This window comes from Panthera onca, chromosome A3, assembly GCF_046562875.1.
Source record: "Panthera onca isolate mPanOnc1 chromosome A3, mPanOnc1 haplotype 2, whole genome shotgun sequence".
NCBI lineage: Eukaryota > Metazoa > Chordata > Mammalia > Carnivora > Felidae > Panthera > Panthera onca.
In genome coordinates, this window is record NC_138341.1 from 49300412 (window position 1) to 49444590 (window position 144179).

General features: G+C 44.7%; 1 protein-coding gene across 3 annotated transcripts; it reads right to left on the reverse strand.

Annotated features, from left to right (window-relative positions):
- Positions 1-1200: 1200 nt before the first annotated feature.
- Positions 1201-63324, reverse strand: HK2 (hexokinase 2). Of its 3 annotated transcripts, XM_078444630.2 has the most exons (19): positions 62797-63324; positions 43817-43979; positions 40825-40923; positions 28105-28253; positions 23153-23272; positions 22448-22543; positions 21534-21633; positions 21063-21246; positions 18097-18252; positions 16594-16827; positions 15303-15607; positions 13816-13964; positions 13465-13584; positions 9603-9698; positions 9050-9149; positions 8769-8952; positions 7360-7515; positions 5887-6120; positions 1201-3509 (listed from the first exon to the last, which is right to left on the reverse strand). In XM_078444630.2, exons 1-19 carry the CDS (start codon positions 62857-62859, stop codon positions 3365-3367), a joined length of 2853 nt encoding a protein of 950 aa, XP_078300756.2. In that variant the 5' UTR covers positions 62860-63324; the 3' UTR covers positions 1201-3364. The 3 variants fall into 3 exon arrangements, with proteins under 3 accessions (XP_078300756.2, XP_060512662.1, XP_060512672.1); XM_060656679.3 differs by lacking the exon at positions 40825-40923; XM_060656689.3 differs by lacking the exons at positions 40825-40923; positions 62797-63324 and adding an exon at positions 62270-62411.
- Positions 63325-144179: the final 80855 nt, after the last annotated feature.

A 144179-nucleotide genomic window follows, 5' to 3' on the forward strand; every position in this document is an offset into this window, starting at 1 on the left:
GTGTAACACACTTGCATCATGAAACGGCATGTTGTCAACATTTTCTATGATATTAAATACCCTTCTACAACACTGTCATGGTTTTATGGGGTCCATGCAAGTTACTTATTGCTCAGGTCCAGGCCCCACCCTCCACGGGTCACAGTCTCCCTTTCCAGCTGGCTCCTTGCCGGGTTCAGCCAATGGAGACACTGCAAAAAAGTAGAAGATGGGAGGGAGAAGCCAGGGTATTTCTAACTGACTTCCTCCCTAGTCTGTGGTTCCAGCTCCTGTACCGCCGCCCCCCCCCCCACACCCCTCCCCCCAGCTTTTGGACTTGGTCCAGCCAGTGGGATGGAAATGGATCTTTTGGACATTGCTAATCTCTGGGTTGCTTCTCCATACTCTGGCTCCTCAGCTCTTTCATCACCTGTATAACCAACTGGAATAGATTGTCTTCCTGACCAGACCCTCACACAGGGTGGGCAGACCCACTGTATGGAGTGAACGTTTTTTTATTATAAATCACACAGTAGCCAATACCCTCGAAGTGAAATCTTGGTCTCTAACTATCCATTTCCTCTGCACAAATTTCTAGAAAATTACACAAAACATGCTTTTGTTGTATGTTGCCTGTTTCCCCCTAAATGGTTGTGCCAGTTAGCGCTTGCAACAAGAGTGTATGGGATGCTTCCATAATTTCACTGTCAATCAGGGAGGGCCATGTCAGTGGATGTCAGCAGGGTCTTGTGAGGAATGGATTGCCCAGGTCTGTATTTTGTTTATTGGAGAGAGAGGAAAGGTAAGGAGAGAATAGACGCGCATGTTTTTTAGATGTTCACGTAAGTAAGGGCTTTATATCCTGAATGTGAATCACATGCCTACAGAGACCAGCCACAGGCCCCTGAAGGCTCTGCTAATATCTCGGCCAAACTCCCTAAACAGTATTCTGCTGCACCAGTCATGGTTCTTCACCGATGCTTGAAAGTTACAGGCTCAAAAACGGCCTAGGAAAGGTCATCTATCTTCCAGTTCCATTGGAACAGAGTTTCTGAGAAGAGAAATATCTGGGGTCAAGACCAAGTCTTGGCCACATGCCTGTCAAGCAAGCACATACAGTCAAAATCAAGATACTCATTAATTACTCACACCAGTTAGAACATCCTCATATGCTCAAAAGATGAGTACATTCTTCAAAATTCTCAGGAATCACACACTGAATATTTTGAAAAATGTTAAAATTTATTAATAGTTAACATCACATAGTTAATTCAACTAGTTCCTTATTATACATGACAACATCTTTACTAGACTGAGTGCTCAATAATTTGAGATTCAACACATCCCGGTCAAAGATTGAGATTCACCATATTTACATCAGGCAAAGCAGCATCAGCAAGGAACTGTCACCTAACTGTGGGAACACAAACATTCAAAATGCATATTCCAGCATTCCTTTTTGGAAACCAACAACACATGTGTAATAGCCACACACACAGCACTACCTTTAAAAAAGGTGCAATTTCATACACAGTGCCTAATTTTCAAGTTTAAAAGTTAAAAATCATCTCTACTTCTTGGGCATTCTTTAGTGATACACAAACTTAAACATTGTTCTCAGTACAAGTGTGAGAGATGTGCAAAAACTGGGTGCTACTGAGTCGTGTCTTTCCTTCCTTGTTTTCATCCTTGATTCCTACTCAATAGTGTTATGGGGCCATTCCCTCTTTACCATGTAGTTGCAGTGTGTGTGGGTGCATATTTTAGGGAAGAAATGGGCTTTTGGACTCAGAATTAACTGCACTCCTGAAAAGTAAGAGTATACAAGATTTTATGCCACCCCACTCCCCCCAACCGCACCAACAGTTTGAAATAAATACTGTGTATAAAAACAGCTCAGCCTAGAGAAGCCCTTGGACAATGCTTCTCATAAAACATTTATGAAACAAACCGATTTTGCTAGGAGGGCACAAATCCACCAAAAGTGTTGTCCCTGAGGTTTTCTTTGTTTGATTGTTTCATTGTTCAGTTTTGGTTTGCTATTAACAGATTTTTTTTTTTTTTAATGTTTTTGGTGGCTTCCTTTATCTTCTTGGAGAGCTTAAAAAATACTACTGACTGCCCTAAGAATGATAATTCCTAAGCAGTGAGTCTGTCTGAAATGATTCCTGTTTCCTTTGGTTAAGAGCCTGGGTAATATTGCCCCAGGAAGGTCTAGACAGAGCAGCCAGTCGCTATGGTTTTTTTTAGTCCATAGACCCAGCTTCCCTCACTGTTCCCTGCCTTCCACGTTTCTGAGTCTGCAAGTTAAAAAGGAGCCGGGAAGGAGCTACTTGGCCATTCACTCACCTTGAAGAGGCTTCCCTTCTCTTCCCGCAGGCGAATGAGGTATTTCTAGTAACCTGTCAGTATCTTCACCTTCCATCCTGAAATTACGCTCATCTACTACAGAGGCCAAGTCTGAAGACACCCTGTGTATTTATACACATAACAAATTGACATATAAATACATTACATACAGCCCATCGTTACATACAGTGTCAAGATAAAGGAGTAGATGTACTTCATGAAGTAAATAAATTTCAAACATAAATTAAAATGAAAGTAGGGTTGTTTCCACTTCTGCAGGAAAAATTTTAAAAACAGACCAAAAAAGTCTCCCCATCCCCCCGAAGGTCCATTGCTCATGGATGACTCAGGAACCCACAAGGAGATATGACAAGCCCACTTGCAGGATGTGTCAACTCATGGCTTTGATTTTGCTTGCTCAGATTCGGGATGCTTTAATTCCAGGAAGAGCATCGCTGGAACCCATCATGCTTGAAAAGTGAGGTTAAAGAGGGGCCGTCATATGGCTATCCATGGATTTCCCTCCATCGCTGCCTCTTCTCCCACCCCGCCACTTCTGCCTGTGGAGGATCAGGCTCAAGTTATTGGAGATCCCCACAGATCTCAGAGCAGAAACGACATCCACCTCCATACTGGGGAATGCTCTTTACCTAGAAATGTCACGTTCAGGGTCCATGGTGAAGTAACCGTATCTTTTCATTAGTGTCCCCATTCTGTGAGATTATACGGGGACATGGAATTTGGCCAGGGGGATTACTAAAGGTTAAAATTTGCCTTCTTAAGTTTTCAGAGAACCAATAGGAAGAGTTGTGACAAGTATGAACAAGTCCTTACTTCAAAACCTATTTATCTCAGGAGGGCTAAGTCTTGGGCTCTGAACTCTGCAGTGAGTACACATAGAGACAACACCCAGTCCGACGGGTCTTCCTCTGCCAAAGAAAACCCAAGGGGTCTGTCTCTGACACAGGGGATGACATCTTATAATTTAAAGGAGGAAGAGAGGGAACTCCAGGAAGTCCCTTCCAATTTCAGGACTCTATCGCTGTCCAGCCTCACGGATGCGGCAGGCCACAGCAGTGATGAGAGCTGCCCCCTTCCCGCTGCCATCCTCTGACTCCAGGAAGGACACATCACATTTCGGAGCCAGGTCTTTCACCGTCTCATGCATGACTTTGGCAAAGCTGTAAACGTGGGGAGGAAGACACAGGAAAAAAAAACTTCCTTAGTCATGATTGATTTGTGTCCTCAGAGATGAGACCCTAAGAAGTTATGCTGGAAACCCAAAAATTATTAAGATGACCAAGAGGACGACAGCTACCATGTATTAAACACTCTGTATCGTGTATCTGAAAACCAAGGCTTGTGAAGGCTGGCAACATGCCCAAATTCTATGTCATAGCAGGCAAGTGGGGAGCAGAGATCCTTGTAAGACAATCATCGGAGATTCTGGAAGCTGTGTTCTTGAAAGTAATCAGGGGCGCCTGGGTGGCTCAGTCGGTTAAGCATCCGACTTCAGCTCAGGTCATGATTTCGCGGTTCGTGAGCTCAAGCCCCGCATCGGGCTCCGTGCTGACAGCTCAGAGCCTGGAGCCTGCTTTGAATTCTGTGTGTGTGTCTCTCTCTCTGCCCCTCCCCTGCTCACATACTGTCTCTCTCCCTCCTTCAAAAAATAAACATTAAAAAGATTTTATATGCCAATTTGGATGTAAATTTTTAAAAATAAAAAATAAAATTAAAAAAATTAAAAAACAATAAATAAAAATAAACTTAAATTAAAAAAAAAAGTAATCAGTGGAAGAGAAGTTCAACAGTCATAGGCATCACAAGTATACCCTGCAGAAGGGCATATCTTGTCCCTAAATTCTGGAAGATAAAGCCCCATGCACTTGAAACTTCATTTTCCAGGGGTATGGACTCACATCAGATCCACATCTAATCCAAAATGCCACTAAAGATAAAAGGAGCAGGTTCATGGGTGGCTGTAGGCCCATTACGGTGATCACAGAGCCTTTCAATATGGGACTAGAGAAAGAGATGGTCACCATGTACCCCAACATAGCAGGGTCAGGAAGTCCTCCTCATCTATGAAGCAAGCCTCAGTGCCAGTGGCTTGGCTTCTGTCCCCCTCCCAACTCTCCTCTGGGACCAAGATTCCTACTCTTCAGTGACATTGACCATCAAGACAAGGGACTTGCGACTTCTCAAGTTTCCCTCTTTTAACTATCTGTGTAAACTCTGGGCAAGTCTCTCAACTCCTCGAGAAACAGTCATGCTGCGAGCAGACAACATTTCAATAGAGGAGTCTCTCTTTCCTCACTCTGCCTCACCTACTGCCCAGACCAGGGTAACAGCGCTGTTCTTTTAACTTTGAGCTGAAAAGCTTGTAGGGGGGAGGGGCGGGGGGAAGGGATTGGGGTACTTCCTAAATTAAAAATGATTCATTCAAAACAAATGCAAATGAGTGAAGAAGGGAGAGGAACAATGGCTGATGAGAGAAGAAGAGAGATGGAGAAACAGGAAAAAGTGTAGAAAGAAAAGAAAATTCAGTGCTTCCACATTGGGGAAGTTTGAAGGACACGCTTTATAAAAAGGGCCAGACAGGGGAGGCTGGGTAGCTCAGTCAGTTGAACATCCAGACTCTTGATTTCAGCTCAGGTCGTGATCCCAGGGTCCTGAGATCGAGCCCTGCCAAGAGCTCTGCACTGAGTGCGGAGCCTGTTTTGAGATTCTCTCTCTCTCCTTCTGCCCCTCCCCAATGCTATGCTTGTGCACTCTCTCTCTCTCTCTCTAAAAAAAAAAAAAAAAAAAAAAAAAAAATTTAAGGGCAAGACAGTAGATCCACTTTCAGCTTTGTGGCAACTACTCTGCCATTGTAGAGTGAAAGCAGCCAGAGACAACATATACATGAGTGGGCATGGCTCATGTTTACAAAAACAGTCATGGCTATAATCTACCAGCCCCCATACCAAACTGCAGAAAATATCTCGCTCCAGAGTTCCCCTACATTTCCTCGAATGTTCACAGGAGCAGTGTTTGTAACAGACAAAATCTAGAAATAACCCAATATCCATTAGCAGAACAGTAAACTATAGTATACTCATTCAAAGGTATGCTATGCAGCCCTGAAAATTAATGAACTGCAATTGCATTCTTCCATGTGGATGCGTCTCAAAGCTATAAATGCTGTGTGCAGAAAGCCAGTCACAAAAGAGGAGATGCCATAGGACTCCCCTTATGGCAGGCTCAAAATTAAGTAAAACGGAACCATAGCGATGCATACACAGATAAGCAGGGAAAGGAAGCAAGGGACTAAGTCACCAGAGTACCTTCCCTGGCAGGGGACAGGGGCGTAGCGCCTGAGTCTTCCAAGCTGGGTGGTAAAACACAGACCTACTTCTGGTTCTTAACCTTTAAAGTAAAGCATATATATGATAGACACTCATTTGGAATGTCAGGTGCTTTGCTATAAACTAAGAAGAGAAAGGAAGGAAGGAAAAGCAAGGAAAGAACAGATGGAGAAAGAAAGCTGGACAAGGAGAGTGGAGGTCAGGCACTCACTGAGGATGTAGCTTGTAGAGGGTCCCATCCACGCCTACTGTCACTTTGAGGGTGTCCAGCCCACGGTTTTCTCGTATTTTGTCCACCACGGCGGCCATGCCCGCACCACAGAGCTGGGCCGCCCGCCGTGCCACCACCGTGCACACCTCTTTGACGATGATGCTGTCGTCACAGGTGCTCTCGAGCCCCAGGTGGTGCAGGATGGCGCGGACCTGCAGCAGGGCTAGGCAGTCACTGGGGGGGTGGGGGGAAGGGGACAGACAGGGAGTGGTCAGTCACATACACCAGGGGCTGGTGGCCCACCCACCACTCCAGGGGACTGGTCACGTAGGAGCTTCCTGAGAGGTGGATCCTGTTCTTGAACTCAGTTCAGGAACCCATGCTCATCCCACTGGACCACACGGAGCCCACCTGAGTGTGACGGGAATGTAAAGAAACGGGCTCCTATTCCAGTTTGCCCAGGCGAGGCAGGGCACTGCTACCATACAACTGGCACTCAAGAAAAAAGGAAATTCACCATCTATGTATTCCACTCATTTGGAAAGAATAAAGACAGTGACAATGCTTGTAGTTGGCATTTTCAGCTTTCTTATCCATTTTCTTATTGCTGTTCACAGGTCAGCAGGACAAGCATCACCTGCCAGCAGAGACCCTGTTCTGTCTCTGCTCCCCCACCCGGGGTGGTCTGATAACTACTCGCGGCTCAGGAAACAAATGTAAATACAATGGTAAAAAAATAAATATTATATAAAGGGAGCTGTTTTAGAACCCTGGAATCAGCTTCCTGCACACAGACAGACATGCACACTAGAACATATTCTTTCTATTCACTGGTGCAGATGTCCTGGAGCCCCACTCATGCCAGTCATCCAGTTCCTGTTTTCCCATACACCTGACAGTAATGCATAGCATTAATTATTAAAGGGCTCCGAAATTCACTATGGTAATTTGGAACGGTCTTTGCTCCCATTAGACTGGAGGAGGGGGGTTTTGCTTTAATGAGCCACCACATGGCCTGATTTCTTCTGCATTGCCATTGCCTGGCATGCCAATCTTCACTCGATCCTGGCTGCCTTATTACCACAGCAGCAGTTAAGAAGCACCCTCCCGCCAGGTGCAAGCACTTTAATAGGCTAGTTTCCTTTGTGCATTCCAGTTTATATCCTATGAGCAGGTATCTTTCTACCTTTGATAGTTGATCTAAAACCCACCCACATTACTTTGCATGGGGGGTGAGGGGGTGCCTTGTGCCAGCTCAGCAGGATTTTTCATGAGAATGTTATATATTTGCTCTTAAAATGCCAACTATCCATAACTTTAAATAAACACTATAGACAACAAATGTGTTTGCTACTAAACTGACCTTTATGTAAGCCGTGCCCCGACCTTACTTGAGCTACGGAAATCCTTCAGCTTGTCTGTCCATGAGAAGGAGGATACGGTCCCACCCTTCCTCGGGCCCTAAATTCTCACCTCTCAATCTGAGACAGGAACTTAGTTTCAAAGATTCCTCTTGTCTTGAGTCGTTCTGAGATGCGGCCACGGAAGAGCAGCCCACGCTTGGTGAAATCGATGAGGATGTTACGGACAATCTCGCCCAAATACATGCCACTGATCATTTTCTCAAACCTGCAATGCAGATAATGTGCATGGAGGTTAAGCAGGAAGGTGAGATGCCCAGCACATTAGAAAGTAGAGGGCATGCAGGTTCCCCCTGGTGGGAAAGGAAGTGCTATTTGATTCACTTGGGCAGGATTCCTGGTATCTGCATACATTGACCCACAGCCTTCGGCAAAACTGACTACAGTGCCTGAGGCCCATGGGGTTCCCTGGGATCATCTCCATCTTCTGGGCTCATCTCCCTTCTGGTGCTTACTCCCAATTCCAAGAAGGAAAACACACTCAAACCCCATCTCCAAGAAAACGGCAGGATGCTGAGTCTTAATCCTTAACTTCATCAGACATTCAGCATGTTTTCTCTCCAAACTAATCATTATCACTTTACTTGAGTGCCAACTGGAGAAGCCCGGTCTTGGCCACCAGAACTGATGTGACAGCTCGGTGGCTTGAGGGCCTTTTGGCCCTCAATAGTGCCTTTAAAAAAGCTGAGGCCCCCAGTTGCAACCAAGACCCCCATCCCCACTCCATCTTGTCCCACCCTTTCTTTCATTAATGACACTTATCTGGCCCCTAGAGGCATTTTCGTCTGTGACTTGTACTCTTGACCAAAGTATATTCTGCAGAACTATGGTCCCTGATTAATCCAATTAGGAAACACTACACACAACATCTCCCCAATGGGAAGTGTGCTTGCAGCTCAGAGCACCTCCCCATCATGCTTTGTGAGGCTAGGGCTGGCCCTTGTCCAGTCCTGACTATAGAGGATGCTACATAATGAATGGATGAGGAGGAGGAAGAGACTCCTGTTTGCTTCCTGTTCCTCTCTGTTACACCAGCTTCTTTACCCTACTATCAGCAGATGACTCAACTGTCTTTCCTCACAGTCCCAGACCTAGGTTTTAACACCATCCCTTCCTGTTCTCACAGGCAGTGGTAGGAAGGCTGCCTCTGACATTTCCTAGCTCTGTGTTCCTCAGTGTCCCCTTTACATCTTTTCATCCTTCTAAAACCTGTGTCACCAGTTCCCTTTAAGAAATGCTCCTCAAAACACAACTCTTGTTTTCCCAACTGGATTTTGAAGGTGTCATAGTCCAAGCGGTAGTACTTCCCAGATGTTATTTGAAAACCCTTGCCAAGGAAATTTCTTCTATTGACGTCTCAGAAACAGGTGTCCTGGGACTTGCTGTTGCAGAGGATCTGACCACTTGCTACAGTGCAGTTGGGGTACATGTACCAGGACTCACAGGCACTGGGGTAACTACCTCTGTTTGCCAGGGTTGAGAGAAAGCTCATCCACAGCCACATCAAATTCCGTGCGGAAGTCGTCCAGGCACCCGTTGTCCCCGAAGGCCCCCCACTCCATGTTGACACACATCCGGCCCTCCTCCCCTTCCACCAGCTCCACGTTCCGCATCTCCTCCATGTAGCAGGCGTTGCTGCCCGTGCCTGCCAATCACAAACGCGTCAGGGCCTCACTCTGCACCGTCCCCACACCCATCTGAGGCCATGGGTCACAGCGCAGGAAGGACTGCTGGGGCTTTACCAACAATGAGGCCGATTTCACAGTGAGGGTCTTCATAGCCACAGGTCATCATTGTCCCAACTGTGTCATTCACCACGGCGACCACATCCAGGTCAAACTCCTAGAGGGCAAAAGCAGATCCCCAGTCTACCAAAGAACCGCAACATGTTCTTTCAGACCCTTGCAAGGGAGACTGATATGTATAGAAAGTGTATTTGACACAGCCTGGCTCATTCTCACTTTTTGTTCAAATGTCACCTCCTCAGAGACCTTTCCCGGTTGTGCTATTTAGGAATGCCCTTCTCCAGCCCACTCACTCTGTCCTCACCTGACTTCATGTCTCTTCACAGCTCTAAGGCACCTGACATTAGCTCACGGGTTTGTTTATAGTACCAGAGTTTGTTGTGGTCATTCCTGAATCCCCAGTGCCAAGAGCAGGGCTCGACACGCAGCGGACACTCGGTCACCACCGAAGGACCACGCTAATTCTCCCCCTAACCCACGCAACCACACCCAACACTTCCCCGCTTTCCGAACACGGGTCATTCTGGGCCTCGTGGCATGCCTCTCCCACCTCTCGCCGGTGAATGGCTTCCTTCAGCAGGGTGACCACATCCTCTCCCTCGCAGCCCGATGCCTTGAAGCCTTTAGTCCACTTGAGGAGGATGCTCTAAAAGTCACATAAGAGCACAGATGAGGACAGCAGAGGAGGGTTCCTGTGTCATTCCCGGGGCCCGGCTATGCCTCTCGTTCTCAACCTCACCAGGTAGTACAGATTCCCTTTAATGACCAATCATCCCTCCCACAAATGATTGCATACCCCCTATGCGTGTGTTCCATTGTTTAATCCTCACAGCAAACTGGTGACATAGTTATCATTATTGTGCCCATTTTCTAGGTAACTGTGGCTCTGGAGTAACTTGCCCAAGGCCTGAAGCTTAGGGGAGAGGAGCGGGACTCACCCCCAGGCCAGCTGACTCCATGGGCCCCTAAGTACCACATCACTGTCCCTGCAGGGAGCTAAGTTCTATACAAGTGTTTCTTTTGCTGGGAAAAGCAGTTTGCTCTGCCCTGTCCTATATTCACATCAGAAGGGTCAGAGTCTGTCTCTTCATTGTCAAATTCCAGGATGGTGTGAACAAGTGCCTTGCTTGGGTGACAGTTGGGTGACAGCTAGGCTTCACATCATCCCAGTGAGGGAAGCACTCTAGGCTCTTCAGAGTCACCCATAAGCCACTCGTCTTTAATGTGGCCGTCTGCTGTGTCACAGGGCCCCCTGGGGAATACACACATGGAGATTTTACATGTGGGAGAAGTGTTTCGGTTATTGTCCCCTGGTTTCCTCTTTGCTGCTGGAACCCATCGGAAAACAGCATCAAGAACTATTGGGCCACCTCCCTGCAAGGCCAGAATCCATAAATGGACTGTGTGCTCACTACCCACCCTCTTTCATGGTTTCTCCAGGCCTTGCTCAGCCTCACCCCTGCTTGGCATTTCATGGCCCAGGAGTTTAGAGTCACAAGTCAACCTGGATGTGTCACGCTGTGTTCAGATCCCAGGAGATTTGGAAAAATAAGACATGATCCCAGCAGTGTCTTGGCTTACATACCTACATCCAAACAACTGTGTGCTCATCTCTAGCTGTCTTGCCTACAAATTAGTTTCACATCTCTAATGAAATTTTATATTTAGCACTTTCAAGTTTACAGAATGATCAAATAACATTATTTCAGGTGGTCCTTAATAATAAGACACGCAGAGAGGCCCGTGAAGCTGGGGAGACTTGCCCAGGGCCACGAGGTGGTCAAGGCAGCTTGGGGCTTCTGGGCCTCAGCACCTGCTGATTTTCCACTCAATAAGACAATCTTACCAGAGCAGATCCCGGCTCACAGACCGATTGAACAACAGAGAGAACGCAGCCTCTGTTTGATCTGCTCTTAATTTTCACAGTGCTAGACGGAACACGTACTCCCTACAGAAACTTAGAACATAAAGAATGAAATCTAACACAATGACCTGGAATCTTACCATGCAGGTAGAAACAGTGAATATGTTGTTGGGTTACCTGATAAACTCTTAAAGATAGATACATGCTGGCATGAAAAGTAAGGCATGTCTATTTAAAAATATTTCAGCAGGAAAATCCTAGAAGCAAACACACTGGAGTCCTATGTTCTCATCTTCTGATGGTGAAGGTATTTTTTGTGGGTTTCTATACTATAGAGATTATCTTTTTCTTAAAAACATTTTTGTTAGTCTTACCACCAGTTTTTTCCCACATCATTGAAATTTCTTCCCAAAACATTCGTTGCTGATACCCGGCAGTGAATGGCTCAGAACTTATTAACTATTTCCCAACTTTTGAACAATTGGGTTAGTTTCTAATGTTTTCATTATAATAAGCAATGTTTCATTAAGAAACATGTAAATATTTTTCGGGGCGCCTGGGTGGCGCAGTCGGTTAAGCGTCCGACTTCAGCCAGGTCACGATCTCGCGGTCCGTGAGTTCGAGCCCCGCGTCAGGCTCTGGGCTGATGGCTCGGAGCCTGGAGCCTGTTTCCGATTCTGTGTCTCCCTCTCTCTCTGCCCCTCCCCCGTTCATGCTCTGTCTCTCTCTGTCCCAAAAATAAATAAAAAAGGTTGAAAAAAAAAAAAAATTTTAAGAAACATGTAAATATTTTTCTGCACGTTTGGTAATTCCCTTTGGTAAATTGATGTAAATGGAGAAGCTTTTGAAAACCCGGTGCATTGACACTGAGAAACATAATGTGAAAAGACAAAGGAATCAGAAAAACCGGGGAGAGGGAATTGGTATAAGCTTCCAGTGACAGGGTAAGTGAGTACTCAGGATGGAATGAACATCATGATGGCAACAGCAAGCACTGCCATAGGGTATATTAGAAAGTTAAGAGTAGATCCTAAGAGTTCTCATCACAAGGAAAACGAACCACTTTTATTCTTTTTCTTTTTTTGTATCTGTAGGAGATGACAGATGTAAACTTATTTGTGGTGATCATTTCACAACATATGTAAGTCAAATCACTGTGCTGTACACCTTAAACTTATACAGTGTGCATGTTAATATCTCAATAAAACTGGAAAGGAACAGAAAAGTGAAAAGCAACACTGTACCCTTAACACTGGACAAATGGTGACACATGTTGGGAAATACTGGATTAGGTAAGGGTTTTTATTGCACGACATCCTAAAACTTTCACTGTACTGGTGCACATGAATTTAACTCAGAGGGGAGGAGGAGGAAGCATTTACAAAACTCAGCTGAGCAACAGGAGGGTTGCTATTCCGGGGATCCTGTGGGAAATGCTGGCCTTTCTTCCCTACTGGACCAACCTCCCTACACCTGTGACATTTCCCACCTACATGCCCTCCTCCACACTGCCAGGCCTGCCTGCCTTTCTTCCCCATCAACTCATGCTTTGGACTTGGAAGATGATCCAAGTATTTTTCATGCCTTCCAGGTATGTGCTCGGGTAATATCACACTGCGCATCCTTAGGGCCTCAGAACCCCATCAGTACCACGTTCCAAACAGCAGCTCATGCCTTCCTGAGCTTGCTTACATCACAGTTTGTTTGTAAGCACCTCAAGTAGGAATCATGCCTTTTGTACCCTGGCCACTCTGTCTACCACATACTGACCAGTTGTAAACACGCATGTGAGCTTCTAGAAGACCAGTGGAGACAGAGGAACAACTGCTTAGACAACAGTATTCTAACATCTAATATGCTGATAATCAATGCAGAATAAGCCCAAGCATGACCTACTCAGCTCTCCTACATTCTCAACACACCATGTCTGGGATATGTGAGAGCACCAGCTCTTTGCCCACCTGCTTCATTCCTGCGTGGCAAGTTGAAAGGGAATGAAAAGCAAAGCTAAGACTAGAGAAGCACCAGAGCATCTAAACAGAAGATTAATGAAAATGCCCCAAGCCCAAAACAGGCCTCAGGGACAGGTGAGCATCACTGAAAACATGGCTTTGGGTATCGGGAAACCAGAATTCAAATCTTGTCTTGGCTATTCCCAAGCCTTCTGATCTGAAGCAAAATACTTGGCATCTCTATAGATTTTGTTTTCCTTTCTGCAAAATGAGCATATGAACACCTATCTTACACAGTTGCTGTGAGTGTTAAGTAAGATAATGCACATAGGCAGCCTAGCACAGTGCCTGGCAGATAGTACTTTAAAAATGTTCGTTGCTAATATTTGGTTAGCATCATCATCATCCCTAAGATTCTTACCTACTTTACCTCTACCAGTTCCAACTGAATCATTCCCATCAACAGGCCCCTCATCATAACTGCTTACTCATGCCCTTCTTTTCCTCCTCTCAGCTCAACTTTCTGCCCCGCTCCAAACTCTGGCTGGTGGAGAGTCCATAAAGCCCACAGGCAAGCCCTCTGGGAAGGCGGTTACCTCATCCAGGCTGTTCTGCTGGCAGGGGAAGGAGAAGGTGAAACCCAGAGGCAGGGACACGCCCTTCATGCCCATGTACTCAAGGAAGTCGGCGATGCACTGGACGATGTGGTCAAAGAGCTGCAGGGAGAAGACAGGCTCTGAGGGAGGGGCCCTGGCCAGGGCAGGCTGCCCCCAGCAGCTCCTCTCAGGAGAAATGCAAGCTCAGGCACTAACATGAGTGAAGACAAGGCCAGGGCCCTGGCCCACCTAGCCTTCCCTGGGACCATGGCTGAGCAGAGAAAGCACTGTCCTCCAGGGTGAGAAGTGGATGTCTGCTGGGGTCCCCTCCCAGAAGCCACCTTGACTCACCTCATCCCCTGTGCCATGCATGACCTCCTGTGGGATAGAGTAGATCTTGTTGTGCATCTCCACTCCGCGCCTCTTCCCATTCCTCACACGCACCAGCAGGACCCGGAAATTGGTACCCCCAAGGTCCAAGGCCAGGAAGTCACCTTTCTCTGCAAAATAAACCCGGGAAGATGATGCACTGGGGCACAGCAGAGGGTGACAGTCTAAAGCACTTTCCCCTAATGGGGAGCTCTCCTGGCAGCCCCTCAACACCCTCAGGGATGATGGACTGTGTGCTCCACCTAACAGGAAAGAAAAGTAAGACCCCTGAGGGCCAGAGCCGTGCTGTCTCCTTAGCAGTCCTCAGATGAGTTCAGGTGGGTCCCAGAGGTCACAATGAGCTCTGCAGGAAACCAGAAATTGTGATACAGTATACTCAAAAATATCTAAACTTGTCATTTGTGCTAAATCAAAGGCCACCTTATGTTAGCTTCTAGAATAGAGTAAAAAATAGCAGAGTTCAACTCTTTAAAGGAAATTGAAGGGAAATCTTTTCACATGAGAAAACCCTCCTTTGTTGGGCAATCATAAGGTGCTACGTGCCTCAAACATACTCCTCACGCAGCCCTCAGGCAGCCATGAGAAAGAGGCACTGCATTTCCCTCTGATGGAGGAGGGAGACCTGGCTGACCTAGGCTGAGTCACTCGCTCAGGCCCACAGAGCCAGAAGAGGGTAGAGCAGGGACCAAGGTCCAGTCTTGGCCCAACTGCTATGCTGGCTTACTCAACGTCAGTTCTCTCCGAATTGGGAAAAGATCTCCATTTCTTAATTTGTAAGACCTAAACCACAGGTCAGCAATCTTTTTCTACAAAGGGTTGGGCAGTAAACATTTCAGGTCTTGTGAGCCACAGTCCCTGCTGCAACCACACAACTTTGTCATGGTGGTGCAGAACAGCCATAAATAATATGTGGACAAATGGGCATGGCTGTGTATTAGGAAAACTTTATTTAAAAAAATAGGCAGTGGGCCAGATGTAGCTCATGGGCGTTAGTTTGCCAACCCCTGACCTAGGATTTATAAGAACTGGCCCTGGAACCAAAAACTCCTGGGTTTGAATCCCAGCTCTGCCATTTTCTAGCTGTGTGAACTTGGGCAGGTTTCTTAATTTTTCAGTGTCTCAGTTTTGTGCCAAGCATATTAGTTTGTTAACAAAATTAATTACTAATTGCTGTTAACCGTTAAAAATTAAGTTTATATGTGTAAAGCGCTTACAGAAGTGTCTGACACATAGTAAGCATTCAGTAAGTGTTTATCATTATTACTATTCAGTTTGTAGCAGGGGAATGTCTTGCCTGAGCTTACTGAACACTAGAATTGCCTAGTGCTAGAGCTGAAGAAACATGTTCTGGTCCAAATATCCAACGCCATGGCTAAGGGAGTCCTCCTGGGCATCAACACCATGAAACAGGCCCAGCACCGCGAGCTGGGAGGCAGCCTGCCGCATACCTGTGCCATCAGGGGTGGCACACACGTAGGTGGGCAGCATCTTGACGGGGGCAATGGCGTGGGTCTCCTTGCTCAGACCTCGCTCCATTTCTACCTTCATCCTCTTCTTAACCTCCAGCAGCTGCTCACGGTTCAGCTTCAGAGACTCCAGGGTATTCTGGCGGGCTCTGTGTTGGTCAGCCAGCCGGTAGGCCACTGCCGTCACCATGGCTGCCCCCTTGCCACTGCCATCCTCGGAACGCAGGAAACGGACATCGCAGTCGGGCACCAGGCGCCGAACCGTCTTGTGAAGACGCTTGGCGAAACTGCAGTCACCAAGACGGGGTAAGACATGGGTGTCCGCGGTTAGGGTCAATGGTGCAAAGGGCTCACCGCCTCAGCTCAAAGGCCGGGAGGCATCTGCAGGAGCAGATGCCACCCTGATCATCCTCTCCCCACTCTCCCAAGTCAGGGTCATCACCGGTTAATTAAAGCTCAGCTATGCAACTGTGACCGCCCTGGCTGGGTGAAGGGAAGGACTGTTGTAGGAAGTCACTACCCACCGCACACAATCACAGTAAGTAATGTAGTAAGACCCTGTATCTCAGGCAGAACCCTTCTGAATCAGAATCTGCCTCTTAACAAGATCCTCAGGTGATTCATGTGCACTAGACTAGAAAACCAGGGAATGCTAGGCCTGAGACTTTCTGCATCAACCATTCAGTTAATGAAGGCCCGTTGACCTGGCACTCCTATTAGATAAAAATGATTAGATAATGAATAAGTACAATAGAGAGATGGCCAGGTCCCAACTGAAATTTGAATATCTTGGACCCAAGGGATCCAAACATGGAGGGAAAGGCAGGATGAATTCAATACCCAGATCAGCCAGAGAGGCTGAACTAGGGTGTCCCCTGGCAGAAGACACAGTACCCGCAGAGCCCACCCAGAATCATGAGAGAGTCAAAGAAACAAGTACAGAGAAACCCTAACTCCTAAACAGGAGGGTGGCAGAAAGAGCACTCCCCCTCCCCCGCCCCCCACCGCCAGCCAGGGGGGCCCTGGATAGAGCTGCAGTCATCAAGAGCCTTCAGAGATGGCTTGAACCCCTGCCAGGGACACACCTTCCTGATCCTCACATGCCCAGCTGGGAGCTAATTCTACAGAGCTCCTCAACTCCGCATCCCTCCCCACTGTGCCAGAATGCAAACCAGAGTTGGCTGGGCAGTCACTAGGGTCTCTCTCAGGCCTGTCAGTGGTCTCCAAGTGCTCTGGGGGCCCTGTCACTATGGGTCCCAGCACGCTGACTCACTGAGGGTGCTTCTTGTAGACAGACCCATCAACCCCAATGGTGGAGCGCAGCCTCTCCTCGCCCTTGTTCTCCTTGATGCGCCGCAGCACGGCTGCCAGGGTGGCTGCACACAGGCTGGCTGAGCGTGTGGACACGATCTGGCACACCCGGTGAGTGGCCACGCAGTCCTCCTGCGTCGGGTCTATGCCCAGCCGCACTAGCACCTCACGGGCCTTCCGGATGCCGTCCTTCTCCCTAGGAAACAGAAGGACAGTGTGTGGGCATGTGTCCAACCCACTGTGGCCAGGGGGAGGGGGTATGTCAGCTGACAAGGAAACCGTTCAGCTCCAGCCAATACCCAGTGAGGGTAGAGAAAGGGGAAAACACAACAGAGCCAACATGAGGCTCATCTCACACACACACACACACACACACACACACACACACACCACACACACTGCTCAAGTGCCCCTTTTTCCCACTGAGAAAAACTAATATTTTTTATGGGTATATGATGTAAGGACAAGGCCTTGCTCTCATGGCTTCACACATCAAGGGGTGGGTGGGTGTGTGTGTGTGTGTGTGTGTGTGTGTGTGTGTGTGTGTGAGTGCATGCTGTGTTTGCTTATCTAGGGGTAGACGGAACAGTGTCCCGCAGTGGAGCCCACCCCATTTTCTCTCTGTGAAGCACTCAGCTCATTGCCTTTCACGAGGGAGCAGGCACTGCTCTAATCTATGCGAGAGACTGTGCTAGAGTCTGCTGCAGTGAGCAGCACTCTCCTCAGGGAAACTAAGTGCCTCACCAGTATACATCCTTCCATCCCCTCAGGGCTTAACAAGCAGGCACAATCCGCTCAAGAGTTTCCATCTGAAGGTATAGGAAACTGTTTCACTGCTCCCTTTAGGACCCAAATCCCCACCTCTCCATCATTTGGTCCCTGAAACGACAGGGCCAGCTCAAGCAACAAGTGGAAGTCTCTAGAACAGGAAAGTAGACCCAACTCTTTGGATACTGTTAACTGAAAAAACAAAAATCAGGCCACCCTCACTCCCACCCATGTTGCTCTGGGAAATGCGGGCCTCAGATCTACCTATTGGAACTAAATGGGTAAATTTTAGAGCCATGCAGGGCTCTAAACAGGGACCTCTCCTTCTGTTATGAAGAAGGTGTCAAGAGAGAGCCTTTTTGGAGAATCACCAACAGAGAAATAAATGTCAGAGCTCCTGAAGGGAAAGAAAGTAGATGCATATGAGTCATCAGGGGGCTCCCTGGGAGCCTCCAGCATTCAGCCCGGCCCGACCCCCACCCATGCAACACCATGAGCCACTTAGGTAGTGCACAAGAGTGGAGACTATCTGGAAAGTGAAGTCAAGCTATAGGCCCACCATGGCCCATGTTGAGCAAGGCCCTCCTGCTGTCCAAATCTGAAGGGTCAAGGGTCAGTGCCCCTTCCTCATTCCCCAACAGCCTATCCACTCTTCTGGGGATCCAGTGAACAGAGAGAGAAGGACCAGGAAGCTTACCCTTCAATATCTGAAACGTCTTTGGTCTCAAAGTGGCCAGTGGCGAGGAGCCCTGGGCTGAGCTTCCCCCCAAAAAGCAGCTCCTCCTTGGCCATCTTCACCAGGATAAGTCTCACCAGTTCACCCATATACATCCCACTGATCATCTTCTCAAATCTGCAGGGAGATACAGACCAAACAATAAGTACATGTAAGCAGAGGCACAATGACATGTTAACTTGATGGCGCTGCTAGAAGTAAGATGTGCAGACAGGTGACAGCTCAGGGGAGGCTGCAGGATCTGGGACATATGGGCCATCTCTATGGGCCAGGGGGGTCTTGAACTATGGAGGAAAAAGGCCTTTAGCAGCCAAACTAAACATCCAGGGGATGTGCGACATATTCTGGGACAGACTGAATTTTAGATAAAGTAAGTTACATGCAGTAAAAGTGACTTTACATTTTTTTTTTCTCTAGCCAGGAAATACTTTTCTAAGATGAAACTTTATATAGAACCTCAATATTTATATACAAGAGGAAAAAAAGGTCAATAGATTAAATCAGGGGTGCAGGCCCAGCAACTCAACATCTCATACTGTCCTCCTTTTGCAAGATCATTTGTGGATTTCTGGAAAACAACCCACAACCCCAGGGGTGGGGTGATGGGCAGGTTGAGCCAGATTAGGAGCTTTAAATGTCAGATGGTCTGGGAATCTGGGAGTGGGACATTTTGGAAGTTTCTGAGCAGGGAGGGGACCAGATAAACACATGTTTTAGAAAGGCAGAGGCCCACCCCCAAGCAATCGGCTAACATTTTTTCAACACTAGGTGATGCTGTTTTCTTTAGAAGCCAGTCTTTCCAGCTCAAATTGTGTCAGAGAAACTGAAGCTTCACCATTCTTTGTGGCAAAGAAGGCCCTTCCTTGGCATCTAATGATCCGGAGCCCAGAGAGGTGGCCCCCAGGGCCAGCGGACACTAACTAAGCTGGGCTCTAGTGAGGAAACCCAGAGCAAGAGTGTGGAAGGGACTCTGAAGTCACCTGGTACAACCCACAAGAGAGGGAGCCCGGCCCTCAGGAAGTGACTGGCTGAAGACCCAGGACAAGGTACTACAGCAGAACTGGATCTAAGTGCAGAGCTCACAACATTGTTTGAGCAGAGGGTTCAAGCACCAGCACAGGCACACTGCCTGGGGAGGCAGGCTGGCTCTAACACTAAGGACCTCGTGTGTCTGTCTGCCTCGACACCTTTTCCAAAATAGCTAGGAGATAGAGATATGGGAGGGGTCCAGTGGGGCTCCGAAGTGTGAGTGATTTATAAAAGCTTTCACTCCAGCTTTTTAAAAAACACTTTGTTTCAGTCAACATTTAGAAAAATATTTGTTTAGGGGTGCCAGGGTGGCTCAGTCGGTTAAACACCCGACTTCAGCTCCGGTCATGATCTCACGATTTGTGGGTTTGAACCCCAGGTCGGCTCTGTGCTGACAGCTCGGACCCTGGAGCCTGCTTCGGATTCTGTGTCTCCCTCTCTCTCTGCCCCTCCCTCACTTGTGCGTGCACACGCACTCTCTCTCTCAAAAATAAATAAGCTTTAAAAAAAAAGAAAAAGATTTGTTTAGAAACACATAAAGAGTGAGAAAAGTTCCTACTGGAGCCCAATAATGACCTCAGGGTTACCCTTAGCTGACATTCTGGTATCTTAGCCCAACCTTTGATTTGTCTAAGTCTGAGCCAGTGGTGTGCTCCCAAGGCCGGGCTGGCAATTCTGTCTTCTGACACTTTAAAGGGCATATGGCTCCTCAGAATGGCTTGGGTGTGCCTTGTTCTTAGAGGCAGACATTGAATAAATGACTTTTGGGACCATAAATTTTCACCGGCCATGGCAGTCACAGCCAGTGTGTGCCTACGAAAATTGCAAGTAAGTGGACTCATGCTTAGATACATGGGAGAAGCTTATGAGTTAAATAAACCACGCTTTGAAGAAGGACGGACTCTCCCTGTAAAGAAAAAGGGTCCCCGTTGCCGAGCTGGCTTATAGAATTGGGCTTTCCTCCCCAAGCAGAGAACTATGCCAGCGGCTTTCCTGCAATAGTCATAGCAACATAGCATAGACCAGAGGGGGCCTGAATTGCTCAAAACATTTTGTAATTGCCTTCGGAGTTTACAGCAATCCCTGTTTCAAGATTGCTAATAGGGGACATTGGGCCAATGTTGGTGTAATAATGAGAGTGAAATATTTCGTAACAGTCAAAAGAAACTAAAAATCAAGTCTAGCCAGGCTGGAGAGTATAACACTCAGGGTGCAAAATGTTGGAGGCCCTCCTGGTCCTGTCCACCCAAGAATGCCTGCTGGGCCACAGGTCTAGGAAGCGGCCAAGGAGGCTCCTTAGCTGGCTTTTCCACAGGCCTTGGGTTTGCCTAGAGCTGGGACCGGAGACCCTAGGTCTCCGTGGGCCCCAGCTCAGCCTGCAGGCAACTCTATCATATGTCTGAGTTCAGAGCCTCAGCCAGTATTGAGGAGACGACCGTCTGGCCTCTTACTCTGGGCAATGGCAGAGGTGGAAGCTACGACAACAGCATTCAGAGACCCTCCCCCTGGCCACCTCAACATGACTTTTCTTCTGTGACTCACAGACTGTTTCTATGGACAACTTACAAATTTAAGGTGGCAGAAAGAAGAGCAGGGCCAACACTTAGAAAAGGACCTTCTAAAATGAAAGCTCTAAAGGATGTAGACAAATTATTACCTACACTCTGGTTTGTCTGCTTGTTTTATCTGTTTTAGAGCCCTCTCAGCAATTTATAGTCACAATGCTTGTGATGAGCACACCATTCCCATAACCAGTGGCTGCCCCGGCAACCGTTTGGGGATATAAGACTAAAGCAAAAGTGAGAACCACGCCCACCCCAGCCCTGGCCGGCTCCCACCTCAGCTCCTGGGCCCACACACCCCCCACAAGCCCACCACACACAAGGGGTGCTGCTCACAGTTGCTTCCCAGGGTTCAGGGAGCCCATGTCGATCTCCTGATCAAACTCAGTGCGGAAGTCATCAAGTGTGCCGTCGTCCCCAAAGGCCCCCCACTCCATGTTGATACACATCCGCCCCTCGTCGCCCTCCACCATGTCAATGTGGCGCATCTCTTCCATGTAGCAGGCGTTGCTGCCCGTGCCTGGCCAAAACAAGGGACTGCTCAGCACCCACCTACACCAGCCTCTCTCCAGCCCCCAGCTCCCTCTTACTCCCCCATCTTGAGACCACCTAGGGTGGTTGGGATTCCCCAGTGCAGGCTCCTGGAGTATCCCAACATGGTCCAGTCCACAACCACCTCCAACCCACAAATCCTGGCTCAGCCCTCCAAAGTGACTGTACCATTCTCTTCTAATATGAATTACAAAGAGTCATGCAGGCCATGGAGCCCTCCTCCCTTTCCAGCCCCCACACCCATTGTTCACTCACCCACAATGAGACCAATCTCACAATTCTGGTCATCATAACCACAGGTCATCATGGTCCCAACTGTGTCATTCACCACGGCCACAATATCAATATCAAAGTCCTACAGGGATAAAAGCGGAGCTCTGACCTTCACCATCACAGAAAGGTTACAATTGTGAAGATGGAGATAAAGAGCAGCAAGGCACAGAGCTCAAGTGCATTAGGGCTGCCTCCTCACTGACCCTACTTGAAGCCAAAGAAGGTTGGAGCTGGGAATTGGGCTCAGATGCAGTCTGACAGCAGCAACTTACTCCCCACCCTGCATGTCCTTACCATGGAAGCCACCGCCCTGCAGTCTAGTTTACAGACACCACTGCACTCACAAGAGCCCACTTTGTCATTGTTGTCCCCTTCCCCTTCTCTTTCTTCTTTTCTCTCTCTCCCTCCCTCCCTCCCTCCTAACTTCTGTGACCAGGCCTTTATCTTGTTCTCTCTCTGCCCCATTCCATCCTAATGCCAACATCATCCCAACCTTCTTACTTGAAAATGATATTCAAGTCTTCTTCAGGTTAAAGACTGAAGGGTTTTTCCTGTACTGAGGCTAAGATTATTTATCCATCATGATAATCTGAAGACCCAGAAGCATCTGATTATATGTAAGATTATCAGTGTGGCAATCATTTTGCAGTATATGGATGCCAAATCATTATGAGGCATGTCTTAAATTTAGCTGTATGTAAACTATATCTCAATAAAACTGGAAAAAAATTAAATCTTATTAGGTAAACCTAGCAGAGAAGGAAGAGGAAACCTCTCCTTAAGAACCACAAAAAGGTTCTCATGCTGATTTGGGAACAGACTAGGAAAGATTTCAGAGTGGACCCATAAGAATGTAAAGAGCCTCCAGACACCAAGCTCCTGCCTCCCCAACTCACCCCTCTCCTCTGGATGGCCTTCCGGATCAGAGTAACCACGTCTTTGCCTTCCACGCCACTGGACTTGAACCCCTTGGTCCAGGAGACCAGGAAACTCTGGAAAAGGACCAAGCAATGAACACTGACCACTCTACTCAAACAGCCATTAGTGAGTGGAGACCTCTGCCATGGAGCTAAGCTAAACTACAACCGTGCTTAAATATTTGTACTGCTTCCTGACTAGCCTAGGAAAAAGAAACTGGGGCCTCATCAAAGACCCAGAAAGAAGATTAAATGAATGATTCCTTCATGACCTACTGCCCCCAAGAACTGAAAAGAACAGGCTATAGAAATGCCAAAATAAGATACTCTCATCATTAATTCCCCAGGCATCTTTCTTCCAAGGATCTTTATTATGATACTCTCGATCAAAGGAGTTCCTAATTTCTCATTCTGTTTCCCTACAAGGGATAAAGATAATGTATTTCATATTGTTCTTTGAGGGAAGAGCGATAAAGACCCTCCCCCTCCCGCACTTCTGATACTTCACCATCCCCCCCAGACCTACATACACTCACCCAGAAGGACAGAACTCTTAATACTCAAACCTCATCCAAACAACCATCAGAGCCGCCTCTAAAACCACAGCAGCAACTGGCTCAAAGTTCATCCCAGACCTCCCAGCCCAATGAATGAAGCAACAAGGGTCTAAAGAACTCATCTTACCTCATCTAGCTTCGTTTGGACACAGGGGAATGAGAAAGTAAAACCCAAGGGGAGCTTCTTGTCTTTGATTTGTAGCTTATCCATGAAGTTAGCCAGGCATTCAGCAATGTGGTCAAACAGCTAAGGGCACACAACACAAGAAGATGAGAAGGGAGGGAGAATAACATGGAGATTAAAAGCATACATACACATTGGGCTCGGCAAGGAACTAGCTGAATGTGTTCAAGATACGTATCCCTTCTGAAGTCTTAATTTGCTCACCTATAGAATGAGGGTGACAACTGTACCTGCCCTCAGAGTTACCACAGGGATTAAATGAGTCACACATATAAGGACTTCACAGCAGTTAGTGCTGATTAAATACTGTCTTCCACTCAATTTATCCAAACCACTGTCAAAATAACCCTGTGAGGCAGGGGAAATCATAGCTAAAGCTAGTCAGAAAGTCATCACATACCCTGGGAACAGAACATCCTTTGGTGGCTCTGCCAGAACACTCCTTGTCATGGGTGCACAGCTGACTGTCTCAGAAAGGACAGCCCATCCCACTGCCAAGAAGTATTCTAGCATCCCTGTCTCTTGTGACTGGGGAGGGAATGGGACATTCTCTGGTTGGCATTCATAGAATGAACTTAACAAAATAATAATAATAATAATAATAATAATAATAATAACAACAATAACCCATATTTTTCTTCCATTCTAGAAAAGTAATTTCCTAGGAACATTTCAAAGAAGCATCTTTGTTTTTTAACTTCAAAATGAAAAACCCAGTAAGTCCACGAAGAGCACTGAAGAATGTATAGGGTTTTATGGATGGACAGCCTCACAACTGTGACCATGCCAAGCAGGACCCACAGCTTCTAAGAAAAAGCTGTATTTACAATTATCCAGGCTTTCGCTCAGTCCCAAGGCCCATAGCCCCATAGCTTCCTTCTTGCCCACTCAGCATCCTCAAAGAGAGGCAGTGACTCCCTCCAGATGCTTAGAGGCTGAGGCCAGGGGCACTCTGGTACAAAAAGTAAGCAGAGGCCAAAGAGACTAAATAGGTGCCACGGGCCAGGTTGACCAGATGGCAAAATCTAAAAGCCAAGGGGGATGGATGAAAATATACCTTTTCCTTTCTAGACAGAAGCAAGGAAGATCCCACTAAACCAGAGGTTCCCAAAATGTGGTCCTAGACCAGCAACAACACCACCATCATACTATAAATGTAAATTCTGAAGCCCAAACCTAAACCTACTGAATCAAAAACTGCAGGGGTGAGGCCCTCCAGGTAATCCTGAAGCAGTCGTTTGAGAACCACTGCCCTAAACCCCAAAAAGTATTTGCATTTACAAAGGAATTAAGAGGTTGCAGGTGGCAGGGTAGGCTGAGAGGCCCACTGGCTCCCCAGATGTCTGGGGTATGCTCAGTGGGAGTGATCCAGGAAGACAAGGCCAACCCCATCTAGAAGGTGGCCAGCTCTAACAATGTCCTGCATTGATCCTGCCCCTCTGTCTAATCACATGCAAAATTAACCTCAGCTGATGCTGAAACTCTCAATCTCCAAACCGAAACATTCTCAAGAGCAAAAAGATTGGGCAATGACAAAGCTCTCTCATGAAGAGGATCACCAATGCACAAGTGCTAATTACCTTGAGCAGAAGCCAAGTATTTTAATATGACATAGGGTTTTTAGATAGATACTCAACAAGTTCTGATTTTCTGTTGGGAAGTTGATCAGAGACAAAATTTACAAATCACCAACTCCCAGCACCTTCTTCCTGGTACTCTAGTCATCAGAAATGAAGGGAGGGGGAGCTTTAGAAGGGGGGAAAAGCAAAATGGTTTCCCTCATCCAGCCCCGATCCACTGCTCCCTTTCCAACTGTGTTGCCAACAAGGAAAGGCAGTGAAGAGGCACTAAATTATATGCTGCCTGATACAGTAGCCACTAGCCACCTGTTATCTTAATCACTTAAAATGTTAAAAAATTTAATAGTTACTTCTTGAGTCACAACACTAGCCATATTTCAAGTGCTCAATGCCACTGGTAACTAGCTAGTGGCTGCGATATTGCACAGGGCAGATACAGAACAGTTGTGCCATTGCAAAAAGTTCTACTAGACAGTACTTGGTTAAGCAAGAAAGAGCAGACCATCGGCTTCCTTAATTGGAAGACTATCTCCTTTTCTATTAGCTGATGATCTAAGGATAAGATACTGGGAGAAAGAGCTAATACCTTCCTGCCATAAAAAGTCTCAAAGGGCATCATTTCATAAGGTTAGAATGGTTTCCTTTTCCTTATTGGTCTGAGAATCTGTTCACTCCCCTTCCCATAAGATACACTTTAAAAATCTAAAGTGACCACTATTACAATTTGCAATTCACTGCTCTCAAGTGCAAGTTCATGTGCCTGAAGACAGATTTTATCCAGGAACCCGCCCTGTCCAGGTTCACAGATCCTCAGAAACCTTTGCAAGTTTAGGGTTTGGTGATTTGGTCTTGATTTTAATGAAACTTTATGTTTAAAATCCATTTGCTCTCCTCCCAATTAAAAGACTGATACCTACCATCCAAAAAAAAAAAGGAAAAGGAAAATATAGGGAGGAAAAAAAGCACCAGCAATTCCACCACTAAAATATCCACTATAAATTTCATTCCAATCTTCTTACCAACTGGTTTCTGCTTTAGGCATATAGTATTCTTTCCCTTCCTTAGGGTGAAATAAACACCTATATTTTCTTCTAATTTTCTTAGGTTTCATTTTTATTTAGCACTTTTCCATTTATTCAAAACTTTTAAAATATCACAATAGCTTTATGTTTCTGCCCGGTGGATCTCAGATTTTTTATTTTTTTTCAAAAAATTTTTTTTTCAAAAAAAATTTTTTTTTTCAAATTTTTTTTTTTCAAAATTTTTCAAATGTTTAATAGACATTGTATGTCCTGGAGCTATGTGAGAGCTCAAATCTCAGTCTCAAGGACTTTGCCTCCCTAGTCCAACCCCAGCATTAAAACAAGGAAAGCAGATTTACCCTCAGAGCTGTACCCAGGGACAAATAAAGAGTCTAAAAGTATCTCCCCCACATGATCTACTTGTGGTCTGAAATTTCCTTCTGAGGAGGTGGCCCAGTGTGGTGAGAACCATACACTAGGCCCCACCTCTTCTAAACTCTAAGGCCTAAGAAAAGGTGACCACACTGGAAGGGCATCTTATTGGATTTCATTTCCTCCATTCACTCTTTTATTGCGTACACGCTGGGTAGAAAATACAACAGGAATAACCACCGCTCAAGCTGAGAGTGATCCCTATAGCAGTGCTATCATCCAAGAATGTCTTCAGTGATTGGACTGAGAGAAGCTGAAGAAGGAGCAGGAAGAACACCCCAAGGAAGGTTCTTGCAGAGCAGCTGAAAGGGGAGATCAGGTTCCCTGGACACCCAAGAGCAGAGAATAATGCTGGACCCGTGGCTGATACCCACCACCTGGCCAGATACTTCTGGTGTGGTGGCAGTGAGAGTCCCCTCCGTAGAAGGGATCCCCTGGGGGAACTCTTGGGAGGGACAGCCCCCAAAGGGCCTGCCCCACAAGATTTCTTGTCTGTAGGATCACCAGCCCCTCCAGGGGGCACCCCCTACTCTGGAAGCAGGGCAGGTAGTCGGGATCTAGGACCACCATGTTGCCTAATTCCAGGAAGCACCACTCACATGGACCACATCGTGTGGCCTACCAAGTGGACGGAGCCCCCTAGAGTTGTGCAGATGCAGGTTCTAATGTCATCAATCGGGCTTTGTGTTGTGCCTCTGGCCCCAACCACCCCTATGATCTAAAGCCAAGTCATTCACTCAATCTTTTAAAACGCAATTCCACATCTATAAAGCAGATAACATGAACACTCGGCCTCACAGGGCCAGCATGAGGACAAAAGGAGAAAATGCATACAAAAAGCTTTTGCTCAGCCTGACACACAATGGGTCATCATGTGTCAGCTCCTCCTCCTCCTGACAGTCACTCATCCACTTCAACCCACTTATGACCTTCTGTGAGGGGTGGGTGTGTGACCTGGTGGTCCAGCTGTGCTGTAAGCCCCGGAGGGGAGAGGCCAGGACTTTAATTCCCAGCAAGGATCACTGCCCAATGCATAGTAGAAGCTCAATATATGTTTGGAGACTATCACAGTGGCAATTCCATCCTTGCTCCTTTTTTTCTGGCTGTTACTGAGAGGATTCTTTCTTGGATTTCACATTTCTTCTGCATTCACTCCTTTGATTGTTTAGATGCTCTAGAAGCCACAAAGATATGGGGATGACCAAGCAGGATTTGGGGCAATATGGAAGCACACGGTGTCCACTGCAGTGCTAGGTGGGACAGACACCCTAAAGCTAGATTTTGATGCTTTCTCAATAGGCTTCCATCCCTGTGTGCAAAACCTCTTCTGTTTTAGACAGTCAAGAAGAGAAAGAGCAAATAACCACAAAGATAAAGGGCCAACTTCCATTTTCATGTGATGCTATGGTAGCAAGTATACACCAAAGAGGGCTGCAGAATGACCACAGTGGCAGGTGGCGGTGTCAAACCACAACTGTGTCTTCTGACTTGCTATTCAGCAGCACCACTGCCAATCACAGGCGTCCGGCAGCGTGGGCCCAGCGTCCTGACAGCAGACTTTCATCGGTAACCAGCCCACGCAAGCAGACCTCAAAAGACATGGCAAATCAAAACACCACCTGCTATAGTACATCTGGACCCCGGGGCCTCATTCACATGTTCCCTGCTCTCTGGCCCACATGCACCTCTCCTGATGGAGGCGCCCCACTCAACCTCCAGGCATAGAAAGGGATCACCAGGCAGACATACGCCAGGAAACCTGAACCTTAGTCAGGGTCTCCTTCCCCCAGACAGAGGAAGAATAGGGTCTGCTCCCGTGGGGCCCAGAGTCCCAGTGGCTGCTCTGAGAGAAGGGTCATACCTGGGTGCCGCTGCCTCGCATGAGGTCCTCAGGGATGGCATAGATCTGGTTCTCCATCTCGACCTTCTGGAGCCCATTATCTGTTACTCTTACACGAAGCACACGGAAGTTGGTCCCCCCAAGGTCCAGAGCCAGAAACTCTCCATGTTCTATAGAGAGAGGAACAGCCACTATTAGTTTAGGAAAGACAAGATCTTCACAGAGACCAAGACTCAAAACCCATGAGTCCCTCCATAAACACTGGTCATCTCCCAGTGATGGAGTGGCCAAGGGGTCTTACTTTTTTCCATAAACAATTATGATGATCTGATTCTTTTTTCTTAATGCACCTTTATATTATTTTTAGAATTCACACAATGAGGGGTGCCTGGGTAGATCAGTCGGTTAGGTGTCTGACTTCGGCTCAAGTTGGGATCTCGAGGTTCGAGAGTTAGAGTTCAAGCCCCGCATCAGGCTCCATGTTGACAGCTCAGAGCCTGGACCCTGCTTGGATTCTGTGTCTCCCTTTCTCTCTGAGCCTCCTCCACTTGCGCTCTGTCTCTCTCTCTCTCTCTCTCAAAAATAAAATAAACATTAAAAAATAAAAAATAAAAATTCACACAATGACACAGCCTCACATCCGATGATAGGGTACCCACTCCCTCACAAGAGCTAACTATTTCCCAGGGACTTTCAGCCAAGTCCCCATCAAGCTCAAGGGGCCCATCAAGCTCTGTACCAGGAGTCCACGCCTCAGTTTTGCTCTTCGTGCCCCAGGACACCCAGCACGCTGCTATAGGCCTATGGGCCCCTGGGTCTTCAGCCAAATTGTGGTCCCCATACAAAATTTACTTTTTAATGTTTGAATACAATGATAGCAATATCCTATGGCAGGATAAGAGGGTCATGTGATGACGCGAATGAGATCCAATGGCTATAAATTAAGAGGCCTAGCAAACCAGCCAATCAGGTGCCCCCCAAAAAGATCCCAGGCTTATTAGAATGTGAAAGAATGCTGACCCAAGGATATGTAAGACAAGAGTCAGGCCACTCAGCTGATCCACGCAGGCAGGCTACAGAGTGGGGATAAAGGGGGGACAGGGAGACTCCACAAACACAAGTGGGTCAAGATCTTCAGGTGTCACCAGGAAGGCACAGTCCCTCCTCCCCAGGAAACGAGCAGTGTCGACAGGAAACATCCAGATTCCAGACAATAATACAGCTGGTTGCAGGGACACGCTCCATTGTATGGCACAGAACAAAAGTGCTGAAGAGGCGTGGAGGCCAGAGCCAGGGCTGGGGGCTGGCGGGGCAGGCAAGGGCTGGGGGAGGTGGGCTCACTCCCTCAGCAGCCTCCCCCACAAGCAGTGGCTCCACCAGTCTTCCACTGCCCTGCCCCACACCTTCTCGAAGGAAACAGAATTATTTCCTGGGGAATTCACTTATTGGCATGTTTGTCAACACTCAGCCCATTTCCAGGTGGGTGACAGCCACTTAAGTACAGCAGAATGGATTGGGAGGGGCAGGGAAAAGCTCTGACTGAATGAGCCAACATGGATCCATTCTGTGCCCAGGCCCTCTCAGCAGCAATAACTGTTTGGCCCTGAGAAAAGCTACTTCTGCCCGGCTCCCTGAGGGCACAACCCACAGCCTAAGAGCACACAACTGTGGTCTGGGAGTAGCAACATACAGAGCCTGGCTCTGGAGCCCACGTTACCTGTGTTAGAACTCTGGCCATGTTGGCCATGGCAAGTCCCTGAGCTTCAACTGCCTCATCTCTGAAATGGGAACATCATAGTTCAGGTGGTTGTTATGAGGGGAAAAACTAGACACTGTGCCTTAAACACCCAGCACAGTGCCGAGAACTTAGGACATACTCCATAAGTACTAGAAACTTTCCATCCAGGCCTCCACACACTGCCCAACCCCCACACTGGCGTCCCCCAGGCCCACTGTTAGGGCTGCCTCTCAGACTGAAAAGCAGAATCACCCTCACCAGCGGGGACAAGAAGGAACCTGTCCAAGAAAAGCCATTGGAACCTGCCCCAGTGACTTCAGCATTCCTCCTCTGGGGCGCTACTTTTCAGTCCCCTCTCTGGCATCTGGAGAGCCTCCCAACCCCACCAGCTACAGCTGTTAAATAGCTGGGGCAACATCAACCCCACCTGGGGTGACTCTGCCCCTCTCGTGGCCATGGGCGACTTTTCCAGGCACTCCAGTTCTGAGCCTCCCCTGGTAGTGGGAACCCAGCCAGACTGCAGGAAAAGCTATGTGGTGGTTGTCATGGGGGATGAAAAGGAAAATCAAAGATGAACTGCCTGCATCAGCACTCTGTACCCTAGGATGCATGCAATGCGCTGAATCGGCGACCACGGGGGTCATGATTCAAGGCCAGCCCAGCCTCCGTTCCCAGGAAGGAATGTCATCCCTTGCTTTCTTTTCAGACTCTGCCGGAACAGACATTCCTCTGCATCCCTCCTCCCCGGCACCCCTTCTGCAAACACATGGGATCACAACTACCACAGCCAAGGACTGTACTCCTTCCAGGGTCTAATGTCTCTGAGGCAGACCCAGCACCAGGACTCCTGGAGCTAAATCCTAAGGTGACCTCGTGGGACAGTGGATAGACCCTTCCTAGTGCTCACCCCACACCATGCATGAGAGGCCCCCACAGAGCAGTGGTGAAGGGCTGGGCCTTCAGAGATGGGCAGACAGGCTTTGTTTTGAATTCCAGCTCAGCTTCCTCACTACCTATGTGGCCTCTGAGCATGTCACCTCACCTACAGAACATGGCCCCTAATGCTGACTTCTCCCAGGGGTCGTGAGGCAGACATGAAATAGTAAAACCTACTATTTATTTTCATCAATAAAACTACTGTTCTATTCTTTCGTTGATTATGTAGTTCTTCTAAGGCCCTCCAATCCCTACCTACACCTACTCAAGTGGCTCAAGTCCCACCTCCACCGTGAACCTTCTAGGACATTCCAGAAGCCGAGAGCAGACAGAGGAGTGTATGATGGAGCATGAAGGAGCATCACATCTATGGGCCTGGGACCGTCAGACTAGACAGGGTAGGGGTGGGAGCAAGGCTCTAGGGCCAGAAAACATGCCCACAGTAGGTTTCTTAAAGTGCACAGCCATGTGACAGAGGACCCAATAAGGTCCAGAGAAATCATTCTGCTGAATTATAGCTGGTAACATATTTGAGGCAACATATTAAGAAAACATCTCCTATTGCATTTACTCATTGATGGTTCATTTGTTAAACAAAATGTCTGAATACCAACCGGTTTATACATGAGACCATCAGGTCAGAGGTAAGGTTTCTATCATTGTTGAGCATGCTGTTATGTCTAGAAAGCAATTTAACTTTCCAAAAATAATAAAATATGAACATCTGATTTTTTTCTAAAAAAGCTCAAACAGTACAAAAGTGGGAAAAACAAAAAGCAAATCTCTTTTCTTCTCCAAATAATCACTATTAATGTTTCTTGGGTGTCCTTAGGTACATTTATTTTATAAAGACAGTGGAGGCTGTTAACAGACACATTCAAAGAAAGGGGTTGGAATTGCTGGTTCTAAGGATGTTGTGTTTTTAATTTGGAAGACATTGCCTACAAGTTCATGCCTAAAAGTTCTCAACAATTTCCACACAAACCAACAGCTAAGTTTTGTTCTCACCAGGGTCTCATGTTATGTGGCAATTAATCTTTGCCAACTTCTTTGGTCTAAGTGGTATCTCCTTTTTTAAACTTGGTTTCCTTCTTTTGTGTAAGGTTACACTTTTTGAATTGTTAACTGGCCTTTGGAATTCCTTGTTCTGTGAACTTTCTAGTCACATCTTTTGCCTTTTTTTAAAATACATTCATTATTTTCTTAATAGCCTAAAAGAGCTCTTTGTATATTAAAGAAAATAGTTTTTTGGTTGTATATTTATAATTATTTTTTCCAGTTGGATATCTGTCTTTTCATTTTATTTGTGGCATTTTTGGCATGCAGAAACTTTTTAATTTTTATGTTGTCAAAGTATTTGTGGTTTCTGGGTTTTAGGTTTTGTCCATAGAAATTCTGAAGATTACAGTAGTGGCCCATCCTTTCTAACACCCCCCAACTCCTCCTAAATGTGGCCACCACCGCTGCTAAAATAAAGGAAGTGAAGTTCCACTTGAGGTTTATTTGAAAGATCAAATTAATCTTCTGTATTTCTTTGTTGTTGTTGTTGTTGTTGTTGTTGTTGTTGTTGAAGCTCTCCCACCCCATCCGTCACTCACAGTAGGCACATTGCTAGGGGCACCCAGCTGCTAGCCACATGGCCACCATTTTCCCTTGGCCACCATTTTCGTGTAAATTGGACCAGGTGGGAGACCCCCCTTCATAAAATTCAGCTGTGGAGAATGTGGGCATTGATCCTGCTACTTCTCACATGCTAAGCAAGCACTCTACCATTTGAGCTAATTTCTCAGCTCCCGCTCTATTTTTTTTAAGGTGATTTTATAGCAAAATGAAGACAGAACCCCGTCTTCATCTCTCTCGTCCCTGGGACAGAGTTCAGACTTCATCATTGGCATCTGGATGACTGTGGTAATGAAACAATGGAAAGGCAGAGGCAGGTATAAGGGAGATTGAGTTGACTGAGAGCCCAACACGTAGGTGTTTTTAATGGAAGATAAACTAACATTTGTTAAGTGATGGTCACTTTGTTTATAAGCATTAGCTCATTAATTACCTCAGCAACCCTATGGGGCATTAAAATCCCAGTTTTCCTGATGAAAAAACCAAGACTCAGGTCAAGTAACTGAAACCAAGATTCATATAATTCAGGTCTGGTTCTCTAGCAAAGTTTCTATTGCGATAAACAAGGAGGTTCCTTCATGGGAAAGTTGTCAATCCTCAAATAAGGAATTCTTCTTTAATAATGCCAAAAGTATATAATGCCAGAGGTCACCAGCAACCTCCAAGCTGGCCTGGGTGTCAGAGGAAGTGATACTGTAGTTCATAAATTGAGTCATTTGATTAAGGTCACGCAGGGATAAATGACTGCTGGGTCCATCTGACCTCAGAGCCCGTGCCTATCCCACTGCACCATACCCATGTCTCTCATTCCTGGAAGCCGAGGAGGACCTGGCACAGAATCCAGGATGAGGCAAATAAGCCTCAGAAAGCCTGAAAAAGAAAGCAAAGACACCCTAATCTTTTATCAGTGACTGCAGTCCATCTCCACCCCCCACCCCCAGGCCTACTGGATGGCCAAGTGCTCTCAGACTTGAATGGGAGCTGGCAGACACATCCTCTGGCCAGAGGTGAAGCGTCCTTCTCCCCCAGGAGCCCAGAACCTTCCAAAGCTTGTTGATGCAGGCTTTTTTGTAGCCACAAATTGCTGCCATCTCAGACAATCACATAGAAACTCTGTTCCCACCAGGCCCTCTCTGCTGAAGGTCCTTCTAATTAAAAGCATTCCCCTCCAAAACCAGACAAAAGAAGAGATACCAACCCTCTTCTGAAAGAAAACAAGGACTCAAAGAAGCGCTGCTGGCACACAGTGAAGAGGAACTGGCAACAGGGGCATTAAGTCACACCACCCTCCAATCCCCGTCAAATTGCCCAACAGTTAAGATCCGAGGTGTTCTGTCTGGCAGAGTGTGTTTGCTGACTCATTTCCCATCCTGGACTACCATTCTACCCACTTGCAGTGAGGCTCTTATCAAATACATAAGGTCAGCAAGATAAAAGGGTTTCAATTTCTCCTGGGAACTCACCTGTCTCAGGGAAAGGCTAAGGAAAACTAAAATGGCATTAGACTGGCCACCTGAACGTGACAGTCCCCATCAGGTTGGTGGATCAGACACCAGAATGCGTCGAAGCAGGCCATAACTCCCTCATTGTTAACAACACACAAATACGTGGCCTGTACCTGGCAATGTCCACACAATTTTTGAGGAACGAAAGGCAAGGGCCAACTGAATTTTCCAACAGGGTCTATTTTCAATCATTAAGTACTTGCCACTAATTAAAATAGCTCCACCACCTGTTCCTCCCAGCAGCACTTGCAGCACTGCGCCCACCAGTGCTCTAACAGTGACTTGCAAACAGCTTTGGTTTGGTTTTGTCTTTTGAAGCAACAGTGACCTTCGTCAAAGGCAACCACATTCGTTTAGAAGGGGCAGTGCCCTGCAGGGTTACGGTTGGAGCCAGAGCCCAGTCCCCTCACCCCAGAGCTTTTTCAGAACCACAAGCTCCAGAAGCCTCTTTCTGAACAAGCGGCTTTTACACAGCGTTCCCAGAGTTCTGGGATCCTTGAAGGTGGTGAAGTCTGGCCTCGGTGGGTCAAGGAAGGCCAATCAAGGTACAACCTCACCCCCCACCTCCTCACTTCCAATTATATCTCTTTCCTCTACTTTCACTGTCTTAGATATGGGGTTCTACAAAAGATTTCATTTTGTTTAAGGTTGGGAACGGGGTCCACTACTAAAACCAACATTTTAAAAATCACTATGTTGAGAGTCAAACACTGAAAATCTATTCTAGGCCCTGCCAACAAAGTGCCTCCCAGTCTGCAATTAGCTATTTCAACACTGGGCACTGAACACAACACTCACCGCTTCTCGGCTACCTGGTGCTGTGTGCAACCCAGCACCTGACCGGACGGGGAGAAAGGAAGTAGTTAGATGCACTGTGGCTAGTACATGGTAGGAGCACCAATAAGAAGGAATGATTGGTTGCTTGGACAAGGATGGCTTCTTGGGAAGCAACACAAGACAGCCAGGTCTGAGAGGATGGGATGAAGTTGCCAGACATGGAAAGGGGGACATACATAAGGGTGCAGAAGTTGATGGTGTGTTCAGGGAATGGCACATCAGGAGTGGTTGCAACGTAGGGATCCTACAGCGTGGCTACATACATGTAGCAAATGCCAATGCCAAGAACGCCGGATTTTAAGCACAGGGTTAGCTTTGTTTTCAAAAGGTCTTCAGTAGCACTGTGGACGACGGGTCTAGAACCAGAGCTGGTGAGGAGGATGCCACAAGACTCTTGGGCCAAGCAATGATGAAGCCCTGGTTTCCAGGACTATGTACAGTAGTCAACCACCTCTGTTTGCTCAAGATTGACATGGGACTTTCAGTGCTAAAACTGGGAGCGTGCCAAGCACACCAGGATGGCTGGTCACCCCAGGGCCATGTTATATCCAACCATAAGGTCATCCCCTCTTGTCATCTAATGCCAGACACATGCAGCCTTGAACCATGAGGTAGATCAAAGACACATATCCACACTTTCACATCCAGTCCCTGAAATGGCCCTTTCATAATTCAATGCCCCAAAAGGGAGTAGCTCCTGCCTGCCCTGCCATAGCAAGAACACCTCCAGGGGCCCCAGATGACTGCACTGAACATTCAATCTTCTTCCATGGAGTAGCCCTGGGTTGGAGATCCTGTTTATTCTTTAGTTTTCAAGGGCCTGCTAGCATACTGCAATAGACTGCTCTAAGAATGTATGGCATGGTCTCCAACCCAGGTCCTGGATAGGTAATCCAGCAAAACTATCTTTGGCAGACACAGGTTTTGAGGCATGTTATTTCCCATGTACCTGGAACCACCACAGCCACTACCACATCTGGCAGCCTTTTTTTAAGCCCCAAGATCCCTGCTACCCCATTACCATACAATGCTGGACCCCACTCAATAGCTCAGAAATAAAGTAACTCCATGTTATTAAAGGTATCAAATGACACAGTCAATGCTGGGTCTACAGCAATCAAGGAATGGGGTAATCTGATCTTCTACGCCATTGGTCTTCTGATCATTTAAGCAATAAGATGCCAAATGCCAAAATGTAAAACTGGAGAAAAACAGAGCTGCACCAATTGAAGGAAAGGGGCTGGAGGACATAAACACATTAGGTGCCCCCCAAACCTCCCAGAACACCACCGGAAAGCACCATCCTGGTGTTTTGATACTCAGGAAACGTTTCTTAAGCTCGAAATATGTTCCAGTCACAGAAGTGTTACATTCACTCCATAGATGTGAAACCACCCTTCAAAGGATTAAAATATGTTTCAATACTTTGTAGGCTCTGAGTGTGTTAAGATTTTCAGGCAGGCAGACCAGGGGTTCAAATCCGGTTTTAACGTATATTAGTCATACAATTCCAAGTAAATTATTAGAAACCTGACACTCGAGTTTCATCATCTGTTAAAATGGAATAGCAATAACCTTCTCTCTAGCCAGCACCACCTCTCCACTCCCCAAGGCACAGGGGTGTGCACATGCACACACACACACACACACACACACACACACACACACACACACAGTTCTGGGCCAAGATTCAATGCAATGAACGTGTGAGGTGTTTGGCACAATGCCGGCCACATGTAAATGTTCAATAAACTCTAGCTACTATATTATATGAAGGCCTCTTATCAGTACAATCTTTGGCTTATTACCATAAAAATCCACTAACTTGTGTTGTGTGCTGGTTGATCTGACTCCACTGCACGCCTGTTGATATAATGCTGAGCAACCAAGATAAGGGCTCCTTTCGGGTTTTAACAGCCTCTGTGCAACCTATCAGCAGCCTAGTTTTTATCATATCATGTGCTTGCATTACATGACTGAGTATCATTCTATAATCATTTCATCTGTGTAAGCCTTACCTCTCCAAGGACGATTTTCACTCTTCAGAGGCAGGGCACAAGGCAGCTTAGCACAGTGCTGCCTCACAGAGGACCAGACTCGGTGGGGACTCTTTGGAGCCAAACTGAAGAGATAGACCTGAGTTACTAGGAGAATGAATGCACTGTGCTAGCAGGGGGTGGAGGGTGAAGGTGGCAGATAAGCATAAAATGCACCGCTTGGGATGTGCCTAAGTACCCAAGCATTGGCACACAGCTGGCTGGCTTAAAATCAAACGCTTCAATTTGCTCCCTATGTGACTTTGGGCAAGTTGGCTAATCAAACAAATCTGGTTTCTTTTTCCATATAATGGGGTTCATAGTGCCTCCCACTGGGTCACTGTCAGAATCAATGGGATTGCTCAAATACAGTGCTTAGCACAGTAGTTGGCATTTAATAAGCCTACAGTTATAATATCACCATCATCATCATCATCATCATCATCATCATCATCATCATCATCCCCTACTCTCCAAGGAGTTCAATCTGGCTAGATAGTAAAGATGTAGTCACCTGTGAAAATAATTAACAATTTAGGGAAGTGGGGAAGTATCAGATGATCAATACAGCAAAGCCTTCAACTCACTCTGCCTTACAAGGCATTTTTATATCTAAACAATCTTGCCTAACAAGAGGGTGATAAAAACACTACAAAGATATTTTATTTCTAAATTGGGACTTGCATCTGAAAAATTCGTAGATTCTCGTGTGGGTTGTACTTGAGCTTCTTATTTTGACGGTACAAAGCCAACCCGTATTTATGATGTATTTACAAAGATGCTAGTCCAATTTGCTCTAGAAACTTTTGTTCAGCAACATGAGCTGATGTAAATTATGAACCTAATGGGCACGGAGTGAGGACTACATCTGCTTAAATCTTTAAACCCAAACTCTTCACCTCTGCCATTCACTGGCCATGTGTGACCTTGGCAATCACCAACCTTCTTTTAGCCTCAGTTGCCTTATTTTTAAATTGGAATGTCTCTCTGACAGAGTTTGTATGGAGAATAAAACTGATTATTTATGTGAATAGCGTATCACAGACATTGTGGATACTCATTAAATGGTATCAATTATCCTTACGTTAACTCTTAAGATGGAACTATCCTCTGAAAGCCACATCCCTGTGATGTATGCAGTAGGCCCCCCCGACAGGACTGCGGGTGGGGCTGCACCACAACACAAGCACAGCCGTAGTTTAGGTTAGAGCTGCCTCCAGAGAGGTCAGAGATGATGAGGTCCCTGGCAGATACAAATGAATGCTTTCTTTATTCAATGCTGTACTGCAAAAAACAAAAGGGAGGGGAAGGGTATAAAAAACAAATATTGGTAAGGATAAGGGAAAAGCAGAACTCTCACATTGTTGGTAGGAGTGTAAAATATAAAATGGAATGGGGTTCAACCACTTTGGGGAAGGTCTTGCAGTTTCTTAAATATACACCAAACTTTACGACCCAGAAATCCCACTGCTAGTTTTTGACCTAAGAAAATGAAAACGTGAGTCCACAAAGAGGCTCGTGCAAAAATGTCCACAGCTGCTTTAGTTCTAATAGGCGAAACCTGGAAACAGCCCAGGTGTCCATCAGTATGCATGTCATATAGGATTCCAATCATACCATGAAATCAGCAACCAAAAGGAATGAAATACTGATTTACACAACATGGATAAAGCCGACATTATAATGGATAAATGAAGCCTTGCACAAAGAGTAAATACCGAATGGCTATATTTATGGAGAGTTGTACAACAGGCAAAACTAATACACATGGAAAATTTTAACGTTATTGCTTCTGGGGTCAAGGACAGGGATTGCCTGGGAAGGAACACGAGGGAACTTTCTGGGCTGATGCTAATGTCCACTATCTCAGTGGAGGTTGTATTAGATATATACACTGTATTACAAGTATTATGTATTTGTCAACTCATCAGATGATACTTACAATTTGTCATTTCATTGTATGTAAATTTTACATTAAAAACAACAAATATTGAAATCTAGTTAGTAATGTGCATATTGAAGTTTTAGGGTTGAAATAAACTGATTTCTGTCATTTACTTTGCAAATGCATCAAATAAAACAAGAGGGACTGATGGGTTAGGACTGAGGAGTGTGGTAAGGCAAATCTAGTAAAATACCAACATAGAAGAATCTAGATAGTCCGTATATAGATGTCTGTTATAGAAATCTTTCAACTATTTATGGGAGGTGGGGGTGGGGAGGGGGAAGGAGAGGCAGAGGAAGAGGGAGAATTTTTTTTATATACTCTGACTGACAGTCATGTGAATAAGATATTCTTGGCCCATTACATATATTTCATCTTTATCTGTGCCAACTATGTTTCTTTGCATTGCATGGTCCACACAATCTATGAAGTGTAGATGTTTTAGTATCGGTCCCCACGGGCTCATTGGCCACTAGCATTCCCTTCCTTCTCACACAGAATTCAAACCATGACTTGGAGGTTCATTTTTCTTCAGTGTTAATGGAGGCCTCCATCATAAATGGATGGCCTGAAACTTCCTGAAGTCTCTCCCACATTTTCTACCATGAGTTTCACTACCATTAGACAGCTGGGGCCCGTACAAACAAGAGTTGGAACCTGGTCCTCGCTCCAAAATGCAGGGCCCTCTCTCAGTGAACTTGGTGCTGGCCATGCCTCACAGAGGTGGGTTGTGGCCACACAGAATCGTGTTTACAGAACATGAGACGGTCACATATCCAATCCCCCTTAATTCATGGATCACCAACCCCCTGATGGTTCTTTTTACAAGTGAGAAAATGGAGGACCAGGGCACACACTGCTCTAACCTGTTCTAAGCTGCTCTAAAGCACACAGCTTGAATTCAACCCCATTTAAACTAGAATTCTATCCTCACCCCTCATGACACACTCCCCTGAAACCACCTCCCTCCCCACCAAGTAGTCAATTTTACAAATGCCAGTCTAGGACAAGTCTGGGTGAGGAGCCTTTAAGGCAGTAGCTTTCAAACTGCAAGCTGGAAAAAACTCAGCAGCTCCTGACTAGCAGCTTTTTTTAAAGAATGGACTGCAATGTATTTGACTACATCACACTTAACAGTAGACATTGGCCCCTGAAACTTGTTCCAGCTGTACATAAATAATTATACATATGTGTTTCTTGGTATGAGCCTGTAGTCCAGAAAAGTTAGACAGCCACTGACTTAAAGATTAGGTCCTTCTAGATCAGAGATTTAGATCCCAGGTTTAATCACCCAGATTCAAAAAATAATACTGGCAAGGAACAGGCTGTGGAAGGACATTGTGGAAAAGTCATCACCTGAGTAAAGCCCCTAGCCTTCTGTGGGAGAGACATATAACCACCAGTAGCAGCAACAGAACCCAGGCTGTGTCCTGGGCCAGGAAGCAAACACAGCAGCAAGGCCCCATGGGCTGTGTGACCAATCTAGGGGAGAGGCAGAGATCCCTATAAACAACTGACCCCAAGGTCTCCCCTCTCAGCCCTTCACTGGGGTGCCAGTAACAAAGCAGAAATTTCATTGTTTAAATATTTTTTTAATGTTTATTTATTTCTAAGAGAGAGAAAGAGAAAGCATGAGTGGGGGAGAGGCAGAGAGAGAGGAAGACACAGAATCTGAAGCAGGCTCCAGGCTCTGAGCTGTCAGCACAGAGCCCGACATGGGGCTCAAACTCACGAACCATGAGATCATGTGAGCTGAAGTCGACGCTTAACCAACTGAGCCACCCAGGCGCCCCCAGAAATTTCATTTTTCATAGGCTTTACATACTGAAGAAGTCAGTCCTTAATGCCACATTCCATAACTCTGAGCCAGCACTAACAAAGCATAAAACCTTGATGTTGACCATTTTAAATTGCATTCCCTCATGTTCTCCTCCCCAATTTCATTTTCCTTTCTTGATTTCCAAAAGCAACCCCTATCATTCATCTTGTGTATATATTCCATATTACAGCCTAATAATTTCATGATGTGTGTCTGTCCATAAGCAATGCACGACATTGAGGGATTTTTTTTAAGTTACATCCAACTAGGAGGAGATATGTGTCCTTCCCCAATGTTTCACTCACTGTTTTTTAGAAGTGTCTGTATTAATATATGTTCATTTATGTAACATGCCACATAGTTATTCCATCCACAGGGATATTCCATAAACTGTTTCCAGTATGCTGTCATTATAAGCAACAGTGTTATGAACATTCTTGAACATGCCTCCTTGGGTTCATATGGAAGTCTGTTCAAGTGACAATATAGTTGGACATAGTATTACTGAGTTATCAAATACACATACCTTCAACTTGACTAGTTATTGCCAACCTCGTGTACCAGGAAAACTACTATTAATAGTTCAGTGTGCGTCCTTGGGACTTTATGTACCTGTACACACACACATAAATATATGTGAGTTTACAGAGTATGAATATAGGTAAGTCTATCTCATGCTTTTTAATGGGTGCAAAGGACTATTTTCTGCATGAATTGACCAGAGCCCAACTGATGGACACTAAGGGGTTTTCCCCAATCACAGTATTTCAGAGAACTTTTTTTGCACATCGATAACTAGCACACTGGTTCTAGTACAAATGTAGAACAGATTGGGATTGCCAGATCCACCACTTAATTTTACAAAGGAGAAAAAGCCGAGTCCTGGAGAGCTAAGGTGAGGAGCTGGCCCAAGGACCCCAGCAAGTGAGAAACGAAGGGGCTGAGGGCTGGGGTTCCTACAGTCTGGTCTCCAGCACTCTCAGGCAGAACTTGCTTCTGCTTAAGTGAATAAAACATTCCAATACACGTCATCCCCATTTACCCTGTAGAGTTTGACATTATCAAGAGGCACTCTGTGTATCACAAAAGTCATGTAAAATCTCTGTTTCCGTGTGGAAAGGAGGTCAGGCAAAACGGATCTTGCCCTAGATCCTTCTGCTCCAGAAGGCTGCGAGAGTCAGCCTCTGACTCTTATCCTCAGTCCAGGCACCTCACGTTCACGGAGGCTAAGTACATGCTTGCTGCTTCAGCCTGGCACGCAGACGGGACTCCCAGGACTCCAGCCTGAGGTCAGGGAAGAAGAGTCACTGACCACATAGCACAGTAATCAATGCAAACTCTGAGGCAGAGGGAGGTGTCCAGGCCTCCAAGCTCAGGAAAGCAGTGAGAATTTTAAACGCCGGTCCCAAACCTAGTTCTCCTCAGCAAATTTATTCACCTACTTATACTTAAGCCAGACATCCAGCCCCAACCACATTTCAAACAATTTCAGCTGCGCTTGTGTTCTCTGGTGCTGAGTGCACAGGCTCACGCGTGCACGCACACACACAATGGGCTGGGTGCAGTCTTGATGCCTGACCTTTGGCATATATGAGTTTGAATCCTGACTCAGCCTCTCATTAGCTGTGTGACCTTAGGCAAGTTATTTGACCATCCAAGCATCAAATTCCTCCTCTTAAAAAAAAAAAAAAAAAAAAAAAGTAGACAAAATTTGGACTTACCTTATAGGGTTTTATCAAAAGTAAATGAGTTACTGCATGTAGGTGCTCAGAAAAGCTCTTAGCCCACAAAAATTTAGTAAATATTCAGGGTACTTGCCTTGTGGTTGTATCTGAAATAAAACAGTGTCCCTGGCCTGAAGGAGCTAGTAAATTTATCAGAATGTCAAATAAAACAATAGAAGCGGGTGTGGCTGCGGGTCAGAGGGAGTGGCAGGTACAGTAAACAGTGCCAATCTGGAGGGTATACGAGGGATACCCAAGAACTGGAGGAGGCCACTCACCTCAAGGAACTCATGGAAGGGCTGAGACATATACTCAGAACAACCCTGAACAAGGTCACACCCTCAGTGCCGGGTCCAGGCTGAGTCCCAGGGTAAACATACTTGTTTTACAAATCGTAGGAAGGTACAAAGTCTTGTCAGACAAACCAGGCCCCCAGAGGCTCTCAGGCAGGTTAGCCTCAACGGCCCACATGGGATAGAAAATCTGAAGGCATATGGTGCATGGATAAGCCTCTCCTCCCTCAGGCTCTCGGGAATCTGTGCTTGCTGGCTCCTCCACTGCCCTGGCAGCTGCCCCTGGGGCTCTTTCTCCCAACCCTCCGCATGTGGGTAGTTATCCCACACTGCTCACCCCTTGCGGCCCCCACAGGTACCTCATCCCTAAAACGAACGGATACTGTGAGCAGTAAGTGAAACAAGCAGTGTGAATGTGCTGACACAACTGAGTTGCGTCCCCTCTCTGAGGATGTTGCCGCCCCTAGACAGCAGGGTTCGACATCCCAGCATCACCTCTGAGTCCTCTGTGTCTGCCCAGCACATCCCACCAGGGCCACGCTCTGTTTCTACCAGCTGCCCGTCATCTACTGCTGCTGCTGCCGTTCTGCCCACACCCCTCGAGAACTTGGTTACTCCCTGAAGAAAAACATGGTTTCAGGTGTGCACGCAAGGCTTTCTGTGATCTAGCCCAACCTACCTTCCAACTTCTACCTTCACCATGACCTTTTACTCTGGTTTCCTGGATGCTGCATCATGAAAGCTAGGGTCTATATCCAAATAAGGGGATTAAACAAAGCCTGGCGGGGTCATGCGCACACCTTCAGAGCCCTTAATACCTTAAGCTGCACCGTGGCTCTTCACGTTGTCCCAAGTGTATGTGGACCTCAAGTATTCTTTTCTCACAGAGTTCAAGAAACAATCTAGGACAATCTGTACTGTACTGTTTCTCCAGCAAGGCTGTGGAATGTGCCACGTAGAGTGACTGCCCTGGCCCATGGCTGTGACCCCCTTAAATGTGTTTGTCCTCCATCACCCTGAGGACAGAGTGTGCCAATCAGCCTGTCTCAGCACATGGACAGGAAACAAATGGTTGCCTGCTTGCCCCATTTTCCTGTCTACCCCACCCTAGACTTCACTAAATTTCCTGTATGCTTAACCTAGCCAGGGCTGGTTTCTGATGCGTGAAACCAAAGAACCTTCACTGACACATCGCTCTTTGGGACCCTAAGCCAGGCCACCCAAACCTTCCCCAAGCAATGGAGCACCCAGAGCCAACACCCCCTGCCCCAGGGCAGTACCTGTCCCATCTGGAGTAGACCTCACAAAGGTGGGCAGCATTTTCACTGAAGCAGTGGGGTGGGTGGTGGCTCCAAGCCCTTTCTCCATCTCCTTGCGGAACCGCTGAGAGATCTCCAGAAGGTTCTCATCAGAAAGACGCATGTGGTAGAGATACTGGTCCACCTGCAAAGGGGGAAACAAGAGTACAGACCTGTAGTTTAAATCAGTTGGTACTGCCATCTATGTGGTAGAACATCACTCAGCCCTTCAAAAGAATAAAGTCTATTATGTACAGAAAATTATTATTAAAGACCATTTACTTGGAATCTATTTGACAAGACTGTTAAAAAAAATACTAAACTCAAATTTCTCAAATGAAAAAATTAGGTTTAACTTTATTTCTGGAGAGTGGTGAAGTTGAGGGGAAAGGCACAGTGGAGAAGAGGAAGAGTTCTTTCCAGAAAGGCTGAGTTTAAGGGTCTGTGACAATATCCTGGGAGCTGGGGTTCTTTACTAACCCTCCTTGCTCCCCACACACCTCGAGGCCAGTCATGGCAATCCTATTATCCCCCACCCTAGGCCGAGCAGCCGGCTCCTCTTGCCTCACTTACACAATCCCCAATTCTGCCTTTACCTCTTTCGTCTATTTTCTACCCCTAGCCAGACTCTAACCATTCCCCTGCTTAAACCTTCCAGTGGCTTCCGATGAGAACCAAACCTGAAATCCTTCCAAGGCCCCACATGATCTGGCCTCTCGCCACCTCCTAAGCTCACTGCATGTCTCTGCACTCCTTGTGCAAACCCTACCCTTGGTTCAGTCCTTCCCTGCCTCGGAACCCATGCACAGGGGCCCTCAGAGCTCTTTGTTCCATCCCATTTCTTCAGCCCCCTCCAGACCTCTCTCCATGGAGGCCTCCCATCCTTCTAATGAAACAGTCAGGCCTCCCATTATTCCAAAAACTCAGACTTTTCCCTTCACAACACCATCCATAATATGAATTTCTTGGTGTCCAAACCATAAGCACCAAGGCCAAGAAGAACCACATCTGTGTGTTCACCCCTGCATCCCTGGCATGTGGCTGACACAGAATAGAGCCTCTACATAAATAGCAACACAAGCTCTCCTGTCCTCAGAGGCAGAGACAGCTCTCCCTATTTATGTCATTGATCTTATTCCCAACATAAAGTTACATGTACTTGATTTACTACTCAAAGAGGCATTAGGAGTCCCTCTCACAGTTTCCTCCTTGGAAGTTCTAGTCTGCCTTGGCCATGGTTGGTCCCAGTTTTCTCCTATCAGGAAAAGGTCTGATAGACTTCCATCCAAGGAGGCACACAAGTTTCCGCAATACCCTTATCCTCAGCAGCAGTGTCCAGGACAGGTGACACTGCTGTCCATGGAAGGGTAGACCACACACAATCAGGGACCTCAGGTCAAGCCCCAGCTGCCCCCTCAAGGGGTGAAGGTTACAGTCCTCTCAGCATCATCAGCAAACTGAGAGACTTCAAGCAACCCTGCTATTCCCTGCTCTGAAATGTCAGGGTCCCCAAGGGCAAAGCTTGGCTGATGACCACTGCCCCTGTTATTCCTGTGGGAGACAAGTAAGCACCTGCCTGCCCCTGCCCTTGCTCAACTTTGACAAAGAAGCACACATTTTTATAATTAGAGTTTCTAGACAAATGTGCTTGTTAGCGTTATAGCCTGTTACAGTTTCCAGCCTTTTTTGTTGGGCCGTCTAGAATTTCTTTTTTAACCAAACTTGCAGCCTAAGATTTCCAGAGGAACAGCAAAAGGTGCTTAATCCTTTGAGAAAAGAACTCAGTCTGTTCAGCAGAGACAGTCCCCCTACTCACGTCTTCTCTATTCCAGGCTGTATCCTAACTCCCTATGGGGTCTGGGGCACATCCTCCCCTTTGGGCCTCTTTCTGCCCCTGTAGAACAAAAAGATTGGCCCTCCTTGGATCATTTCAAATATCCTGCTCAAGACTCATCTTTGATCACTCTTCAAAAATCCCAAAAGGTGAAAAATTAAAAATAAATAAAATCCCCAAACGTGAAAGATCAGAGTGTGGAGTAAAACACTAAAAACAGCCACAAGCCAGGCCAAGAGTCTCTGGTGAGTCAGCCCACCTTGCTCCACAACCACCATGTGGTTAAAACACAACACTGAGACGCGACCCTTGCCTACACAGGGTGGGCAAGAGCAAGGTAGGAGTAGAGAAAAGCAGTCAGCCACTTCTCTCCCTCCCCGGGCAACAGAGAGGAACTGAGCTTGTCAGGCTGGGTTTCAAATTTGCAGAAATGAGGATTTCCCAGAACATGCTTGTGGCCAGCATTTATTGAAAAGCCACCACAGACTATCCAAGTGTATCGGTCTATATCAGGAAGAACCCAATCGCCCATTCTGTTTGCTGACCTCAGGCCCCTGGCACGTCATTTGCCATGAGCCCACCATCAGCCTCAGCCTCTCAGGGCTGTGTGGACACCAGCCCCACCACTGATCCGGGTATCCTATAACACTGGACAGCCAGAGTGCTCCTGAGATACCTGGCCTCCCTCACAATGTTTGAGGCTCCCCAGGAGGTAAAAGGGCGCAACCTCAGCCCTACACCATTCAAGTCCCCTCCCTGTTGGTGGGAGGCAAATCCCCGGTGACCCTGGGCCCAGGACAACTTTAATCACCCCAGAGGCCTCCTGCTCCAGATACGGGGATACCTGGGCTGGCCCAGAACACTGCCTCCTGGCTGATAAAGCTAATGTACATAACCCAGGGCCACCAGACCAGGGACCAACACCGGGCCATGTCCAAGAGCAGCCTGAGTAATAACAGTAAACCCATATGTGGCACAGACACTGTTCTCAAGGTTTTACATCCATGAATTCATGTAACCCTCACAGCAACCCTGTGAGGTAGGCAATGTTATCACCTCCACTCTACCAGAAAGGGATAGCAACGTGCCCAGTCACAGAGATGCAAAGGGCCAGGCTGGGACTAGACTATACAGGCCGAATGGCACTACAGTGCCATGCCCACTAAAAAGGCCATCTTCTATTCAGTCATCCCCTGATGCAGATACAAAGGTCAAACAGCAAAGAGCATGGCCCAGGGGAATGGTCTGGCAGATCAGAGGGCAGTAGAGGCAGCAGACATGTCTCTGGACATTGTCATGAGTTTGCCACATGATAAAACTGGAGCTCCCATATTACTACTTTTGCAAAGAGAGAAGTAGAGTGCCAGAAGCTTCACTGCGACCCACTCCCCTACTCCCCATCCCGCCCCAGCTGGCCCCACCGCCAGCACGGATGGCTCTGGGTGTTACAAAGGAAGCCAGCCAGGAAAGCAAAGCCTGTACTGCTTTATTAAGAGGCTGCATGGCCACGACCTCGGAGGGCGAGGTCATGTACACGAAAGAGCAAAGGTGGACTGGCCACAGTTCTACAGCAGCCGTTGTTCATTTAACTTTGATGCTTCAGCTGTGACAGGCTGCTTGGAAATCCAGTCTATACTTCTCATCCTTAACCCTCAAAGACTAACAAGTAAACAGCCTTAATTCAAGTCACACTGCCTTTTACCTAAGAGTATAGTCATCTTTTAGTGTCCGGTGACAGATGAAAACAATGACGATGATTGTTACAGTAGCTAAACACGTACCGAATATTTCTTACCTACCAGACACCATCCTACGACTTTACTGACTTGACTGCCATTGCCCTTTTGTAAAACTTCTACACCCCTGTTTTACAAGCCACTTGATGGTGAGGGGCAGAGCTAGGATTCAAACTGAGGTGCATCTGGCTCTAAAGCCAGGCACTTGGGACCACCACCTTTACTTCACCTGTCCTGTGGTTTCTTGGATGACCCTGGGGTCTTGATTTCCTCTCTAACACATGAGACCAAAGAAAGGAAATGGGACAGCTCTGAAAAATGCAACAAGAGCACCTCGGCCCGAACTTCCTCTTCTTCACAGCACGATGATATGGCCACCCTGAGTTTAGTAGGAAGGAATGCTTAATCGCCTAAAGTTACAGTTTCCTAAACACTCTGCCGGGCCCACCCAGCCTTGGCTGGCACTGCTGGGTTGGGTGAAGGGTGGCCAAGGGAAGCTAAGAGCCAGAAACAAGAAACAGCTTCCATACAAAGACGATTTTCCTAGATTGGGAAGAAAGTGAATGCAACTTTGCAAGATCCTGCCAACCTCTCCCACTGTGCAGCCAAAGGGAGGGAGCACCAGGCCCAGAATCACGGACAAAATCATTTAAGAGGTATCAGATGGACGCAGGGCAGTAGGACTGCAACTAAAAAGTACCCTTAAAAATGCCCTTGGGGCATCACGCGGTTTTTGTTGTTGTTGTTGTTGTTGTTTTGTCTAGTTTGTCAGGTTTGTCTCTCTTACCCCAACAACCATCAGGCCTAGGTTTGAATGCTTCAAAGCATGACAGGCTCAGTACTCTAAGGTGGTTAGCTGCTACTATTGGTCAGCTCTAGGTGTTAAAAAATGTTTCCTCAATTTGAGAGAAATCTACTTTCTGAGAACTTCTGTCTAGTCTCCATTCTACCACGTGGGATAAGAGTTCCCAAACTTGGTGACACATCAGCATGACTGACATGAGGAGCTTTTTAAAAACATTAAGAATTCCAGAGATTCATTCCAGACTGACCAAACTGACTGATACCTTTAGAAGTTCAAGCATCTTCCCCTCTCCTTAGGCTGGTACCACCATGCCAATAATGTGAGAATGGTGGACTATATTCTGGTCAATACTGCCTAAGGTCATTTCTACCATTTTTCTACCTGTAGTCTTTGGAAGTCAGTAGTTAATAAGAACATTAGGCCAAGTGTGAAATAATCCTGTGTTGATCCTGGGTGCTGGGAATTGGAAAGATTAAACCCTGTATACTTGTTGGAAACATTCAGGTGGTTGGAAACTATCAAAGCAGAATCACTCAGGCCAACCCTCATTTCATGGTTAGAAATGGTCTAGCCAAGCTGTGGCATCAGAAAAATCATTCAAATCCTGGCTGTAGCATATGTACAGGTATGTAACACTGGATGAGTCACTCTCTGAGACCCAGTTTCCTCCCTGTAAAACGGGATGAATGTGCCACACAGCAGTCACTGGCATAAATGGCTTTATGATGGACCTAAAGCTCTATCTAACCGTTCTCTTTTTCTCCTAGACTCCCCACTGGCCAGTGGCACTGTCAGCGAATCAGTGACACTTCTTAACCCTACCTTAGTCACATTCAGGATTAACAAAAGGAGAGGCTGTTTCCCCAAACTGTTCTTTCTCTTTCTGTGGTGGATGTGTGACCTATCACACTGGGCTGCTTCTCTTTAAAACTCTAGCAGGGAGAAAGAGGGAAAGGAGAAACTGGGGAAACAGAGGCAGGCTGAAAGCAAAGCCTGGCTGAGGTATTAGAAGGCCACCTCCCTGCCTGGAGGCAAGCACGTGTGTTAAAGAAAAAGTGGTAACAGTTTAAAAATTTTTTTAATGTCTATTTATTTTTGAGAGAGAGAGAGAGAGACAGAGACAGAGACAGAGACAGAGCACGGGCAGGGGAGGGGCAGAGAGAGAGGGAGACACAGAATCCTTAGCAGGCTCCAGGCTCTGAGCTGGCAGCACAGAGCCCAATGTGGGACTTGAACCCACAAACCGCAAGATCGTGACCCGAGCCGAAGTCAGATGCTTAACCAACTGAGCCACCCAGGCGCCCTGATAGCAGTTTTAAATGACATCTCTTTAGCAATCTTGAGACTAGAACTTCCTCATTGGGCAATTTTGGTCAGTTTCTTCCACTAACACACCAGTCCAACATCCCTGTTTCCTCTAGAGGATTGTGAGTAGAGGCAGGAGAAGTTCTAAAGAGAAATTAATACCATACTCTTTATGAAATGAGTAACACTCTAAATGAGAAGCCTGTCTCCTTCAGTGTCCACATTTTCCTCCAGACTAGCCCTAAAAGGAGGGGAAATTATGGCACAGCAATGATGCAGAGAATGGAGAGAGCAGGTCACCCTCACAAAAGATCCACCAAAAAGTGTGCGGTGTCCTGGGTGGAGGAGACACAGCCCCGGTCAGGCATGGGGAAGTCCTGAAAGGAAAGGCCTACAGGTGGAAGCCAGAAAGGGACCTTGGAAAGACTGAGGCCAAGGGGGCAGACTTGACCAAGGTCACACAGCCGAGACTACAATCTGAATCACCCAGATACTTTCTTCTATTGTCAAAAACAATAAATGACAATCCTGTTGCTGGTCCACAAGGGCCCATGTCATCTTGCAGGCCAATTCCAACTGAATGGCTGGTGGCCACTGCCTACATCCTAAAGCCGCCCTGTCTGATCCCAGTGGGAAAAACACTCCTGACCAAACTGGTCAGATCCAGAAGACAACAATATTCTAATTTTGACAGTTGATTATACAAAGTATTACAAATCCTAAGTTGAATACCTTAAGAGGTTTCAAAGGGAAGTGTGGAAGAAACCTTAAATTTCAACATCTGTCTCTGTAAGATTTGTACCATTCAACCCCAGAACTCTGGCCATTGCTTCAACCCCAGTTTCTCCCATTGTATAGCCTGTGATGAAACCCAGTTACATGCAAAGCACTACAGTGTACAGGAACATGATTTTAAAAGAAATCAGGGGCGCCTGGGTGGCTTGGTCGGTTAAGCGTCCAACTTCAGCTCAGGTCATGATCTCACAGTTCGCTGAGTTCGAGCCCCACGTCAGGGTCTGTGCTGCCAGCTCAGAGACTGGAGCTTGCTTTGGATTCTGTGTCTCCCTCTCTCTCTGCCCCTCCCCAACTAATGTTCTGTCTCTCTCTTTCTCAAAAATGAATAAAAAATTTTTAAAAATAAATAAGTTAATAGAAGAAATCAATTCTGGAAATGAATAGTAATGATGGTTGCTTGACAACGTGAATGTACTGAATGCCACTGAATGGTACATTACATATATACACACACAAACAAAATTTTTTTAAAAGAACTCAAGATTCCTATTCTCTAAGACTTTACAAGATAGCACAGAACTCAAATCGTATTTTAGACCCAACAAATGAATGTCTCTGAAATGAATGGAGGATGGATCCCAGTAGATAACAAAGGGAGCACAATGCAAGGCAGCCCCAGAAGTGTCACAGGTGTAAGTGGCCGGTGAGACTGGCATGCAGGGGAGACTGTTCTGGGCTAAGAACACATATCCAACATACATTTCAGTGGACAGATGTTGACCTGGAGAGTAGGGATATTATGTGAAAAGGCTCAGAAGGTGTGGGCCAAGATCTTGGAAAGACATTATGAATTCTAGGACCAGAAAACTACTCACCTCACTGTATTACATTAACTCCCTACTACAATGTCTTCATATTAGTATGATTTAAACCTACCACTTTTAGTCATGGGATCACGAGAAGGAAGGATCATAAAGGTCACCCCACTGTGTAAAGTTGCTGTGTTATTTACTGACCATTTACATTTCTGTAGGGTTTGGTGCCAGGAGAAAGTCTGGCTGCCCAGAGTCACTGCTTCCTGCCACAGGCCATGAAATGAAAACAACTGCCTCAAGGACAGCTGTCCTTTTTGCCCAGACTGCCAGGAAACTCAGAGCTCTGCTCTCCACTCCAGTGAACCGTCCCTAGTTCCATGCGTGTTGGTAGTCACCCTTGTCTATTCCTTGTACTGAAAGCTGTACTAGATCACCTAATCCTTTTAGTAAGCAGAAATAATAAGTAATACATGATCAAGCAAATGCTCATCAGCCATCCCTACAGGACACATCCTCTTCAACAGAAGTGTGAATTCAAATGAACAAAATGGATAAGAAAGCAACTCCACAGGCATGTAACGTCAGGGCCACCCAGAAGCACTGCTGGACATTCTGTCCCCAGGCTCCAGGAGGTGCTGGAGGGACAGCAGCTGACTGCTACTCTTTAGCCTCTTCCAGACCCCAAGCAGACCAACTGATTGAATTTTAACTTTCCTAGCACTCACGTTCTTGTCCCAAAGATATAATCAGGCCATCTACACAGATGACCTGTATATTTGTATATATACAAGTTTCTGAAAAGAAATTTCAGAAAGTCTGCACCCTCTTGAAGGGCTCTGACTGGTCTCATCTGCTTTAAATCAGACAGTTGAAACAGGGTTGGGGGTAGAGGAGAAGGGATACTATACAGCAATTGTTAAGAACCACCACCTACCCACTGGGTGTTATACGTAAGTGATGAATCACTAAATTCTATTCCTGACATCATTATCACACTATATATTAACTAACTTGGATTTAAATTAAAAAATCAAAAACAAAAAACACCACCTACCACACATATAGCAACATACATAGATGAATCTCACAATATAAGGTTGGGTGAAAGAGGGGTGCCTGGGTGGTTCAGTCGGTTAAGCATCCAACATCAGCTTATGTCATCATCTCTCGGTTCTCGGGTTTGGGCCTGCGTCAGGCTCTGTGCTGACTGCTCAGAGCCTGGAGCCTCCTTCAGATTCTGTGTCTCCCTCTCTCTCTCTGCCCCTCCCCAACTCGAGCTCTCTCTCTCTCTCTCTCTTTCTCAAAAATAAACATTTAAAAAATTTTTTGTAATAAGAAATAAAAAAATAATAAAGTTGGGCAAAAGAAGCTAGACACTGAAAGGGACATACCTTATGAGTCCATTTATATGAAGTACAGAAACAGATCTATGCTGACAGAAGGTAGGACAGTGATTATACTTAGTGCTGGTAATGATCGGTTACTGTATCTGGGTGGTGGTTACCTGCTGTTTTCAGTTTCTTGTGTATATTATACTACAATTTTAAAATACAGGACGAATAAAGGTCAAGGCCCTGGTCTACCCCCTACTCATGGTCAAGAGGGCCCAAGAAGATCAAAGAAGTCTGTAAGAGGTCAGACCAGAGAGGGGAGCCATAATCTAAATGCAGCCACACACAGCCTTCCAGTGACTCTACATGCTGACACAGGCTTGCAACTTAGTTTCAAAAGAATTTATTTTTGCATTATTCCTTTGCCAGTGTTACCTCAAGTCTTTGACAAGGAAACCAAGGCTTGGAGAAGCTTCCCCAAACCACAGGCCAAGTCCCTGGCAGGCCCCACAACATCCAGTGGTCAGCTGAGTGCCCTAACCTAGGGCACAGGTGTGCCCATCCTGGGAAACCCAGGTAACTACTGTCAGTGACCTCATTAATAATAATGCCTTCACAGACTTCTCCTGGGAGGACCAAGGCTGTGCAAAGAGCAGCAAGTTTATCCTGTAATGTTGCCAAGCCAAGGCCAGATGTTTCTGATAAGAAAAGAAAAGAAAAGAAAAGAAAAGAAAAGAAAAGAAAAGAAAAGAAAAGAAAAGAAAAGGAAAGGAAAAGAAAAGAAAAGAAAAGAAAAGAAAAGAAAAGAAAAGAAAAGAAAAGAAAAGGAAAAGAAAAGAAAAGAAAAGAAAAGAAAAGAAAAGAAAAGAAAAAAAGATAAACTGAGGAGGCAAAGACACAGCAGATCCTGGATTCTTTAAGGCTCCTTCCTCTGAAAGGCAGCCAACCAAAAGTAACAGATCTGCCAAAACACTTTCTTCAGGATGGGACAAGGCAGAACCTCACTGGGGCCACCATGCCACCTCAGGGAGATTCCAGCTGACGCACCACGCACTCACAAGCCTGGGGCACCAGGCTAAGTGTGGAGCTGACCTAGAGGCTTATAGGCCACTCCTCCGGGATCCTGCTGCACCTCCGTGTGAGTCACAGGGTTTCCTGTTCTTCCAGTTCTTGCCTCAGCTGCCTGGAGTTACAGCCAGACAGACCTCAGGCAACAGCACCCATCAGGGGTCCAGGAGATGGGATTTGGGACATGGATGGGTCTCGGGACCTTCCTGTCCTCAGACATTCTGTTCCAGCTGTTGGGCAGCATGGTGATGATATGTCCCAGGTGTACATGACCCTGGCACAGTTATTTACACACATTAATTGAGCGCTAAATGGGTGTGCTAGGGGCAGAGGACGCCAGGGGAAAGGAGACCCCAGTATTTGCCTGCAAGGGGTTCAGTCGATTGGTGGGAGGCAAATATGTCAGCAAGTAATTACAAACTGAAAGTAAGGGCAGAGAGTAGGCAGTTCCTTTCACCGTAATAAAATACAGATTTACAATCCCTTAAATCATGCACACATCAATAGAATTCTAAGGAGTGCCTCAAAAAGGTTACAAAGGTATACATGTTGACCCCACACCTAGAATGTTCTCCTCCTCTGGTCTAACAAACTCCCACTTGCCCTTCAGGGCCCAGAACAAATGGCGTCTCCCCAAATTCCCAGCTGCCAACACATTTTTGATACCTTGTGTCTTTCCACCCTCGCTGGTCCCAGAGGACTAAGGGCACTCACACACGTTCCCAACTTCACACTTGTGATGCCAACAGTTATCTCAGTACTGAGATACACTAGGTGTTCAAATCATATGTCACAGTCACATACAAGGGGCTACAGCGTGCCGAAGCAGTGGGAGAGTAACCTGGGTAAAGGGGAGAGCTAGCCATTCTAGAATGCCTAGGGGCTCAGAGCCTAACCCTGTTTTTCACCTGAGCCCTGACGGCACATGACCCTGGCAGCAGCATGGTTTCCTCTACAGCTACCTGGCTGCCCTGGTCAGTCCCCCAGGTCCCCGAAGTGTCAGATTCTGCCTTCCCTGGATAGCCCCATGCCAGGGACCTGAGTCTACCCCTGAGCTTCGTGTCTGAACGACCTACTCCTGCCTGCTGCCAGGTGTCCACCTGCTGCACTGAGCCCCTGTGGATCTGTCCCTGCGCACCATGTCCTGCCCCAGACCTTCCCAGTCTGCCCGCCCACCCCACAATCACAGCCACCACGGACAGGGCAACCATATGTCCAGTTAGCCTAGAACGAGCTCAGTTTACACTGAGGTAGCAGCGTAAGTATTAACAGTGTCCCCTTTTACCCAAAGTGGCCCAGTTTGGACAATAAATTATAGGGTTACTCTAGGTACAGGCCGCAAGGCAAATCCTGCCTCTGTTCTTGAGGAGCCCATGCCTGACTGATGGGAAGAGCTCATGCTGCACAACTGGTGCCAAAAGGGAAACAGGGACCAAGAAAGTGGGTTCTTGCTCTGGGGCTTGTCCTATATAAACTTGGGCTGGTCACTCGGTACACAGCACCTGGTTTCCTCATCTATAAAATGAAGAACTGGAACTAGATGATCCAAAGGTCCCAAATGACACCTGACTCACAGCCCCATGAAACTGAAACACAAGTGGCCATCTCCAGTTGTTCCAGGCAGCCCCAGGCTGGGCTTAAGGGTCTGGGTTCTGGGGTCAGGCTGCCTGGGTTTGAATTCTGGCTGGCCCTTGAACAAGGAAGGTGCTGTCCCTTTCTGTACCCTGCTGTCTTTATCTGAACAATAGGTAATAATAATGTCTACCTGAGAGGGCTGCTTCAGGATGGCCTGAGTGTGAGTGCATAGACAAAGCCCAGCACTTAGAAATGTTTGCTATTTTAGGAGCTTTAGGTATTGATGGAGGAACTGATGAGACGTGGCTAGAAAGCTTCCCTGGAAGGGGTTGAGACAGGAAAATTTGGGAGGAAGCAGGAGGAGGAAGTCTCTCAAATGGGAAAAAGGAAAAGTGTAGCTTCACATGCCCTCATTTAACCCTGATGGCTTATCTGGCTTAACTCCTCTATCAGACAATATGAGATGCCAGAAGGAAGAGTCTGGGAATAAGGCCTTTGAAGCACATGAACCACCTCCAGGGTGGAGTCACTGAGCTAAGGTGAGAAGAGGCAGGAAGGCTGGATGGGTGGGCACCAAGGGCCAAGGTCTCAGCCCTGACTCACTCTCTTGGTTAACTCCAAGGTAAGTTTTAACCAAGGTCACTCCTAGGAAGGAACATCAAGGAAATGCTTAGAGACCCATAGACAAAAGTGCAAAAAGCATGACCACCCTTAAAAGAGAGCAGCATTTCAGGGCAACAAGGCCAAGACTCCCAACTGGGTTTGGACAAGACAAAGCCTATACAGGGATCGGGGAAGGCAATCCACAAAGAAGGTTGCCTTGGGCTTTGTCAAGAAAGGGCCCTGGGTACCCAAGTGTCAGGAAGGGCCACACTAGACAGCCCAGAGTCTGTATATGAGGGGCAAAGAGCTCTCTGCTGAGACCCAAGATGGCCACAGATCCTCTACCCGATGTGCCAAAATAACATGAGATTGATGGTTCCTTTCAGTGAAACTCCAGGGATCAGTGGGACCAAAACCTACCATGACTCAACAGCCCAGGGCATCCCCCACCCCAAGCGGCTTCCCAGTGGGAAGTCAGAGTCTGGGGCAGATGTAAGGAAGGGTAAACAAGCATCTCATTGGCCAACTGCAGCATAAGTGGTCTCAGCAACTGCTGTGGGAGCCTCTGCCCTTTGGGGGAGGGACTAAAGAGGAGGGGACTAGGTTTCTACAGTGAAAAGGGTGGAACTGATGCTGTGATCAGTCATGCCTTCCACGGAGGATGCTTCAAGCTGTGGTACACCAGTGGCCATGGCATCCCCGAGACCCTCCAGTGGAGATGCTACTTCCCAGAGGAAACCAAGTTAGACAAAGAACTTAAGGATGGTTCTCCTATGCCCAGGAAAGACACAGTTTTAGATGGCAGAGAGGGCAGGTGAGGATGCTTCCTTAGTCCTCATATTTAGGAACTTCGTATCCTTCTGCCCTCCCTATCTTCTACTCCAACCCGACATCTGACAGAAAGCACCAATGTTCCAGAATCCATATGCCCTAAAAGCCCTCGGGGAAAAAAGAAAAAGGGCCTCTTTTGCTCCTGCCCAGATGACAGCACAGTAGGATATCTAAGAGTGTAGTACTATATGCTTGTAGTTCTCTATGTACTAATATTTAAAACATGAAGAACTGACTATGTGTCAGGCACAGCTCCAAGAGCTTCCTATATATGAACTCTCTTTAATCCCTACAATAACCCTATTAAGGCATTAATCCCAAAACTCTCCATTTTACAAGAGGAAGAAACAGTGCCCTACAAAGGTTAAATTAACTGGCCCAAGTTCACAAAGCTGGTTACATAAGCCAGGACTCAACCCTAGGAGACTGGCTCTATCACTCACCACACAGCTTCTCCCAATATGACTGCTGGACTGGCCCTTGGTGGGTATCACTGGCCTCTCTCTTCTGCCCCCAGCTATAGTAGCTCCTTTACTCATGTTCTGTCAGCTCATCCGCCTGCTTTGTTCAGAAGCCTGATGGATGCCTGGCCTCCATGAAAATCCCAGCAACAACCAGGGTGAGATTCTCTTGTGGATAACTGAGCAGACTTCTCTCCCATGGGCTTCCTGGAGTGCTTACATTGCCCACATTCTTCTGGTTAAATACAGAAAAACAGTAACCCAGGTAACCTACCCATTATCCAGGGGTCATGGACATCTGCTGACTGCCATGGTCTGCAGACTTCACCTCAAATTCAACTTTTGTAAAAGACCACTTCCTACCATGACTGTCCCATGTCCTGGCACCCTGAGAGCTGACAGCCAAGGTCCTAGTTACAGATGCTATTAAGTAGCTCTATGACCATGAACAATGCGCTATAAAACTGAAGGAGGGGATGAACTATGCTCTTCTAACACAGCTTCTCAACCTACAGATATCTGGGGCCAAAAAAGTCTTTGTTGCAAGGGGGCTGTCCTGTGTGTTGTAGGATTGAGCACCTCCCTTGCTTCTACCTACTAGATGCAATAACGTATCCTCACCTACCTAACCTGTGACAGACAAAAATGTCTCCAAACATTACCAAAGTCCACTGGAGGGCAAAATCACCAATAGTTGAAAACTATGGTTCAAAAGAAGCAGTAACAAAAACAAAACCAAACAAAGAAACTAATAAAACACAGGCTTTGCCCCTGTCAACTTGGGTACAGTGGGAATCCTTGCTCTTTACTATAGATTGGGATCACCCCTCACAAAAGACTGCATGGCCCAAAATGCCAACAGCCCTGCAGTTGAAAGACCTGCTTGAGAAGCAAGCAGAAACAACCACTCCAGTACAAGAAAGCATAGCCTGTGATCTGTGGTGTGCGATATTAAGACTCAGCCAATGAACTCTGGGATCTGATCTGCTCAACCCCCAGCCCCCCACTGCTTTGGAAAGGAAAAGACAGACAACACACAGTGTTGGAAAACAAACCAAACTTGCTGACTGCAAAACTCAACAATGATAATGAGGAACCCATTATCTAGAGTCGTCTTTTAAAGAAGTATCTGAACAAAGGAAGCCAGTTTTCTGGGGTTCCTGAGGTCTTTTAGTACATCAGATCTCCTTACTCTGGCTGCCAGATTTTGAGAAAACTGTTGCAGTTTGTGTTGTTTTGATTCCCCTTGGAAAAGGGCCCCTAACTGCCCTCACCCTCCTCACAGTGCTGGAAAAGTTCAACTTTGAAAAGTGATGTTAAAAAAAAAAAAAAAAAGTTGGCTTTATCTGAGGAGCCTCAAAGGGAATTTTAATTAGTTCAATGGTAAAGAAAAGTGCTTCCCGGAGCTCTCTGAAATAGAAATTTGGTGATACAAAAAAAATGGATGATTAGCAAAAGTTACAAAATATTCCTACCACCATCAACTGCTCCTGAGCAGGGAAGAGACAGTATTAGGATGCTAAGTGGTACATACAAGCTGAACAAACGCAAAACTGTACCTGTCAATGTTAGTTAACTCAGCCAAAACTAATCTCAGTAAGGTTGTGATCAGTACTGACTCCTGTGTGATTAGTGGCACATAGCAGGTGCTCAAGGCATACCCATCAAGGTTCTCTGGAGGTCTCTAACTCCTCACCCCATGGTAAGGCACCCTCTCTTCACTACTAACTTATCTCACCAGACAAGTGAAAGGGGTCTTAGTTTCAGTTTCCCACGTAGTAGCCAGAGGGCTTGGTACCCACAATAAGTTCTCAGAAAACATTAAAACTCTTGTCTATCTTGACTCTTAGGGGCTCTGCTGAATTTTCTGCTTCCAAGATATTCCTCCCACTCTTAAGTCCAGAGTTGACAGCCACCCTTCACTCACACAGAAAGAAGCCCGAATGAGCTATCTATATTCCATAACTGGAGTGAAAATATGTCACCAGTCTGTGCATGTTAAATAATTTGGCCAATGGCTAAAGGCAGGCATGCACACTTCATTTCACTTCCATGGTTAAAACTGATTCTCATTCCCAAGAGGCAAAAACCCTGTATCTTGAATATTAATTATACCTCAATTAATAAAAAGAATCCTCTATCTCTCCACAGACAGAGCATAAAGCCTTGATTGCTGGAAGACAGGAAACACCCTTACCCTCTGCCTTTTTCCCGGTGCCCCCCAGACCCCCCACCTTTTCTCAGCATCAACTTGGGCCTTGACGAAGGAAGAGCCCACTGCCTTTCTCTCTTAATGTCTCCCCATCCACCCATCCCTTCAGCTCAGAACTAGCCATCCCCCAATCTGCCTCTCACCCTCCTCCCCTTCCCACAGCCCTTGCTGAGCTGCTGTCTCCAGGAAGGTCCCCTCCCTCATCCTCACACTCATTGAGTACATCGGTAGCCAGAAACTGTGGCTACAAAGATGAACAGCCAGGATTCTCCCTGTCCTGAGGAAGGAACTGGAACTGAAAACTACCAACTCTGATGCATAGTGGGATGATAAAAATGCCATGATAAGGCAAAAGCACCTAGTGTGAAGAGTGTGGCATTCAAAGGAATGGCCAGGCAAGTCCTCAGGGAGTGAAGATACAGAATATGAAGGAGTCAGGGGGCATTCAGCATGCGGTGTTAAAAGGCTTCGAAATGTTCCAGTCTGGCTCCAGAAAGAGAGTGGAAACAGAGAAACCCTAGGAGGCCTCTGAAGTAAGCCAGACACCGGTTGACAAATGTGTAGCAATCAGAAATGAAAGTCAATGAAATGAGTCCAAAGCTCCCAGCCAGAATGGCCAGAGGGTACTGGTGCCATTAATGCAACCAAGAGAAGAGCTAGTTGCATTTCTGGGCATGCTAAGTGAGGGTGCTGCCAGCATCCAAGAGTGAATGCAGACACAGGCTAGGATGGAGTCCAATACTGTTCCCAGAAGCAGGTGAATGTGGTCAAGAGCATGGGACTCTGGAGCCCAACTGCATGGCTTTAATTCCCAGGTTTTACAAAAAAGCTAGTGACCCTGGACAAGTTACTGTGCCTTCGTTCCTCACCAGTAAAACAGGAATGCTGTCAATAATTGCATCTACTTTGTGAGGTTGTTATGAATGTTAATAAGCTAACAAATGTAAAGAGCTTAAACCAGTGCCTGGTACACAGTAGATGCTGTAAGTATTTGCTCTTGAGTTTCAAAGCATTAATCGGCAAAAGTGAGCAAACGACGCTTACTCTCCTCCTAATGGTACAAAACATTGGGCTTGTCCATCAGGATACAAATTGGAGGCAGGGGGTGGGGGAAGGGAGGCGGGTGACAGTTCTGGGCAGGTGAATCTGTTTTCCATGCCTCAGACCACAACCCAGAATATGTAAGATAATGGGGATTTCAGAAGAGTCCAAATCAAGACCTTTTCAAAAGACTCTAAAATTAAACTCAAGCTTCATCCTTCTTTCCTAAGTCATCCTTGTAGCAGCAACTTGAAAAGATGCTTCCAAAATATTCTGATTCTCTTCCTACTTCCTATCTAATTGCAGCTGGAATCAAACAGCTTTGCTCACCTAAGCCAGGAGGCCAAGCCCCAGGTTCTGACACCTGGTAAGTTAAGGGCCTGACTCTATTCTGCCCCCATTGGTAATTTAGAGGAAATACACCTGTCTCCCCCCTGATACTTCACAGGGTAAAAGGAAGTTGTGAGTGTAGATAAGAGTAATCTACAAGAAAGACATTTCTACATTACTGTGCTTAATCATCACAACTCTATAAAGTGGACAGGACCACTGCTGTCATTCCCCTTTTACCAAGAGAAACCAGGGGCACCTGGATGGCTCAGTCAGTTAAAGCTTCCAACTCTATCTTGGCTCAGGTCATGATGTCAGGCTCCGCACTGAGCGTGGAGCCTGCTGAAGACACAAAAAGAAATCAGCAGGCCAAAGAGGCAAAGTGACTTGCTCAGGTCCTGAGGTTAATAAACCATAAAACAGAGATTAGAACTCATTTCCAGATACCCTGGCTAATAACCTCTCCACTCTGGGACCAAAGAGATGGCCCCCAAACCATTCCATGACACGGTTCAGGTCTTAGCCTCCCTCCCCTGGAGTAGGAGACAATTTGTAAAAGAATTAAAATGTCCTGGTCTGATATTCACGCAACCGAGAAGACCTCCCCTGGATTAATAATCCTCCAGCTTCCTGCTTTAGAATTTGCCAAGGGATGAGTCTTCCCCAAGGGTTAACTCACTTCTTGGGCAGAGAAGCCGAAAGAAGTTGCCAAGATCCTGCCGGCTCACAGACACATTCTTAAATAAACTGCATTAAAGTGCAGAGCAGAGCTACATCCCAGGAATGAGAGAGCAACAGCCGTTTTATAAGCAGAGTAAAACTCAACTAAACCAGCCTCCCGCTGCTTGCTACTCCAGTCTGAGGCTGAGTATGGCCATGTTTTACATGGGGGTTCATGTGTCTCTGCTCTGAAAGCACCATAATGGCAGCCCACCTTTGCTCTCACAATCCCCAGAATGGGTGTAAGAGCAGGTCCCCGCACCGAATTTATGTCAAGACATTCTCCCAAAATTGTGTTCCCTGTAAGACACAGAAGCTTCAAGTATGCAATTGAGCAACGCTGTCATTGCCTCACAGGTCTGGACACCTCTACCTCCGCCTCAGCCCATCCCCTCTTCTCAAGTCCGAGCTGAGGTGCATGGTCAGGTGCCACTCCAGAAATCCCCAGGATTTCAGAAACTCAATACTCCCTAGAGTGATTGCACCTTGGGCCGGGCCCCACCCCCACCCCATATCCCGCAGCACCTAGAGCTTGGTCCCGGCGGGGCCAGAAGCTCTTTCTTATGGAAATGACCTGGCGAGAGACGGGGGGGGGCGGGGGAGAGGGAGAGAGGGAGGGAGGGAGAGGGAGAGAGAGAGAAAAGAGAGAGAATATGAACCTGCCGAGAACTAGGTAGGCAGACCTGTCGGAGCCTAAGGCAGGAATAAGCTCGTTTACATAACAAAAACTTTTCTTAAAAAGACGGTAAAGTGTGTGTGTGTGGGGGGGGGGGGGGGGGGGGGGGAGAGAGATCCTCCTCGAGCAAGTTTTAGGAGCACCAGAAGTATCAACCAAAGTTGGCCCCCTTCTTGGAGGCGGGCCCCGGCCACTCCAGGCCTGGCGGTCCACAGGCCGATCGGTGGGGGATGTACGCCCCTCGCGGGGCCTCAGTTCCGGGCGCCTCAGTTCCGGGGAGGGGGTGCGGCGGGCGGAGTTACTTGGCCCCCGTCCCAACTCCCTCTGGCGGGGGAGGGGGCCTCTCCCCAAGCCCACCTGCGCGAGGCCATGAGGAACGCCGAGGGGAACTGCACGTCCCCCAGACGCGCTCGTTCGGCGCGGGAGCCCCTTGGCAGTCCCACGTGGCAGAGGAGCCTCCCCCACCGCAGCCAAGATTCTCCACACGTGCTCTCGCCGGAACTCCGGCGGCCAAAGGGGGGCTCCACCCACGTGGACTCCGCAGTCTCAGACTACGTGCTGGCTGACCCGCCCCTCCAGCGGAAAAAAAAAAAAAAGAAAAGAAAAGAAAAAAGCGCGAGCGCGCGCAGGGTGTCAGGAAGGCGGAGAGCCGCGCGGAGCGCGAGCCCAGGCGCCTCGCACGCGCGCACACGCCTGCCGGTGCCTAGCGGACGTGGCTCCTCGAGCCCTGGAGTTTCCCGGCAGCCCTGACTTTTTCCGCACCCACGGCCCCGAATGGGGAGGAAGCGGTCCCCCGCAGGGTCAAGACGGAGAGCCCGCGGCCGGCCGGGGACCGCACAACTTTGTCAGAAGCGAGCCAGCCGCCCCTACACGCGCTTGCCTACCTTCTGCACTTGGTCATGGTTGAGCTCCGTGAAGAAGTAGGCGAGCAGATGTGAGGCGATCATCCTGCCGCGGCCCGTCGGCGCCGAGTTGGGAAACCGAGGCTGGAGCGCGTGCGGGGGCGGAGGGCAGCGCGGTCCGACCGCTTTGTATCCGGGCTTGGCGGCCCGGCCGGGAGCAGTGAATCCGGGCGGCACAAAAAGAAGGCGATGGCACGCCTGACAGGAGAGTCTAGGGTCTCCAGAAACAGGTTTTGGGAGTCCGAATTCCCAGAAGGCGCCCAAAAATCACTCCTGGCGACGTGTCGGGGTGGCCCCGCCGCCAAGGCGCTAACTTCACCACAGAATCACCAAAGGCTCAACTTGGGAAGAATCTCAGTCCGGCCTCACTTGGGCGAGCGGGCCTCTCCGGCTCAACACGCGTGCTGCTCTTGCCCACGGATCTTCGCTTGATGACACGGCGGCGCTAGCGGCGGCCCGGGACTCCTGCTCCGGAGTTTCGTGCAACAATGTGGCTTATTGAGGGGCTGCCGGCTCGCGGGCCTCCCGGTCAGTGACGCGCGCACGCCCATTGGCTGCACGGGGAGGGTGTGTGCGCCCACGGGCCGCCCGCCGCCGCGGCGCAGCCAATCCGCGCCCGCGGCCCGCGGGCGCGGCCCCTCCGACACCCGAGCCGGCAAACTGGAGGGGCGCGCCCGGGGCAGGGGGCGGGGCCGGGCGGCAGGGATGGGACGTGTGGTCCGTGGCTAGAGGCTGGGGCGGAAAGGCGCATGAGCCACCGCCGCGTCAGGCTCAGCTATGGGTGGGGGGCGCGTGATCACAGATCCAGAGTGTGGGCCTACTGGAAAGACAGGTCACCCGGCCCGCACGTGCCTTGTTCGGGGAGAGAGACACCTCTGGTATCTCGGGCTCGTGTGAGGGGCCCCCATTGCCGGGTCACATTTCTGAAGCATCTCAGTCCTCACCTGTTGTGGCTCAACAGGGAGCAACGGTGAAGCAAAATGAGGCACCGTAGCTGCTGCTCAGACATCGCAAAACGGATAGGGTGTGTTTTTTACTAACCTCGTTTTACAGATGAGAAGACTGAGGCACGAGCCGTTAAGAGACTTGCCCAAAGTCAGACAGCTAGTAAGTGGCAGATGCAGGAAGGAACCCACACCCGCCTGACTTTGAGGCCCAATTCTCTTCCCTAGTTTCCTATCCTACCTCTCTAAGGGGCCTGGGGAAGGAGAAAGCAGGAAAGGAGCTTTATCTGCATCTGTGGGACGGACGTGTGGGTGAAACTGGGTGGGTGATTCGTGTGTAACCGAATGCGTGTGTGGGGCGGGATGGGGTGGCTTACAGATGCTGAGAGGAGTGGGAGGTCATATACGCGGTGGCAGCTAGTGAGAATGAAATATAGACTGCTGCAGACAGCAGATTGGTGCTTGTGGAGAATAGCGAGCCTGGGGTTGGAGAGGTAGCAAGGGAGGGGAGATGAAGGGCTTCCGTGTTGTACTGAGGAGTTTCTCCTTCTCCCAAAGAGTGGGGTGCTATCTGCAAAGTATGTATTATTGTAGTATTATGTAGGTAATAAATGTTCATGGTTGGAATACAGAGACAGAAATAACAAAAACATCCATGATCCATCCTCTCAGCAAAACTTCTTAAAAGCTATGTACCCTTGCCAACTTCAGGCCTGGGTCCCAAACTGCTTTTGTCATTCTCATCATAAGGACCTACATGTTGCCAAATCCTGTGTTCTTATCTCACTTCTACCCTTGTCTTACTGCACTTCTTGTGATACCTGTGCATAGTTGACCACATCCGCCAGATATCTGGACACACCTTCCTCTGTGGGAGTTCAGGAAGCTCCGCCCTCCTGGTGTTCCTCCAGCTCCTCAGACCCTGTTTTCTCTACTGGTGAATGCTGGAATATTCCAGGGCTGTCCTCCACCCTCTGATCTGGTTTTGCTCTCTCCCGGGGTGATCCCTCCCAGCCTCATGACTGTTACATTATCTACATGCTGGTAACTCACAGATATAAATCTATAGCTCTCCAGGAGCTCCAGACATTTCTCCAACAACCATTTGTCACCTCCACTGAATGACTTACATCTCACACTTAACATGTCCAAAGCCAAACGCAACTATTTTCCCCTAATCTATGCCTTTCCCAGTTGTCTCAGCAAATGACATCACCATCCACCCTAAGTCATCCTTAATTCCTTCCTGCCACTCACCCTCATATCCAGTCAGTCCATCAGCAAGCAGTCAGTCTGACCCATAAAATAAACCCTGTAATTGATCGCTTCTCTCCATGTCCTTGGATACCTCCTAGCCAAGCCATCAACAACCCAGCCAGTGCCAACACTACATCAGCCAATTTTGTCGCAGCTTCCATTTATGCCTGCCTCCATCATGACCCCTACACAGTCTTCTTACTCAGGGACCAGAGTGACCTGTTTAAAAGATAAACCATTCTGTGTCTCTCCCTCCCTGGCTCAAAGCCATCTAATAGATTCTAACCCTAGAATAAAATTCAAAATCCTGACAATGGTATGATATAGCCCCAGGCTCCCTTTTCACCCCATCCCATGATACTTTCCCCAGCACACTGCCTGGCATTCACACGGGCATGTTGTCCTCAAAAATGCCAAACTCTTTTCCCATCCAAGGGCCTTTACTCTTTGTTTTTCTTCTATCTGGAATATCCTTCTCCAGATCTGTGTTTAGCTGACTCTTGCTCCTCATTGAAGTTCAGCTTAAATATCACCTCTTCAGAGGACTTTCTCCTGACCAGTTTATCTCAAGTGGTTCCCCCAGTCACACTCACATGGTCCTGATGGATTTCCTATTGATTTTCTGTGTGTTCTTTCTTTCCTAACTAGACAGTGAGCTGTTAGAAGGCAAGACCTGTATCTATGTTGTTCCCTCATATCTGCAGTGCCTAGAATGGTTCCCAGCACATGGTGGGCACACAATAAATATTTGTTGAATATCTAAATGAATAGAAGAAATTTTAGAAATAACCATTGTTCATGTTTTATATAACAGTACACACATGCATACACAGAAAGAGTTTATAGTTTTAAATATTTATTTGTCTAATCTTTTCTACCTCTAGATCTTTCCTAGTTCACACACCCAACATCTCTCACCTGACTGAAACAGCTTCATAACTGGGCTTCCCTCTTTAGATATAGAAATACCAAAAAAAAAAACAAAAAAAAACAAAAAAAAAACAAAAAAAAAAAAAACCAACAACATAGGTTTAGACATCCAACAAAGCTTCATAGAGAAGTGATGTGATCAGATTTGCTTTTTTAGGCCAATAACTGTCCTCCATGTGGGGGCCATGGGGGAGGAGGTTAGAGACCAGAGGCAGAAAGAGCCCTAAGCTGTAAGGTAGGACCAGGGCCTGAACCAAGGTGGGAGTGATACAAGGTAACAGGCTACAGGTTTAGATGTTTTAAAGTCTGAGGTAGAATTGATGCCTTTGGCTAGAAGTGGAGGATAAAGAGGAGGATGCCTGCTACCTGGAAATACGTGGAAACCCAATAGTCCAGTGTTATAAAACCTGTTAGCCCCAGACAAGTGGGACTAAACCCAGTGGGTCAAGTCAGCTCTGATCCCTTCTCTATACACTAACTTCAGAGCCTCTTCTCAACTCCCCTCTCTGGTCCCACTTCATGTGGACCAGGTAATAATCACAGGGTGTCTCAAATACAAACTATCTCTTCTGAAGCCCACAATCCCAGGAGGTAGTTAGAGTAGGTATTGTTATAAGCCACAATTTATACATGACAAACTAATGGTGGTTTTCTCACAAGGCTAAGACTTGTGTCTTTGACTTTCCTAGCTCCAAAATCCATGCCTTGAGTTTATGATTTATTGACTCTCAGACCCCTCTCTCTCTTTCTCTCTCTCCCCTTCTCATGCACACAGACACACACATACACTCACAGACATTTTAGAATAATGAGATATCCATTAATTTACACTCCACAGCTCCAAGAGAGAAATCAATCAGCAAATATTTATTAAGCAAACCCTTACAATGTTCAGGACAGTCTGTTTGATGCTGTAATAAATATAAAAGAAACACAAGACATGGTCCTTGCCCCTGAGGGATTAATTGTTTAATCAGAGATATAAAACCAACACATAAAACAATTAGTGCAGAATGGAAAGGTTGATTGCTGAGAGCTAAACATGTATGTGTTTCTATATGAGTTTCAGAAGAGGAAGAGACAGAGCTGCAATACAGAGACAGAGTCAGCCAAGGGTGGTATGATGGACACAAATGTCAGCTTTTATATCAGGCCTCACATAGGACTGACCCGAGCCTGGCCATCAGCCTTTAGGGAGCCGTCCTGGGAAGGGACCTCTTCGCCAAAAGATCTCTATCTCCCAAATATTTCTTTTTCTTATTAGGATTTATCAAGTTTGCAGCAAGTTATAAGTGATGAGGTTATGCAGAGGATTTTAAGACTGAGGGTGGTCCTTCCCTGAATGTAAATACTTGGAACCTTGCATTGTGTTGTCTTTAACTTTGGGCCCTAATTATTTCCATAATCGCTTGTGTTTCATAGTTCATAGTTTCGTAGTTATAATGTATGAATTTGGGAGATTAGGGAAAAAAGGCATTGAAAGCAGTTAAAACAGAAAAATGTAAGCCACAAGATACACAACTACCTCATTTTATCAGTCAGATTTACAAAAAGAACCTAGTCAAGCTAGTTTAAGCAGAAAAATAGTTAACTGATGTATATTTAGCCCCTTTCAGGATCTTCTGGAGGGCCAGAGAATCAAGCTCTTAACATTCAAGAGTGATGCCCAAATTATATCATCAGACTCTGCTAGTGGAAATGTTCTTGCTCTGGCCACTGGGCTCAGGCATCTCTGCCCACACTCCTGATGCTGGGCACAGGATTAGCCAGGACAGGCCACAGCCATCTTTGACAATTGAATGTCTGTCCCTCAGCATCCTTGCTAGAAGGAATTCTGCACAGCACCTCCTTTCTGGTGCAATTTGCATCCAAATTGACATCTTGCAGCTGGTTGTCAGAGCTTGCTGCAAGGGAAGCTGGGAAAGCAGCCCTGAGGGTCAGGAATCTTAACTTTGAGAAAAGGGCTGGATGGGCCCAAAACTTTATAAACATCCACCACACCCAGCAGTCACTGAATATGCTACATGATAGAGTTTAGAGGACCCTTCGAGAAATTGGCTTCCTAAAAGTCCAAAATATATCAAAACAATTAAAAAATGGAACATCTGTACTGGACGGGAGTTAAACTAGACAGAAAATAGGTAGTAGGCCAAATGGCACCAGGAAAACAATTATAAATAAATTGACATGTGCTGGATAATTCACCCTCTCCACACACATTCTGCAACTCAGTCCCTGCCCACAGATGTATTCAGTGTCCCAGCAAATAAGGAAAATAGGAAATATTGCCAGGAGGCCTCCCTCCAGTGCCATCCCAAACATGAGAGCTATGGAGTCTGATGCTCTCATCTTGAAAGCCATAGAGCTATATATCCCCCAAACAGTTTGAGAAGAGCATGGGGACATGCTGAGGCTCGCATGACAACACTATGTGGCCTTGGACCTTTCTGAGTCCCAGTTTCCTCATATGCAAAGTGGAAATCAAGAGATAGAATATGCAAAGACTCTAGTTCAGAAACTGATACACAGCAGATCCTGAATACCAGTTTCTTAAACACATCACTCATAATAATCAAGTCTTCTACGCAAGAAGAGTTCAATGATTAAAAAAATCCCAGGGGCGGGGCACCAGGGTGGCTCAGTCAGTTGAGTGTCTGACTTTGGCTCAGGTCATGATCTCACAGTTTGTGAGTTCAAGCCCCGCATTGGCCTCTGTGCTGACAGCTCAGAGTCTGGAGCCTGCTTCGAATTCTGTGTCTCCCTCTCTCTGCTCCTTCCCCGCTCATGCTCTGTCTCTCTCTCTCTCTCGCTCTCTCTCTCTGTCTCTCAAAAATGAATAAACGTTAAAATAAATAAATAAATAAATAAATAAAAAAATAAATATTCCAGAGGCACCTGGGTGGCTCAGTTGGTTAAGCATCCAACTTCGGCTCAGGTCATGATCTCATGTTTTATGAGTTCGAGCCCCACATCAGGCTCTGCCTGGACAGTGGGATTCTCGCTCTCCCTCTCTCTCTCTGCCCCTCTACCCCTCCTCTCTCTCTCTTTCTATCTCTCTCAAAATAAATAAGTAAATAAGTATTTTAAAGTAAATAAGTAAATATTTTTAAAAATAAACAAACAAACATTAAAAAAACAAATCCAGACGTCAAGAATAGTGAATGCAGAGTCTCTGGGACATGGGAGAGATTGGTTTGTTCCAAATGGTATGTAGCACTCTAGTCTAAAGAGCTGATCTCAGTGGGGAATGACAGGAGGAAAGTTGGGCAGGTAGGCAAGGAGGGTTCAACAAAAAGGAAAATATTAGAATCCTGTTGGCACTCAGTCAGAGCACCTGGCCTAGAAGCAACATGGAGGACAGACAGATGGTGAGGAGTGAGACCAGAGTCCTGAGGAAAGATGCTGAAAGCCTCTACGCTGTTTATGGCAAAAGGTTGGGGAAGTGAAAGAAGTGAGAAAAGTAAGAGGTAGCTCAAATAGAACATGAGAGATAACTGAATGCAAGGGGTGGGGACAAGAAAGACTCTAAAATGGCGATTCTCACTCTTGGCTGTTCTCTGGAAGAATGGTATGCTGAGGGGTGGGGGCCGTTGGCCCTGGGGACAGACAACAAGGGGTACCTTGCTGTAGAGAGTGTATAAATAATAATAAACCTTTAGCCTGTCTGGGTTTTTATTATCTCCATGGGCTGGCAATTCTAAACAATGGCAGTGACAAAGTATGCCTTCCTGATTACAGCTAACCTCCCTCCCTGCAACCCCTCTTCCTGCCCTTATATATCCACTCTATTGGAGTCATCTGGAAAGCTTTTACAAATCCTGATGCCATATAAACAATCAACAGATGTTAATGGCAACTTTTCCTCTGTCGTAATAGTAAACAAAAAGGCAAAAAGTCTAGGAGTTAAAATTACAAGGAATTCAGGATGCCTAGAACAGGTAGGGAGGCTTAATGTTGCTTCCCTGGATTTCAATTCCTCTGGTAAACTTGTAGCCTTTAAATGTGATCCAACTGAAAGTAATGGATTTTAAAAAAATAAACAGGCTGATTCTAGCATCATATGGAAACATAAACAAAACTATCCTCCAAATTCTGGAAACCACAGGAAGAAGCTTGTTCATTTGCTTTTTTAATGTCAGAGTAGTGAAGTCCTTCCTGAGAAAGGCTGAAAATCTAAATGTCATGAGCGAAAAGACCCATAAAAGGGTATCTATTGAGTAAAGTCAAAAGACAACCAAGACAAAAATACATATCAGATACAAAAGGCTTATTTTTCTACTGTATAAAGAGCTTCTTCAAATTAATAAGAAAAAGAAATAAAAATTTTAAAAAAAAAAAACCTTTGGGTAAAGAATACAGACAGAGTTCACAGTAAAGGAATACATGGCTATTTGACATATGAAAAAAGTATAAACTTCACTCCAAATGGTGAAAATACACAGTTAAAACATACTGCTAGACCATTTTTCACCCATCAGCCTGGCAAAAATCAAATAATGATAATACACCTTACCATGAGGAAAGAGATGCTGTTTCACCCAGCACATTATTAATGGAAAAACACAGCCTCCATAAGGTCTGCTTGACACTCTCCAACTGCAAGTACACCTGCCCATTGACCCTGAGAGCCCATTTTTCTTACAACTATACCTACACATGCTGTGTAAGGTTATTCACTGGGGCATCATTTGTCAAAACAAGACTGGGACCAACTTAAATCCTATCATTTGAAGACTGGTTAAGTAGAGTAAAGCACATCCAGATAATAGAATAACTTGGCTGCACATTAAGAAAAGAAAAAGATACTCCCTAAGTATTAAAACGGAATAATCTGTAAGATACAGTTAAGTCAAAATGGAAGATGTAGAAAAGTGTGCATACAAAGTCCTTTCAGATAAAAAGGAATAGGAAATAAAATAAACATATTATCTGTGTTAGTTCTAAACTATCCTCTAGGTAGAGGAACTGAATGACTGGAAGACAAGCATGGGAGAAGACTGTATTGTGTAGTAGTCATCTGTACCGGGTACAAGTATTCACAAAAAAATGGGATGAAGTTAAGAAAAGAATCTACTGGGAAACTAAAGGGACCCCATGAGGGGCACCTGGGTGGCTCAGTTGGTTGCATGTCCTATTCTTGATCTCGGTGCAGGTCATGATCTCTTGGGTTCGTGGGATGGAGCCCCATATCAGCCTCTATGCTGACAGTGTAGAGCCTGCTTGGGATTCTCTGTCTCTGCCTCTCTCTCTCTCTCAAAATAAATACATAAACCTTAAAAAAAAATAAAATAAAGGGACATCATGAAAAACTGCTTTTTTTTCTCCTTTTCCTGATTCTGTTCTTCCTAGGACCTGCACCCCTGCCTTACACACACCTTATGAAACAGGTAATGTATGTCCTCCTTGTAAACATCAAAGGGTTAATGATTTCTTTGGAGGCTTCCAGCACAATAGATAACATCTAAGGAGTGACCAGGCAGGGTTGTCAGGAACATTTTCCTAGACCACTGACTCACCAAGACCCCTGGCTCCAGAGCATAAGTGACTTATGGAGGACACCTAAATACTCATCTGTGTCCCTGGATGCCTGAGAAGACACACGAACTGGACCACAGTCCTCAATAAAAACCCCAGACCCAAAGCAGAGATGAGCCTCACTCTCCTTTCTGAGTCTCCCAGATGTCCTGTCTGCATCAGCTCTCTCTATGTATTCAATAAACTCTGCTCTCACTTCCTCTTGGCTTGAGTTTGATTTCTATCCTGCATGAAGCCGAGGACCCTCTTGGCTGGTTCTGTGAGACTGCACTCTAGGTCCTCAGACCCAACCAGCCTGCATCAAAGTCAGAACAACAGAGTAAAAATGACATGGGGTGAGACACCTGAACCCACCAAAAAATTAAAAATTTTAACTTAAAAAAATAATGCCCAGGCCACACCCTAGTCCAATTATATCAGGATGTCCAGGGGTGGCACCCAGGCATCAGTATTTTTTAAAGCTCCCTAGGTGATTCCAATGTGCAGCCAATCGCAAAAACCATGACTGCATCGTGGCTCTGGGTATTTTAGTCTCAGTGCTTGGAACATCTCCTGAACCTATATCAGTTTTGCATCTAAATCTGACTCCTCCACCTACTAAGCACTATCTCTTTGCACTTACTTCTCTGATCTTTTTATCTGTTCCTTCCTGGCCCCATGGTATCTGGTCCTTATCTTTATAGATGCCTCATTTCTTCCCCTCTAGACAGTAGGAGCTCAGTTTTCTTCTTATCAACTTGCCAAAACCCAATTAAATTCCTAACCTCCTGTCACTTCAGTGATGGGAAATGTATTACTTTTAAGAGAGCCCTTGTCCCAGCAGGAATGAGTGAGGGCCCTACCTCTCTCTCTGCCAGTTGGATGGTTTCAGGTGCAAGGAACAGAACACTCTGACTCCAACAAAAACATATTTGTTGGTCAAATGAAAAGCCACCCCAATGGTGGACTGGACTCCTGGCTGGGTGCATCAAGGCTCTGGCCATACTTCTCTGAGAATCTCTTGGCTCTGCCTCCTTCCTGAGTTGGCTTCATCTTCATGCTGGTAGTAAGACGGCTACAAACATGTCCGGGTTTCAGCCACAAACTACAAGATCCAGAGAAAGGGAAAGGGACTATCTCCTCTTGGGTCTTTTTTGTAAGGAAGAAAACATTTCCTCAACCCACCACCCTCAGCAGCTTTCCTTCCCCCAATCTCATTAGCCAAATGGTCACATACCCATTTTTTTTTAAGTTTATTTATTTGGGGAGAGAGAGCATAAGCAGAGGAGGGACAGAAAGAAGGAGAGAGAGAATCTCAAGCAGGCTCTGTGCTAACAGTGGGGCTTGATCCCACAAACTAAGATCGTGACTGGAGCCGAAACCAAGAGTCAGATGCTTAACCAAATGAGCCATCCAGGCGCCTGGTCACACACCCACTCTTACACTAGTTATCTAGAAAGAAGAATAGGATTATCATGGTTGGCTCACACCAGTGGTTCTCAGTTAGGGGTGGTTTTTCCTCCCAGGAGATATTTGACAAGGTCTGGAGACACTTTTGCTTGTATCAACTGTAGTCAAGGTGCTACTGGCAGAAATGCTGCTCGACATCCTATAACACGCACGACAGCCCTCACAACAAAGAATTACCAGGCTCAAATGTCAGTATTGCCAGGACTGAAACAGCCTGGCTGAGACTAATCAGGGCCCAGCCCTAGAGCTGAGGATGGGGTCCCCTTCCCTTAGTTATTTGATGGCTCACAAACAATATCAGGGGTTTTTTTAGGGAGAAGAAAGGATGTGCTAGGCAGCTAACAATCTTCCTTACATTGCTGCTTCATAGGTATTGGGGTCGAGCATAGATTTCCTGCATTATATTAGCTTCAGGTGCACAACATAATGATTCAATATTTGTGTATATTGCAAAAAAAAATGATCATCACAATAAGTTTAGCTAACACCCACCACCACACACAATTTCTTCCCTTGTGATGAGATCCACTCTCTTAGCAACTTTCAAAATATAATACAATATTATTAACTATTTCACCATGCTGTTTATTACATCCTCATGATATTTATTTTATAACTGGAAGTCTGTACCTTTTGACTTTCTTCACCCTTTTCACCCACTGCCATATACCCCTAACATTCTTAATTTAATATGCATGTTTCTGCAGAACTAGAAGGCTAGGCACTCAAAATGGCCACAGGATACTTGCTCACTGGCCAATGGAAGAACATTCTAAATGAACTTTTCTAAATCTTTTCAGATGGATTTTAGCAATCAGGAAAAATGTGAGGCTGGCTGCTCCCTTTCACAACATTGGTTGGTATCTGAAGGAGACATGGGAGTTCAGGGAGTCAAGATTAAAGTATCAGCTAAAATATCCAGAAGAACAATATATCCCTGTTCTTTGTTTTTTGATGAAACAATTATTTATCCAATATCTCTTTGGCCTGAAAACAAAACCATTAATTACAAAGACCAACTTTTTAGAGCAAAGAACAGGGTTGACATGCCATTCCAAGAACCGTATATATGTGTGTAGATTTCTGATTACTAAGCCTCTGGAAATATATTGAGAACTAACTCATGCCCATGGAATGGGCACAGACTTCTGGTGTCATCAGGACTCAGCCACCCTCCAGTGGACAGCAGCAGGTCTGCACGCGAACATAACTATCCCAGAGTTCTCTTCTGAAATTTAAAGTCAGGTTAATTCACCCTATGGCTCATATCCCTATAAGTTAGTCACTACCTGTGGTAATCATTAAGTCTAGCCACCCAATATTTCTAGTTCTCCCTCTAAGTCCATGGTAGGATGGACTTGCACAATCCTGTCCCTTTAAATTTAGATGTGGTCACGTGACTTGCTTTGGTCAATGAAAACTCCAGCAAGCGCACACACAAAAGAATTGAGCTTTGGCTATCATGGAAGCACAGACACACAGCCTCCGTCATCCTGGATCCCTAAATGAGGATGACATGGAGCAGATTCCACATCAACCTATAATGGACAAGTAGTATAAGCAAGAAATAACCTTTGTAGCTTTCAGCCGCTTAGATTTGGGGTCATTTGTTGAAGCAGGATAGCCTATTGTATACTGACTGATACAATTCCCCACATGTTGACCCCTGTCCAGTCATTTGTGTCCTCCATCTCCTCCCTGTATTTCTCGAACCAAACTTTCTATTTCTCTTTTCACATCCCAACACATCGTGCCTTCTGGAGCCCCAGATTTGCACCAAACAAATTACCCTGCATCCTTAGCTTCTCCACAGAGTGTGCCCTTCACCTCTGGGCCTTACCTGAACCCTGGCTCTCCTCTAGAGGCCTCTCTTCTCCCACACCTCAGACCTGAGGGTTGGGAGGTGATATTGGTATTCCCAGTGTCAATTCTGCTTTTATCCTTAAGCAAAAGGTCCATTCCTGTAAGACTCATGGCCACCAGCTGGATCACCCCAGGCCTTTTCACATTTCATTGTGAAATTCACATCCTGGTCACTCCTCCTCTTTCACTGCCCTTTTGGGTGCCTGGATCATAGTTTTCCTCTCTTCTCCAAGTCCTACAGAATCCTGGGAGACTTCAGTGACCCTAGGGACAATTACAAAATGCCCTAGCCTCACCAGCTTCCTGACTTTTCCAAGTCCAGTGGTCTCCACCCTCTTTGTGCTCTGAGGTTACATCCTAAACCTTGTCACCACTGAGAACTGCTTCCGTTCTGCAGTCAAAGCTGTGATGGCCACAGTGGAGGGACAGTGAGGTGGCTCAGGAGGTTGAACTGCACTGGATCCGAAGCAACCTTCCACTTCCCAAACAATGTCCTAGAGCAGAGGTTCTCAAAATTTAATGATTTAGTCTAATCACCTGGGGATCCTGTGAAAAGTCAGACTCTGATTAAGCGGATCTGGTGTCAGACCTGAGTTTCTGCATTTCTGACTAGCTGCCAGGCAATGGCCATGCCCCTGGACCTCACTGTGAGTCACATGAGTGAAGTGTCCATGAGATGTGGCTGCCCTGTGCTTCCTAATCTTCCTCTGAGAAGAGCCCACCACTGCCTCTCCGAGCTCTCTTCAGTCCCCTCGGAACCCACCCAACAACCCGAGCCCTGTCTCAGGGAGTCCACGCAACTATGAGTTCTGCCTGGAGTCTTACATTTTGACTTTTAAGTTTTTAAAGGATCTCAGATGCAAATGGTTCACTGATCTTCACTGCATAGCACACTCTCATCAGCCCATTAAACGCCCCTCTACTCGTGGTTTATTTCTTTTTGTTTTCATTTTTTGTAACCCTTCAACCTTGATACTGATTTCTTTTTCCTCCCCAACCCTTGTCATAAGTCAGCACTCTAATATGTTTGACATAGGTCCTTAAATATGCATGCATTCAACCTTGTAAAATGAGTCTTGTATGCCTATGTTTTTAAATCACAAAAATGATAAGCAACTTATCAAAAAAAGAGAGAAAGAAACAGGAAAAAAATAAAATAAAAGAGCTTCCTATACGGTCTTATGGTGTGGCTTCTCCTGAGGAGGTGGCTGACATTTATGTCCCTCTTATTTATATAGGAAAATAAAGCATCCCTTATTATTTGAACCAGCCCCAGTTCTTGCAACCAAAATAACCTAAGGAACACCTTACTTCATGGGGTGGTTGTGAGGCTTAACTGAGAACAAAATGTGGCATCTAGACTTCCCAGGCCCATTGCCCCTTAATGTCAGAACCTCTTTTGTTATAGTTGGCAATGGACTAAATAAAGAATGATTTAGGCCAGGATTAAGGATTCAGTCTCCATATGGCCCAGTTAGTTTTGCCAGATATGAATAACACCCCTAACACTAGCCTAAAATATTGTTGCAACCCCTTTGACATAAAGATAGAAGTAAAAAGGCTTAAAACACGCAGCCAGACTTGATTAGACAGACAGACCCCAGTGGGCAAAGTAAAAAGCCCAGAAACAGACCCAGAGACATCGAAGGGTTTAGAATATGCTAAGGGTGGTTTTTCAAATTAGCAAGGAAAAGATGGATTAACTAGTAAATGTTCAACATCAGGGTGACCATCTGGGCAGACAAATTAATTTGGATTCTTATCTTACTGCTTATAACAAAATAAATTCCAGATGAAGCAAAGATTTATATGTTAAAAAATTAAATTATTAGAAAAAAATCTTGGGAAAATTTTTGTGATAATCACCAATTAAAGCTTAAAAGCATCACACAAAAACCCAGATACCTCAAAAGAAAGATGAATTTAGGTACATTAAAAAAATTTTAATTCCTCAAGACAAACCCACCATAAATAAACTACCTTAGAACATAAATAATAAATCACAAATCAATAAGAAAAAGACCATCCTCCTATTTGAAAAAAAAAAGGAGGGGGCAAGAATCTGAAGAGTTCATAGAAAAAAATACATAAGTGCTCTAAATATATGAAAAAATACTTGAGATCACTTACAAAAAGAAAAATGATAATCACAATGGCAATGCATTCTTCAACTCACAGACTGACAACATTGCAAGATTTAGAAACTAAGCTGACAAAGATGTATGGAAAGAGGTGTCTTCACCAATTTCTCCAGAGGATCATTTGAAAACCTTTATCAAATTAAAAATGTCCTTTGACTTTTAGGAATGTGTTCACAAATATACTTGAATATATGTGACATCATATGTGTATTTTATTAATGTAAATTATGATTTGTCCAAGTAATGGAATACTACACAGCTATAAAAAGTGGTGGAGATTTTGGATTATTGATGCAGAATACGGCACTTAGAGAAGAGAGCAAGATAGAGAACAATGTAGAGTGGGGGTAGGAGGAGAGTGGAAACACATGCCTGCTTGCAAGTGCATGTAAGATCTCCAGGAGGCTAAGAAAGAAACTTAGAGGGAAGTGGGGTAGTGCAGACATGGGAGGGAAACTTAACATTTGTGTTTACCTTTCATACCAATTCAATTTTATAGCATGGGCATCATTATAAAATGTAATAAAATTTTAAATAACAATAACAAATAAATATATCAAATGCTACGTTTTTTCAGCAGAAATGTTTTGGTTCTAACATCTGTTGACTATATATACAAACAAATAAAAAAGGAAGTTTAAAAGGAAGTAGAAAAAAATTGTAGAGAAAGGGTCTGTTTTAAACCAGAAATTTGGTTTTTCTAGGTATTTACTAATGAAGTAATGTTCTGAAACCACAGGAGCATGAGGAGTGGCTCTCCCTCCCTCCTGAGAGATCACTATGTGTAGCCTCTGAGAGAAGGTGTCAGATTGCCAACATGACGCAGGGATCAGTGAGAGTCCGTGCTGATTAGTGGGGGCAGGCAGACAGCAGGGGCTCTCTAGCCAAGATAATTGGCTAGACCAAAGGGAAAGATGGGAGCATAGAGGCTGTCGACTCAACAACAAGTCAAGGTCCAGAATGTCTGAGACCCCTATGGAATATAGTTTACTGAAAAGAAAGGGTAGCCTTCTGGGCATTGAGAAGGGAGCACCAAAAAAAAAAAAAAAAAAAAGATAGATAAAAAGCAGAGGCAGAACACAGTGGCTTGAGAAGGCAAAGAATATCAGGGTTTGGAGTGGGGGCGTAAGGAGTGGGTGAAAAGGCAAGGGTTCAATGTGACTGAGGCAAGAGACTACCGATCTCTCTTCATTTTGTGTGTTTGATGATCATGTCATGAGATAAAGCCTTCAACTCGCACTGCATAGCTTGAGTTCACATTCAGGGTAATGATAGCATGTTAATATTTATCCCCACTTAGAAAACGATCAGCACACAGTTCTAAGAGCTTTCAGGGATAGGACTCTCAGAGCAGCACTCAGCATACCGTGCCCTCTAGCTTCAAGCTTCCCTCAGTATTGGTGCCGTGCTGCTGCTTGATTTGTCTTTACCCAGCCCCCTATCACCCTGTGCCACTTGCCCTATAGACTTGCATTCATTCATTCATTCATTTATTCATTCAACACCAAGCCCTATATCAAGCCCAGAGAGATAGTGGTTAACATGACAAACATGATCCCTACCTTCATGGAGCTTACAGTTTGGGGAGGAAATGGACAGTTAAAAAGCAAAATCCAAATAAGTATGTGATACAAATTATAACATATGCTATGAGGGTAAAAAAATGTGCTCTGAGAGTGAGAAGCTGGCAGCCCAATATAATTGTGTGGTCAGGAAAGAGGGCTGCCTTGATGTACAGCTCTAGGGGACATTGCACATGGAAAACACTGGCATCCCCAGATATCAACCAGGCAGACTGGGACCAAAAAGCCTTGCAGGAGAGGGGAAAGCATACTCACTGGCATGAGAATAGGAAACATTTTGGCAAGCACAAGCCACTGCAAGAAGTACTGATGAGGGCAGCATAGAAGAAGGGAGGCATGAGATGAGCCTCAGATTCATGGAGAATACGGGAGACCATGAGAGGAAAGTGGAATTTTTATTCTAAATTGAGTGGGAAGACTCTAAAGAATACTAAGCAGATGAGTGACATGGTTCAATGTATAAGGTTTGTAAGCCACTCTGGCTACCATCTGGAGCATGGGTTGGAAAAGAGTAGAAGTGGGTACCCAGTTAGGGGACCATTGAGTCAACCAGGCCAACAATGAAAGTGGCTTGGTCAAAGATGACAGCTGCAGAAAGAGAGACAAATAGATGGAGTAGAGAGAGTTTTGGAGATAGAAGTGAGAACACTTGCTAGTAGGCTGGATGTGAGAGGCGAAGAATGACTCCAGGTTTCTCACTTAAGCAAATGGGCAGTACCACTTATTGAGACAGGGGAACATGGGGAAGAGTGGATTAGTGGGTAGATCCCGAGTTCCATTTTGGACACGCTAAGCTGAAATAATTATGGTAATCTAAGTAGAGATGGCAAGTAGCCAGTTTTATGAGTTTGTGTTCATATCAGAAATGTGGTTGGAGATACATTTGGGATTTGTTAGCATAAGGTTGCATTTATTTTATTTTTTAAATAAGTTTATTAATTTTTGAGAGAGAGAGAGAGTGTGCTAGTAGGGGAGGAGCAGAGAGAGGGAGACAGAGGATCTGAAGCAGGCTCTGCACTCACAGACCATGAGATCATGACCTGAACCAAAGTCAGACACTTAACCAACTGAGCCACTCAGGTACCCCAATATAAGGTTGCATTTAAAGCCTTGGGAAAGGGTGAGATCCCCTAGTGAGGGAGTATGCACAAAGGAGTTTTATTTTCTAATGTGCTTGAAAATTTTTCAAGGTCTCCCATACATTGAGGACCACACCACGTAGTTTTTCAGGAGCAGCTAGCAACACGTCTTCACCTTTGTCTCTAACAGTGCAGACAGTAAAGCTAACTTCTCTCCTTACCAGCAGATGCTTGATCAACTCAGTATTTGTGGTGTCCTGGCTAGAGCATAATGCCTCATTCCCAGCATCTCTGCTCATTCACATGTAGGAATCCTTCATTTATTCCCTACCTCTGATTCTGGGTCTAGTCACATACTGATTAAAAGGCCTCTTAATTATCTTAGGACACGATATTACAGTACAAAATTTTAAGGATAGATCAGAAACAGAGATGACGTTACAAGGGAATGTGAGGGCATGCAAGATCTGTTTATCCTTAACTCTTTAGTTTTCCTGGGTTCCAGTGAATCCTGGACTTGGATGACCCATAGCTTTGCTTACCAAGGGTATGCCAGCATCTGTCTGTGGATATGACATTCATACTCTTCAATAGAGAGGATTTGTTTGGGCTGGTTTGTCACACCCAATATGGGTCCTGAGCTAAGTTTTTCTCTAGTCAACCTGCCATAAGTTGAGCTCCATGACATCCAATCTATACCTAGTTGCCTATAGTAATGGATAATGATCCCCATTGCAGCCAGTCACTGTGATGGAAATGAGGTTAGTTAGTTTCCCTCAGTGTACAGGCCTGAACCACTACAACAAATGCAGCCTCTGTTTGAGTCTTCCAGCCTCTGAAGGAGCTGAGGATATACCCTTTAGAGAACTGGCTTGAAGTAACTACAGTTCCAGGTCCCATCTTGCAGGCTATTGCCACAATTCATCCTCATCTGAAAGTGCCAAAGTATGAATCTTCAGTCTGGCTAGGTTATAAAGGAACAAGACTGGTGGTTAGAAGGACCTTTTAGGGGCACCTGGGTTGCTCAGTCGGTTGAGCTTCCGACTTCAGCTCAGGTCATGATCTCACGGTCTGTGAGTTTGAGCCCTGCGTCGGTGCTGACAGCTCAGAGCCTGGAGCCTGCTTCGGATTCTGTGTCTCCCTCTCTCTCTGACCCTTCCCCCTTCACGCTCTGTCTCTCTCAGTCTCAAAAATAAATAAACATTAAAAAAATTAAAAAAAAAAAAGAAGGACCTTTTAAACCTAAACCTTCCTAAAGGAAGGTTATTCTCTTCAACTGCCTAATAGTGTCCAGGAGGAAAGGGTTAGGGAGTGAAGGGATGTTGTCATCCCTCCAGGTCACCATTATCAGAGCCTTGTCATTTTAGGAAATAACTCTCCACAGTTTTCTGGCATTTCTGCATATCTTGGGGTCAGAGGACTACCTGACTTTATTTGAGACTATCTTTTCAAGGATGTTGGTATAGCAAACCACCTTGGAAGACAGAGATAATGTCTCCCTCTAGAGCACTGGCAAGTTTGTTTACTGTTTGGTGTAATAAAGATAGCATCTCCCTTCAGGGCAAAGTTCAGGTAGGCTTAGGGTCCGTTATAAAATATTCAAGTTCCCCAAACTTGGGATTCCTCTCTTATAATGTAGTCCCCTACCTGCGCAAGCATTACCTGGTCCTTTCATGTATTACCCTATGGAAACTGAGGTTTGAGGAACAAATGCAAAAGTGATGTTACTTGAGTTACTGCTCTTGCTATAAGTAATAAGCTGTGCTTTATCTCTGACACAGGAATCTTGTGTCTTCTGCCAGCATCCATGAGGCAGGCTTATTAGCTTGCAGGTAAAGTAAAATCTCAAACCCTTCACAATTCTTGACAGTCAGGCACCCATGGTGTATGTAATAGGACTCAAGGCCAGTTGGATCTTCCAACTCCCCAACAGCCCAAGTGGAGGGATCCTTTTACTTCTGCAGATTGTCAGACTGCATGAACATAGTATTACAATTCTCATAAGACTCTAAATTTGAAAGTTTATTCCACAAATTCGTCAAAAAAGTCCCAGCACTGAACAAAGTTAGGGGTACAGGCAGGAATGACTATCTGTGACAGTGGTCACACAGCTGGACCAGATATTTTCTAAGTCTTGCTCCCTGGTGGCAGCCAAGAGCCTCATCCCACCACACCAAAACCCCTCTTTCCTCCATCCTGCTGAGGTTGGGTTCTCCCCTCCCCTGCCTATTGCCTCTCCCTGCTAAGTTCTTCAAGTCCACCTTGTTCCCTTCATCTCTGCTGCCTCCTCCATAAGCCAGTATCTCTCTCTCTTTCTTTCTCTTTCTTTCTTTCTTTCTTTCTTTTAGAGAGAGAGCATGCACATGTGAGTGCATGCAAGCAGGGGAGAGGGGCAGAGAGGGAGAGAATCTCAAGCAAGCTCCATGCTCAGTTCAGAGCCTGACTCAGGACTTGATCCCACAACCCTGGGATCATGACCTGAGCCGAAATTGAGAGTTGGATGCTCAACCAACTGAGCCACCCAGGCACCCCTCATCATCTCTTTTTAACCCTGACCCCAGCTCTTCCGCCTTCTCCCCCTCCAGTCTGGATCCCCGTCACCTCCACCAGTGGCTTCCAAGACAGGCAAACCTGGTGGCTGCTTGTGGCTGCTTGATATGTTGGACTTCTGCTAAGATTATTTTAGTAAAAAGGGTTCTACTGCTTTACAACCTTTTGAAAAAAATGCTAGCTGAAAAGATAACACTTAAAACCTTTAGCTTATCACTCAAAGCCCTTCATGATAGTGCCCTACTCCAATCCTCCCCCACCCTCAGATGTCCTAATGTGAGCCACTGTTCCCACACCCATATCACCTGAAGTTGTTTGTTTGTTTGTTTGCTTGCTTGCTTGCTTTAACCATACCATTGTTCTGATCAAGACTCACTACCCACAAAATCTGGTCCAAACTACTTAAGTTTGTATTCATTGCTCTCCCTGTTCTGCCATGCGTCCTTCCTGACACAAACCCTCCCACAAACACATTCTTACCAGAATAAAAGTAACTTACCCATTTTTATTTTACTTCTTAATGTACATATCAATCTACCAACATTCTCTACCTTAGTCTTCCCAAGGAGTAAGGAAGGACTGGAAAGAAAAGGAACTGTGGGTCTCCTGATCTTTCCCTTTCCTTCTGCGTCATCATTTGCAGAATAAGTGGCTGGCTGATACAATAAGAAAGGATATGATTAGGGGTCCTTGACTGTTTTTGCTCCCTAAAGTACCTTCTTTCTGCATTTGAAGCAAGTTCTAGTGTAACAGGAAGTGTGGCCTGTGAGGCTATAAAAATCCCACTTATTCAGACACAGAAATAAGACTTACCTAGTATTCATTTTAAGTCTCACAGAACTCCCACACATCATGTGTCCCCCAAATTCCTTTTTTATGCGGCACCATGAGTGCAATACACATGGGGCAGTGAGGAATGGCAGACCCACACGTTGCATGTTCACATATTGGACTTCACTTGCTAAACACAAGTTCAAAGACAAAATTATTAAGAATTTCAAGATGGGGTGCCTGGCTAGCTCATTCAGTAGAGCATGTGACTCTTGATCTCGGGGTTGGGAGTTCAAGACCCACATTGGATGTAAAGCCTGCTTAAAACAAAAACAAAAACAAAAACAAAAACAAAAACAAAAACAAAAACCAAAGCTTCAAGATAGCAACAGTAGAGCATTAAACCAATTGTGGGACTCTTCTGAGTGTGGAGCCCTGGGTGACTACCCAGGTCACACCAATGTCAGTGATGAGACAAAGTGGCAGAATCAGATGGCATGATCCTCAAAAGAGTTGGTTTCTGGAGCCCCTGGCTGGCTCAGTCAGAAAAGCACACAACTCTTGATCTTGGGAATGTGAGTTTGAGCCCCACATTAGAAACACAGATTACTTTTAAAAAATTTTTAGTGACATCTGGGTGGCTCAGTTGGTTAAGTGTCCGACTTTGGTTCAGGTCATGATGTTGAACTTCATGAGTTCAAGCCCCACCTCAGGCTCCCTGCTGTCAGTGCAGAGCCTGCTTCAGATCCTTTGTCTCCCTCTCTCTCTGCCCCTCCCCTGCTTGTGCTGTCTCTGTCTCTGTCTCTCTCAAAAATAAATAAACATAAAAAGTTTACAAAACATAAGAGACTCTTAAGTATAGAGAACAAACTGAGGGTTGCTGGAGGGGTTGTTGATGGGTGACTTGGCTAAATGGGTAAGGGGCATTAAGGAAGACACTCGTTGGGATGAGGACTGGGTATTATACATAGGGGATGAATCACTGGAATCTACTCCTGAAATCGTTATTGCACTATATGGTAACTAACTTGGATGTAAATTAAAATTTTTTTTTTTAATTTTAATAAAAATAAATAAATAAAGAGTTGGTTTCTGAAAAACAAAGGAGACAATGGAGGAGTGCTATGTTAGGAAAGAGTTTGAAGAACAGTGATAACTTCTGCTTCCTGGTAAATACCCCCAGGAATGCCAGATAATACAGTACATTCTCTGTAAGATACAAAATTTAAAACAGATCTATTAAATCAATAATGAGATCAGGAAACTTTGAGTCCAGATATAGGGTAGATCAACTGCATAGTTAAAGTTTTCCAGGATGACACAGAACTTGAACTGGGCAAAAACACTGACCTGAGTTTCTAGGACCTCGAGGACTAGGCAGAAGATCCACAGAGCACGCAGGAAAAACAGGTTGGTACTTCGCCAAATGACAGAGAGTTCCAGACAAGGTAGAGGAAAATTTGGGGGCAAAAGCAGCAAAACACTAGAAGAATTCTGACAACCTGCCTCCACCGCCTAAATGGGAATTGGTCAATGAACAGCCCAGTGCTCTCCAGAAAGAACCAGATATCAGGGAAGCATGGGAAGGTTTTTGTTTGTTTTTAAAGAGATTTGGGCCATAAGGAGGTTTGTTTACCATAACTAAGGGTTCCAGAGATATGTTGGAATGGGACTTGAATTCTGAGTCTAACAGACATCTGAGGCTTGATTGGACTAGTTAGGCTCGAGTCCAAAGAGAAATCGTGCTGTTGGACATAGTCTTGACCCACACAAGCAAAGACTTGGTGAGGCTCTGTGAACTCTCATAGGTATCTCCTAACCAGTCTTCCTGCCACCAGTCCCACTGCATGCTCATCCACCAACTAGTTTCCTACCAGTTATTGTTTTCCTGGAATACAATCCCCAGTACCTTTGCATGACTCACAAGGCCCATCTCAATGCAGCCACCCATCCTTCCATCAGCCTCAGTGCCTGCCACTGACTAGTCAGCCCTGTAGGACAGTAGAGGATTGGCTTTCCCAAACAAGCCAGTGCCTCCATACCTACCTGCTTTGTCTCTCATAATTCCTGCCTAGAATGTTCTTCTCTTTACTCTGACAGGTGAGAATCTACTGATGTACTGGTAAATTGGCTCTCTTAAAAATAAATAAGGCCTGACTTGTACCTTTTCCTGATTTCTGTAGTATAAATACTCCCACCATGGCTGATTGCAAGCTACCCACATGAGTTCACTGAAAAGGAAATTGAGACGAGATGGGCATATTCTTTTCTTGGGAGCCAGGATGAATTGCTCCAACACACCACTGTACCTGAGCAGATCACCTTCCTTGCTTAAAAATTCCTCTCAGCAAAGTCTGCACACCGGATCATCATTAAACAAAACAAATATACAAACTAAATCTATACACAGAATGCACTGGAAGGATATACTCTAAAGTAGTCACCAATGTTAGCTTTAGGTAGCAGAAGCATGGGAGATTTTATTCTTTGGCGAGTTGAATAATGCCTGCCTCCCCAATTTGTGTCTATCCAAAACCTCAGAATGAGACCTTATTTGGAAAAAAGGTCTTGGCAGATGTAAATAGTTAAGGATCTTGAGATGAAATCATCCTGGGTTTAGGGTAGGCCAAAGAGATAGAGACAGAGACACAAAGTCAAAGGTCATGCAAATAGAGGCAGAGAGATTGGAGTGACACATCTACAAGCCAACAAAAGCCAAGCCTTGCAGGCAACAAGGAGACTTGGGAAGGCTTGGCGAAAGGCATCGGACAGTTTCTTCCTCAGCGACTCCAGAAGGAGCCAAACCTTCCCACACCTTGAATTCAGACTTCTGGCTTTCCTGAACTATGAGAATAAATTTCTATTGCTTTAGGCTCCCCAGTTTGTGGTAATTTGTAATGACTGCCCTAGGAAACTAATCCAGTCCCATGTTTCAAATTTTTCTGTATCAATTATATATAACTCTTTTAACTTGAAAATAAAGGTTTTATAGTTCTCCTTTTGCCTACCTGTTAAATTTTGTGTTCTTATCTGCCTACCCCTCCTCACCTCAGAATTAACTCTTACTGTTTTCTTGCAAAGTGTCATTTTGCAGTTCTTCTAACATGCCATGTCTTTACATGTTCTGGCCCCCAGGGCTGTCTTCATGAGCACATGGACCAGTGTCGTCACACAAGTTTCCACACTCAGAGGGTCCTGTGCTTGGAGTGTAATGCTCTATAAGTGCTGCCTTAAATTTTTTAATTGTCTCTGAATTTATAAGGGAAGCCAAACGAGGCAATGAAAAGTACGCCAGGGGCTTAGAGCCTCAGTTCATGTGTGATCCCACCTCTCTGACCACCTGCTCTCTGCCCCTGGAGTCTGATATCCCCCTTCCCACTCCATGGCAGCTGCTGCCCTCTGCCTGGGTGACAACTGAGTCATTCCTCCATTGCCCTCCATCCTCGGCCAGAGCCCAGGTGCATAATCCCTTCAGGACATGGAAGCAGCCATCCCTGCCCTGGGCTGGGTTTTGGCAGGTAACTCAGTGGGGGTCTCTCATCTATCCTTGATCCAGGATTCAAACGTGGCCCTGTGCAGAGATCACAGTCTCTTGGGAGTGGGGGGAGGGGGTCACCATCAACATGGGGTGGGCCAGTGAGCCCATGGGAAGGAAAGACTGATTTCCCAGCTCCCTAGCCAGACCTCACATTCTCACTTTGCACCAAGATCTGAAAACTATATAGCCTACAACCCTGTTCCCTCTGTCTGGGATGCTTTTCCCCTTTTCTCCTCCTATTTAATACAAAATAATAGCAAAAATAATAATAGTATTATTTAATGAGCTTTTTATTATTTGCTAAGCACTCCAGACTATAAGGAAGACAAGACATACAGAGATGGTTATAATACCAGGTAGTTTGGGAGTAAAGTAGGTATAGGTGAAGCAGAGATGCCTTCCAGGTGAGGGATCTGAGAGTCCAAAGTTTGGGACTGTCCCTGAGTGAGTCAGCACTTCAAAACACTGCTGGCCTCCTTGTTCTGTGGGAGGCCAGGTGGGAGGCTACGTCCTTGGATAATGGGAACAAGCAGAGAACAGCCACAGAGTCTGGAGAACCATCAGGAAACACAATGTAACACCTCAGAACCAGATGACCCAGTGCCTTCGGAGGACTTCTTTTGGGTAACTTCTAGATCTTTTTAACTCAAAGAGAGAAGCAACTCATTTAAGCAAGCACTGTGAACCTGTTCCTCCCAGATGCTTCTCTGACGGTAAATAAGACCTTAACTAATCACTCAGAGCCAAGTCCTCACCTCACTGCTGCCATGCCAAGGAAAAGCACCTCTCTAGGGCTTAGACAACCAACCCAGGGGACCCGCACAAGAGGCTAATCGATAATCAAAGAAATTGGGTCTTTTTTGCTAGATCACTGGGGGCAGAGAGCTTTGTCCCAACTTGGGACCACTTTAAACCAGTGGTTTTCAGGCTTCAACATGCACCAAAATCACCTGGCATGTTAATAAAACAGAGCTGGGCTCTATCCCCAGGGTTTCTGATGTAATATATCTGGGGGATGGGACTAAGAATTTGCATTTCTAACAAGTTCCCAAGTGAGGTCAATGCTGCTGGTCTGGGGAGCACACTTTGAGACTGACAGCTTTAAACTGGGAGCAAAACAGTATAGGGCCTTTGGCAAAATGATTCTACAAACACAGTCTCTTATCATCAGGCTCCTGCCCCATCTATGACTTCCCCACACACCCTGCCTTCCAGCCACACCTGACATCTTTTGGTTACCCAAACCCTCTTCACTATGTCAGATGTCTATGCCTGTGTTTTATAAAATGCAGAACCATACAGGGGCGCCTGGGTAACTCAGTCAGTTAAGTGTCCAACTCTTGATTTCAGTTCAGGTCATGATCCCACAGTTTGTGGGATCAAGTCCTGCAATGGACTCTAGGCTGAGAGTGTGGAGCCTGCTTGGGATTCTCTCTCTCTTCCTCTCTCTTCCCCTCCCCTGCTCACTCACTCTCTCTCACAATAAATAAATAAACATTAAAAGATGCAGAACCATATAAAAATACAGTAAGAATCAACTTAATTCTGTACCCAGAGATAACTGCCACAGACCTTTGGGTATGTCTGGTAAGAAAACAAAATTGAGTTGCCAGCAAGTTACTTTGGAGCAAATCTTACAAATAAATCTCTCAAGTGCCTGCTTGTAAATGCTCAAGCATAAGCAGTAGCACCATTGCCTCAGGAAAGGTGGTATAAGACATTCTCTCACTTCACAAGGATTGCCCTCCTAAATGAAGGTCTGCCAATTTTTGCAATAATGTCTTGTTCTTGTGTGGCATTTTACAAAACACTTCAGCATATGTTGTCTTATTTGGGTTAAAGATTTGCTGAGACAGTTCGTGACTTGCTCAAGGTTTAACAAACAGAAGTCAAGACTGAAATTCTAGGGTGCCTGGGTGGCTCCATCAGTTAAGCATCTGCCTTGGCACAGGTCATGATCTCATGATCATGGGATCAAGACCCGCATCCAGCTCTGCACTGAGCATGGAGTCTTGGGATTCTCTCTCCTTCTCTCTCTGCTTCCTCTCAAAATAAATAAACTTAAAAAAAAAAAAAAAGACAAATTCTGGTCTTCTGGCTCTAGAATCTGCTCTTCCACGGTGACATTTCCTACCAAGGTCTCACAGTTGTGACCACAGCATGGTCGACCATTTCCTGGGGTGGTCTCTTGGCAACAACAGACACACTCTCTGCCACTTCTAGAAGTTTCTTCTCTGGTAGAAGTGCACCCTCCCCCACTCTGTCCCCACTGTCCCCACTGCAGAGACTGCAGGGAGGTCAAAATCCTCACCTTCAAGACACTATCTCCTTGTCACCTCTGTGCCCTGTTGCCAGTCCCTCTCTCCTTCCCACCATTTTCCTCCTCACCTTGATAGGTGGTCATGATTAAACTACCAGGTAGCAAGGGGTGGTGGGAAATTATGGGGACCATCTGGCCCCAGGGACCCTGGAGCTGGAGGCCTGGAAGCCATCCCCCCACTCAGTGAGTAATCTGAGGCAAGAAACCTGTTTCTTTATCTGTACACTGTGGATAATCCTAAGGGTGTGACATTGAGGAAGCATGCAATAGATTTAAGCAACTCTCATTAGTATTTTTACAGACCAAGGAGAAAGGATAAGCTTGTGACAGGGGAGAGGCTTTGGAGTCACAGGGGAAAAATGGTCATGAAGGTAGTCAGAGCTAAAGATAACCGATTATCAGCAGGCCCTTAACACTCCCGAGGCGATTTGGGTCCAGGTGTCACAATGTCATACATTCTTCTCCCTGTTCTACTTATAAAATGTCCCTGCTCCCTTCCCCCAGCCTCCTCCCAGCAGACAGACACACAGATAGCGCCTCGGCATGCACACATAGTACCTGCTGTTTCCTTGCTGCCAGAAACGATCCTCCTCTAGGTATACGCATGGCTCCTCACTTGCTTCCTGGAAGATTTTATTCAAGTGCTCCTTTGCACTTAGGCCTTCTTTGGCCAGTTTGTCTAAAATAGCAAAGGCTCTCACTGCCCCCACCATATACTGCCCATTTCTCTTCCCTGCTCTCTATTTCTCTTTAGCATATTTCATCTTTTAAATACTACATATTTTATTTCTCATCTTAATGATTAAGTCCCCCTACAAGAATGTAAGCTCTATTAAGGCAAAAACTTTTGTCTATTTTGTTCACAGTTATTGGCACAGTGCTAAAAGAATGCCTGACCCGATAACCATTTGCTAAATAAATGAATAAATCATACAGTAATTTTTGTTCAACAGCTCATTCATTCCCCAACTGTTCTTTCTGTATTTTGCTATCAGACGCTGGTTAAGAATCATGAAGTCGAGAGATGGCCCTACATTTCTATACACCTCACTTGCTGTTTGAGAAGCTCTCAGACAGGAGCAGCATCAGAGTCACCGGAGGGTGTGTTAAAACAGGTTCCTGAGCCCCACCCCAGAGTTTGTGATTCCGCAGGTCTGAGCAAGGCCTGAGGTTCTGCACTGCTGACAGCTTCCCAGGTGCCAATTCCAAGACCACACTGCAGTACAAGTGTCCAGGTCAGGAGTGAGACACGGTTCTTGGTCCCACTGAGCAGCAGTGACTATGTGTTTGGTCTCCTTCTAGCTTAGGACATCTTTCATCATTCTCCCTGCAGAATGGGTTTCCTCCCCACCCACCTTAGACCCCCATTTGAGCTTCCTTTGACATGCCCTAGAAGGTCCCAGAGGACATCGGGTGGCAATGACCTGCTTTAGTCTCTGGCTGAGCTGGCTCCCAGGCCCTCTGAGCGCTGCATCTCTGCCACTGTCACCAGCCTTTTCCACAGCCTCAGCTACACTTCTAATTCATCCCTTCTTCCCTTCCTTCTTTTCTTCTTCTTTCCCCTGCCTATGGCTTTTTAGTCACTAAAGTCCTGCTTTCATTACTAACATGCATTCGCCCACTGGGCTCTCCAGGTCCGTGGCTAGTTCAAGCCCAAAAGCAAGTGCAAGATGCACTGGTCTCAAGTAGCAGCAGCGGGTTCCACCCCAGCCCCACTAAAGCAGCAGGAGACTGGAGGGAGGCTGATGGGGCAGCGCCTTCCCAGGGCCCAGTACGAGCAAAGGTTGGAGGTTCTGAAGTAGAAGAAACAGGGGATGGATGGAAGCAACCCCAAAGGGAACTGAAAGAGAGTTTGTGATGGGGACCAGTGATGCCAGAAGGTTATAGAAGGAATGAGGGAGTCAAATGGGTCAAAGGATTTTAATCCAAAAGACACACATAAAGAGTTGACTATGTGTAAGGTACAGCTTTAGAGCCTCACATATATTAACTCTCTCTTTAATCCCTACAACAGCCTTATCAAGGTGTTTTCACAGCAGGAAAGTTTTACTTTAAGTGCTAACCACCCCCCACCCATGAGACTCCACTACCTACTCCGAGTGTCTGGCTCTGAGCCAGTGCCTTGAGCTCACCCCATCACTCACAATTAGGAGAGGGATGTCCTGAGGGGAAACTGCATTTTTCACTTTGCCCAGTAGAGACTCTGCCTTTCCGGGGCATGTCCCGTCTGCCTCCCTCACTCAACAACTCCAACCTTAGCCCATGTTGCTACTTAACGCCAGCCTCCCCATCCGTGGACAGAAAGTCCTGGCTTCAAAGGGCACCTGCTTTTTACCTTACTTAGCAGTTACCTGGCTTTGGAGCCAGGTGAGGTGTGAGCCGAGCACAACTCGTGTTTACAACTTGCAGATCTGTCAGTCCCATCAGAACCAATGGGGGGACCCTAAAAAAGTATCTGTTCCTGGACCCACCTCAAACCTCCTGAAGCCAAATCAGCAAAACTGGAGGGAGCTTGACAAAGCCCAGGGGGTGGAGTTCGGTGAGCCAGGGAAAGAGCAGGGCGAGACGAGGGAGATAGTCTACACATCCATCATGCAAGCTTTTGGCAAAGCCACTCTGTGACTGGCCATTGTTATCACAATAATGATAATAATAATAATGACAATGATAACTAACCATTTTTATTTTGTTTCAGCTATGAGGCTAAGTGCATTCTCCATCATTCTATAGCACATGCACTCAGAAATGGATTCAGCTTTCAGCCTTTATTAATCATATCTTGGCCTTTGAGATTGCAGCCAGAAAATCATAAAGGTCAGGGGCTCTGAACAGTATTCATATATTTGGAACCTGTGACTTAAAGCCACCTCCAGGGTCAGAGTTGGTAGGAACAAATTCATAGAGTATAAGATAGTTTCAAGCAAGTTAATTCTGGCATATTTTAGCCCCAATTCCATACCCTTTATTTTATTTACTTTAAATTATTGACACAAAACCACTTTGGGATGTGTAGCTGAATGCCCTCCTGCTACTGAGAATTGAAGGCAACAAATTCTTGTCTATGCTGCTGATCTTTTACCAAGAGAGGTCTTACCAAATCAGCCCAATTCCTAATTATTGTCAGAAAGCATGACCCAAACAGCATCAACATTGTCATTTATGTGCACTCCTACACTTAGTTGGCTCATTTTCAATAATTGTATTCAGTAAGTTCTATCATTCAGTTACTCAGTGATTCTCAATCCAGGGCAATTTTGCCCCCCCGCCCCCGAGACATTTGACAGTGTCCAGACATTTTTAGCTGTCACAACTGGGGAGAGGGGCAGAGGATGCTACCGGCATCTAGTATGTAGAGACCAGGGAAGCTACTAACATCCACAGTGAGCAGGACAGCCCCCACAACAAAGAATTATCTGGCCCAAAACGTAAAGAGTGCCAACGTGGAAAATCCTTGATTTACCTGGAAACACATTTTAAGATGACTGTATTTTGGGAGATTCAACAGGAGGTTTCATTACTTATTATAAGTTCCCTGAGTTCTTTGTTGATGTTTTTTTAATGCTATATTAGGCAATTGGTCACATCTCTTTGAAGCTTTTCCAGACAAAATATGTTACAGGCATGCATTTGTGTGAAGAACATTGAAGCTTACTCCACCTACATGTGGAGCCTGTCCTGGGCGGGTACTTCTCCGAGGGGAATCTTGGCTCCCCCTGTATGGCAGGCATATGGCCTGATTAGTAGCTTTAAATTTCATAGAAGAATGTCCTCTCTGTCCTCAGCTTGGCTCACAGAATCACCCTTAATCAGCTTCCCTATCTACACTCAAGATATTGCCCAAGAACATCCATGTGGCAGGGTCTGCTAATAATCCAACACAGACTCTCACTCTCTTTCACAACAGAGCGTCATTGCCAGACAAATGACAAAGCCACTGTCTTTGTCAGCATTCTCCTATACAACCCTTTGTGTCTAAATGTGGCCCAGTTGTGTGTGCCCCTTCTGGGCTGTTGTGGTTGAGAAGGAAGTGCACCATCTTCTTGTCTTCCCCCATCTGCTGCCTGGGAGTGGAGCCACCAAGTGGACAGAGCTCAAGTCCCTGAGTCACCCTTTGGAGGAGAGCCGCCCACTCATTAGGAACACCTGCTTGGACGGTACAGTAGCAGAAAGACACTTCTGGTAAGCCGGAGACTTTGAAGGCTTTCTGTTATGGGAATCATAGTTAGCAGTATAGCAGTTATAGCTAGTGTTCTCCAAACTAACCTCAAACCCTTCACCTTTCACTTTCTTAATCAGTTAAAAATTACTCTTTATGGAGGATCATCTGAAGCAGAAGTCGGCAAACCATGGCACATGAGTCAAACCCCAACTGCTTCCTGTTTTTGTACAGCTATAGGCAAGCTAAGAATTTTTACACATTTGAATGATTGAAAGAAAAAGGAACTCTAAAGAATAATAACATTTGGTGACACATGTACTTGATTGTTCTGTCATCAATCTGGGTGTGCTGGGAACTCTGTATCACAAAATTTCCTGACGATCTGGTCATGGGTCTCAGGGGCAGAAGCAGCAGCCATTGCCTCATCTCTTAGAAGAGGTGAGAGATACCCACAAAGGTACAGGCGGCTTTCCCACTCCGCGACCAGCTTCTCTTGTAGCTCTCTGTCCCTATTGCCAGTCCTGTGGACCAGTAGTGATGCCACCTCCCACCACCAGGCACCTTGCTTCAAACCCGCACAGCAATAACCACGCTGAACCCTCTACCTTCCACACACTCCTACACCAGCCCCCACCATGGGGTAACTCCAGCTTCGGGGTGTGCCCTGCCTCCAGATTTCCCTGCAAGTTTCAGCTCATCTACCAGCACTAGGGCTGGTTAGGAACTATTCTGTGATACCTCAAATCCCCTTTCCAGGCTCGTGCTCTCCCAGTATCTCCCACAATTGGAAAAGACCTACTTTCTCCAAGGTCCTTACTCCACAATCTTCACCCTGTTCAACTTCCCTGATTGAGCCCGGACCAGTACAAATGATGGAACATGTTTCATTACACGTAGAACTGTTAGTAAAGAACACTTCTCTATCCAAACTCCTAATTTCTGATCTTGGCTGCATGCGACACCGTTATTAATTGAAAACGTCTTCGTTTCTAGACCCAGTCTGCAAAAGAATTTCTAATTATGCAAATTTCCAGTGCTGAGAAAAGTTTTCAAGCTTTGGGAAAACAGGAGGCGTGGACTGTGTTAGACATGGGTCTGCTGTGTGTCACTTTGAGCCACTTCCTTCTCCCCGCCCCCCACAAGACAGGTAGTGTGCCCAGCCCCCAAGTTTTTCCTTTCAAGGAAACAGAAGTTAGTGATTTCACTTGCTGTTTCAGACTAAAAACCACCCTGCTGATGCAATATTCCCAAATCTCCTCTCAGTCCCAGCAAACAGCAGCTGAATGGGGTCTTCGGTAACAATGCCTTTATTGTATATTTTGAAAGATATTGGAATTCAGTCATTAGTGATTAATTCTTTGGGACTATTCATAGTAATAAATACATCTGCTTTCAGAGTGTTTTAAAAAGACAAATGCTTCTCGGAGGGAGCCAAGATGGCGGAACAGCATGGAAGTTTTTTATGTGTCTCCCATCCATGAAATATGGCCAGACCAACACTAAACCATCCTGCACACCTAAAAAACTGATCTGAGGATTAACACAGCAATCTGCACAACCTGAACCACAGAATTCAGCAGAAAGAGAAAAAATTCATTTTTATTTTCAATTTTTATTAAAAATATTTTTCTTTAATATTTTTTACCAAATTTTTTACTTTTGTGTAAATTTTTTCAAATTCTATTTTAATTCCATCATTTTATTTTGGTCCACTACAGTGTATTCATTTTTTCAAATTTTCAAATGATTTCCTTTTTTTTCTTTTACTCATTTTCGTTTCTTTTCTTTTTCTTGAATACAGAAGGAGAAAAGCTCATTTTTATTTTTAATTTATATTAAAAATATTTTCCTTAAGTTTTTTCTACTATATTCTTTACTAGTGTGTATATTTTTTCAAATTCTATTTTACTTCCATCATTTCATTTTAGTCTACTACAGTGTATGCATTTTTTCAAATTTTCAAATGATATCCTTTTTTGTCTTTTTTTCCCCACTTTTTTCTCTAATCTACCAAGCAACTTTCAACACCCAGACCAAAACACACCCAGGATCGACCACCATTTATTAGATTTTTTTTTCTGTGTGTGTTTTTAATTTTTTAATTTTAATATTTTTTAATTTTAATTTTTTTAATTTTAATTTTCTCTACCTCATTAATTCCTTTTCCCCCCTCAAAATGATGACTTGAAGGAACTCACCCCAAAAGAAAGAGCACGAAGAAATGACAGCCAGGGATTTAACCAACACAGATACAAGCAAGATGTCTGAACCAGAATTTAGAATCACGATAATAAGAATACTAGCTGGAGCCTAAAATAGATTAGAATCCCTTTCTGTGGAGGTAAGAGAAGTAAAAACTAGTCAGGATGAAATAAAAAATGCTATAACTGAGCTTCAATCACAGATGGATGCCGTGGCGGCAAGGATGGATAAGGCAGAACAGAGAATCAGTGATATTGAGGACAAACCATCAACAAGGCATATCATAGTCAAATTCATGAAATACTCAGGCAAGGAGAGAATCATGAAAGCAGCAAGGAAAAAAAAGTCCTTAACCTACAAGGAAACACAGATCAGGTTTGCAGCAAACCTATCCACAGAAACTTGGCAGGCCAGAAAGGAGTAGCGGGATATATTTGATGTCCGGAATCAGAAAAATATGCAGTCAAGAATTCTTTATCCAGCAAGTCTGTTGTTCAAAATAGAAGGAGAGATAAAAAGTATCCCAGACAAACAAAAATTAAAGGAGTTTGTGACCACTAAACCAGCCCTGCAAGAAATTTTAAGGGGGACTCTCTGAGGGGAGAAAAGATGAAAAAAAAAAAAAAAATAAATAAATAAATAAATAAATAAATACCAAAAGCAACAAAGATTAGAAAGGACCAGAGAACACCACCAGAAACTCCAACTCTACAAGCAACATAATGGCAATAAATTCATATCTTTCAGTATGCACTCTAAACGTCAATGGGCTCAATGCTCCAATCAAAACACATACGTTAACAGAATGGATAAGAAAACAAGATCCATCTATATGCTGTTTACAAGAGACCCACTTTAGACCTAAAGACACCTTCAGATTGAAACTAAGGGGATGGAGAACCATCTATCATGCTAATGGTCAACAAAAGAAAGCCAGAGTAGCCATACTTACATCAGACAATCTAGACTTGACAATAAAGACTGTATCAAGAGATGTAGAAGGGCATTATATCATAATCAAGGGGTCTATCCACCAAGAAGACCTAACAATTGTAAACAGTTATGCTCCAAATGTGTGAGAACCCAGATATATAAATCAATTAATCACAAACATAAAGAAACTCATTGATAGTACTACCATAATGGTAGGAGACTTCAACACGCCACTTACAACAATGGACAGATCATCAAAACAGAATATCAACAAAGAAACAATGGCTTTGAATGACACACTGGACCAGATGGACTTAACAGATATATTCAGAACATTTCATCCTAAAGCAGCAGAATATACATTCTTCTCCAGTGCACATGGAACATTCTCCAGAATAGACCATATACTGGGACACAAATCAGCCCTCAGCGAGTACAAAAAGATTGAGATCATACTGTGCATATTTTCAGACCATAACGCTATAAAACTCCAAATCAACCACAAGAAAAAATTTGGAAAGGTAACAAATACTTGGAGACTGAACACCATCCTACTAAAGAATGAATGGGCTAACCAAGAAGTTAAAGGGGAAATTAAAAAGTACATGGAAGCCAATGAAAATGATAACACCACAACCCAAAACCTCTGGGACATAGCAAAGGCAGTCATAAGAGGGAAGTATATAGCAATCTAGGCCTTCCTAAAGAAGGAAGAAAGGCCTCAGATACACAACCTAACCTTACACCTTAAAGAGGTGGAAAGAGAACAGTAAATAAAATGGAAAAACAGCAGAAAACAGGAAATAATAAAGATTAGGGCAGAAATCAATGCTATCAAAACCAAAAACAAAACAAACAAACAAACAAACAAACAACAACAACAACAAAAAACAGTAGAACAGATCAATGAAACCAGAAGCTGGTTCTTTGAAAGAATTAACAAAATTGATAAACCCCTAGCCAGTTTTATCAAAAAGAAAGAGGAAAGGACCCAAACAAATAAAATCAAGAATAAAAGAGGAGAGATCACAACCAACACTGCATAAGTACAAACAGCAATAAGAGAATATTCTGAGCAATTATACGCCAATAAAATGGGCAATCTGGAGGAAATGGACAAATTCCTAGAAACATATAAATTACCAAAACTGAAAGAGGAACAAATAGAAAATTTGAACAGACCTATAACCAGTAAGGAAATCAAATCAGTAAACAAAAATCTCCCCCAAAAAACAAGAGTCCAGGGCCAGATGGCTTTCCAGGGGAATTCTACCAAACATTGAAGGAAGAGTTAACACCTAAAATCTTGAAGCTGTTCCACAAAATATAAATGGAAGTAAAACTTCCAAACTCTTTCTAGGAACCCAGCGTTACCTGGATTCCAAAACCAGACAGAGACACCACTAAAAAGGAGAACTATAGACAAATTTCCCCGGTTAACATGGATGGAAAAATCCTCAACAAGATATGAGCTAACCAGATCCAGCAATACATTAAAAAAATTATTCACCACCATCAGGGGGACTTATACCTGGGATGCAAGCCTGGTTCAATATCTGCAAAACAATTCACGTGATTCATCACATCAGTAAAGGAAAGGACAAGCACCATATGATCCTCTCAACAGATGCAGAGAAAGCATTTGACAAAATACAGCATTCTTTCTTGATCAAAACCCTCAGGAAAGTAGGGATAGAAGGAGCATACATCGAGATCATAAAAGCCAGATATGAACGACCCAACACTAATATCATCCTCAATGGGGGAAAACTGAGAGCTTTCCCCCTAAGGTTAGAAACAAGACAGGGATGTCCACTCTCGCCACTGTTACTCAACATAGTATTGGAAGTCTTAGCCTCTGCAATCAGACAACACAAAGAAATAAAGCATCCCAATCGGCCAGGAGGAGGTCAAACTTTCACTCTTCGCACATGACATGATACTCTATATGGGAATCCCAAAAGATTCCACCAAAAAACTGCTAGAACTCACTCATGAATTCAGCAAAGTTGCAGGATATAAAATCAATGCACAGAAATCAGTTGCATTCCTATAAACCACCAATGAAGCAACAGAAAGGGAAATCAAGGAATCGATCCCATTTACAATTGCACCAAAAACCATAAAATACCTAGGAATAAATCTAACCAAAGAGGTGAAAATTCTATACACTGAAAACTATAGAAATCTCATGAAAGAAATTGAAGAAGACACCAAAAAATGGAAAAAGATTCCATGCTCCTGGATAGGAAGAACAAATATTGTTAAAATGTCAACAGTACCCAAAGCAATCTACATAGTCAATGCAATCCATATCAAAATAACACCAGCATTCCTCACAGAGCTAGAACAAATAATTCTAAAATTTGTATGGAACCAGAAAAGACCCCGAATATCCAAAGAAATCTTGAAAAAGAAAACCAAAGCAGGAGGCATCACAATCCCGGACTTCAAGCTGTACTACAAAGCTGTAATCATCAAGACAGTATGGTACTGGCACAAGAACAGACACTCAGATCAATGGAACAGAATAGAGAAACCAGAAATGGGCCCACAAACATATGGCCAACTAATCTTTGACAAAGCAGGAAAGAATATCCAATGGAATAAAGATAGTCTCTTCAGCAAGTGGTGCTGGGAAAACTGGACAGTGACATACAGAAGAATGAACCTGGACCACTTTCCTACACCATACACAAAAATAAACTCAAAATGGATGAAAGACCTCAATGTAAGACAGGAAGCCATCAAAATCCTTGAGGAGAAAGCAGGCAAAAACCTCTTTGATCTTGGCCCCAGCAACTTCTTACTCAACACATCAGAGGCAAGGGAAACAAAAGCAAAAATGAACTACTGGGACCTCATCAAAATAAAAAGCTTCTGCACAGTGAAGGAAACAATCAGCAAAACTAAAAGGCAACCGACAGAATGGGAGAAAGTATTTGCAAACGACATATCAGATAAAGAGTTAGAATCCAAAATCTATAAAGAACTTATCGAACTCAACACCCAAAAAACAAAAATCCAGTGAAGAAATGGGCAAAAGACATGAATAGACACTTCTCCAAAGAAGACATCCAGATGGCCAAGAACACATTAAAAAAATGCTCAACATCACTCATCATCAGGGAAATACAAATCAAAATCACAATGAGATACGCCCTTACACCTGTCAGAATGGCTAACATGAACAATTCAGGCAACAACAGATGTTGGCGAGGATGCGGAGAAAGAGGATCTCTTTTGCATGGTTGGTGGAAATGCAAACTGGTGCAGCCACTCTGGAAAACAGTATGGAGGTTCCTCAAAAAACTAAAAATAGAACTACCCTACAACCCAGCAATTGCACTACTGGATATCAACGGATACAGGTGTGTTGTTTCGAAGGGATGCATGCACCCCAATGTTTTAGCAGCAATATCAACAATAGCCAAAGTATGGAAAAACCCAAACGTCCATCGATGGATGAATGGATAAAGATGTGGTATATATATACAATGGAGTATTAGTCGGCAATCAAAAAGAATGAAATCTTGCCGTTTGCAACTACATGGATGGAACTGGAGGGTATTATGCTAACTGAAACTAGTCAGAGAAAGACAAAAATCATATGACTTCACTCATATAAGGACTTTAAGAGACAAAACAGATGAACATAAGGGAAGGGAAACAAAATAATATAAAAACAGGGAGGGGGACAAAACAGAAGAGACTCATAAATATGGAGAACAAACTGAGGGTTACTGGAGGGGTTGTGGGAGGGGGCATGGGATAAATGGGTAAGGGGAATTAAGGATCTACTCCTGAAATCTTTGTTTCACTATATGCTAATTTGGATGTAAATTTAAAAAAATAAAATAAAATAGAAACCATTACATGCTAACAACAACAAAAAAAGACAAATGCTTCTCATAGAGATGATAATAATAGGAAGCCATCATCGAGCTCTCACTATGTACCAGAGATTGTTCTAGACACATCACAGATGCTAACTCACCTAAGCTACGCAACAACTATTTGAAGGAGTTAGTTTTATAATCATCCCCCTTTTTTCAGATAAAAAAAATTGAGGTACAGAGTGGTTAAGTAGCTTGCCCAAGCTCTCCCAGCTCTCCTGTCAGTACCAGGACAGGAACCCCAACAGTCTGGCTCTGGGTCTGTGTATTAACCAGCACGCTGTATTGTATCTTTGCAGAGATAAATGGATTTGGCTTTATTTTATTTATTCATTCAGTTAGTCCATAAATATTTATTGAGCACCTACTATGTGCTAGGTAGTTTGCTAGGCCCTATGGATATGGTGGTGAATGTACCCGCTCGCCCCCACCTACCCTGCCACCATGGATGTGGTCCCTGCCGTCCTAGACCCATTTGTATCCTCACCCACTAGCCTTTGTATTGTCTGGGATTTCCAGCCTGCAGAATGCTTTGAAAAATAACAGCGTGCAAGTAGCAATAATAACTACCATTTATGAAGTGCATTCTATGTGCTGGATCTTGTGTTTATTTCTGCAAGGACCTGCCTAGTTCCTCATGCAGTAAAACCAACCACCCCACCCTGCCATGCTTCAGCCAACCCTCCACACCCCACCGCTGGAGCATTTAACCACCTTCCTGCCCAGGTCCAGCTCAGACCCACCCTAATTTCTGTGCTTGGTCTTGTGCTTGGTTTGGAGGAAGGACAGGGATTGGGGCAGGACCCCTATTGGTCCTAGAAGTTGGAAGCTGTCATTATACTGGAATTAGGTTGAGTGACCCTTCCCTTTATCTTAAAAAAGACTGGAATATTTTTTAAGAAGGATTTTTGTTTTAAATATTTGCTGAGCACTTCTTTGAGGAGACTTTTAAAAATCTTGTTAGTGTTATCACTAGTTACCTGCACAACATCAAAACATGCTTGCAGACCTCAGAGTAAAAGAAAGGTTTTATCTCATATTCCCCCTTTTGCCCTACTACCTCTCTTAGCCTTGCACTCATTTGCACCTGTTGTTGAGGAACATCAGTAGGGAATTAGGGAGCCCCGGATTTGAGTTCTGACTCCTCCACTCTGTAAGTCATATAAGCTCAGGGAACAGTCTCACCTCTCAAGACTTCAGCCTCTCATCTGAAAATTGGAAGGAGAGCACTGTGAGCATCAAACAACCCAAAGGAAACAGAGTGCTTTCCTCTGTGCCTGGTGCCTTGCGCATGCTCAGTGAATTGATTAAAATGATTATCCCTTCTATGATCCTCAAGGATACTGCTCCAAATTTCTTTCTAGGACTCTGAGGTCTGACTGTATCTTGTCAAGGTGTCCCCAATCCTCCTAGCCTATCTCATCTGGAGAACCACTTTAAGACACTGCTATAGAAACATAGGTGCCAGTGGAGGAAGACGGCAAGAACTAATCCCCTCAGCTTACACGGAGAAAACTGAGTCCCAGAAACAAGTTCTTTGCCTCAGGTCACACAGTGAGTTAAAATGCAGCTGGAATTGGAAGCCAGGTATCCTGATTCTCTGCTAGAAAGTTTTGTTCTGAATAGTTCTCCACCTAGGTCTCTTTAGGGCAGCATACCTTAATCCATGGGAAGAACTTTGGAAAGACTAGAACAAATCCACCAAGCATCCAGTGGTGCCATGCCCAAAGTCCCATACCCCAGATACTCTTCACTCTTTGTCCCCATTGTTGAACTCTCTTCTGAACCCTAGACTCATTGAGCTTGCTGACTATTGGACAACACTTGGATATCTCACAGGACTTTCAAAAAACAATTCAGAACTGAGGTCAAAATCTTCTCCCCCAAACACATTATTTCTCTTATATTCTCCACCTTGCTTAATGGATTCCTCATTCATCAAACTAGACCCCAGGGAGCACCCTCACCTCCTCTTCATCCTTGTCTACTCTTCTTCCCTCCACAGTTAATTTATGTTTTAGTCTGTCAGTTTGAGAGGGGTACACTAAGCAGTGTCCAGAGCCTGCTGTGTCCACATCCAGCTCTAGGCTAACCCCACTTGAGACCAGGTCCAAAAGCTGGTGCCAAGACTGTAAAAGGGAAATTGGTGCTTAAGGAACAAAGGCTCCCTTCTGCCTTGTCTCCAGCCAATCTGGATCCTGGGAGAAACTTGTTCAAACACTTTAAGGAAGACAGGTGTACAATTATGTGTTATCCAACATCTTAGCTAAATGTTTGGAAAGCCCAAATTAAAATTCTGGGATAGGATGCATTTATCTTCCAAACAGGAGAAGGCTAATCTCCTCACCTAGTGTGCTTTATCCCTCCCTCCTTAGAGCCAAGTCCTCTTCTGGGTGGTCAATCCCCACAGGACTGAAACTTCCCATTAAAAGCCACTCGAAAATAGCTGCAACCACCAGTCTCTGGGAAAACCAGAGGCAACCAAGGGTCTGACCTGAGATTGGAAGAGTGGAGGATGGAATAAGACTGTATTAAAGGCAAAGAACTTTTGTTGTTGTTGTTGTTGTTGTTGTTGTTGTTGTTGTTGTTAGGTAATTAAGTTCACTCCCTCTTTAACCTCCTGTGATATTGTCTGTTCTCACTACCCTCCAGAAACTATCCTTACTAAGTCACCACTGACCACCTGCTTGCCTATGGTGCTTTTTCCTTGCCACACTTCCAACTTGGGCTCCTGAGCCTTCACCACTGTCTAAGCCCCTTTATTCTTGAACTTAACCAGTTCTCATGGAAATACCCTTCCATGCGTTTGCCATGTTTGCCAGTGTTTTCCAAGGACCAGTCCCTGGATCTCCATTTGTCTCTCTCTACAACTTCTCCCTCAAAGAGACCACCATTCTACCCTTATTAAACCCAACAATGTCTCTTCCATATGAACTATTCACAGGTACTACCATCACCTCCACCCAATTTCCTTGCCTTTCTCAAGAGCTGTGCCATCTTTTATCTTCCAAGATCAACACTGAGGGGTCGTCACTGCCTCTTCCCCCTCCTTTATCCTCCTTATTCAATCAAACCCCAAGTCTGTCCACTTGCCCAGCTAAACCTTCCTATTCCACTCTTGTTTCCATTGCCACCCCTGTAAAATGAGCCTTCAACAACACATGCTCACATAAAAACCTCAGCCTCCTAACTGGTCTCCATTAGTATAATTCTGAGTGCTGATTCTTGGCTCTATGAAGATGTTATATTTGGCTCTTAAACTCCCCTCAGACCCAAATAAGTCATTTGAGTCATTCTTATCACATCTTCTCTGGATTCAAAACTTTTTAAAACAGATACAGAGAATGACCTTACCTTCCATCAATCCCTATCCCAGTGATATGTTGGGATATGGGATTAATCCTCCTGTTGATAAAGACTCTAGACAAAATATTTTTTTAATTGTTTTAAGGCACTAGAGAGTAGTTTTTGACAGGCAAAAACTGGAGGGGATTTGACCTTTCAAAGAAGGAAAACACACAGGATTAGATCTGTATTTACTCAATCTTTTCCTTAAGTATTGTGTGTGTGGTGAATGGAAATAGAGCTCAAGCAGAAAGCATCAGTCCTACTTAGCAAAGTCAGAGGTCAGAGCTTGGGACTACCATAGCAGCTGGACATTTAAGGGGGTAGATCTTGGAAAGGAAGGAGTCACAAAGGAGGAATCCCAAAATCTGTGTACAAATCCCCCTCAAACCCTTAGATGACTCTGAACTGGACATGTTCAGGGAAAGAATCCAAGAAATCCAACAGAAAGCAACAATTTAAAGCCTGAAAGTCCATGCAGAGATTTCAACAGCTGTCTAATACTGAGGCAACAGTCTGAAGTTAAATACCACCAATTTAGAGGTCCCTAGTTTTCCAGTGAAACCCCAGAAAGGCCATATCTTAGTAGTAAGAATTCTAAACCCTAGGATTAAGAGAAAAATAGCCTTGCTATAGCCAAATGATCCACCAGCAATTTAATTGCCATCGAGAACAAAACTCAACCCTGTTTGGAGTAAGATAGCTAAACTCAGAGTCTCCACAATGTAACATCCACAATATTGAATGTACAATAAAAAATTATTAGGCTTATGAAAAAGCAGGAAATTATAACTCATAATCAAGAGAAAATGAGAAAACAGTCAATAAAAACAGACATATTGGCAATCCATATATTGAAATTAGCAGACAAGATTTTAAAATAACTACCATAGGGGTGCCTGGGTGGCTCAGTCAGCTAAGCGTCATCATCTCATTGCTCGTGAGTTCGAGCCCCGCATCAGGCTCTCTGCTGTCAGAATGGAGCCTACTTAGGTTCCTGTCTCCCTCTCTCTCTTCCCCTCCCAAGCTTGTGCTTTCTCTCTGTCTCAAAAATAAAAATAAAAACATTAAGAAAAATTTTTTAAAAAATAAATAAAAATAAAATAACTACCATAAACATGTTAAATCACCTCTGGATGAATGAAATGAATGAAAGGATAGGAAGTTTCATGAGAGGTATAAAAATCCTAAAAAAAATAAACAAGTGGGGATTATAAAACTAAAATCTGTAATATCTTAAATGTTTTAAAAATGTATTGAATAAGATTAAGAGATTAGACAATGTAGAAGAAAATATTGGTGAATTTAGCAATAGATCAATTACAATTATCCAAACTAAATAATCACAAAGAGAAAAAACACTGAAAGAAGTTAAAGTAACCTTAATGATTTGTGAAACGGTAAGAAATCTAACACAAAGGCTGGAATCCCAGAAAGAGATGAGAGAATTGAGCAGAAACAATGTTCTTTAAAGAAATATAGAGCAAAATTGTTTCCAAATATTATTGAAAATATGAATTTATAGACCTAAGAAGTTCAGCAACACTTGCATAGGCCAAATACAAAGAAAAGTACATTACCATTTAAATTTTGAAAATCAAAGAAAGAGAAAATATTTTTTACTTCATTTTTTTCAAATTTTTATTTAAATTCTAATTAATTAACATATAGAGTAATATTGGTTTCAGGAGTAGAATTTAGTAATTCATCATTTACATATAACACCCAGTGTTCAGCACAAGTGCCTTCCTTAATACCCACCACCTATTTAGCCCATCCCCCACCCCCTGCCCTCCAGCAACCCTCAATTTGTTCTCTATAGTTAAAAGTCTCTTATGTTTGCTTCCCTCTCTTTCTTTTTCCCTTCCCCTATGTTCATCTGTTTTGTTTCTTAAATTCCACATATGACTGAAATCATGGTATTTGTCTTTCTCTCACTGACTTATTTCACTTAGCATAATACACTCCAGCTCCATCCACGTCCTTGCAATATGACAAGATTTTATTCTTTTTGATGGCTGAGTAATATTCCATTGAATGCATATATCACATCTTCTTTATCCATTCATCTGTCAATGGACATTTGGGCTCTTTCTGTGATTTGACTGTTGTTGATAGTGCTGCTATAATCATCAGGGTGCATGTGTCCCTTCAAATCAGTATTTTTGTATCCTTTGGGTAAACATGTAGTAGTGCAATTGCTGAGTCATAGGGTAGTTCTATTTTTAACTTTTGAGGAACCTCCATACTGTTTTTCAGAGTGGCTGCACCAGTTTGCACTCCCACTAACAGTGTAAGAGAGTTGCCCTTTCTCCACATCCTCACCAATATCTACTTTTTCCTGTGTTTCTCATTTTAGCCATTCTGACAGGTGTGAGGTGTATATACCACAACTTCTTTATCCATTCATCCATCAATGGACATTTGGGCTCTTTCCATAGTTTTTTTATTGTTGATAAAGCTGCTATAAACATTGGGGTGCATGTATCCTTTCAAATCAGTATTTTTGTGCCCTTTGGATAAATACCTCGTAGTGTAATTGCTGAGTCATGGGGAGGTTCTATTTTTAACTTTTTGAGGAATGCTGCATACTGTTTTCCAGTGTGGCTTCACCAGTTTTCATTCCCACCAACTGTGTAAGAGTGTTCCTCTTTTTCCACATCCTTGCAAATGTCTGTTGTTTCCTGTGTTGTTAATTTTAGCCATTCTGATAGGTGTGAGGTGGTATCACATTGTGATTTTGATTTCTATCCACGTATAAGGAATGTTAAAGAAAGTTCTTCAGGATGAAGGGATATTATACCATAATAAAATTCAAGTCTACAGAAAGTTATAAAGAGCATAAAAGATGGTAACTAAATGGGGAAATGTTTTTAGTCTACTTTTCTATCATCTGTTAAACTTTTAAAAGACAATTGACTGTTTAAAGCAAAAATAATCCATTATTAGGTATATACCTTTGTGGAAGTAAAATATATAATTACATAAGACAAAAACAGAGAGGGAAGCAAACCATAAGAGACTCTTGAATACAGAGAACAAACTGAGCGTTGCTAGAGGGGTGGTCACTGGGGGCATGGGTTAAATGGGTGATGGGCATTAAGGAGGGCACTTTGTGGGATGAGCACTTGGTGTCGTATCCAAGAGATGAATCACTGGGTTCTACCCTGAAACCAAGACACTGTATGTTAACTAACTTGAATTAAAATATATATACCATCCTCTTGGAATAATTTCCTCCTCTCTTTGTGTAGTTGATTCTTACTCATTCTTCAGATATCAACACAGATATAATATCTTCAGGCAATTTCTCACTGACCTCCCTGCTTCTCCTCCCCCCATAATCACTCCCCATGTCTTTGTCCATGCCTGGGTGCCTTGCTCAGTTTCCCACTTCCTCTGGACAAGTCACCTCCACAGGCATGCCTTAGAACCCTAAAAGTGAGTCCACACAACCACTGCCAAGTTTATGGAATACATACCTACCTGTTTAATTTTCACCTGCCTACCAGGATATAATCTCAACTGATCTATTCAGATCTTCTTGATGCTGATTGATTGCTACTCTGAGCATCTCATCACTAACTTGTGAGATTATTCCTGTCAAGAAAATCTTCTTTTCCTCAATCCATCCAGTCTGCTGGTCGTGGCCAACTTTGTTTTGCTCCATCCTTCGGCCAATAAATGCCATTCTGTTTGCATATAACTGAGATTTGGAGGTGCCCATACTTAGAAGCAGGAGAAGGGCAAGAAGATATATGGAGCCATCCTGGGTTGAGAACCCCTCCTAAGTACTCCTATAGCACCCTCATAGCACTCATGACACCATACTGTAGTTCGCCTATAATGCTCTTCTTTATTGTAGCCCCAGTGCCCAACACAGAGTCTGGCTGCATATATGCATTCAATCAATATTTGTTGAATAAATAAATGAAAAATTGAAGAGTCAGAGAAGACCAGGATTTACTAAAGTTAAGGAAGGAAAGTTTCAGGAAAGCATTAGGAATCCCATTCTTTGCTTCCCTCTACACATCTTGCAACACTGGTGTGGCAGCTGGTAGGTGACAGGCACCCATGAGGGGCTATATGAATGCCTGTCCATTCCTGGTGCTAAAGTACAGCACTGAAGTTATGCCTACCTAAGAGGGTTTCAGAGAGGGCCATTTGGGTGGTTTTTTTTTGTTTGTTGGGGGGGTTTTTTTGCACTAAAAGGCAATACATATGAGGTAGCTAGTATCACTGCCATAAAGGCCTGGGACTAATCAAATAACATACTCTTAGTATATTCTCTGCAATATTTGAGTGTACTTGACATTTCATCTAATCGAGTGATTCACAGTCTGTTGTGACTGCTCGCAAGGTGCCTGTAACTGTCTCAAGTACATCAACAGACTCTTCAAATGAAATTAATTCACCTTAATACAGATTCCCAGGACCCACCCCAGACATATTTAATAGGCATCCATGGACAGAGCTTAGAAATCTGCATTTTTAAATTAAGATCTCAGATCATTCTGAGGCAGCACTTGGGAATCGTCACTGTATTCCAGTCCTCCCATTTCCCAGATGAGCAGACACGGACCAGAAGAGTAAAAATGACTTGTCTGCAGTCATACTGTGACAGAATTAAGACCAGAATCCAGGCACGCTGACTCCTGTTCCAGTGCTCTCTCAACTGTAGAGCACTGCCACCGAGTCCCCAGACCCTTGCTCCAGGCTTCAGGGAAACTGAGCCATGCTTAATTACAACAATCCTGCCATTCCTCGCCCATCCTTAAATGCCATGCAGCCTGTGGGGGCAGAGGAAGGCACAGGCAGTGGGTGTGGTGCAATGTGATCAGCTATGAGGGGCTTTGCCAGCAACAGTCATGGTGACAGACTGTGAACACCTGCATGAACCACCACCCCACTGGTCTGCTGGGAGCCCCACCACCCACCAGCTCTTTTCCTCCCCAGGCTCTATTCAACATTTCCCCACCTTATTTGCCAACAACCCCTCCTCAACTCCATAGCTTCCTAGATATAAGAAAAATGAGGAGAGACAGCTATGCATGTGTTTCCTTAGAATGAATGGCACGACAAAGGGCACCTAGAGGTTGTCAGTGGAAAGACTGCCTGGGCAGTTTCCATAGCAATGCCTCCATCCCTGCCCTAACAGCTACGTGCTGTCTGGCATGTGCACTCTGTCAGGTTCCTGGAGGGCACTTTTGTCCCTTGCTCACTCAGGGTTCAGAAGTGAGATTTCAATCCTGGTATCCAGATAATAATATACCAGACATTTATGGGACCTTGAACGAGTGGGAGCTGAAGGCATGCTGTCTGCAGACCATCTAGGGAGGGGTGCAGAACTTGGACAACTTTACGTTCCTCCTCCTACCACAGGTCTTGACACGCAGCAGGTGCTTAAACACTGTTGGATGAATGGCCGAACAAAGGAGAGTTTCTCTGAGGCTTCAACAACCTCTTGTGCTCTTTGAGGTTAGAAAAAACCAGAGCAGGGCATGCAGCAGAGCCCAGAGAGAGGAAGGGTAGACCCTCCCCAGTTATGGAGGGCACACAATGATCTCCAAAATGGCTTCTAAGAGTCTCGCCTCTTCACTCTTCACACATCGAGTGTCTGCTGGTCCCTCTGAACTGCAAGCCACCAGTACTAAGGAGATAGAAACAAAGTGTTACCCTTCCCTGGGGGGCGGGGCATGTGCTCCCCTCTTTCTGGAGAAACGTCTTCCCATACCACTCCTCCTCAAAACAGGGGCATGCGCGCGCGCGCGCACACACACACACACACACGCACACACACACACTTTGGGAGAGAGGTGTGTGGCAGTGGATCACTGAGAGTGGAGTTTGGAACACTAGTGATGAAAATGTTTTTAGGAAAGGGGAGGAAATACTTGGAGTCCTGCAAATGATTTGTCATCATAATCATAACCTGGAGCATATTGAAAAACTCATATATTAAATATCTTCCTTTGAGAGTAGTTTTCATATTTGACAACAGCAAACGAGTCTGGCAAACAAGAGAGGTAAATAAGCTGGATAATGCCTTTCAGGATAAAAGACTCCTTACAGCTTTAAGAAAGTGATGACGACTCTGGATTTGTTTGTTTTGGTTTCTGCAAGGCCAATGAATAATTAAGGAAACATTCCGTGGGTGTGTCCATGATTGGGCACCCTCTAGGGCCCTGGGGACCAGGAGCACTGGATGGGATGGGACTCCTGCCCTGGGACAGAAAGGGGTCCCAGTCACTGGGAAGACAAAGAGGCAGCGACAAGATACAATTGCTCACCCTCTCCTCACAGGGCCTCGGACCTCATCTGCTCTGACACCCGCAATCTGCCTTCTTTATTTGCCACTGGCCCTCTGCTCAGTGTCCCAGGTCACTGAAAAATGCTGGAGAAAACTCAGACTGCCATCACTGGTGGCCTATGGGGCCCTCAAATCTGCCCACTGTTAGCCCCTGCACCTCCTCAATGTTCACTTGATTTCACACAAAAGCTACTTTGAGTTTTAATCACTGTCCTCAGGCCCCTGGGCCCCTCAGAAGCAGGAGATAACTTATCTCATATTTTCCAGAGAAAATAGAGGCCCTGAGGCTAGAACTCTCTAGCCCCACCCCCACGCCTCTGGTTTCATCTCTTTAGGGACCAATCCTCCCATTATCTTGTCCATCTCTGGGAAGGAGGTGCAATATGTTTCTCCTGCCCAAAGTGGGGGGCCTCCCTCGTGATCCCAATTTCACTCCTTAGATAACTGTCCCTTGCAGTGTTTCTTTTCTGCCAATGTTATCTTGGTCACATGAACATGTCAAGCCTTCCCTCAGCTATTTAAAAACACAGGGTAGGGGTGCCTGGGTGGTTCAGTCAATTAAGCATCCAACTCTTGATTTCGGCTCAGGTCATGATCTCACCGTTTCTGAGATTGAGCCCTGCACAGGGCTCTGTAAGGACAGCACGGAACCTGCTTGGGATTCTCTCTCCCGCCCCCTCTCTGCCTCTCCCTCTCTCGCTTACTCTCTCTCTCTCTCTCTCTCAAAATAAATAAATAACCATTTAAAAATAAATAAATAGGGGCGCCTGGGTGGCTCAGTCTGTTAAGCATCTGACTTTGGCTCAGGTCATGATCTCACGGTTTGTGAGTTTGAGCCTTGCATCTGGCTTTGTGTTGACAGCTCAGAGCCTGGAGCCTGCTTCAGATTCTGTGTGTCCTTCTCTCTCTGCCCCTCCCCCACTCGTGCTCTGTCTCTCTCTATCAAAAATAAATAAATGTAAAAAAATTTTGTTTAAATAAATAAATAAAAATAAATAAAAACACAGGGCAGATAATAACAAATCCTTGACCCTCTGAACCTTCCAGATGCCATTTTGTATTGCTCTTTCCCTCCCCAGGAAAACTAAACTTTATGTAAAAAAGAAGAAATTCTTTCGGAGAGTTTAAACATTCACAGGTTTTTAAAATCAATATTTAAAAAGCACACAGGGGTGCCTGGGTGGCTCAGTCAGCATCCAACTCTTGATCTTGGCTCTGTTCGGGTCATGATCTCCTAGTTTGTGGGTTCGAGCCCTGCATGGGGCTCTGCACTGACAGCAGATCCTGCTTGGAATTCTCTACCCAACCCCACTGCCTCCTCTCTAAAGGAGTGCTCTTCCTCTCTCTCTCTCTCTAAAAATAAACAAATAAACTTGAAAAAATAAAAAGCACACTGAAAAATATCTTCTTTCTATCCCAGTCCTCTTCCTAGAAGCCACCTTTCTTACCATTCTCTTACATGCATAGAATTATGTCTGTTTTATATCCCTTCTCTTGTTTTACACTTGATGTTTCCACAGAAACAATCATTCCATATTAGCATATATAGATTGGCCTTATTTTAACACCCCACAGAGTAGTCCAAAGTACACATAATGGACACATCAAAATTTATTTGACAAGTCTTCTATTGACAGATGTTTAGATCTATCTTCTGCTATTTTCAACTAATATTGTGGTTTATATTGTACATATGCCATCTGGTATATGAATATTACTATAGAATAAATTCCTAGGTGTGCAATTGTGGGATCAAAGTGTGTGCACACTGGGAATTTTGACTGATATTGTAAAACAGGCCCACCATAGTAGATATACCACTTTATATAATATTATTCCCACCAGCAAGGAATAAGAGTGACTTTTTCCTAAGACCCTTACCAACAACTGAGTTATCCAACTTTTTTTTTTGTCTTCTACAATCTGAGTGATAATGATATTTTAGTGTAGTTTTAATTTTATTTTCTCTTACAATTAGTAAGAATGGTCTTTTTTCATGTGTTTAAGAGTCACTTATATTTTCTTTCTTGTAAACTGTTCATATCTTTTACCCATTTTTACAGTGGTTTGCTCTTTTTCTTATTGATTTGCAGAAACTCCTTACATGTAAACCCCTTTTTATGATAGGTTACCTTATTCTTATCAATCTGTGGTTTATATTTTGATTGTGCCCATAATGTTTTTTGTAATGCAATTTTTATATTGTGGTAAAATATATATAACATAAATTTTGTTATTTTAACCATTTTAAAGCATACAGTTCAATGGCATTAAGCTCATTCACATTGTTGTGCAACCGTCTATCTCCAGAACTTTACATCTTCTCAAACTGAAACACCATACCTATTAAACAATAACAACCCACTATTGAATTTATCAGATTTTTCTTTCAGAACTTTCTAGTTTCTCTTTTTTCCCGGATTTTTTTAAAATTTTTTTAATGTTTATTTATTTTTGAGAGAGAGAGACAGAGCAGGAGTTGGGGAGGGGCAGGGAGAGAGGGAAACACAGAATCTGAAGCAGCCTCCAGGCTCTGAGCGGTCAGCACAGAGCCCGACGCGGGGCTCGAACTCATGAGCTATGGGATCATGACCTGAGCTGAAGTTAGACGCTTAACAAACTGAGCCACCTAGGCACCCCTATTTTTTTTTAATCTATACATTTAGTCATACCTTCTCAACCCTGGCTGCATTCCAACCACCAGGGGAGCTTTCAAAACACTGTCTAGGGACACCTGGATGGTTCAGTTGGTTAAACATCAGACTCTTGATTTCCGCTCAAGTCATGATCTGGCAGTTTGCGGGTTCCAGCCTGGTGTCAGGCTCTGTGTACACAGCATGGAACCTGCTTAGGATTCTCTCTGTCTGTCTGTCTCTCTCTCTCTTCCCATCCCCCAGTCACTCTCTTTCTCTCTCTCTCTCTCTCTCTCTCTCTCTCTCTCAAAAATAAATAAACATTAAAAAAAAAAAATGCTGTGTCTAGGTTTTACCTCCAGAGAGGTAAAGTTAGAGTGAAGCCCAAACACTGGCAATTCTTAAATAAATACCCCAGGTGATGCTAAAACTCAGCCAGCACTGAGAACCACTGTTTTTGAATATTTACAATTTTATCTTTTATATTTAAGTCTTTGACTCATCTGGAATTTTTAATTAACTTATTTATTTAAAGTAGGCTCCATGCTCAACATGGGGTTTGAACTCAGGACCCTGATATTAAGAGTCATGTGCTCTACCCACCAAGCCAGCCAGGCACCCCAGACTCATCTGGAACTTATACTAAGGTAAAGTGTGAAGTTAAAGTCAACCTCATTTTTTTTTTTCTAGATTGGCGATTCAATTATCCCAATACCATTTAATAAGTGTAATCTACCAAAACAGACCTCAGGAGAGAGAGAAATTCCTACCTCCACTACATAGTATTTGGGTGATTTGAGCCAACTTACTCAAACTCTCTATACCTCAGTTTCTTCATCTGTAAAATGGGGGTAATAAGAACACCTCATAGAATTATTGCAAGGATTAAAAAGGTTCATAAATATAAAGCCCTTGGAACAGTACCTGGGCCTTAGCAAAATAGTATATTAATATTTGCTACTATTATTTGTTTCCACTATGAACACATGCAGAGCCAACACATATATATATGTTGGAATGAATATATATATTATTACAAACTCTACCTTAAAAGAGTTTAGTTTAAGTAAAAAGGGGGTATAAGATGAACTCATCCAGATTAAAATCTGTATGCATTAAACAAGCACTGCAAAGAAATACAGTAACATGTTAGCAGTGGTTATATTTAGGTGAAGGCAGATCATGAATCTTTTTTTCATTCTTCCTTAGTCTTTCCTATATTTTTCAGATTGCCTACAGTGAGCAGGCATTGCTTATATTCAAGGATGGGGTGGTGGCAAAGGAGGTTTTAAAAATTGCTAAGTACGGTCTGTTGCTCTGGATTCCATCCCTCAGCACATTTGTTGCCCTGCCTGGTGTGGGTCAAAGAGCCTGTTCTCTATGTTGCATCCATGTCCTGGAGAGCTTTCAAGGGGGGTGATGGCCTAGATTAGAACGCTGCCTCCAGGCTGGCTTGAATAGCATTTTCTGCGTTATTCTAACCCAGCCAATAGCCCTTACGTCCAGTCTGCATTGTGCCACCACTTTATCAACGAGGTCAGAAAGACCTTATCAAAAGCCTTGCAAAAGCTTCCATTTGTTCAGTCAACAGATATGGATTAAGTCTTTATTATGCTTAGGCCTTGTGTCTATTTCCTTAATAGATATTTTATTATAGATACAATATTAAGGAACTAGAAAGGTCAGGCTGACATATTTTATTTTTAAAAATCTCAGGCTGAATGTCAGTGATTGTTGCTTTCCCAGTCTCCCAAACTTTACTACTACCACGACTACGACTACTTCTACTATTTATTTTAAATAATCTAGTCTAGAATCTTGTCCAGGACTGCAGCCAAACCCGGCCAGGAGTATTTGAGCAAACCACATTCTTCTCCCTTGAATATCCAAATGACTTCTGGACTTCTGTCATTACCCTAAAATGAGTCAAAGAGCATCACTGGGGCCATGCCTCTATCCTGCAAACCTTCCAGGAACTGGGATATAATTCCTTTACACTTAGAGACTATTTTTTATAAGTTTATTTATTTATTTTGAGAGAGCGTGTGAATGGAGAGAAGAGCAGGAGAGAGAGAGAGAATCCCAAGCAGGCTCTGAGTTGTCAGCACAGAGCCCCACATGGGCTCCAGCACACAACTATGAGATCATGACCTGAGCTGAAATCAAGAGTCAGACGCTTAACCCACTGAGCCACCCAGGCACACCCAGAGTCTAAAGCATGGTGAGAGTAGAAAAATGCTGGAAACCCTTCCCTTCTCTTGGCGCTAGTATGGGAGAAGATCACAGGGACTCCAGACACGTTTAAAGTGCTAGAGAAAATTTCTCCCACCTCACTCAAATTCTTTAAAGTATAAGCTTCCAAATGTCATCAAAAAACTTACTTTAAAAACAATACGAAAATAAAATCAGATCCGTTCTTTCCTAATGCACAAAGGACCGCTATAAACTGGTAGGTGACAAATCAATACTTCAAAGAGCTGAATGGTGACACTGGAATGAACGGCAAGTGAATGGGTGAGCAGTACTCTGCACTAACAGATATAATAAATGGCAACTATAAGAAAGTACTTTCAACTGAGGGTTGATGGGGGGTGGGAGGGAGTGGAGGGTGGGTGATGGGTACTGAAAAGGGCATCTTTTGGGATGTGCACTGAGTGTTGTATGGAAACCAATTTGACAATAAATTTCATATATTAAAAAAAAAAAAGAAAGTACTTTCTGTTTTAGAATTTATAAGGGAATTAGATATATGACCCAAAGTTCTTTTTAAAGTGGTCCAGAGACATTTAAAATAATGCTATCTTTAATATGGTGTCTCACTGCTGGCCCCCTTCCCAGCCTTTGTGCTTCAGCAGGTCTGGGATGTAGAAAATCTGATGGCTAAGAAACAGAAAGAAAAGGGTGAGGGGCACTCTTGTGGGAGGGCCTGTGGCTTCTATCACTAGCTACACAAAGAGCAAAGGGGAAAAGCATGATAATAACATCCAACATGTGGGTGTGGTTCCAATGTGCTCTTTTTTTTACTGAATCAATTCATTTAATCTTCCATCAAGCCAAGGAGATGAGTATTGGCATAGTCCTCACCACTATCAACACCACCATCATCATCATCTGCTTCTAACAGATGAGGACACTGATGAACACAGTGAATAATTTAAAAAGCCAAGATTTGGACCCAAGATTTTTGACTTCCATGGTAACATGCTTCTCTCCACACTACAGACCTTCCTGAGAAACATCTGACCACTTGGCCATCCCTCACTAGAGTAGATGTTGGATGGTCTTTCCCCCACAACTTCTCAGCAATGCCTTATCCACAGTCATTCACATGGGGCCACTGATAAATGTGACTTCTCAGGTACCCACCATCTGCCCTGGACCTGGATGTCCTGACCCCATGAACACATGACAGTCCAGAGGAGAACCCTCCCAGGCTGGGTGGGATGGTTTGGCAGATTGGGAACAAAGCCACACAATCAATGCCACAAGCATTTTACATGCATTTTCAAATTTTATTTATTTATTTATTTAAGAAAGAGAGAGCAAGTTAGGGAGGAGCAGAGAGAAAAGCAGAGGGAGAGAAAGGGCTTCAACCCAAGAGACTGAGCCAAAGTCAGACACTTAACCAACTAAGCCACCCAGGCACCCCCTACATGCATTATTTTTAATCTCCAACATCCTCTAGGGTAAATTTTTATCATTTTCCTTATTTTATAGATGAAGAAAGTGTAGCTCAGAAAGGGTAAGTGCATTTAAAGCATTATCATGCCTTGGTGCCTTGGGTGTTCCACTCAAGCATTCAGCACCACGTGCTACCCACAGAGATACTGGAACCACACTGGCCCTCTTGGGCCACCTTCCTTTCCCCCACCTGCCCAGCCCTGTGATAAGATGGCTATAAACGAGCAATCCACGCCCACCCAGCCACCCTGAATTACCTCGGCCTCACAGTGTGGTGTGGCCTCACAGTGTGAGTTTTGAGTCCTGGTTTTGCCATTTATAGCCTGTGGGACCCCAGCACATCCCATAGCCTCTCTGAGCTCAGTTTCCTCATCTATAGAATGGCAGTGAAAGGTAGCATTAATTTCTAGAGCTGTTGTGAGAATTAAACAAAAGAATGCATCTAAAGGAAGCACTGAAGAAATGGAAATTCATTCCTGAAGATCCTTTGTGCTGCCTCTGGCCGTGTTCCCACCATGCATGCAGGGTAGGACTTGAGAGGCACTTCTTACGCCGACAAGTTTTGGGCAGTTTACAATGACAGGAGCCCTTTATTTTGGGTGCTCACTGGGCTTCCTAGGGTGGACAAGGGCCCAATGCTCACCTATGACTTCAAATCTGAGCTTCTAGGGGCCCTTGAGGATCTGCTAGGCGTGGGGGGTAAGGCAGGAGAAGAGGGTAGGGTAAGCAAGAGAGTAAATGAGGAACAATTTCTTTTGAGGAGAGCTTCATGACTTGTTAGTGTTATTTTTAACTTGAAAATCACTAACTTGCAACATCATTTCTGTGATGGAAAATGTGCTTCAAGGCCCAGACCACACACTTAGGATACAACCTATTCCTTCCACAGGTAACAGAAAAACATAATCAATGAGCCAGTGTCAAAAAGCTATGAGGGGCACTGGCACAGAACCTGGCCTCTCAACCCAGACATCAAAAACACTCCAAGTTCAAGGATAACTAATACTGTGACTTCTTTCTCCCTCACTTAACTAAATGCATCTATTCATTGAACAATGATTCAACCAGCTCTTGCTATGAGCCAGCAGCAGAGCCCAGCACAGGGGATACTGAGATGAACACGCTCCAGGCCCAGCCTTCCAGGAGCAATTGGCCTCCTGAGAGAGATGGATAGGGAAGCTGTGTGTTCCTCCAAGTGGGGCAGGAATTCAAAGACACAGGGGAAATCTCCAAGAAGAATGGCCAAGCTTCATAGGGAAGGTAATGCTAGACTGAGACGCAGAAGATGGGAGTGGGGTAATTTTAAAGCATGAAGCACAGTACCGCAAGATAGTAAGGCACAGGTGCCACACAGGTCCACTGGACACCTGCCACTCTAACTTCCTCTTCAGACTGAAAGTGCTATACCCACAAACCCCTAATGTGGCCAGCTGTGATAGTTGGTTTTCAACAAGATTGGGTATGTATGCATCAGACCCAAAGATTCAGGCTGGCTGGAATGTGCTATGAGGTATTCACTATAGGTGATATTAGTTAAATCAGCCAATCACCCTGGCTTCCTCTGGAATTTAAAAAGGAAGAATAGCACGCATTTGGCCAGTAAGTGAACAGAGTCGAGTTCAGAAAAGCAAAACACCACACTAGACTAGGAACTGCACAGTAAATCTGCTCCTGTTCCTGCCCAAACTTTGAGTTCTATTTCAAGTCTGTTCTGCATAACTAATCATCCCCCAAAACCTAGTGGCTTATTATAATCATCATCAATTGAGCTCTCACAGTTTTCATGAGTCGGGAATTTGAGAAGGGCTCAGCTGGGTGGTTCTGGCTCCAAGTCTCTCTGGCGGTTGTAGTCAGGTCACTAAGAGGTTGAACAATAGGGAGCTGGAGCACCCAAGGGCTGGCTCGGCACTTATCTCAGAACATCTCCATGTTGTCTCTCCCCATGAACTAGTTTGGGCTTCCCCACATCATGGCAGCTCCAGGGCAGACTGTTTAGATGGCAGCTGAAGAAGTCAAGAGGGAGATTTCCGGAAGCTGAATCACCTTTTATGACCTAGCCTCAGAAGTCCTACAGTATTACTCCCACATACACTCTTGGCTGAACTTGTCACAAAAGCCCAACCAGTTTTCAAACCCTCTACCTAATGGAAGGAATACAGAAAAATGTTGTCAACATATTTTAGAATTTCCACACAGTCTCAGCTCAGCTGTCCAGTGAAACTCCATTTTCCCAAGGACTTAGATTAAGGCTAAAGTTGGCTCTCTGTTCCTTGCACATTAGACAGTTACAGTTAGCTCAGCAGGGCTGAAGCATAAAGTCTGAGGGGGAGCACAAGGAAGGATAAGCCTGGAGAAATAGGCAGGGTCTTTCATGTCAGACTAGGGACTGGACTTTTTCCTGCTGGTGCCTACTCTTCCTTGCAGGACAAATGAGGACAGTAATGAGTGACTTTTGTAAATAGGTGGCCTCTAGGGCAGAGACTGAAAATTGGTGATCCATGGCAGGAGACACACAATGTTCCTCAGACTGAGGTATTTCTTACAAAAATTCAGCATTTCTGGCTTCTCTAAAAAAAATTAGAAAATCCAACTACAGTGGGTACTCCTTGCACAGACACAGACCAGGAAAGAAAATAGCAGCTGTCCTCTAAATGGGGTGTGTGCTCTCCAAACTTCCCACATTTCCTATTGCACCACAGTTGTCGTCTTCTTTCATTATTTATGTAATCTTCCTTGAGTTTGTGACCTCTCATCTCAGGCTTCCAGTGGGCAAGAGCTTTCATGGATCCAGACTAATAAATCCCCCTCTTATTTTTAATACTCCTCCATGAAATGCAGACATAATCTCTCTTCATTTAAAACATAATGTACTTAAACTTTGTAAACACTATATGCACACATGTGTTTTCAACCATTTTTAAAGAGAAGCTTTGTGCTTCATCTCCCTTGCTGAACTGGATTTGATCAATTTGGTTAGAACAAATAGAAACTATTGTATACCCGGTAAAGTGTAAATCAGGTACAAGGTGACACCCCTCCAGAAGTCACCTCAGGTGCATTTGTGAATCAGCATCCTGGCCTGGCATCAGGCCCATTAGTCCACAGGTGAGTTCAGCCAATGAAAGCATGGAAATGCCCTGCTAAGGTGCAAGTCACTGAGTGATAAGTGACCTCACCTCACACGTCACAGGAAGTGGCTTATCATACTCCTTTTCAACTCTACAAATCCTACCCTTTCCTCAAGCCCCAAATCCAGTCCCAGCTCCTTCTGAAAGCCTTCCCAGATCACTCTAATTGTGCAGATAGGGCTTACTACTTCAGAGAGCCTCTATGGCTGGCTTTGTGCCTGTGTTTCCACATTCCTTCAACCCAGTTCCTTCATCACAATGTCTCACATTCTATCAGACTCCCTTTTGGCACAGAGTCTGACTGGATCAAGGCTGAAAGTCTAGTCTGCCTGGCAGCCTGCTGCTCTGCTATAGCGTCTCTGGCTGGATCGGTCCTGGCTGGATCGGTCCTCGCAAAGCCTGTTCCTCCCCATGGGCTAGTTCTAGGGCTAGTACTGCACACCTCCCCACCTCCAACCCCTGTTCTTCAAGAAATGCCTATTCCTGTTTCTGCCAGAGACATTGAAGCCAATGAGAGAGTGAAAAAATGCAAAGATCAAAAGAACAGAATCTTGGGAGGCAAAGAAATGACTGGAAACTCTAGTCAGGGGTTGGTTGGTATCTTCCTTCAAAATTGAAAATGAACCACTGAAGACACAATGGGCACATTAGTGGCCACAGTTAATCCATACCTGTGTTTCTGTTCAAATGTATGTTTGGATTTGAGAAGAAGAGCTTCCCTGAAGGAAGAGTGCAACATGAGAAGGGGGACTATCTGAGGAAGCAAGCAGGGGAAGCACAAACATTAGGAATAAAAGAAGACCAAGAGAGCAGTGAGGTTCCAGAACTGTTCATGAAAGGGGATCATGAGGGTGAGAGAGACTAGATGCTTTTGGTAATTGGCCACTGTCAGTAGGCAGAATTGTATAAGGTGGCCTGACCCAAACATGTAAAAATCAAACACTATTGTAACTGCGGGTGTATAGATGGGGCAGCAACAAGAGTTCACGTAATAGAAAACTTCATGCTTGGAATAAAATAGATGACTTAAATGCTGTAAGAAATGACAAAGATTTTATTCATGTATCTAATACATAATAAATATTGAATACTATCAGAGGCTTGATGAAGATTATATAGACAATATGCTCAGTGAGATCAGATTAGATAACATCCAACATGGTGGTTGAATGCTGCCCATCTGTTGTCACACATTTGTGCATTAAATGACCCTGACACCTACTAAAGACCTGCTAAGAGCCAGATGTTGGGGATGCAGGAATGAGTAAGAGAGACACAGTCCCTGACTTCATGGTAATTATGATCTAGGATTAGTTATCCACTACTGGAGGCAGTAGCATCTATATCCTCAAGGGACATCTGGACATAGGGGGACACTCTTAGTTGCACATTGACTGAGGACCTTACTGGCATTTACCTGGTGGGGACCAGAAATACTAACCTGCTACACTGTACATCCTCTGACTAAAGACCAACAGCATCCCCATCAGGAAATACTGGTTGTGCAAGATACGACACATCATTTTTAGAGGCAGATTTTTTTCAAAATATCAGGACAAAGCACATAATGTTTATTTTCAAAGTTATACATTTTTCAAATTCCTTTACAGTGTTTCTACTTAAATCCCACTGAATGTTTGTCTTCTAAATGACACACTTTGGAAAATACTAGAATATAAGTTAAGAGCAGACGCTACGAGGTTTGAATCCCAACTCTTATCAGTTACTAGTTTGGACTATGATAAAGCTACTTGGTGTCTCTGAGCTTCCTAACATGAGGTAAATAATAGCTAATTCATTAATTTTTGTTGAGTTTTGGAGAGGATGGAAGGCAGTGATGTCTATAAACTGCCTGGAAATCTGGATGCCAAATAGAGGTGGCAAGGGGCACCTGGGTGGTTCAGTCAGTTAAGTGTCTGACTCTTGATTTTGGCTCAGATCATGATCTCATAGTTTGTGGGTTCGAGTCCCACATGGGTTTGAGCTCCACACTGACAGTGCACAGCCTGCTTGGGATTCTCTTCCTCTCCCTCCACCCCTCCCCTGCTCACACATGCACATGCACGCTCTCTCTTTCTCTAAACACATAAACTTAAGAGAGAGAGAGAGAGAGAGAGAGAGAGAGAGAGAGAGAGAGAGAGAGATGGCTAGTGTAAACAATGTGGCCGAAGTAGTTTGGGTCTGGAAAAAAGATGATGTGATAGATGGAGAAAGAATTGAGGACAGGTGATGGCTTCTTGAACAATAAGGACACCTGAAGTACTAAAGGGCACAGAGGAATGAGAAGGGGAGAGGAAGGCCCAGCAGGTGAGGCTGGAGGACAAGTGGGGAAATTATCCAGGCCAGAAGACACACCTGGAAGGTGTTCTTCCAGTCTATTGCACATCCAAGGAGTGACTCATCTCCCACACAGATTCCCCTGAGCAAATAGGTCCCTCTTGATACTCACCCTACTTCCGTCCTTCGTCTCCTTTGTATATCCAGTGCCACTCCCAGAGGAGACATACAAACCATTCTCTTGGTCTCATGTGGTCCTGCCTCAGATGATTCACCCACAGAAAGGCCCACTGGAGGATAAGGCAGTGTCTAGGCAAGGTCTAAACAAGCCTTTTGGCCTAGCTTCTCTGGACAAGTCATCTCAGGGCCCCATCAGTGTCTTGTGAAGTCAAGAGCAGGGACAACAGCAGGGAACCTAAGCAAGTGGAGTTTGCTCCTTCTCTTTGAGGTTTTGCTTATCCGTTTGTTTGCTTGACATGTCAACTATATTGACAATATTTCTGCAAAGTTCCTTCAGATTACTTCTATTGGGCAGAAGTCTGTCTCTTAGCCAAAGAGTTCCCCCACTGGCCATGAGCAGTGTTCTCATGTTCTGGAGGTAACTCACGTGTCAGTTGCATAATATAGTGTAGTGTTTTAGGTGTGTAGTGGGGAGAGGAGGTAAAACCAAGGGAAAGACTCTCTGCTTCTTGACATTTATCCCCAGCAGGCCCTTGTAGGCTTTATAAATACTTGTTGGTTCTTCTTGCTTATTGTAGGAAGCACTAGATCTACAGTTCAAGTGTTGGTTTCACACACACTTTAATAAAAAGACAACATCCCAGCTGCTTTCTCTCCCCCCTTTGTCTCCTTACCCAAATAAAAATATTCAGAAACTGGGTAAGAGATGTCCCATTCTTAGTCTCACCCATGCTTTCCCTTCATTCCCACTACTCTATCCAGGTATTTCTCTGAAGCCAGCTGCTCTCCAAGAAGATGGACTTACAGCTGCCAGTCATGGTCAGTGGAGAACACCTCTGTCCTGTGCTTTTGGATGTCATCAAGCAGGTTTTCTTCTTTTGGTTTTGGTATCTGTCCTTGGCTAAATACTGAGCTCTCCAATTGGTCCCCTTGATCAGTGTATGTGGAGTAATTAAATTGTGGTGTTGTTTGGCTTGTTTAGAAAAGAAAAAAGAAAAGTCATGCAACTCTTCTTTCTTTTCCTTATTCACACTCTAGAGTTGATGGTAAGGCAACATTACTTATAGAAGGAGCTTGGCCTTTCAGGAATAGTCCCTTCCACAAATGGTGCTGGGAAAACTGGAAATCCACATGCAAAAGTATAAAGTTGGATCCTTACACCATATACAAAAATTAACTCAAAATAGATTAGATATCTAAGCATAAGATTTAAAACTGTAAAACTCCTAGAAGAAAACATAGGGGGAAATCTTCATGACATAAGATTTGGCCTGGACTTCTTGGATATGACACCAGAAACATGGGCAACAGAAGCAAAAATAGACAAAGGTAGGGAGGCCTGGGTGGCTCAGTAGTTTAAGCTTCCAACTTTGGCTCAGTTCATGATCTCACAGCTCATGAGTTTGAGCCCCATGTTGGACTCTGTGCTGACAGCTCGGAACCTGGAGCCTGCTTCAGATTCAGTCTCCATCCTTCTCTGTCCCTCCCCAGTCCACACTGTCTCTCAAAAATAAATATTTTTAAAAATAGACAAATGTAACTCTATCAAATTTAAAATGTAACTCTATCAACTTTAACATTCACAATGTATAAAGAACTGCAATTCAGGGGTGCTTGGGTGGCTCGGTTGGTTAAGCATCTGACTTCAGCTCAGGTCATGATCTCACAGTTCATGGGTTGGAGCCCCACACTGGGCTCTGTGCTGGCAGCTAAGAGCCTGGAGCCTGCTTCAAATTCTATGGTTTATTCTCTCTCTACCCTTCCCTCACTTGTGCTTGTGCTCTCTCTCAAAAATAAATAAACATTAAAAATAAATAAATAAATAAATAAATAAATAAATAAATAAAACAAATACAAACTATAATTCAACAACAGCAGAGAACAATGATCCAATTTTTAAAAATGGGCAAAGGACCTTAATACACATTTCTCCAAAGATGATATGCCAATGTCCAACAACCATATGAAAGATGCTCAACACCATTAATCATTAAAGAGATGCAAATTAACACCACCATGAGACCTCACCTTATACCCATAAAGATACTTGATGATTCCACTTCTGTGAGGTAGCTAACATAGTCATATTCATAGAAACAGAAAGTTGAGTCGTGATTGCTGGGGGCTGAGAAGAAAACAGGAAGCTATTGTTTCATGGGTATAGAGTTTCAGTTTTGCAAAATGACAAAGTTCTGGAGATATGCTATTGCACAATGTGAATGAATATACTTCACACTATTGAACTGCATACCTAGAAAATGGTTAAAATGTTAAGTACAATGTGTTGTTGTTGTTGTTGTTGTTGTTGTTGTTGCTGTTTTTTAAAAAGGAAGTTTGGCCTTTCATATTGATAAGATCTTCCCCCAAACCCGTCTTTCTATACAAAATTTCATCTTCCATTTGTACTATGGATTCAATATTCAGAGAGGCAGTAAATACTCTCTGTAGATAGAAGAATTGTAATAGACTGGTAATGTCTATCCTGAAAGCAGAATGTTAAGTAGCAACAGGTATGCCATGTGTCTGTCATCCTTGGTCTATAACCAAGTAGATAATGGAATTGCTTTTCCCATTATTTTTAGGGTTATAGTTCAGCCCCTTCTTTCTGTCCCCGGAACTTATAATTACCTTTGAAAGAAATCTATTTTTATTTGGGTAATTATATCCCATATCTTCATACCACTCAACTTCTTAAATTCAGTCATGAGATATTTATTGAGCCCCAACTATGTGCCAAAAGCTATTCTAGGACCCTGACAAAATAGCACTGAACAAGAAAGACAAGATCCCTCTCCTCATAGAAATTATTTCCTAGAGCAGGGAAGCAAATAATAAATAATGATATACATAAGAACTTAAGTAGTAAGTGCTTTGAAGAAACAGAATATACCAATGTGATAAAGAGTGAAGAGGATTTTGCTATTGTTTGTTTTTAAGATGAGAGATATGCTATGGCGTGCTCATATGATATTGGGAGAATTGCTGCATGGAAGGAGACATGGATTATTCAGGAGAAAGACGGGATCATTACAGGAACAACTTGGATGTCCCTTTCTTTTCTATACTCCCTTCCTTCACCAGAGCAAATTAGTTTTTCTCTCTCCAATTGATCCTTCAGTTGCCTGTGGTCATCAGCATCTCTGTGCTCCCAGTGCTGTTTTCCCTCACATACACCATGTTCACCAGCTTCCCAAAGAAAGTCATGCATGAGAGCATTATTTTCCCATGCATCTAGTGTTTTCCTCTAGGTTTTTGGTATTTTTCTACTGTCTAGACTCACTTGCGTGTTTTTAAAGTCAATATGACTGCCAAGCATTGTCAGTAAGGATTGATTTCCTTCTTTAACATGCCTTTTTTTTTTTAAGTAGGCCCCACACCCAATGTAGGGCTTGAACTCATGACCCTGAGATCAAAAGTCAGATGCTTTACCAGCTGAGCCACCCAGGAGCCCCTCTTCCCTTATATTTCTTCAAGAGGATCCATTTTCTTGATCCTTTCTCTCAAATCATTCTCTACATCTGTTTTTGGCAACAACGACAAAGACAACTGTCAGCAAACTATTATGGTCATATAGTATAAATCTTTCCCAGCAGAAAGTGAGAAATTCCTATAATACCAAATCTCCAAATTTATGGTCAGCTGCTCATCCCTCCCATAAATTCCTGACAAAATAAGGAAACGTATAGTTCACAAGAGAACTTTGGCCCTAAATCCCCATTTGGATTTCTAAACTTTGTGAGCTCAGTCAGGCCACACATGAATCTTTTGGACACCTTAGCCCAAAGCCCAGACTAACTCCAGGCCCAAACTTAATCCTGGCCCAGGTTGGACTCTTTTTCTCTAAATTCTAGAGCAGAGCCAACCAAAGCTCACTCCAGGGCAGAGAGTTTTTCGTTAATCCAGCTGCTCTAGAGGAAGAGGGCCAAGAGCCAGGAGGTCTCAAAAGAAAGAATCTAAAGAAATATCAACAGGAAAAAAGAACTAATGCAGAAAAGCTTTTAATCCTTGATTGGTTTTACCACCATGCCCCAATTGTTTCCTTGGCTTTGACTCATAACAAAGTTTCTCTTTTCTTCCTCTTCCTCCTGGTCTTCCTTTTCCCTGCCCAGTGTATGTGTGAAGACATTTGGCAGAAAGGGGACCTCCTCTGGCTCTTCCTAGAGATTAGAGCATGCCATTAACATAAAGCTGATTGATTGCAATTAAAAACAATCAGATTTCCACTGTTACTTCTTTAGCAACTTCTCCCCAAAGCAAATCTTCACAGTCTTACCCTCACATTCTAGATTGGAGATTATGACCTGGATCCCTGAAAACTGCACCTCATCACAAGGCACTTCTTTGTGATTGTTCAGTGGAGGAACAGCTCTGAAGAAGCCTGTCCCAGGCAGCCAGGGACAAAGATGAGTTCTTTCAGGAAATTTCCATTTGCTATGAGTCAGAATCTTCATAGAAAATGTCTCCTTAGGGGCGCTTGGATGGCTTAGTCGGCTAAGCGAGCTAAGCATCCGACTCTAGATTTCAGCTCAGGACATTATCTCACAGTTTGTGGGTTCGAGCCCCACATCCGGCTCTGCGCTGACAGCATAGAGCCTGTTTGGGATTCTCCTCTCCCTCTTTCTCTGCCTATCCCCTGCTCTCTCACTTTCTCTCTCTCTCAAAATAAACATTAAAAAAAAAATGTTTCGTTATGCAGTGTTTAAATTCTCAGCCCAAAGTACTATTTCTGTTTCTTTGCTTCACATCTTAACCCTAACCCCACCCTAACCCATGTTAATTAATCATGTCAAGTAAACTCTCTTTTTAGTAACTTCTCTTGGTCAACTTAATTCTACTATCAGGTGCCAGTTAAATAAAAACGAGCTGCCATATTTGTTAGTGTATTAATTTCAAATGTTTCATACAATTTTCTGTGTTCTATTGTTTCAAGGTGTTAGAATGAATTTGAAGTCAATTATGTTTTTCTTTTGTAAAATGCTTATATTCAGTTTTCTACCCAATTAGCAGAAATTTTTCCTTTTATTTACCTTTTTTTAAAAATATTTTTGAGAGAATCTATGAGTGGGGAAGGGGCAGAGAGAGTGGGCGACAGAGGATCTGAAGCAGGCTCCTCACTGGCAGTACAGTGTCCAGTGTGGGGCTGGAACCCACAAACCATGAGGTCATGACCTGAGCCAAAGTCAGATGCTTAACCGACTGAGCCACCCAGGAACCCCTGGTGGACTTTTTTCTTATTGATTCATAAAAGTTCTGTCTGTATACAATTATTTTTCCAGTTTTTCATTTGTTATTTGTTAATGTTTTTTTAATGTGTTAAATTTTTAGTTTTTAGGTGATTAATCAATATTTTTTTGTTTTTTGGGTTTTGTTTTTGTCTTATGATAGTCTTCTTCATCCCAAGATAATGAAATTATCCATTTAATTTTCTTCTAGTGTGTTTGTGGTTTTATTTAAGTTTGTATTTGACGACATAGGTCAACAAATTACAGCCCTCAGGCTAATTCCAGGCAGCTGCCTTTTTTTCTTTTAAGTTTATTTATTTTTTTTGAGTGAGAGAGAAAGAAAGAGAGAAAATGAGCAATGGAGGGGCAGAGAGAGAGAGAGAGGGAAAAAAAGAATCCCAAGCAGGCTCCATGCTGTCAGTACAGAGCCTGACACAGGGCTCAATCTCATGAACCGTGGGATCATGACCTGAGCCAAAACCAAGAGTCAGATGCTTAACCAACTGAGCCACCCAGGCGCCCCCAGCTGCCTATTTTTGTAAATAAGTTTTATTGGGACACAGGCACACTCATTTGCTTCTGTATTGTCCATGCCTGCTTTCACACTACAATGGCAGTTAAGTAGTTGTGACAGAGATGATATAGTTCACAAAGCCTAAAATATTTATTATCTGGCCCCTTACAGAAAAATTTTGTCAATTTCAGTTCTATAGCATTAATACTTATTCTAGCTCTATATATTAAATAGTCAATACTTTTCCCCACTGATTTAAGTGTCACACTTATTAGATATAAAAACATACACACACATATACAGGCTATTTTGTTCTACTAATCTGCTTGCCTATTTCTACAACAGCATCATACTTTTTTAAAAAAAATTAGTTTTAAAATATGTTTAAAATGCTAACAGTGAAAGTTCTTCCACCAGCACTGTGAAAATCTTATTGACCATTTTTAAATCTATTCTTTTGAATGAAGCATAGAATCATTTGGTAAAATTTTTGTATCTGTTATGAGCATTCATACACAAGTCAGGATTTTTAACCAAGTTTGGCTTTTGCAATGTATTCCTGTTAATAGCAACTTTTACTCTGGCTATTGTACTTTAAAATACAATTTGGTAACCATTTTGGAAAACCCATTTGGAAATGTTTATCATTATCTACCAAACTGAAGATATACATACCCTAAGATCCCTAGATCTTTATACATGGATTTTTATGTGTGATCTTTATATATGAATATATATAGATATATTATTCTATTACATATATATAAGCCCTTCATTAGTCATATGTATTGTATATATTCCCCTTCCATGGCTTTATTTTTATTTTCTTAATGTTACTTTTCATTAACAGAACTTTTTATTTTAATGTGTATATATATATATATATATATATATATATACACACACACATATATATATATATACAAACAAATGTATGAATCTTTTGCTTACAGTTAATGTTTTTTTATGTTGTTTAAGAAGTCATTCCTCATCCTGAGATCATGAAGATATTTTTTTATACTATTCTCTAGGAACTTTATTGTCTTCCTTTAAAAGAAAAGTTTACCCAGGGGCACCTGGGTGGCTCAGTTGGTTAAGTGTCCAACTCTTGATCTCGGTTCAGGTCATGATCTCACTTTTTGTGGGACTGAGCCCTGTGTCAGGCTGACAGTGTGGATCCTGCTTGGGATTCTCTCTCCCACTCTCTGCCCCTCCCCTGCCCACTCTCTCTATCTTTCAAAATAAATAAACATTAAAAAAATTATAGTTTACCTGAATTTTATTTTTACTTATGTGCAAGGCAAAAATTAATATTTATCTTTTTCCAAATGGGTATTCAAATATCCCAGTACATTCGCTGAAAAGGCTCCTTTATCCATTGCTCTACCATGTCACCTTTGACATAATCAAGAGTCCATATATCTGTTTCACTATTCTAATCTATTGATGCATTCGTCCATCCTTGAGTCAATACCACCAAGTCTTAATTGCTATAGTCTTGTGATAAACTGCTAATTAATTTCTTCCATATTATTCTTGTTTATATATAGACAAATATGATAGCATATTATTTTATGTAATTAATTAATTTCACATTAAATGTATATATTATGTAACAGATAATACATTTATGTAAATATAATATTTCCATATTATATATTTAGTGTCTGTTATTTTTATATATTTATATATACATTTCCCTCCAGGCACAGCTTTATCTACATCCCTCAACTGTGAATATATAGCATTTTTATTATTGCTAAACTCAAAATATTTTATGATATTATTAGGTTCATACCTATTTAGTATTGTTATATCTTCCTAGTGAGCTAAAGCTTTATCTTTTTTCCAGAGTTAATTTATATTACTTCTGCCACATGCCTGGAAACATTAGTAACCTGGGATCATGTCAATCCAATTTCAGAGGCTGAATAATTAAAGCTGAGTTACTATCCTACTAAGGGCCTATTCCCTTCTGGTTCAACCTTGCTCCTGGGGTGGAAACATCCCTTTGAGGTCTCAGTCTGAAGGGAGAAGGGTCTATCAGGCTTCTCTCTGTTTGATTTTTACATTATCAGTTGGCTCACTATGCACTTTTAAATTTTGTTATCTCATTCTTTTATCTCTTGGTGGGTTTCTGTCCTGTTTCATAAAGACTATCTCTTCTTCTACTCCATGGAGGATACCAAAGAGTTCCCTGAAAATTTCTTTTGGAGCCTGCAGTGCGCTCTTTCTGAAGATCTTTTGGCCTCTGAATCTTCAGCCTATTTTCTTTCCCTAGTTTCTGTAATTTATTTACAAGTTCTTTTCTATATTAAATTGGTTTTCTCTTTAATCATAATTGTCCTCACCATAATATAGCCACCATTATGGAGTTCTTATGGTGTTCTGTCCTAAGCATTTCTCATGTATTGACTCATGTAACCCTCACAACAACAATGGAGAAAGAATTATTAACTTCATCTTATATATGTGAATGCTGAGACACCAAAGTTAGGTAACTAGCCCAAGGTCACAGAGCTATTAATAGTGGAGTCAGGATTTGAACTCAGACAGTCTGGCTCCATAGTACTGATGCTATACTGCCTATCAGTCATATTTAAATCATTTTTTAAAAGGGGAGGGCCTGGGTGGCTCAGTCAGTTGGGCGACCGATTTCGGCTCAGGTCATGATCTTGCAGTCTGTGGGTTCAGACCCCGCGTCAGGCTCTGTGCTGGCAGCTCAGAGCCTGGAGCCTGCTTCATATTGTCTGTCTGTCTGTCTGTCTCTCTGTCTCTCTCTCTCTCTCTCTCTGTCCCTCCCCCGCTTATGCTCTATCTCTATCAAAAATAAACATTAAAAAAAATTTTAAATCATTTTTAAAAGGCAAAAGCTATTTAAACTCAGTATTTTGACAACAGATAATGTGTGTAGATTTCCCCTGGCTCCATTTCTATTTGTGTGAAGGTCAAACTCCATTCTCAGTCCCACAGCTAAAGGGTAGATTGGAGTACATAACATTCAGCCCAGTTCTGATTCCAGTGGGTTCATTTAAACCCTGAACCTGATACTCCGAACAAATGTGATTCTTGAAAAGCTACAATTCTCACTGGTTCTGACAGAGCTCTTTCTCTCAGTGCCAACTCAAATAGTTCTTCCCCTCTAGGGATTACATCTCTCAGGATGTAAGTCCTACTGTCAACCCCCACCCCAGTGTTTCCCAACACATACTCATGCATGTGTGCACACACATGTGTGTGCGCACGTACACACACACGCCCCATCCCACTACTTACTGCCTAATTAACTTCTGGGGATTTGCAGTCATTAAATAGATGCACAGAGATAACAAGAAAGAGGAGGAGAGTCAACCTTGATTATCTTACAGGACCCCACAGTGGAATGTCAGTTGGGTCTTTGAGTCAAGAAATAAATAGTGGGGAGGTCTGAAGTGTCTTAATGTTTTTCAGATATGTTCTGTTTCGTGATCTAAATGAGGGGAAGGCTTGTCTTAACCTCCATTTATCTATGTTAAAGATTCCTCTAAAATTCTTGGTTTATGCTGCCCATTCGACTTAGTTTTGGGAGTGGTTATAAGTTTCCCCTTACCTCTCCCTGATTCCCTGTCATGGCTTCATAGGTACTTTATTGAAAAAGTGAGAGATGCCATACTAAGGGCTGTTCATCCAGAATTCTCCTCAGCTATTGTTTTTAAAGCTTACCAAACAGATCAGATCAGACTGGTGATCAAAGAAATTCATAAAGGTATTCATATTCATAAAGTACCATATTAAGTTCTAAACCTGATTACAGCTTCATCAGTGGCCTTTGCGTATCTTTAGATACTTTTCACTTCACTTAGCATCTTGCAAATCCTCAACATATAAAAGTAACCAATCAAGTCTGTCTATAAGCACAACCTCCTTTGTTGGATATAACTAGGAAGCAACCACTGTTTTCCTACCCAACCAGTACTTCTCTCTTCTTTTTCCTGAGTAAGACAACTCCAATTTTATGTGGAATAACTACATTTTTCAGCATTCTTTAAAACTGTATGGTCCTGTGACATTATGTTAGCTAAGGAAATGTGAGTAGAAGTTGCTGGAGGGTGGGTAGTGCACAGAAAAACTCCTTGAGGGGGAAAGGCAGCTGGAGATTGCTCCTCTCTTCTTGTTCTTCCCCACTTGCTTCTGTTTCCTGCCTGAACACACACATGTGATGGCTGGATTTTCAGCAGCTGTGTGAGGCCATGAACAACCTAGAGATGGAAGCCATGCACTACAGATGGCAGAGCAGACGGATAGAGTAACTGGTACGGGTCCCTCATGCCAGCTTTGGACTTCATAACTCTGGACTTCTTTTACAATAGAAAATTAATAATCTAAGGGTGTCTGGGTGGCTCAGTCAGTTAAGTATCTGGCTCTTGATTTTGGCTCAGGTCATGATCTCATGGTTTGTGAGTTCGAGCCCCACCTTCAACTCCATGCTGACAGTGTGGAGCCTGTTTAAAATTCTCTCTCTCTCTCTCTCTCTCTCTCTCCATCTCTCTCTGTCTCTCCCTCTCTCTCTGCATCTCCCCCCACCAAAATAAATAAACAAAAATAAATAAAGTAAAATAAAATAATAATAATAAAACCCATATTTTGTTTAAACCACAGCTATTTATACAGTCTTTTACCAGCAGTCCAATGCAATTTCTATCTGAGATCTGTCTCTAAACAACAAAAGTAATAGGGGTTCCTGGCCATCTCAGTTGGTAGAGCATATGAGTTCAAGCTCCATGCTGAGCCTGCAGCCTACTTAAAAAAAAAAAAAAAGTTACAAAAAGTTAATGCTTATTAAGTACCCACTACGCGCTGAGCACTCTTTTAAGTGACATTAATTCCTTTAAGCCTCAGAGCAGCATTAGAACCTCACCATACAGGTAAGGAAATCTAGATGAGAACACCTTCCCAACTTGCCCAAGTAGCAACTAGTAGACCTTGAATTTGATTCCAAGAAGGCTCCACATTCACACTCTTAGCCACATGCTAACTGTCTCTAATGTGCCCGTGCAGACATCAAAAATGGCCCAGAAGATGCACCAGGCACTGCCATTGGACAAGTGCAGTCTGAGCAGTTTAAGCTGGGTAGTCTCCAGGCTCCTGTGTGTCTTTCATGGTATTCCCTGACTTTGCTAAGCATCAGATCATAAATGCCAGCAAATCCCCAAACGGACAGCCTGCTACACAGACAGAGCTGAAATCCTGGGCAGGGAGTGGCCGCGGCTGTGGCACCAGGTGCTGGGCTTCCTCTGGCCTTGGGGCCTGCCAGCCAGCTGCAGCTCCACATTCAGGATTCCCATTCAGGAATCCTACAGTCTCAGCCACACTTTGGCAAAATCCCATTACTTTTTCCCTGAGTAAAACAGAAGCAGAGCAGTTGTAAAAATTACTTTTTAGCAATCCCTCCACGTTTCTACCACAATGCAGTCAGGCACATGTGTTCAGAGTGTTGGCATAGACCAACCATTCCCAGTTTTTCAGTCTGTCGCTGTGTTGTATTCACAGGTCACCACTGAGTAATGAATAATCCAATTCATTTATAAGAATTTGCCCAGATTCTCTGGGACATTTATACATGCATTCATACAAGGTGTTTTCTAGCCCTTTCTCACTCGACTTCAAGTTAAAATGTTATTATTATGCTTACAGAAAGGTGCTGCTTTTCCCCTTCTTTTCTCTTTCTCACCCAAAATCTGTTAACCAATCAGACTGAGAGCATCTGACTGAAAAGGCAGAGTCGGAGATACACCAATTTCAACAAACAGGAAAAACACTGAAAATGTTACCAGCGCTCAAACACACGTGAGCCACTATTGCCATAGGACCCCAACGGAACACATGCATTGCTGGGCTCAGGGTCTGAGCAGCCTGGAGAGATGTGACCAAGGGAAGGGAACAAAGGACCACTCCTACGGCAACCTGGGTAATTCCTTCCCTGAAAAGCATGATTCCATAGTGGATAGGAAGGCTTCTCTAACAGCAAATGTACCTGCCCCTCCCCCACTGACCTATCATTAATATTCTGAAATCCTACCATAGAGTTTTTTCAGTTTTTAAACTTAGGGGATGCAGATGCTACTGGAAAAGATAGCAACATACAACGATTTTCTTCCCCAGGTAGAGTGACGTAGTTTATCTGGGCCTAAGAGCCACATAAATCAGGACACCAAAAAAGGATCATGAAGTGGGGGGAGGTATATGGATCCGGAGTGCCGAGTGGGAGGGGGTGTTGCACTCACTCACCTAGGCATGAGAGGCGCCAAGAGATACGCAGAGGGTTTGGGGTGCAGAAGAGTAGGGCAGCAGAGGAGGGACATGAGGAGAGGTGAGATCTGCGAGGGATGGGGGCTCACGGAGAGGTGGGGCGCACAGCAGCGGGGTCTACAGAGGAGCCTAGGAGAGGACAACTGGACATAGGGTCTTCAGCACCCAGCATTGCTCGAGGAGGGGACATCTGGTAGAAGATCTGATCACTGGGAAGTGAGGGGCAGCAACATGTGGGCCCTCAGTTCCGGGTTCCTCAGTTCGGGGATGGGGGGGGCGGGATGAAGGAAGAAATGGAAGAAGACAGCATAGTCCATTGTCTCCCACTTCACGCAATCACCCTTCTCAGGGAGACCAGCACTGACACGTGGTGGATGCTTTCCCAGTCAGCTCTGAGTCCCACCTCACCTCTCCTCTTGCCAAGGTCGGTCTCCAAAAACTGGTTGCCCAATCACGTGGGAGTGAGTCAGAGCCCTTCCAGGCTGAGTAGGGAGTGGGTGTGGGCGGGAGCCTTGCACAACCCTGGACCGCTGAGGTCACTGGAGGGAGCCCAGCTCCCTCCAGAAGCCGCAGAGTGGCCGCTCCAAAGACTTCAAGAGGAGGGGCACCAGGCAATAAGATTTCTGGCTTCCCATCTGGCTTGGCCCTCTGATGTGCTCTCACTTCCTGGACCAGGGAATTAGCAGGGATAATTCTGTCTGCCTCTGTGGGTAAGGGAAGGGCCTAGGACATGTTAGAGGCAATACCCCTGACATCCCCAGGCTTGACTTTGTGTTCCTATGACTGGCACAGGGCACTCCTGGACTAGAGAGTGGGGTCATGGCATCTCAGGGGGGCTTCCCAGAACCTCTGGTGGGGTAGAATGCCACACCTTTCTGAGGAAAACTGACTTTGGGATTCCCGGCCAGTTTGAGTGTGAGGGGAGGGTGATAAGGGATGCCAAGTCTCCAACCCAGGTCAGCTCAATCTTGGAGACTTCAGAGCCAGCCCAAACCTGTGGCAAGTTTAGGATCCATTCACCCCAGTCCTTCAAAACCATCTCTGAAGCAGGAAGCCAAGTTGCTAGGAATAAAGACATGTATCACTGGAGGTGGTACAGAAGACCAGTAAGCTAGAAATAGAGGAACCTATCCCTTCTCCTCAAATGTAGAGCTTGTCACATCTGAGCTAAAGGCAACAAAGACATTCTAGTGCAGTGATTCCAAGAAGATTTGCCTGTAGAGGTGCCTACGTGGCTCAGTGGGTAAGCAACGGACTTCTGCTCAGGTCTGATCACAGGGCTCGTGGGTTCGAGCCCCAGGTCAGGCTCTGTACTGACAGCTCAGAGCCTGGATCCTGGTTGGGATTCTGTGTCTCCCTTTCTCTCTGCTCCTAACCTGCTCTTGCTCTCTCTCTCTCTCAAAACTAAACATTAAAAAAAAAAACTTTTAAAAAGAGGGTATGCCTCTGAGGGTGGGGAGGGGGGCAATATGTGATTCTCCGTAGAAGGAAGGGAAATTTTTTTAATTCCCTCCAACTACCACCACACCTACTTGCAGAAATTCTGAATCATCTTCCAGGTAAGAATGGCTATAGTACTGACAGCCAAAAAGTTTCAGTAACTATTTACTAAGCACCTCTTGTGTTCTCCTGCCATGTGTAGGTTCCCCAAGGTACTGGGACACACACAGTTAAAGAACCTTTGCTCCAGTGGGTCATCACTCTGGACTTGTCTGAGCATGACAATCTGTTTACTGACAAGACAGTCCTGCAGGGAGTGTCTGAACCAGCCTACCTTCATCCTTGGGGTGGGATGGTACTGGGGAAGTGACCCTGTGGCCCAACCTGATACCAGATGCTCAGCCAGGCAAGTGAGGCTGGGTATCACTGTCATGGACAGTCACCAGCTCTCGTGGAAGCAGGTAGTGAATAGTGTTGGACAAAGCAGGGGTTAACCTCACAGGTAGATGGAGTGCAGGCAGTATTAACAGAGCAACGTTTGGAAGTCTGGCCAGGCAGGTTTCCACAGCCAGGAATCTACAGCTGAGCTCTGGGATTTAGCAGAATTCTTCAGTCTTGGAGCTAGGCAACTAAAAGGTATAGGCAGAGAGGCAGGGGTCTTAGGAGGTTGTCAGAAAAGGAACCCAGGAACAGAGGCCAACAAGAAAACAAATGGGGTTCGGGCCTTGGATCTTGGGTATTGGCCCTGGATCACCTTGCCTTGAATTAGAGGGAGGAGGGGAAGAGGAATAAATGACACAAAGTCATAGAAGAATATGGATTTGCTGGAGTACTGTGAGCCTGCCAGAGAGAGGATCTGTGGGCTTGGCTGAGGAAAATTGGGAGCTGGAAATAACAGTCAAGTCCCTGGGCAGCAAAGGAGTCTGTCATCTGTCTTGTTAGGGTGCACAACCAGTGCCCCCACTAACCCACATGGGGCCCTTATATGAACTGAAAATGGCACCCCCATTGAGCAGACCATTTGAGTAGATACACCAGAGGCACTCAGATGGCACCTTTGTATGAAGAGAGAGATTCTGCTTCCTCCTGCAGGTGCATTCCACGCCAAGACACTCAACTTGTGAACAGAGCAGGAGCTGGATTGCAATGCCCACTTATTCTCTTGGTCAGTATCTGTGTGCAGTCCACAAACTTCACATCTGTAACTGCATGCCCTGGGAACTGCTCAGGGAGAGGCTGTGTTCTCTCTGGCAGTGGGCAAGCCTGGACCTCCCAAAAAGAAATACGGACTGTAGGTGGGCTTAACTCTGTGGTGGAGGAAGGGGTATTGAAATTAACTAGACTTTGTGCCTTGGAAAACTAGCCCCACACCTCAGCTACCGCCCTGTGGTGTAGCCTTTAATCGATTTCTTGTTCACACCATGTTGGAACTTCAAGAATCCGAGATAGTGAAACCCCCCTCCCCATCCAGCAGCCACCTAGCCATAGCTAGAGAGAGACTGACAAGGTGGGTAACCTCAGACACAGGCTTCTGGCTTGAATCCTGACCTGCAGGTTATAGTAATTACCAGTAACAACTAACATTTATGGAGCACATTGCAATTTATCAAGTGCTTTCACACACACCATCTCATTTGCTCCCTTCGAGGCAGAGGTGACTGGCACTTCTCTTACAAATGAAAAGACAGCTTCCAAGAAGTCTGACGTGGCCAGGGGGGCATAGCAGGTAGTTGGGAGTCTGCGTTCTGGAGGCTGACTGCCTGGGTTCCCATTCCAGTCCTGCCATTTCCTGGCTGTGTGACATAGAGCAACTTGCTTCACCTTTCTGTGCCTCTGTTTCTCCACACACGAGATGGGGATGTTAGTGGCTACTTCATGTACCCAGTGGTTGTGGCAATTAAAATGCTCAGAACAGTGCACAGCATGGGACAAATGATCCCAGCAGAGAGTCTGCTTTCCTGCCAACTATGGAAAATAAGATCCACCAATATATCTAAAATCTCACATCCTTTGGCAGCCCATTTGAGGCACAATAAGATTGGGTCAGATTGCAGTGTCACATGTGGGAAATTTAACTGCCTATAAGTTTGTTGAGCACAAAGTAGCCCCCATGTAGCTGGACATAGTGGACAGGACACTCAGGGAGGGTGGCCACAATGCAGGTGACAGGATGAGCGAAGCAGGGAGAGTGGGCCTGGGCTGGGCTGGACGGTATGAAGGACCATCTGGCCAAAGGGGCTCAAGAGGGAACACAGGCTCAGTGCAGCCCTTCCCCCTTTTCAACAGAATCTTCCCAGTTTCAACAGAAGCCCAAAATGCTGATTTTTTATGTGCAATATCCTCATTTTCAAATTTAGCAACTATTTTGAATTTCTTTAAAACGCTGCGTGGGCCACACCAGACCCAGCTGCAGGCCACTAGCCTATGCTACCTCTCCAAGTCACCCTCTCTGACTGCCACTCTCTGGAGCCTTCAGTGCCTGCTGACCACACACCTCTCTTCAGGCCCATCCTTGTCTGTCCCCCTGATGGACACCATCCTGCTTGTTCCTCTCCTTGAGGTCTGTAGGTGGTAAAATGCCTGCCGGGAAAGCACTAGGTGTTCTGCCTGGAGCACAGCAGAGGCAAGGTGCCATAAGTCATTCATTACTCAATTACCACGTAGTATGAAAAACACTCTGCTACATAAACAAGATAAGCCGAGATGTGCGTCTGAATGTAAGCATGCAATGGAAAGTGTTGAGGAAACGCTACACATATGTAAGATACTATGTGTTCACTGTAATTTTTAAATATTTGTCTCAGGGAAGAACCTGACACCACATGAAAACCCCTTATGAAAGGAAGGAACCTCAAAGTCATCTCCCCCAACCTCTCATATCAAGATGGGGAAAACTGAGAGGAACATGCTTAAGATTCCAGAGCTAGCACCCAGCCTCCTTACACCACGGCAGTCCCTGTGCGCTCACTAAACCCACTCTCCCAGCTGTGATTTGCAATTCCTGCTTCCCAGGGCCTGTGATTTCCCTCCTTGGGGTGCGTTCCCATTCGTGTCACCCAAGCATGCTCATTAGGAGCCCTTGTGCAGGATAGCACTGGAGCCTACATAACTCACATGTATAGGGTGCCTTATGTGTTATCTACGGCCTTGTGTGTCTCTGTATTTTTTCTGAAAGAGGCACAGGCATGGAAGAAAGAACCCAGGCTCAGGGTCAGGCAGACCTCATATAGACACCACATAGGAGCCAAGTAACTTTGTGTGATGTATTTGACCTCCCTGAAGTGTATTTCCTCTCTCTGGGTATGCATGGATACTAGCTACCACTTAATGTTGGTATAATCATTATGAGATCTCCCCAGCCCCTAGCTAAAGACATGTTTTTTTTCTGTTTTTTATTTTAATTCTTTTAATGTTTATTTAATTTGAGAGACAGAGTGTGATTGGGGGAGGGGCAGAAAGAGAGGGAGGCACAGACTCCAAAGCAGCCTCCAGGCTCTGAGCTGTCAGCAGAGCCCAAAGCGGGGCTTGAACTCACAAACCACAAGATCAAAATCTGAGCTGAAGTAGGATTCTTAACCAACTAAGCTACCCAGGAGCCCCTTAAAGACATGTTGTTGAATGCCTGCAACACAGAGCCCCTGATTTTGGTCCAGGAATGTTTTTTAACTAATAAGTAACATCTTGAGAAATGGCACAAGGTCCCTGAGCCCACCAAAGGGAGAGTTACACACACAGAGATACACATAGGCATAGGCATACACACACAACACACACCCACACACACACACACACACACACACACACTCACACGTGCGCGCGCGCACTGCTGAGTGGCTGCAGGCAGAGGGCTGCTGGGGAGGCAGCTTTTGGGAACCCAGCCCTGGCAGCTACAAACCAGACTTCAGGTCACTCGGGTTCTCCTGGCAGCAGGGACCAGCAAATGCCTTGGCTGAGGCTAGTGGCCCTTGTCCCCATCTGGCCACTGACACTGAGACACCTTCTCCCTGACTTCTGGATCCATTTGGCAATCCCGGTGCACATTGAGACCAGACTGTTTTAGCAGCAAATTACAGAGACAATGATCTCGGCAAGATTGATTAGAACTGAAGAGCAGCACCTGTACTCACACATGTGTCAATAAAGTTACACAAGCTACTAGTGCCTAAACTTGAGAGGATCTACATTCTGAGTAGCAAGGATTTTCCAGGGAGGAATGGCCAGGGACTGAAGATGAGCAACATTTGAGAGACTATATGGGCAGTGATAAAACAGGTGAGAGAAATCAGGGACTTATTCTAACTCCATCACTTGGATCCCAGTTAAGAAAATAGCCTCAGTTTCTTGGCTATTGTCTTCTCCATTTATGAGGGGGTAAACTATCTAGAAGTCAATGGCTAATAAATGTTTTCAATATGCCAGGTGCTGTGTTAAGCAAGGGAATCAATACCTGCCTACGTACAAATGCATGTTTGCCAACACACAGGTGGAATCTAGACCAAGGAAGAGAAAATGGTGAGAGAGAAACTGGGAAGGAGGTGATTATTTCTGAGAGGTAGACAGAGGAGTAAAGAGATGGGTCACAGAAGCCAAGGGGGGAGACAGAAGAGGGAGCAGCTGGTCAGCATGTCACATGTTGCTAAGAGGTTAATTGGATGAGGACTAAAAAAAGGCCCTGGGATTGGGCATGAGAAGGTCACCAGGGATCAGACCGACAGGTCATTGCTCTGTAGAGTGAGACACGAATGGGAGATGAAGGAGTGAAGGCAGTAAGGACAGACTCTTGCATTCAGGAGATTTGCAAAACAAAAGACTGTGGAAGAGTGATGGGTTCAGTGCATTTTGTAGTTTGTAGGGAATAATGTGGAGCACAGCCTGGGAGGCGAGCTTCTGGATGGTGGAGGGACACAGGAGGAAATAAACCTGGCAGTAGAATGAATGTTTGACAGTGGAGATGTCAGGCAATAGAGATGGGGAGAAAGCTTAAATCTAAGTTACAGCTGTCCCTTGGAGTGACAGCTGAGGTGGAGGTGTGCCCTCTGATTGAAGGAATTGGAGAAATGGGTTTCTATCATTTCCCACGCAGAAGCATTGCTGTGGTCATTGCTGCAGCTGCAGAATCCTGACACTTATTCCTGTTCACCCCCTGCCTCCCCCCCACCCACACACACACACACATACAAGCACACACGTTTAGTCTCTCCAAGTCCCCAGGGCAGTCCCTTCTCTGGGCCTCATTTTTCTGCCTGAGGCTCCTGGCTACCTAGGGGGCAGCTGGGGAGGGGAGGTGGACTACAAGGGATGGGGGAGGCAAGGACGGTGGTAACTCGGGGCTTGACAATGCAAGATCAAGGCTCAGGGATTCCACATTCAAATCCCAGCTTCCCTCAGAGGGCTGGGTTCTCCCCAATTGATGGACAATTCCCGTTCTGCCTGTTCGCCAATAATGCTTCCGTTTCCATTCCAAAGATGAATTCAAAGAAGCTTGTACCCAAAAGGATTAAAAAAAAAAAAATAGTGACTCGGATGGGAGAGGTCCACGGCTGCCAGCATGTATGCAATGCGGCCTGTTCCTGGGAGCTTACATAATCGACAGTGAGTCACAGCTGCCGCAGAGCTGAAACATGATTAAGTCCTTACAGCCGCTCCTTCTGGAGCAAGGCAAGGCGTGCTACTTAACCCGTCTGCTGCCGCCACCTGGCACGGGAGAGGGTGGCCCGTGGGCAGGCAGCAACTCAAGATGATTGAGTTCAGAGCACTGGGAGAGATCCCCTGATCTGCAAAATTCCTCTCTCTGACTATAGCCAAGTCCTTTTGTTCCACCATACAAACACCTCTGGGAAAGAAAGCACATGGAATCCCAGCATTTTATTTATTTGCTTTTATTTATTATTTATTTATTTGTTTGTTTGTTTATTTATTACTGACTGCTTATAGTTCATTGTCCACTTGGTGCAAGGCACACGGTTACAGGTTGCCAGGAAGGCTTGCGTGTGGCTTGGATAGTAGTGGGGTTCTCTCAACTTCCTTTTTGGTGTTTTGCTATTTTGATATCAAAGAACCCAACTGCTTCTGCTTGCTGGAGCCTGTCTGGTCTACGGGGAAGGGAGGGAAGGGGAGGGGAGGGGCTCTGATGAGCCCAGTGCCTCCTGAAGCCTGGAGGTGGCCACTCAGGACTGGGACCTTGGCTTTGCCATGCCAGCCACTGGGCCTCTTCCTCATGGCTTCCAGAGCCAAGTCACAGGTGGCCATGCCGCTGGAGGCCTGGAGAGATTCTGAGCATTCTGGGGACTCCAACACCATAGCCAGGAACAGGAGAGTGGACTTCCCAAAAGACAAGCTTACCCACCAGTGGCAAGCCTTGGGTAGACGGGGCTGGTGAGGGATGGCTTCCCCAGGATACTGTACACTTCCACAAGAGCGCTTACTGGAAGTGGAACCTAGGTGGCACGTCATGGGTAATAGTCATGGGTAGCCACTAGTGAGTCACTGGAGAGGATGGCTGCCATGCTGTCACTTATGGGCTGGTGGAAACCTCAGCCAGCTTCCCTTGTCGGGCCTCAGTGAACCATCATGGAGACACTAGGCCATGGAGTCCATTTGCAGAGGAGACCATCCAAGGCCCCTCCACCACCAAAATCCGCTGGGGGTGGAATCCCAGCACTTTATAGCTTAGTGGAACTTTAGACTTGTCCAGTCAAATCCTCCACATTAAGAGATGAGGCCATGGAGCTTCAGTGTCCAGTGAGAGATCAGCAACCACTCAAACTCACAAGGTGAGCTAGTAGCAGAGTGGGGACTTGAACATGGGTCTCCTGACAGCATGCCCACAATGTCGTAGACATGATGACCTACTGAGAATACTGTCCCCCCTATGTCCATGGATAGATGAGTAGGTAAAGCAGATGTGGTCTACATATATAACGGAATATTATTCAGCCACAAAAAGAATGAAATCCTGCCATTTGCAACAACATGGATGGACCTGGAAAGTAGAATGCTAAGTGAAATAAGCCAGTCAGAGAAAGACAAATACCATATAATTTCACTCATATGTGGAATTTAAGAAACAAAACAAATGAACAAAGAGAGGGAAAGAGAGAACCCAAAAACAGACTCTTACCGATAGAGAACAAACTGATGGATACCAAAGGAGAGGTGGGTGGGGGATGGGTGAAAGGTAAAGAGGATTAAGAGTACACTTATGATGAGCAGTGAATAATGTATAGAACTGCTGAATCACCATATTGTACACCTAAAACAAGTATAACACTGTTAACTACACTGGAATTAAAAATTGTTTAATTAAAAAAAAACAATACTGTCCCCCTATACTTCAGGCAGGGGACCAAATGGTTCCCCACTTCGTGGTGGCCTGTGCACACCTGCTCTCCTCACACGGTCCTAGTAAGAATAAACCCAAAGAGTTTTCCCTCAATTTCCCAAGTTCTACTTAAAATCCTCATAGCAGGAGTTCTTGAGGAAATAGTATCTGGATGCTGGTGGAATCTCCAGCTCAGTGACTTTAGGCACGTTATCAAGCTTATTTGAATCTCAGTTGCCTCATCTGTGAAATAGGATGAAAACAAAAGGACTGTTGTGAAATCACTGAAATAATTTATGAAAAGTGCCTAGCACAGGGCCTGCCACAGAGTAAGTGCTCATCAAATGGTAGCCACTATCTTAATGGCAGAAGCAGGGCCTCTGGATGGTTCAGTCGGTTAAGCATCTGACTTCGGCTCAGGTCATGATCTCATGGTTTGTGGGTTTGAGCCCCACATCAGGCTCTGTGCTGACAGCTCAGAGCCTGGAGCTGCTTTGAATTCTGTGCCTCCCTCTCTCTCTCTCTGCCCCTCCCCTGCTCACACTCTTGTCTCTCTGTCTCAAAAATAAATAAGCATTAAAAAAAAAAAAAGCTTAAACGGCAGAAGGTCCACTGCCTCCACAAAGAATGGGGAGTTCCTGCTGGGAGCACCCAGGGAATGCTGCCTGCAGGTTGACCCCCGGAAACCGGCAACCCTCATGATAATCTCTGTCCAGAGCCTTTCTGAGAACACCTCAAAGTTTCACCAGCAATGCAGGCACTGTGTGACCTCAATCCTTTCTAGGTCCTGGCCCTTTAGTTGCTGGTGTCCAGGTGTGATGACATCTGAATTGCCACATCCTACCTGGCATTGTCGTGGCAGCAAGGGGTTGCCTGTAGGAGAGCAGGTTGTCTTATTGGCTTCCTCCACAAAAGGTTAAAATGCCACCCCCCGCCCCAAACATCTGTCCTGATCTCACTTAATAAGCAATCAATTCTTTCATCCAAGAGTTGTCTAATAAACGATTGCCAGAAAACCTTTTCTTTTTTTATAATAGTTTTATCTGAGCATATTTAAAGTGTGTATTCTAGAGGAATATTGACAGAAGTAAGAGGGGACAGCGGGCAGAGCAGAAGGTGAGATGATGGGGTGGCTTAAAAACAAGGGACGAAATAGGGGCACCTGGGTGGCTCAGTCAGTTAAGCAACTGACTTCAGCTTAGGTCATGATCTCATGGTTTGTGAGTTCAAGCCCCATGTTGGGCTCTGTGCTGTCAGTTCAGCGCCTGGAGTTTGCTTCAGATTCTGTGTCTCCCTCTCTCTCTGCTACTCCCTACTCATGCTCTGTCTCTCTCTCTCAAGAAATGAATACACGTTAAAAAAAATAAAACAAGGGATGCAATAAAAGTCTACAACTGAATGGTGAGACCTCCTTGCCCTTCCCCTACTTAGTTCCAAGAAGGCTGGAAGCCAGATTCATAGCCCCCAGGAAGGAAAATAAAACATCTTGAACAGGAGAATTGAATCACACTTGGAGCAAGACCTACAGATCCTACAGATACTGACATTCGGAAATGCCTCAGTGTAAGAGTTCCATCGTTGCCTCATCACCCTATGACAGTTGGCCTCAACTCAATCAGACTCAACACCTTTTTTTTTAATTGAGGTATAATTGACATGCAATAAACTGCTCAAATTTAGGGTGTACATTTAGAGAGTTTTGACATATGCATCCACTCATGAAACCATCACTATAATCAAGATGTTGAACATATCCATCTCCCCAAAAGTTTCCTCATGCCTCTTGGTAATACCCCTCCTGTCACTCTCTGTCTCACTGCCCCCCATCCCCAGGCCATCATTGATTTTCTTTCTGTTACTATAGGTTAGTTTGCAT

Coding starts and splice junctions, on each gene's coding strand:
- HK2 (XM_078444630.2), bottom strand. CDS start 62,859: ATGATCGCCTCACATCTGCTCGCCTACTTCTTCACGGAGCTCAACCAT. Junction 43,980..62,796: donor ACCATGACCAAGTGCAGAAG/GTAGGCAAGCGC, acceptor CCCCCTTTGCAG/GTGGACCAGTATCTCTACCA. Junction 21,247..21,533: donor TGAGATTGGTCTCATTGTGG/GTGAGTGAACAA, acceptor TGTTTTGGCCAG/GCACGGGCAGCAACGCCTGC.